Source organism: Chionomys nivalis, chromosome 13, assembly GCF_950005125.1.
Source record: "Chionomys nivalis chromosome 13, mChiNiv1.1, whole genome shotgun sequence".
Lineage (NCBI taxonomy): Eukaryota > Metazoa > Chordata > Mammalia > Rodentia > Cricetidae > Chionomys > Chionomys nivalis.
In genome coordinates this window covers 65,512,956-65,657,134 of record NC_080098.1, presented here as the reverse complement: position 1 = coordinate 65,657,134, position 144,179 = coordinate 65,512,956, and the positions used below count along the sequence as shown (strand labels likewise).

The following is a 144,179-nucleotide window of genomic DNA, read 5'->3' as shown; positions in this document are numbered from 1 at the left end:
CTCTCCGCAGCACCGTGACCACATTGTGCTCTGTGGGTTTGGCCTTTTTAGTGACTCTTACCACGAAGACGTACGAGGATGCTACGGTCCCCCAGGGTGGGAAGTTCTTAGCCTTTGGCAAGCTGGCCGGCCACCTGGGAGTTCCTTCAGGTCCGCAGAACCTGGCTCTGGATTCCCAGGCTGTCTTTTTAAAGGAAAGTGGCATCGCGAAAACAGATCCATCTTCCAGTTGTGTGGAGCAGTGTGAACCAAGGTCAGCAGCTCAGTGATTTTTCTCATTGGAAAGCCACAACTACATCATTCCTCTGGGACAGCAAAAATTTGGACAAATTCTGTTCACACTCCCTCTGGCACAGTAGCAGGGCCTCAGGCCCTGTGCAGTGGGCGTTCCTAGGCATTCCTGCGGAGGCCACAGTTACTGGGGTGCAGCCTTCTTCCATCAAGGGGCCCCTCCCCCCCAATAAGGAGCCCATGCCCTAGTGCCTGAAGTGTGTCGTGTTAAATGGCAAAAAGGACCCTGCCAGTGTCACAGGACTGAAAACTTTGTAATCGGGAACTTGCCAGTGTGACCGGTTTGATGTCAGACTACCACAGCACGTCACACACACAAATTCCCAGGAAAGGATGGAGCCTGGTCTGTTTGGCCTTCTTGGCCTTCTATACTAGAATGACGTAAGTTGGAGGAACTTGAGGGCAACAGCAGCGTGTGGTGCAGAGTTTGAGAAGCTGAGAAGGCCTAAATCAAGGTGTTAGCAGAGTTTACATCAGGAAATGCCACTCTGACTCCAGGAAATGCTTGTTGCTGTGTCTCCACTGGTGGGGAGAGGGGCAGCTCCCTAAGGTCTCTTTCATAGGAACACAAAACCCATTAGTGAGTGAGGTGCCACCGGTATGACCTTATGACCTCTCAAAGGCTTCCTAACCCCCAGGGTTAAGATCTCAGCACACAAGTGCCAGAGCAGTGGCTCGGGAGGTGAAGTCCTGGATCCCGGAGCATGAGGACCCGAGTTTGTATCCCCAGCACCACTGTGAAAAGCCAGGCGTGGCAGCATGAGTCTATAATCTTGGCACTAGGGAGTCAGAGGTAGCCAGACCCCTGGAACTCACTGCCAGCTAGTCTGGTCAAATGGATGAGTTCCAGTTTTGGGGAGAAATTCTGCATCACAAACCAAGGTAGAGAGTAATTGAGGAGGACATTTGACACTGGTTTCTGGCCTCCACAGTAGGACACACTCCACCCCAACACACACACACACACACACACACACACACACACACACCATGTGATGAACCCAGATACTCACCACACATATAAGCATACAAATTTAAGAAAACCACATTCAGCCAATAGCAGGGTTTCAGAGAACCTGGAAATGTGGCCATCTACCCTAATTTGAAGACTCTTTACAACAAGAGAAGCTGAGACCGGCCCTAAAGCAGGGAAAGGTTACCTTTGGTGGGGGCTAAGGACACTTCCGCACATGCCAACCAGACCTGCACAGCTTGCTCAGAATCTCTGAGTGGGAGCGAAATCTCCTGCCCTCATCAGACCTTAGGCGTAACCTACAGGGTCTCAACCATTGCCCTCTCCCTCGAAGGAGGCCCAGCCTGCAATGGCGATGTGGGAAGCACCCTTGATTCTTGTGCTCATGAGGTTGTCTCCAAAGAGTAATGTAGAAGGAAACAAAATAAAGCGCTAGACAGAGTACTCGGCAAGGTAAGGTCATGCCCCTGAAATGTGCCCACCCACATTGAACTGCTTACCATGCCATTCACTGTTCCAGAAGTTTCCATGCTATTCTGAGTATAAACATCCCATGACTGATGGGGTGGCTTGCCATTGTGTAAAGACACAGCCCTTTTTTGTAGTCTGAGTGTTGACCCCTATGTCCTAGAGACGTTCATCAGACCACCAAAGACGATGTCAGAGTCACTCAGGTCTGCTCTGCTCATGCCCAACCCCATGAAGAGGTCACATTTCTCCTCTCCCCCGCCCCAAGCCCCAATCTTGTTCTTCCATTCGCTGCCTGCCACACGTCTGTCACCTTCACTGCCCTCCAGCAGGCTCCACTTCACAGTGTGTCTGCTTTCCCAACTTTCTGTTGCCCCAAGAGCATGGGCAGGACACAGTACCATGGAGAACAAAGCGAGCAGAGCACTGGTCCCTCCCGCCTGGTGTGTTCCCTGGGGTCACCTGGCAGGCCTCACACCAACAGGCCTGTTTTACTTAGGTTTTCCTTTGCTGCAACAAGAACACCAGGACCAAAAAGCAAGTTGGGGAGGAAAGGATTTATTTGGCTTACACTTCAGTGTTGCTGTTCATCACTGAAGGAAGCCAGGACAGGAACTCAAACAGGGCAGGATCCTGGAGGCAGCAGCTGATGCAGAAACCACAGAGGGTACTGTTTACTGCCTTGCTTCTCCTGGCTTGCTCAGTCTTTTTTCTAGAACCCAGGACCACCACCCACCAAGGTCTGGGCCCTCCCCTATTGATCAATAATTGAGAAAATGCCTTACAGCTGGATCTCATGGAGACATTTCCTCAACTGAGGCTCCCTCCTCTCTGATGACTCTAGTTTATGTCAAGTTGACACACAAAACCAGCCAGTACAACTCACTCCTTGTCAGCTTGACACACAAACACTTCACTATTAAGCTACAACCCTTCCTTTCTTATGCAACCCTAAGATCTCGCATTTAAAAACACAAATAAATTTAGAGTCTTTACAAATTCAAACACATTAAAATTTCAGTCACTGTAAAATAGCCAATCTCTTTTAAAATCCAACGTCTTTTACAATTCAAAGTCTCTCAACTGTGGGCTCCAGTAAAATACTTTACTTCAAAAGGGAAGAATCAGGGCACGGTCACAATCAAATCAAAGCAAAACCAAATTTCGACAATCCAATGGCTGGGATTCACTCACCATCTTCTGAACTCCTCCAAAGGGTTGGGTCACTTCTCCGGCTCTGCCCTCTGCAGCACACACGGCTGTCTTCTAGGCTCTGGCTGGCTCCACTCTATCACAGCAGCTGTTCCTGGTGGTCATCCCATGTCCTGGCATCTTCAAAAGGCTGGGGTCTTCTGCTGCAACCGGGCTGTGCTTTCACCAATAGCCTCTCCTAGGCTCTCTTCCTGGTGCCAAGCCACATCTTTGCATGACCCCTCAGTCCTGGGCTTTCATCTGTGACTGAGGCTGTACTTACCAATGGCCTCTCCAGGCCTCTCAAAGTACCAATCCTCAGCTGCTCTCCATGACTCCGTCATGCCTTCAAAACCAGTACCACCTAGGTAACTCTTACACGTTACCAAGTCCAGCTGCCAGCATGAGGGACAACCTTGGCCGCCTCTGGAACACAGCTTTTTTGTGCTCTCGGGAAACACTTCCCAGATTTCACCTCGGCGATGCTGGTCTCTCAGTCACCACTAATTTCTTAGTTCTAGCAACCAGCATCAAGTTGCCCAGCAAAGCAAAATTTCACTTCAGCAGTTCCAGTGTCTTGTTCATCACAGCTGAGTCTTCAGCCCCAGCTAACCAGAACCACAGGATCTTAATTCAAAATAACAAAAGGCTTTAAAGTTCTTTAAAGTTCCCTCTGAAACTTCACAAGCCAGGCCTCCGTCCTCTGCACTGCCCTCAACATTCTTATCTTCCAAACCCCTAAAGAACATCCCACTGGAACTCTTAATACTCGATGGTTCTCCCAGCCCCAAGTTCCAAAGTCCTTCCACAGTCCTCCCCTAAACATGGTCAGGTCTGTCACAGCAACACCCCCACTGTGCTGGTATCAATTTGTCTTAGTCAGGGTTTCTTATCGCTGCAACAAAACACTAGGACCAAAAGTAAGCTGGGGAGGAAAGGGTGTATTTGGCTTACACTTCAGCATCACTGTCCATCATTGAAGGAAGCCAGGACAGGAACTCAAACAGGGCAGGATCCTGGAGACAGAAGCTGATGCAGAGATCGCAGAGGGTGCTTACTGCCTTGCTCCTCCTGGCTTACTCAGCCTGCTTTCTTCTGGAACCCAGGACCACTACCCATGGTGGGCTGGGCCCTGCCCTATTAATCACTAATTGAGAAAATGCCTTACTTATAGCTGGATCTCATGGAGGCATTTCCTCAGCTGATGCTCTTTCCTCTCTGATGACCCTAGCTTGAGTCAAGTTGATACCCCAAACCAGCCAGTGCAAGGCTTAACACTGACCCTACTTTCCCATGGGCAGAGACAGAGTCTTCATGTAGGGAGTGACAAGAACTTTAGAAGCACATTGCTATAAAGTGTCTAAATAGAGAGAGACCCTCACAGAGAACACTTTACACAGGAGCCCATTAACTACAGCGTGCTGCTTGTGGGTTTGAAAATACCTTTCCAGCAAGCCCCTTCCTCTTAATACCAGCCCCCGCTCGTTTTAGAGTAAGGCCCAAATCTGGCCACAGAGCAAGCCTGAGTCGGAATCCTTGTCACAGCTTCCAGAAGCTTCTCAGAATTTCAGAGAATGTAGAGGAAAGTGCCCCCAAGTTCCTAGATGAAATAATGGAGCTTGAGCTGGCAGCTCCCCAGAAAATGAATCCCTGGCTGACTCTGGCAGGACACACAGGGCTCATGGTTGGGGAACTCAAGTAAAGAGCCCCCATGTAGATGAAGGTTCTCACCCCCACTGAACTGTGACACACACCCCAGGAATCCCTAAAAGCACCCATATCTGAGAAAATTCAGTGGATATAGTGCCTGTCCTATATGCACAAGGACCTAAGTTAAAAAGTCCCGAAAGTCAGGGCATGGCTGCACATATCTGTAATCTCAACACGGGGTGGGAAGGGATTGCAGAAACAGGCCAATCCCTAGAACTCGTTGGCAATGCAGCTGAATTGGTGAGCCTCAGGTGCAGCGAGAGAACTTACCTCGATAAACAGAGAAAGCAGGAAAGCAATACAAGAAAGACATCCAACACCTGCCTTGGGCCTCCACACACATGTGAACTCATGTGCATGTGGGCACACACCCAGCCACGCTAACAAGTATACACCACATACTACACATAACAGTGAACACACACAAAGACTCCATACCTTCCTCATCTCAAAAGCTCCATCGGAAAGTTCCGGAATGACTGCCACTGCCACATCCGGCACTGCCAGATGACCACACAATGCACCTGTGCTGAAGATGCCTGAAACGTGATCGCTGTCAAAGCTGACGCGGGTATGAATTGCTTGGGCATCTTGTTAAAATGTGGATTCTGGTACAGGAAGTCTGGACAGGTAATGTTCTGAATTGTCAGAGACATCCTGTGATGGTGACCTGCAGGAAACAGCCTGTGTTCACAGATATGTCTTCCAAGATCTGTGCCACCTCTGCCCCCGAACCTAAAGGGGGGGGGAGAGAGAGAGAGAGATAGAGAGAGAGAGAGAGAGAGAGAGAGAGAGAGAGAGAGAGAGAGAGAGAATACTTTCCTTGGATAGTACTGGAAAACTGCACAAGAGGACAAAGTCCAGCGGCTCTGTCCATGTGGTGGCTATGGCTGCCCATCTTTTATACCGACAGGGTGGCCCCACCATGGCACCAACAGGGATAAAAGTGTTGAAACCAGCGAAGGTGTAAGGCCAAGTCCATGGTGCCCAGGGGATTCTCCTCCACTGTGAGGCACCTGCCATCCACACCCATGTCAGTGATCTGTGTCCCTTGTCACAGTCTAGAGGCCACCAGGTCATTAAAAGGGAGATGTCCCCAAGGCTCCGCTGCCCCGAGACTCTGTAGGCACTGAGTGGTTGCTGGGGAGTGAGAGGCATTTTCTTCAGTAGTACAGTGTGTGTTTAATGACTGTGATTGTTGTTTAAACTCTACAGAGGTGCACTCTGAATTTTCAGAGAGACCTAATGCATGCCTCTCAGATTTTAACACGCACCCTTACCACTCGAGACTCGAGGATCAAGCAAATCAAAGACATACTCAGCCTCTGGAGGTCTGGGACAGGTCCAAGTACTGCATTTCCAACAAGCTTTTGGATGAAATGCCTGCTACTGGCCACAGGCCACGCTCTAAGTGGCTAGAAGGTAGGACAAAATTGCCTGAATTCTTGAAGGGGCCTGGAAAGTCGAGAGCTTGGACTGGGAGCACAGCTCAGGGAGCGGAGTGCCTGTTGTGGAGATTGGTTACTGTCTCACTGCTGCAACCAGACATGTGACAAAAGCCACAGTTCCAGAGCCCAGTCCCTTGTGACAGAAGCCATAGTGGCAGGAGCATGAGATGTCACAATGTGTCCACAGTCAGGGAGCACAGAGTCATGGAAACTGGTACCCATGCTTTCTCCTTCTTACTCAGTCCAGGGTCCCAGTCCCTTGAACAGTACTGCCCACATTTAGGTGAGTCTTCCCGCATCCACAAACCTAACCTGAGTAATAGGCAATTCTAAATCCTATGAAACTGATAAAAAATTAACCATCACACCGTGCAAACACGAGGACCTGAGCTTAACTTCCAGAACCATGGAGAAAAGAAAGCCAGGCATGATCCTCTGCTTTAGTGCCAGCACCAGGAAGTCAGCCTAGGAGCATCAGCAAGCTCCAGGCCACTAAGAGATTTTGTCTCTCAAAAAAAAAAAAAAAAAAAAAAAAAATGAAGCCAGGACAGTGGTGCATAGTTTTAATCCCAGGACTAGGAGGCAGACGTAGGCAGTATCTCTGTGAGTTGGGGGCCAGCCTGGTCTACAAAATGAAACCTTATTTCAAAATAAACAAATAAATAAGCAAATGGCTGTCCTGAGAAACAACCTTCTCTGGCCTCTCCATGCACCTGCACCTATGTGTACCCACCCACACTTGTGTGTTCACACATAGACACGTACATGCGCACACACACAGAGAGAGAGAGAGAGACAGAGAAAGAGACAGAGAGAGAGAGGCGGGGAGCTTATTCACAACCCAAAGAAAAGCTAAAAAGATTGAGGACCCAGTGAAGTGGCTCCAAGGGTACAGGAGTTTATTGTTATGCCTAATGACCTGAAGACCTGAACTGATCCCTGGAACCCACAAGGTTAGAAGAGGGAACTGACCCTTGCAAGTTGTCCTCTGCCTCCCCACGCCCACGCCAGGGCACACAAACATGACAGCATATACACAGAGACGCACATAATGAATTTTTGAAAATTAAATAACTCTCATTTTCCTAGGAACCAGCAATAAAAATGGGAAGGGACAAAAATTTATGACTGAGATTATGTTTTCAAAGCCATGTATTCACTTCTTATCGTTCCATAACAAATAATAAACGTCTATTGCACATAGCAAACCCTACTGCTTCAACAACACCCATGTGCTATCTCACAGTTCTGTGGGTCAGAAGTCCAAGTGGCTCAATTAGCTTCTCTGCCTAAAGTGCCACAAGGCCAAAGTCAAGAGCTTATATTTGGTGGCTCAGGGAGAAAAGTCACATCCAGCCCCTTCACACTGATGACCAGATTCAGACCCTTAAATCCTTTTCTCACTGGCTGTGGGCCAGAGAGTGTTTTCAGTTCCTTAAGGTCATTCAGGGTCAGGTCCTTGCCCCATCTCCACCTCAAAGCTAGCCACAGGTGTCCCCTTTCAAATCTCTGTTATGTCCCTCTCTGTTACCAGGCAGAAGAGACTCAGCTTTTGAAAGACTAATGGCAGGAACTGGAGAGATGATGGCTCAGTGTGCAAAGTACTTGCTGTGCAAGCATGAAGATCCAAGTTCAAATCCCCAGGACCCACGTAAAGCTGAGTACAGTGGTGCATATCTATAATCCCCGCGTTCCTATAGCAAGAAGGGAGTCAGTGACAAGAATGCTCAAAAGGTCATGGGCTAGCTAGCCTGGTGCTCACAACAGTGAACAGCAAAGATATTCTGTCCAACATGGTAGAAGATAAAGATGAGGACCAACATTCAAGGCTATCCTCTGATCTTACACATGTAGCGTGGTGCCTGCATGGGCATGTTCAGGCACATTAACACACACACACACACACACACACACATACACCCAGTGATTTTGTCCTCTGAGCTCATGCCTGTAGCATGGTGCCTGCATAGGCACATTCACTCCAGCACACACACATGCACATCCAGTGATTTGTTCCATCTTCTGCAAACATTCAGAGCCAGACACCTAACAACCTCGTGGTACCTCATCCCAAATTGAAGGTCTCAAAAAAAAAAAAAAAAAAAAAAAAAAAAACAAAGTCTACTGCTTCACAAGGTAACAAAATGCCCTATCTATCCAGATATGGACCCAATACGAATGGCCCACCATGCAAGACCAAATAGCTCCCCACTCAGCTATGATATAAACTGCTCCCGTCCTCTCTGCTACACACACCCCTGCCCCCGGGACAATAAATTCTCCCCCCTCATCTGCTGTGTCCTGGTCACGTGTTGTTGCCCACGTCACCGGCCTTCTTTCCCTGAGCTGCCTCACGTGGCACGGCTAATTATCTGAGTTCCCTCAGATGATCGCCCAGTTTTAGGCTCACCGGTGTCTTCCTTTGTTTTTTGGTTTTTTTTTTTTTTCTATTGCCATGATGAACACTACAGTCCAAAGCAATTTGGAGAGAAGAGGGTTTACTTCAGCTTACACTTCCAGGTCACTTTGAATGAGGTCAGGGCGGAACTCAAGGCAGGAACTGGAGCAGAAACCATGGGGGAACACCGCTGATCGGTTCACCTCTAGTTCCTGCTCAGCCACCTTTACTCACACAGCCCAGCAGCACCTGCCTGGGGATGGCAACCCAAGACACTTCACATTCACTATGTGGCTGTGGCTGGCCTTGAACTCCTGAACCTCTGTCTCTGCCTCTGCCTTGCTGTGCTGGCATCACAGGCCTATGCCACCATACCTACAGATTTCATTTCTGTTTATTCCTGAGTAATATTCCTCTACGTAGACATGCCAGGAAGTAATTATCTGTCTACCTCCTGGTGGGTGTGGAGGGCATTTCCAATCTGGGACTATTGGGAAAGAAGCAACTTTTGAGGATTCATCCACGGGTCTTCATATAAACATATGTTCTGTTTATTTTTGGCAAAGACCAAGGAGTGGAAAAACTGGGTCATCTAATAGATATGCACGCTCAGCTCTAAGAAGCTGCCATGAATAGTTTTCTAGTGCCTGTAGCCTTTGTAGTCCCACCAGGAGGCCTTGCTGCTGCTGGCGTGTATCCCCACCCCAGTGAAGTGCAGGGACAAGCTCACTGTAACTCTGTCTGCTGGCCCCGGGCGACTGGCAGCATCAGGCATCTCCTGTGTCTCTGATGGCCATATATAGATCTTTGATGAACTGCCTGTTCAGATAATTTGTCCACTTGCAAATGGTCATGGTTTTTAATTTTGCGTTTTGTGCCCGTTGCATACAGTTGCTGCAGGTGACTTGGTCAGACAACAGCACCGCTAACACTTGTACCATCCTTCCAATCTCTCTTTTGTGTTCTTAGTTGGTTCTTTTTTCAAACATCATCTCCCTAGGGAGCCCAGGAAGGTCTGTTACTCCAGATCTGCAGCCACAGTATCCCAAGTACTGCCTGAAATCTCAGGCTTGCACAAGACCACACACGCAACTTTTTAAAAAAAATATTTACTTCTATTTTTTATGAGTATGAATGTTTTGCCTAATATATGATGGAGGAGGGTCATATGTCTATCTGTTGCTTTCATTGGTTCTCTCCTAGGAGTTTTCCAACTGTGATCATTATTTTGAGTGAATTTGAATTTAGTTGATACTTCCCCCATTCCCCCACTTTAGTTATTCAGTGGTGGGGAGGAGCTGATCTGGAGACCCTAGCTGGTTTGGACCCTCTGTCTGTGATGTCCAGTGGACTCACATCCCCACCCTCCCATTCTCACAGCGTCATGTGATTACCATAATTTTGAAAGAAGCCTGCCATCGAGTGGTGCCAGCATCTTAAAGTTGCTTTGACTGATACCAACCTTTGGTTTTCACCAGTAACTTAGAATGAACTTCTCAGTGTCTACACAAAAGCTTGCTGAAATATTCTTCAAGTTTTCATGGGATCTCCCATTTACTTTGAGAAGAACAGCCTATGTCTTTGTACTGTTTTGCCTTCCCACAAAGTGAGAGTCAGAACACATTCCCCCAAAGTATACAGGCCTTTCAAAAAGCCTTCCATAGACAGCATTGTCCTGTAGATTTCTCATTCGTTCCCTTAAATACATGTTGAAGCATTTCACTTGGGATTATTGTAATTGGAACTTTTCTCATTTTCTAATTATTTTCTGCTCGTTTGTAAATATGCAGTTAATTTTTATATCCTGAAAAACAAGCTAGTGGAGATTTGATGTTTTCTACGTAAATAAATAATAACTATGTTTATTTAGAGAGCCTGGCTTCTTTTTCCGTGGGTGTTCGCCTTTTAGCCTTTTACAGCCTTTTTGTTGTAGCTAAATTCTCAGTGTAATGATGATGGGGGTATGGGGGAATGGGGGTCCTGGGGGCCTACTCCTGTTCCTGATCACAGACAGCTCCATATTTCAACAGGAAGTGTCCTGTTAGAGCTAGTTTGTCCATAGCCACCACTGTCAGATGGAAGGGGCTCTTGCTTACTTTGCTGTAAAATCAGTACCACCATCACAGTGAGGCTAACTCTCCTCTGCCTCTCCTCTCTCTCTCTCTCTCTCTCTCTCTCTCTCTCTCTCTCTCTCTCTCTCTCTCTCTCTCTCTCTCTCTCTCTCTCACCAACCTGACAGGTAATTAGGAAAAATGCCAGTCAGCCAGAGTGGACTGTGTGTCAGCTGTGAGCCTGGCTGCTGCGGCAACACCACTGCGTGGGCTTCTCGTGAGAAGCCCACTGAGACAAACCAAGCGCTATGACAGAACTCTGAAAAGACTTCCAACTTTTGATGTCTCACAAAGGGACTCTGCTTCCAGCTACTAACAGGGTAGGGAGGAAGCTCAGCAGGTGGCAGAGTGCTCACTTTAGAAGCATAATCACCTGAATTCAATTCCCAGAACCAACGTTTTGCAAAAGGCAGGCATGGCGGCTCATGCTTATAACCCCAGGGCTGGGGAGGTGGGGATAGGTGAATCTCTGGGGCTCTGATGGTCAGCGAGCATGGCCTACTCTCAAGCTTGAGATCAGTGGCAGACCTGCCTCAAAGATAAGGAAGGTGGGTGGTGCCCAAGGAACAGTATCTTACATTAACCTCTGTTCTCCATTTACAGATGCACAGAAGTGTGGGCACACGTGCATGCATATACATACACACCACATACACACTTGTACACACACAAATGCACACACAGAAAGAGAAATCACACAACTAGAAAGCAAACATTTGAAAATAATTACCAAGCTAAATCTAACTTTAAAAATAAGAAAAATGAGTAAAATTGTAACTGATCAAGAAAAATGGCAACAGAACACAAAGAGAAACCTCAGGAGTCAGGGACCAGTTCTAAATTCAGATGTCACAGATATTACGGATGATAAGCTCATTTTTTATTGTGCTAATCAATCTGGCAACTTAATAAAAGCAGCCAGTTCCCAGCAGGGTGTAATTTCCAAAGACGACACAGGACTGAAAGGAACGTCTGAAGATCTCCCTGTTCCGTGCAGGAGTGGAGTCTGTTGCCAGAAGCCTTCAGCCAAGGGGACTCCAGCCCCAGAGTTCTTCACAAGAACTCCACCAAATCTTAAAAGAAGCTGTGAAGCCGTCAGGACACAAACTGTTCTAGGAAGCGAGACACGGAACTCGGCCCACTGTTTTATGGGATCAGCTTAACCTCACACCGAAACAGAACAGCACATGGCCAGACAAGCAGACCTTGCCAGAGCCTCCGCTAATGGGTTAACACTCTCCCAAGAGCCTGGAGCATTCCGTCCAGCAGCTACCATACTGGACAGACTCACCCACGCCAGCGGGAATGGACGGCTGAGATTGCCAGCTCCTTCGGGACAAACTTCACTCCATGCTGTGTTTCAAGAGCCTGCTGCATTTGTTGGCGAATTCATTTTTTTTTTTCAGAAAGAAAGAAAAAATAAATAAACTAAACTAAACCAGGGTAAAAGAAACCTAGAAAATCAAATTGCTTGTTTGGCAGAAACCCAGAGGCAGTAAATAGGATCTGGGAGAAACCGTGTTGGAGGAGGAATCTGTGGAAGGGATGAGAAAGAAATGGGGCCCAGTCACTTGCCCTGGTGTAGTGGGAGGACCCTGCACTGGTGAACACGGGGACTCTGAGGAAGGCCTTGCCCTGTGTGTTTCAAAAGAAGCTCTCCTCAGAGACCTTCCTGTTCAAAGTCTCTGTGATATTGAATATCTTTAATGACTAAGAATCAGGGATCCAGGTGAGAATGCAGTTCAGTGGTAGACTTGCCAGGAGGCAGGAGGTGCTAGGTTCAGATCATAGCACCAAGAGTCAGGGGAGCGGGAGGAGGGAAGGAAGGAAGGATAAATTACCCAAGGATAAACCAGTGTGTTACCCAAGGATAGATTAATATATTACCCAAGGATAGATCAGTGTATTACCCAAGGATAGGTCAGTGTATTACCCAAGGATAGGTCAGTGTATTACCCAAGGATAGGTCAGTGTATTACCCAGAGGATAGAAATCAGTTCCAGGGCCCTGACCACAGGGACATTCCCAGGACACCTGGTGCCCAGGGCCCCTGAAAATCTCCAGTAGAAGCCCTTCAATCTCGGCACACGACACCTGTTAGAACAGCACAGACAGGCCTTGGTGGCTCAGGCACAGGGTGAGAGGCGCACAGAGAGAGAGGCTGGCAGTTTGACAGTCTCTGCTGTTTAGAGGAAGAAGGCAATGGCTGCTGATGTCTGGAATGTGAACCGACCTAGAGAGCATGTTGTGCTGGCAGGCAGCCTGTGCCAGGGTGGTCTGTGCACCTGACACCTGCAAGCAGACCCAGACACTGTTATGTAGAGAAGTTGAGAGGCACGCTCAGAACACAGATGCAGCTGGACATTCCTGCTGCGTCAAAATGGCGGTAGAATTTTGGTAAAATCCGTGTCTACTGTGTTACGCAAAAGCATTGGTCCAAGACAGATGGTGAGAAAGAAGGAAAAGGAGAAAGGGAAGAAAGAGAAGGAGGAGGAAAAGAGCCAGAGGGGAAGACTAGAAAAAAATAGTTCTTCCGTGTCAATGTAGCACAGTCCCAGCGCAGCAGGTCCATAGTGAACCTCAGGTTTAGCATCTTCAAATGTGTTTTTGTTTTGTGTTGTTTTTGACTTTTCTCTTTTCTTTCTTTTCTTTTCTTTTAGACAGTCTCATTACTTTGCCCAGACTTCTGCACTTAAGCAAGCCCCCTGCCACAGTCTCTACTCCTGCCACCCATAGCTGGGGTTTTAGCTGTGCACTTTTCCTGACAGTGACCAGCACTAGACTGTGCAGTGTAACTGGGAATAGAGCTTGTAGCTCAGTCCAGGATGCAAGAAGCCCTGGGTAGGATCCTCAGCACCAAATATACCAGGTGTGGTGGTGCACATCTGTAATCCCAGCACTCAGGAGGCAGGCAGAAAGAGCAGAGGTGGTGCACATCTGTAATCCCAGCACTCAGGAGGCAGGCAGAAGGAGCAGAGGTGGTGCACATCTGTAATCCCAGCACTCAGGAGGCGGGTGGAAGGAGCAGAGGCACGAGGGACATATCTCTGCTCAGATCTCACCAGCCTTCCTGAAACATTTTTCTTTTCTGAGTCAGCCTAAAGCTAGGCCTTTATGTGGTTATTCATAGGTGCAAACCAGAAATGATCTCTTTAGAGCTACTGGGAGCCCCAGCATCCAGTGGTCACGTACTCACAGTGATGGATTAATTCCTGTTTCCTTTAGAGGTAACAGGCTGTAAGCTACCTTGAACCATTATTGCCATTGCTCTGAACCACACCGATGCCACTGTCCCTCCCTTGGCAAAGAAAATTAAAACCCGGTGACCTTCCACATTGGGTATGATTTCACAGTAAGCCCCTCCCGTGGCCATTCATGCATGTCTCTGAAGCTGTGTGGTCTGAGAGATGAGTGTGGTTGTTACTGGACTTGTTCAGGTCAGCGCCTGGGCCCTGCCAGTCCTAACAACACAGACCATTAGTCCTTAATGTGCCAACTCAAGAGACTGGTAACAGTGCAAAGTGGGGGCAGGAGATATAGTCACTGAGGCGACACTGGGAAGAGAAACGAAGGTATTTCCATGACAACTCCCCTGCCCCCTGGTTCATCTTCAGGGTCCTGGCAGGAGGGTTTAAATAAAAGGCAGGAGCTGTGCATAGCTTCACAGTCCTGATCTAAGTATGGTCCTGTCCACCCTCATTGCCCAGTCTGTCCTGCACGGTGCTTAGAACTGGGGGCTGTCTTTCCAGGAGCCAAGTTCCTCTGGCTGGCACCAAGCCTGTCTTCTCCTTCCTCCAGTAGGAGATGCCTGGGGAGATTCCAGTTCCTTAGCGACATCATGTTAGGAGTTTGATAGCTCAGAGAGGAATTCAAATCTGTCTGGTTTAGAAAATCTCCCGTTCCTGTCGGTGGCTATTCAGCTGGGTGGATTTGGGAATGGGCGAGCTTAGCTCAGACATGAAAAGGTCCCACTGACTAGGTCTCAAGAGGGTGTGAACTTCAAGCTGAGGAGCCATCCACCAGTCCAGGACAGTCAGCGGGGGTGTTGGCGGTGGCTGCTTCTGTCTGGACAGCTCTAGAAACTCTTAACCCATCCCATTCCATTCTGTCCACAGTGCCCTGTGCTCATCAGCCTGGGCCACTTGTGCCTGTGACAGAGCAGGGCAAGCTGTCCAGGGAGTGAACTGTGAAGGGGCCAGCCATGTGGGCATAAATTCACGGGCACCCAGAGGTACAGTAAGTCCCCCTGCCACCTCCCTCTCCCCAGCAAGCTAGCCACATCGTGCATGTGCATTCGCAGGCAGCCAGAAGTGCAGCCACTCTGCTTTCCCACTGAGTCTGCCATTTGCCTCTGCTTGGTACTCAGCCACAGTATAGGGGTGGTTGCTAAGGCAAGCCAGCCCACAGAGGACCTTGCCTGTGGGTGACAAGGGTACCTTGTGTGTGTCCCAGAAGTTCTGGACTCTTTCCAAGGCTGACAGTCATCTGAGATTAACTTAGGGCTATTCCAGAGCTACCCTGAAGTCAACATTACCTCTATAAAGTGACTCAGATCAGTCAAGCATGTGCAGGTGTAAGACAAGCCACCAAGTGGGGACAAGCAGCCACGAGGCAGCTCTTTGGGGCACCTCATACTCCCCACTGCCCTCTGGGCTCTGTCCCTCCCTCCAAAGCAGGGAACCTTCATGACTCGGAGCAGTGCTCTGACACCAGGCAGGGAGTGTGGTCCCCGCAGGACAGCAGCTGGGAAAGACAGGGACAGGAAGAGCCAGCAAGGTGATTGGACTCACACACTTCTCAAGGGATCATGAGCAAGAACCCTTAGGGCAGACGAATGGCAAATGAGGAAGGAGAAAGAGGGCAAATTAGAGGACTAGAAGCCCAGACCATGGCATGAGAGGTTTCTGACGTGGTGTTCACGAGGGACACAGGGATGGACTACTGTGGGAAAAGGGCTCTTAGAAGGGTTTCAACACCATGGAGAGATAAACAACATGCAGGGACTCTGAGAAGTGTTCAGGCCCAGTGCCAAAGACAGACAGTGTGGTGGGGGGTCTCTGAAGCAAAGTCATGACCTAGCAGGGCTGAAGTCCATTATGTTGGCTCTCCGAGGTTGGGGATGGTTCCACCACAAGGTTCTACAGCCAGGCTCTCTGATTCCCAGGCAGGAGGCAAGGAAAGGGGTGGGAGCAGGATGTGTGCCCATCAATACCACCTTTGACACGAATGCTCTTGCCAGGTGAGAAACCCTGGCATGGGCCGTCGGTTTGCTAGAGAGTGCCAGACTGTGTCTGTAGGGGGTCTGCTGGTATCCGTGACAGGGGGAAGCTGCTGTGGCCCACACAGCAGTCAGGTCTGGATTCTACCATTACATGGCACCACCAACAGAGGAGCCCAGGAAGACAGGGCCATGCTGGGAAATGCCACCCTACTGGCCTCTGTTTCACTCCCACCCCTGTCCACTCATACTATCTCCCTCCCAGGTCACGTCCACTCTGCTGGTCTTTCTCCTCCTGGTTGCACTGGTAACCCAGCCCCACCATACTACCTACCCAGCCTCTGCATCCCACGAAAGCCATGGTCAGGCTCTCCCTTCCCTGGTGGAAGAGGCCTACACATATCCTAACTGAGCCAGCCTGGTGCCATTGGTTCCCACTGCTGCAGAGAGCATCCAGGGTAACTAAGACAAGCTGGGTCTCATTAAATAAGCCAGGTAGCTTGGAGAAGCCACAGAGGCCTTCTCCTGCTCCCCTGGAACTGGAGTTACATATGATTGTAAACTGCCACGTGGGTATTGGGAATGGGATCCTGGGCTTCTGGAGAGCAGTCGGTGCTTTAACCCATAGTGAGCCATCTCAGCAACACCATCAATGAATAAGTCAACTTTGAAGAATGTAAAACATAGACAGATGGGCAACATCAAACCAAGAAGTTCTTGGATCACAAAGGAAAGGATGGGGGTACAAAGTCAGCCCACGGAGTGAGAGGGAATACCTGCCAGCTACTCATCCAGTGAGGGACTGGGGATGAGGACGTCCAGAGCATTCATACCTGGGAGTGCTGCCAGCCGTGAGCTAGTGCTGAGTAGGGACAGCAGCCCCTGGAACCTCATGCCTGTCTATCACCGCCCCAAGGGCATGCCTCAATCTCCAGCGCAGTGCTCTCTTGTGGGACACCTTGCCCTGCATCAGCGTGTCAGACATGAGTCTGAATCCTTGGTGATTCAGGCATGATCCCAGCCTCTGCACATGACCACTGCCAGGCTAGGGGGACAGGGACGCGTGTGACTTGGCATCACTGAGCTGCTATTTAGAATACGGTCCTGAGACCTTGAAGACTTGCTTTCCCTCGGCCATGCCATCCCAGTCAGAGCACAATCAAACAGGAGCAGTCTAGGGATCCTTGGATCCAAGGATGATCTTGGAGGAAGCAGGCGGGTGTGTGGTGGGTCTGAGCTAGGGACACAGCTTCCAGTACTGATATGAGTGCTTGTCCCTCAAATCCCATCTCCCTATCTACATAAAAAGCCCTGGTTCTTTGGAGGCACTGCCTGCTGGTCCTGTACTGCGGCTCTATGGTCATGAGGAACGAACGCCATTACCATAGTCTCATCTGCCTGCCAGTTAATTCTATGTGGCCTCCATCAGAGCCCTGGGTGGGGCCCTGGTGGGGAACTCAGGTCTTCAGCCCTACCCCAGGGCTTTTGTAGAGCAACCTGCACTCCTATCCTACCCCCATTGATAGACAAGGCCTGATAGGGGCAATCTATCACACAAGCAAGAGATTTTTCAGTTCTGTTTATAGATAGAATATTAAATCCAAACCACATGAGTCCAGCATAGGTGGGTGCCTAATAAACAGTTTGGGAATGAAAGACTTAATACTTAATTATTTATGTTATAGACGACTTCAAAAATATTGGGCTGGAGAGATGGCTCAGTAGACAAAGTACTTGCTCTTCAAACATAACAACCAAAATTCATTCAGATCCCCAGAACCCATGTAAATGACAAGTTGGTATGGCAATTGCTTTTAAGTCTAATGTTTAGAAAGTGCAGACAAGGGAATTCTTGAAGCAAGTTGGCCAGCTAGACTAGCCAAATGAGCAAATTCCAGATTCAGTCTAGAGACCCCCACTACAATGAATGAGGTAGAGAGTGAGCAAGGAAGACTCTCAACATGACTGCTAGGCCCTAATGTGTACATACACATGCAAACATGCACACATACACACACACACACACCACATATACACATACACATGGAAAGATATTATAGTTTAGGGTTTGGGGATTCAACTCACGGGTAACAAGATTCCACAGTAGTGTTAGGTCCTGGGTTTGAATCCTAGCATCACAGAAAGAAAATACTTCAGCATGGAACAATATTATAGGTTTAAGTTCAAAACTCTTTTCTTTTTTTTTTAATTGATTTTTATTGAGCTCTACATTTTTCTCTGCTCCCCTCCCTGCCTCTCCCCTTCCCCCTTCACAAAACTCTTTTCTTACTTACCTAAGCATACAGATTTGGTAAGTTACACATTTGAGCAAACTAAGAATTGTGGGCATATGGGGTTTATTTTTGGTTTGGTTGACTTTGTTTGGTTGGGTGGTTTGGGGTCAGAAGAAAACAGGTTGGCTACAAGAAAAAGTATAAAGACCAACAAATACGTTGATACTGTTCACACGGTGTTTCTGCCTCTCACAAGAGAAATTAGACATCTTTGCATAAATAATAATTATGAAAGTGCACATTAAAACAAGAGAGCATTGTCAAGGGTCAGCTGGTGGACTCGAGCGTGGCATCTGCTCCTGCTCTGGGGACAGAGGTGCTTCCAGGAGGCATGCAAGCCAGCACGAGATCTAGAGTGCAATAGAAAATCAAAACTGCTTACCCAAGACAGTGCCAGCCCATGGCCAAGGAGTGACAGCGAAGTCTGAGAAAAACCAGAATGGCCATCGGGCCAGCAAGTTCTGGGAAGCCCCTGGGCAGGTGAGTAGCTCCATGACATGCTAAGGTGTGGCCTCTGCAGAGTATACACTGCTATGTTTATTCACAGGCATTGTGTGTGTGTGTGTGTGTGCAGATGTGCATTTTTCTACTCTTGCAAGCATAGAGAGGGCTCTGCACTACCTACCCTGGTGATGGGGGTATTGGCAGATGGAGACCCATCTGGCCAGAACACCAGGCAGCTCGCATATGCAGATGTATCTAATTCTCATGACATCCACCCCGTCGACCAGGAAACTGAGGCAGTTTTGGCCAAGTGACCCATTTGACTCCAAAGCCTTTTAACAATGCCTACAGCTCATGGTCAGAACTACTCATCCGATTCCACTGGCAGATTTAAAATACTGAGGGCCAGGAGGGCAAGTGTGGCTTAAGCCAGTGATCCCAGCATGTGGAAGGTGGAGTCTGAAGCCAACCTGGACTGCACACGGAGCTCTAGCCAAGGCTGAGCTACTCGTGAGCCTGTCATGGAACATGAGATTACAAAGAGCAGCACAAAGGCTGGGGAGGTCTCTTAGTCAATAAAGAGCTTGCCTTGCAAGCATGCGGACCTGAGTCTGAACCCACATACAGAGCCACTGTAGTGTGCCATGCAATGTAATCCCAGCACTGGGGAAGGAAGGAAATTCTTGGGGCTCACCGGCCAGTCAATTTAACCTACTCGGTGAGCCCCAAGGCTGGCAAGTTTCCTTGTCTCCAAAAACAAGGTGGGTGGCTCTCAAGGCAAGACAATGGGATTGACCTCCCGCCCCTACAATGTGTGTGCATGTGCACGCACGCACGTGCATACACACACACACACACACACACACGGCAGGAAGGGAAGCACACGGCTAAACATTTTAAGTGAAGGGATTCTAGGCATTCATTTGCTTTCTTTTTTGTATTTCTTCTTAAAGCAGTTTTATACTGAAGTTTCTAGTGCAATGATCAAAACCAGTCACGTCTCTTCCTTCTTGAGAACACAGCAAATCTTGGGCTTTCTCCTTTCTGTCCAGGTGAGGCGATGCCTATGGGCTCCATTAAGAGGCACGGTCCGCGTTACGGTGTAGTTACGCAATCAGCACGCTTCTCGGGAACTGCTGTGCACCTAAGCTCCTGATGCAATCCCTGGATCCCAGAGCCATCAAACACGACTTCAGAAAATAAAAGGGGTACACCCAGCCCACACCCTGATGCTGTAATTCATCATTAATTAGGGGAAAGAAAGAGAGAGCTGTCTGGTTTTATGATCTCAGCTTTTCCACCTGGAGAGTGAGCCCTAAGGATTCCATGTAGCTCTCTGCCAGGGCTGATTCGATCACAGGGGACTACAGACAGCTTCTTGGCTCTCATCTCCTAAGCCAGCCGCAGTGTCAGAGGTTAGACCAGAGTACCTGCTGGTTCAGTTCATTCTTTCAGTTTCAGATGTCTTGTTTAGTGGAGGGGGGTGCACATGCATGCGGGTTTGGTGATGCATTTGGAGTCTAGGGAAGGGTGTCAGGTGTCATTCTCTGTTGCTCTCCATCTTTTCCCTTGAAGACAGGGACTCTCATTGAATTGGAAACCTGAAGCCTTGGCAAGGCTGGCAGGCCAGTGAGCTCACAGATTCTTCCTATCTCCACCCTACCCCCTGCAATGCCACCCTGCCCCACAGCTATGCCAGACTCTGTCCGTGGGTCCTGGGAATTTGAACTCAGCTCCTCATTCTCGAGAGCACGTGCTTTTACCCACAGAGTCTTCTCCACACCCCCTGCTTGTGTGTTTAATTAGACACGCTACTTCCAGAAACGAATAAATGCACATTCCTTTGAGCGTGCGTATGTGTACCTGCATCTGTGTGCATAAGTGTGTGCTCGTGTATGTGATGGAAAGTGTGTGCATAAGTGTGGGGGTCAGAGGGCAGCCGTGAGTGTGGCTCCTCAGGTGCCACTCACCTTGTTTTTGGAGATGGGGTTATCCGATAACCCGGAACAGGCCAAATACGCTAAGCTGGCCTGCCAGCAGGCTCTAGGAGCCCCTCCCCTGCCTTCTCTGCCTTCCCTGCCTTCTTTGCCTTCTCAGGCCTGGTATCACAAGCATGCACTAGCAGGCCTGGCTTTCTCTGTGGGTTCTGGGGGGATTTAAAACTCAGGTCCTCGTGCTTTTCCATGGCAAGCATTTTACTGAGTAAGCTAGCTCCCCAGCCTGAATTTCTTTACTTTTAAATTTAACTTAACTAATTAATGTTTTTGAGGTAAGGTCTCACTGTGCTCTTGCTCTCGAATGTCAGAGCCAAAGATGCTCCTTCCGGTTCAGTCCCCTGAGTAGCTAAGGCAGGACATGCCGGAATCGTAGTTGTATGCAATTTTCTGCCTAGGGAACTTAGCTTGGTGGAGGCCTGGCCTCCCATCCTCCATGAGATTAACTTGATTGGGCTGAGAGACACTTAGCGGACTAGTAAAGTTTACCCCTGTGTTGTCTCTGAGGGTGTTCCCAAGATGAACGGATCTAATCAAGGGTTCAACAGTGGGCTTCAAAATTGGACCAAACAATCAGGAAGTTGTTGGGCAGTGGAGAGTGGGGCCTACTTGGAGAAACAGGTCGCTGGGGGCTGCTCTTTGAGGATCTTTCTTGTCCTAGTTCTCAGCTGTTGCTGGTCCATTCTGTGTCGGGGCCACCATGATGTGAGTAGCTCTGCTCTACGACACCCAGTCCTCCATGCTGGTGACACCTCTGATACCATGAGCCCAAACACATTTTCCTGTCCAGTAGCTTGTCACAGTGACGATAAAACTGACTTCTATACCCCTTAGGCTCTAACACAATCTGTGTCTTTCAGAAAGATGCTGACTGGGTGAGTGTCTCTGGGGATGTCCCCACCTCAGCAGCTGGCTCAAGGAGTTGAACTGTATGAGGTCACCAGCAGTCACAGACCTGCATGGAGGAGTCGCCTTTATTTAGGAACTGCCTACACAAGCTCTGAGAAATGGGGTGCCCTAGGAAACTCCCCAGGGCCGAAAGGTGGGAGGAGGATAATGAGTCTTAAGCAAGAAAAAGGAGGACAAACCACCCACTCTTCCCAGAAAGCGCAAAGCAGGAGTGTGGAGCGAGCGAAGGGCAGGGAGGCCCAATGGTCAAGAGTGGATGTGGGGCTTGGGTCTCCACTGACGCCCTGACACCTAAGAACCTGGAGGAACCAGGACAGATGAAAACCTGAACAAACCCAGCAGGAGTCCATGATGGCCTCTAGACGGCAGCTGGACCCTGGAAGACCGATTTCACTCCTCTGGAGGCTCAAGAGCATGGCATGCTAGGGCTCCAGCCTCGGACAAGCTGGGTTACATCTTCACGGGGCAGGACAGGGAGGGGCCGGGACTGGGTTTCATGTCCTCAGCCAATGCCACACACAACAGGGAAGCCCACACATACAGACCCACCTGATCCAAGCGACTGGACACTGAACCACTGGGAGCATGGAGAACTGTGGGTAAGGGTCTGCCATTACTTCAGATGAAGACCAGAACTGCCAATTGCTGACTCTGCCTTGATCTTGGCCAGCGACTCAAATGACAGTTCTCTGTAGGGACACCCATCCCCAGGACAGAGTAGACATGAGGCAGATGCACCCTGAGAATTAGCTAATGATAGAAGGACTTACAGCAGTGGTTCTCAACGTGTGGTTGTGACCCCTAAAGACTACTGGAAAACACAGATATTTAAATCATGATTCTTAACAGTAGCAAAATTACAGTTATGAAGTAGCACTGAAAATTATTTTATGGTGGAGGGGGTCACCACAACATGAGGAATTGTATTAAAGGGCCGCGGTCTTAGAAATCGTTGGTTTGCCTTGCTGCAAACCAATGTGTTTTTACAGGCTACCAGGCAGCCACCACACTGTGTCCAGACATGTCCCACTTAAACCTCACGAGCTCAGAATAATCCTCTCTCTCACAGTTTTGACCAATGCCATGTGGGAGATACAAACTTCTGGGCCTTTGAGTCAGAGCTTCAACATTCTTCCTCATGTTTCTAGGACCTCCAGACCACATGGAGGAGAGAGGAGTATAGAGGGAAAAGGAAGTGTGAAGGAAGGAAGTCATTTTGGATGTCACAGAGAGGTCAGGGGTAAATGTGGCCAGAGATAACTTTGCTCACAAGAACCATAGAAGAATAACTATCCATTTCATTCCTGCCTGAGCTGAGGGTTGCCCGCCCTGTAGACTCTATAGCGTACCATAGAGTGTACCACAGTGATGGCACGCTTGTGCCGTGAAACACGATGCTTCTGTTGATATAACAAAATACTTGGTCCAGACACGGACAAATTATTTTTCCATGGCTGGAAAATGTTGGTTTATTTTTAAAGAGGTTTGTTTAATGTACAGTTTTAGGGATGGAGAGCCCAGGCAGTATGGTGGCAGCTATGGGGGGGTCCCCCGACTGCATACATGTCTGTTAGACTAGGTGGCTTCACAGAAGGACCGTATGCAGGAGGACCGTATGGCACAGGAAGACAGAACACAAAGAGGAACCAGGTATCGTCCTTTATAACCACAAGCTCTTGAGAGGACAGACTTGGGATCCCTAGTCCTTCTCCTGCATGATGCTCTCAGTGACACACCAGGCCTCGCCTCTTAAAGAGTGATATGGCTTTTAACGCCAACATCTGGGGAAAACCTCTCAACATATGAACTCTTAGGAGGCATTCAGACCATCAAACCAGCATATCCAAGCCATAGCCTGTGGTCCACACGCATCCCAGAGGAGCTATGAATGCAGCCTATGTATGTGCTGTGGATGAGAATGTCATGTCACAATGTTAAAAAAAACTCAAAACAGTGTGTGTTACCTTTTCCCCCCCAAACCTCTCTCTACTGCCACACTATTTCTTAAGAGTCACATTCCTGAGGCAGGTCACCATCTCCTGTCCCAGGCACAGGTGGGGGAGCTGTCTGGCCCCTAAATCATGGGCTTTTTCAGGGTCAAAGGCAATTACAGCATCATTGGTCTGTCCACTCTGCTTTTCGGGTATTGTATCCTTATTCCTTATTTTTTTTTCTTCTAAGGAGAGCATATGTGTAGTCTAGATTTGTTGAGTGTCCTTTGATAAACTGTTCTAAAATATTTAAGGGCCTTGCATTCCATGATTTGCTTTAAGCCTGGGGTCACAAACACAAGCAGGAGGTGGCCACTGAAGTCCTTAGGGACTGAAAGAACCCAGAGCACCCTTAGCTTTCCAGGAACCTGGGGGCTCTTGTTGGTGGTTCCTTGGCTCTGTGTTGGAAAAGATGTGGGGTTGGAAGCCGTCTACCAATTCGGTCCCCACTCAGCCTTGGAAAAGCCCTCCTGGTGGAGAGCACCCACCTCCCACATCAGTGCTGTTCAGAAACAGCTTCAGTTCAAGTGATCCAGCAACTAATACGAAACCGTCAGAGAACCAGACAGTTTCCTGTGAAGAAAAAGGCAAGCGCCACCACACGTTCCGGCCTGACAGTCACTGAGGGCATCTGCTAGATGCAGTCCCCACTGCCAACGGGGTCCTCAATGGCTCTGCTCAGTGAAGCTGGTGGCCTCTGAGACGCTGGCCCTTTGGAGACCCATCCAGTCCCTGGCCTCTGCTTCTCTTCTGTCCCCAGAGATGTAACTCTGGCCAGACCAGGAGTGTGTGCCTGTGCACGTCACACACATGGCCTTTCCTTTCCTTTAATAGAACATGGGTGGGGTGGGCATAAAACAGGGAAAGAAGCCAAAGTCACAGCGGAGCAGAATCTCGTGTCCTGTAGGAGAGCCGTCTGTCTTGGGGAGGCACGGGCAGGAGCTGCCAGGGCTTGCTGCACATAGACTGAGTACATTCTCTGGGGACAGGGACATGACTCAGTTCAGGAACCTATAGCCACTCAACTCACTTCCAGTTTAAGGAGGCCTGGGCCACCCTCTTTCCTTTGAGAGCACGAGCCACCTGGGAACTTGGAATGGGTAGGCAACCTGGATGGTCAATTTAGTCTTCAAAGGGAGCCAGATCTCCATGCAGGGAGGTGCCGTCCTTGAGTCTCATATTGAAGAGGCCCCTCTCCAAGAGGAGATCAGGACTCAGGGTCCCCTGAGTGTCACAACCCCTTGTCATGCTGAGGCTGTTACACAGAAAACACTGCAGATGCGTCAGGCCAAGGGCGGTGGCCCTCTGTTCCTGATATCACACTCACAGCGGCAAAGCCTGCGTCAGGGGTCTCATGGTGTTGCTGGGGAACTGGTTCCACCATGTCTGGGGTATAAACATCCTCAGATGCTGCCTCCTTGCAGGCCTGGCCTGTGAGAGCCTCCCGAAGACCTTAAGTCATATGCAGATGGCCTGTAACACTTCAAAGGGTATCAATGCTGAGCTACTAAGTACTCTACTGTATCTCAGGAAGACACGACAGGACAAAAATCTACAGCGTTACTACAGCTAGAACTGTTTCCAAGCCCAGAGTGACTGGAACCAGCATCTGAAGGGTGGATTCTACCTTGCAGAGAAAGCTGAGACCTTCATGCATTCCCTCCAAACCCAGCGCACTAAGCTACGGTCCATTCAATGTACTGAACTCACTCACTTGGGGTCCCACCCGCTGGGCTGACATCACCTCTCAATTCAGTGTCCCCATCATGTCCAAATCCATGTCGACCTCTCCTCATCAAAGGCCCCTAAGGCTGGGCTAGCTGAGTGGAGGCTCCAGATCTCACGTCACACCTGAGTCCAGTGGACTGGCTCCTTGCCCATCCTCCCTTGGGCCAGATGCTTAGCCTGGCTCACTCACAGTGGCAAACAGTTGCTCCCTGGTATTTGGCAGAGCCGGTCTCCACAACTGAGTGTCTCTAGAACAGATGGTAATTTGTTGACACTCAAAGACGTAAGGGGACTCAATTACAGTCCCACTAAAAAAAGCTTTCTCTAAAATAAGAAAGTACACAGATTCCTCAATGTGTGGAAATCGCTGACAGCTTTGTCCGTCCCCCCCCCCACAGGAGTAAAAAAGAAGCTGACAGCTTATTTTTGCAGGCTCTGCTCATTCAAGTCTATTTTAAGATAATTTTCCTAAGTCAGTACACCAGAATAGCACTCGGTTTGAAAAATCACCATCTGTTGAGAGCACAGGGTAGGGTCTCAAAGGGTCTGGGCTAACATGTCTGACCTTCACAGGGCATCTGTCCCCTGGACAAGAACAAGAAGGCGTTTGGGAGCTCCCAAATTAGCGTTGAAAGAGTGTGCTAGAACACAGCATCAAAAAATTGTCATTAACTCTTGATATAAGGTATTTATAAACACACACACACACACACACACACACACACGCCCTTGACCTTTTAAAAAGCTGTTCAAACAACCCCTTGTATTTAAATAGTTTTCTTGTAAAAAGGCCATCCAACCTTATCTGGGTTGTTCAGATAAAAATTAGCCTATGGAAAAGAAAGCCTCCTCAGAACGCTATAAAAAGGCCCTTGCTCCACTCTTTTTTTCCGGTGACCGGGGCCCCTCCCTCCCTCTGGCCTCTGCGGTGACTCATGTTCTTCTCTGGAAGGCAGCAGGGCCCGAAACACAGCAGGAGGGCAGCGATTTGACTTATGAGTAACATTAGAAGAATCACTCTGTCCCCCCTGCAAGGTGGGGACTCTCTTGGGCTGGTCGCAGGCAGCATGGGGGTAGGAGGGTAGAGTAGCCGTGCGAGCACTTGGTGCCTGGCAAGTCTGCCTACCTGGCCGCAGGTCTAGGTCATTTTTAGCCTTCTCTAAACTTAGCTCCATCCACCCTCTTGAATAACCCGCATGTGAAATGCCATGTTTTTTCCTGTGGGTTAGAATGCTAATACACACAAGAGTGTATATTAAATTGCTAACGATGGGCATTTATTGCCTTACAGTCCCTGTGAGTGGCTCCTCAGGCAGCAAGGACAAGGAAACCTTTCCAGCAGGAGCCTCTGGAAACCCTTGGCACCTCGCAGTGACCTAGGGCCTTCTCAGCAGAAGCCTTCCTGTGTGTCCTGAGGTTCCAAGACCCCCTGAGCAAGGAATCACCCAGCTGGAGACTCTAGCTGCTGTGTTTGCCCTGTTTTCCAAAGCCATCTTGAAAGGAAATCATGTACATTCTACAATACACAGTTCACACGTACACGCATGTGCGCACACACACATTCCACATGTACCACACGCACATATGCAAAGGCACACATACATGAGCATGCACACACCCATCACACCCAACACACAACAACACAAAACAGACACCATACATGTGGGTAAGCATACCACACACAGACACAGACAGACAGACAGACACACACACACACACACACACACACACACACCCTTCCTTCTTGGGGCAACCAGGACAAGAATCATTCTCCAGTGAAAGTCTGAGAGCTTTGTGGTCCTCAGTGAAGCCGGCCTTTGCCAAGAGCACAGTCCATAGGCACGTGACTTCTCATGGGCACGTGACTTCTCATGGGCACATGTTCCTGGAAGCAACCTGGCATTTGCCACTGGCCTTTCAGAGTAGCCTGTTCATGGGTAGCCTCAGCTACCAGGGGCGTACATGGACAACCTCAGCTAAGGGGATTTGATCCTTACCCTACAGTCAAACATCTCAGCTGCGATAAGCGGGAATGCGGGTCTCTAGAGGGAGGTTCGAAAGTCAATGTATGACGTTATTGGCTTTCTGTGGGGCCGGCATGGCAAAGTCAGGTCCAGGCAGGTGGGAGCCCTCAGTGTTCACTTGCTGTGAAGCTGAGGTAAGTGTGCAGAGCTCTGGAGGAAGCAGGAAGCAGCTAGGGCCTTTTGACCGTTATGTTGCTCGGCCACTTCCCCACCTGTAAACCCCAAAGTTGAGAAACCAATCAGATCGCGACCAAGTCTGTTCTTAGAAGCAAAGCACTGAGGCCAGGGGCTTTGGGAAGGGGAGGTGGGCACTTCCTACTTCAGACAGCTTTCGGGTATGCAAACGGTTCAGAAGAAAGGGGGCCTTAAAGTGTCTTCCTCAGAAGTTTATTTAAGAAACAGGCCATGATATCAAACAAGAAGTTTGCTTGTGGGGTCAAATCAGCTTGGCCCAGAAAGTCCCAGAACGTCTTTCCAAGCCCTAAAAACCAGGCTTCTATTTTCCCCCAAAGAGCTCATAATGAGACTAAATAACACTGATATCAGAGAAAACACATAAAGTGGCCTAGAGCCGGGTAAATCAGAACTTTGCAAAACTCAAAAGTTCTTGAAACCCTGGGAGACAGTAAGTGTTGGGGAGTCATTCTATGGGCAGCAACAGGGATGATACCAGACAATGGTCAAGTGTTTTTCTGGGGTTCACAAGCTGCTCTCGGGGGCTCTGGACACACTGTGAGTGCAGACGTAAACAGAGAAACTCACACATTCCTGCTCAGAGATCTAGGAACCTAGATGGGCCCTGCCAGACTCCACTGTGCTGCTGATAGAACCACAGCTAAGGATGGTGGATGTCTCCCACACTGTCCTCCTGACCGAGGGCAGAGGCCTAACTAGAGCTGCCCATGACAGCATGTCACCCCCGGGCAAGGTCCATGTCATTTGCAGGTTTCTCCAGAGGGGTCACAATAGCACTCTCCCTGATGGGGAGGCTGGGAACGGGAAAGAGCCTTTCTTTCCAGGAGAACAGGGAAAACTGGGCTATAGATGCTAGGTCTAGGTATGCCCACTCCCCAGCCAGTCTATTTAAACCATGTGTGTGCACATCCCCGCCCACCAATGTTCTGGTTCAGGTGTTGACACCTCCACAGGTGTTGACACTGCCCATGAGGCTGACCCGCTTGTCCAACAGTGGCTGGAGCTCCTGGCTAGTCTAGCTTCTTGCTGGACCAAAGGCCTTTACACTCCCAGAGCCTCTCCTTTCCACTCCCCTCTGGCAGGGGCCATGAAAGCTTCTGGGTTCTGCTGTCAGTCAAGGCTACCCCTAGTACTCAACAGACAAAAGGGAGGCGAGTGGTGGGGCTGGGGACACCGCTCAGCCGATGAGGCGTGTGCAGGCCAGAGGACCTGGCATCCAGTCACCATTGACTCGGAGTTGTCGTCTATGGAACCAGAGAGTGAAGCCATACACTGGACACCAGGGACAACAGGAAACACAGGATGTCCCTCCAGCCCTGAGAGCCTGGCCCTACTGTCCCCATGATGCTGCCTCCTGTCCTTTCCTGCTGAGGGTTGCCGGTCAAGTGACATTCTTTGATCCAGGCCACTTTCTTTGAACTTGTGCCACTCACAACAAAGACTCCTGACACATCAGCGTGTCAGACCAGACTCCCCTGATAAGATTAAAAACCTGCCTCAGTGTGGCATTTACTTTTTTATTTTTATTTTTTTGGTTCCATGGACTCAGTAGCAACCACCACAGTAAGTTTCCACTGTCTGTGGAAACATGACAGGCCTTGCCTCGTGGCTCCGGAAATATTCGCCAAAGCCACTTACATTAGTCTTTAGCTCATCAGCCAGAGAGGCAGACCTGGGTTCTCTACAGCAAGCTGGAACCCAGAAAGGTGAAATCAAAACACTGCAGAAGAGAGAGAGTTCCCACAGGAAACCTCTCACACAGAGCTCCCACGTTTAAACAAGAAAGCCCTGAGTCGGTCTCTCTGTTTCAGTCAGAGGTTTTAAAAACATTCGTGAATCGTGCAGGAAGGGTAAAAAAGTCCAAAAATGCTTAGCTATTTCTGAAGTGCTTTATTTTGGAATTTCTGCTCTTTTCGAGCGGCGAGTGTCTGTGGGCGAGAATTATGTCACGAGTTAATCATCTCAGGAGATTGCAAACTCGGGGAAGGAGAAACTTGGGCGAATGGCCTTGCGGCTGTGGGCTGCATTGCATAACGGGCTCCTGCACACGCGTCCAGGACCAATGTGCAGGGCCGCACAATGCAGCCAGTGTCACATCCCCTGTTGACCTTTCCAAGACGGAATCACAACTACGCCCCGCCCCCCCAACACGCACGCTGCCAATCCTGAAGTTGGCTGTGAAAGGAAAGCAGAAATGTCAGTTCCCCCACAGTTCCCAAAGGAAGACTTTGAAGTCCCTGGCTGCTGGCAGCCTGGTGGCTTGCCTGCCTGTCTTACTCCAACCTGCTGTAAAAAGCTGTCCTTTAGCACCAAAGTAGAATGTTTTTCTGAAGTACTTCCTGGCATCTGTGATGGGAACAATAGGCACAGCCTCACAATGGAGTATTTTATACGTAAGGAAAGCAAAAGGTCAGAGATGGGGGGGGAGCCGGGGCTGTGCGCGTCACAGCTCTCCGTCCGTGTTTGATGCTGTTGAGCAACCACGCTGGCCGAGAAGCTGTTACTTAATCCTGCCAGTATTCTCCAGAAAGAACACTTGCGAAATACCGAAGACAAATATGCCGTAATTATTACATGCACAGGGAGCTTGTCAAGCATAAACTGTTAGTGTAGCATCAACACAGTCTCCCGTTCCACTGGAGCCGACCAGTAATTAGCACCAACAATGCACCGTGTGTGTGTGTGTGTGTGTGTGTGTGCGTGCGTGCGTGCGTGTGTGTGTGTGTGTGTGTGTGAGCGAGCAGCAGGGGCGGCGCTTGAGGCCTTGGTCTCCTTGATACTTCTGCTTGAAAATTCTTGAGAGCCAAGCACTAAGTGTGAATTCTAGAAGAAAATAAGATGACAGCTAATTCTCTGACACATCAGAAAGAAGGGGCCATCAAATGTCACCAAGTCTCTCCTTCCTTCTACCCTCCTTCCTACTCTTCCCTTTCTACATTTTGCCTCTCTCCTTCCTCCTTCCCTCCCTCTTCCTTCCTTCTTCGCACCCCTCCCTCTTTCCCCCTCCCCTTCCTTCTTCCCCTTTTTCTCTCCTCCCTTCCCTCCCCTCTTCTCCTGTGCCTCTCCCACCCCTTTTCTTCTGTAAAAAGGACCCTTGGATTTCATCACATCGACGCCTCTGCACTGGAAACCCTGCCCAAAGTCTGATTGGGTCACATCAAGGAGACTGGTCCTGTCATGATCTGAATCACCAAGTGTGGAGTATGAACTCAGTAGCCCCAAAGAATTGTTCCCAGAAAGGCAAAACATAACCAAGGTGGAGATTTCATAACCAGCTTTGGGTTTTCACTGAGCAATGTTCTACTTTATCTCAGCTTGCTCTGTTCCTGGTGTGTGCTCAGCCCCTGGGGCCAAATAAAGACACACACTTCACAGCCATCCAAACTTACCATAAGGCAGAGCTCCCGGATGGGCACTGAGCTCTTCTCCCTGTGTCCATCTTCAATCACTGCAAGAAAATACACAGAAAATCCCATTCTCTGACCACAACTAAACTTTGCGTGTGAGAGATAAGACATGCTCACATTTCATCTGAAATAATAATAATAGATCAATAAATGCCATATTTTTCCATCAGAAAGTTTCTCTGCACACTAAGTTGAATAAGAGCTGATACAGGGCTGGAGGCCTGGCTCAGTGGTTAAGAGCATATCTTGTTATTCCAGTGGACCAGATTTCAGTTCCCAGCACCCACATCAGGTAACTCACAACCACCAGTATAACTCCAGTTTCAGGGGATCTGATGCGTCTAGCCTTGCAGTGAACCTCACTCACGTGCTCACACCCTACCCCCACATACACATAATTAATAACAATAAAAATAAATATTTTTAAGGAGTGTATGGTATGCTGGGCTGCAGTGTAATCGGCTGCCTGAGGCCAGAACTGAGGTCGATAAGAAACTGGGAATTCAGAAAAGCTGCTGGAAAATGAGATGCTATGGACAATTCAGACATAGTCTCTGGTGTGGGATATCCTTTTATTGGTTAATGAATAAAGTTGCTTTGGTCTATGGCAGCAAAGAATATAGCTAGGTTGGAAGAGATATAGAGAGAGAGTAGGTGGAGTCAAGGAGACACCATGTAGCTGCTGAAGGAGACAGATGCCCAGAACCTTACCCGGGAAGCCACAGCCTTGTGGCAATACACAGATTAATATAGATAAGTTAATTTAAGGTACGAATTAGCCAGAAATATGCTTGAGCTATTGGCCAAACAGTGTTGTAATTACTATAGTTTCTGTGTGATTATTCAGGTCTAGGTGGCCAGGAAACAAATGAGTAGCCTCTGCCAACAGTCTCAGAAGTCAACGCCTGCCTCTTGGATCTGAGGACCATAGGCTCATAAAGGAGACAGAAGCTACAGCTCTTGGCTCCCACTGACCTGAAGGTTCTACAGAGGAAGAAATGGAGGCAAAGGCAGAATGATCTTGGTCAGCCCAAGAGTTGAAAGAGTGCCTCAGTATGCCATAGAGTCCCCTCACCATCCCCCACCCCAAGAGTTGGGTACTTGCTGGTTAAAGAATTTAAGGACACCTCAAGATCTGGGATACAGTTCAGTCAGTTAAGTCCCGGTTGGGCAAGCACAAGGACTTGATTCAATCCCCTGCACCCAGGCATGGTGGTGCACACTGTAACCCCAATGCTGAAGATGCAGATGCAGGAGGATCCTGGGGCTCACTGATAGGCCAACCTAGCCTACTTGATGAGTTGCAGCCTGGTGAGAAGCTCTGCCTCAAAAAATTAGATGGACAGCCTCTGATAAATGACACCAAGATCGACCTCTGTTTCCCAAACACTCCACACATACATGTGCATGTACATCTGCATGCCAATCTCTTCTCGTTGACTCTCAAGAGAAAAACACAGAACTAGGGAAGTTAGTAAGCAAACAGCAAGGGAACTGCCAGCCTTGCCAGTCTGCTGGGGGAGGCCCATGTCCACAGTCGCTATATTGTATTATTTCAAATGTTCTTTACTCAAAAAATATGTATATATGGAAAGAAAAATCTATGTAAGAATTATTAACACTCAGAAGAAACTACACCAGAGAAAGTCCGGGAGTTGAAGTTACTACTACATATACTACAAGTCTTTCAAATGAGCTACTCTATGTGCAAGGAGGCTGGAGAGGCAGCTCGTGGTTAAGATGGCTTGCTGCTCTTACAGAGGACCTGCGTTTTACCCTCAGTACCCACGTTGGCTGGCTCACAACTGCCTATAACTCCAGCTCCAGGGAATCTGGTGCCCTCTTTTCTGTGGGCACTGTGCGTGCACACACACACACACACAGTTTGTTTTTTAAATGTTTTTAAGTATGTGCAAAAATCTGGGAAAATGCGTGAGAATGACGTCTGATCAAACGAGGGAGATTGACACAGAGTAACTGGGGAAGAGGAATAACCAAAGAAGGTTCCTAAAACCAAAACTACAACCTGGTGGTGAGAAGCTCACGGCAAGGTCTCCAAAGCATCATTGTGGTGACGGCGACCGGAAGGGGAGTAAGCCTGAAGACTTCAGGAGAAGCAATCACATCTAAAGACAGACACCTTAGGAATCCCGTGGGGGCTTCCTGAATATGAGTGATGGGAGTCCTATGGGGTGGGTTAGAAACACATTTAGAAGATAATGGCCAAGTGGTCCAAAAGTTCAACAGCAGATTTAAACCCCAAAAGCTTGAAAAGCAGGCTTCAGGCAGAAACCCACATGGAGAAGCATCACAGTACACGTGTCATAAGGTGGGCGGCCTTCAGAGCAGCAGGGTTAGGCACAAGGGGTTTCAGACATGGTGACTGTCCCATTCCTAAGGAACCCCACTGGTCTACAGGCAGTGGGGCTGGCACACTCATAGGTCAGATGGGGAAAAGTGAGGCAGGCCTGCATTCCATTCCCAGCTACTTGAAGGGTGGCTAAGGAAGGAAGATGGTGCCTGGACTACAGAGGGAGTTCAAGGCCATGATGGGAGTGTCATTAAGATTTTATCACCAAGCAAAAAGAGGGCTCCAGAAACAGCTCAATGGTAGTGTACTGCCTGTATTATGAGGCTCTGGGTTTCATTTTCTGTGTGTGTGTGTGTGTGTGTGTGTGTGTGAGAGAGAGAGAGAGAGAGAGAGAGAGAGAGAGAGAGAGAGAGAGAGAGAAACACACAGAGAGAGAAACACACAGAGAGAGAAACAGAGAGAGAAAAAAACAGAGAAACAAAGAGAGACAGAGAGTCCAAATCATGTCTCGAGCACAGTGATAGTGCCAGGAAGCACAGCACACAGACAGAGGAAAGCCCATGTGGACACAAATGAGTGCAGTGTCCCCAGGCACACTCTGGGACACCACCAGCAAAGCAGCCCGAACCCTGTTAAGACAAGACCAGCGAACCAGTGCAGGTTCAGCTCCCCAAGAGCCCAGAATACTGAAATTCACTGGTGACAGGTGTGAACCAGAGCACAGAGAAGAGGAAAGCTGCTGGTCTGGGCACCGTGCCCAGGGGACATTCTCTGCAGAGGGCTGGGAACCTCTTGAGGGCCAATTCCTAGCAGGAACCTACCTCGGCAAGACAGAGGGAAGGCAGCTTGCACACAGCACACTGGATCTAATGAGCCTGACCCTAGATATACAGGCTCATCTCTAATAAGCGGAGCTGGCTGTAAAAGACAACTCAGAGGTTGGGCAACCTACATTCATACCGACACAAGGAATTAGTAATGGTATATCTCTCAGTAATTTTGTTTTTCATTTGCTTTCATTTTTATTTTAAATTCTCACCTGCATTTTTAATTGCTTTTAGTTTTATCTTGTTTGATTAGGTTTTATGACTGTCACCTCCATTATCTGTCTTACCTTTAACCTATATTCTTGTCTTCTCCTTCCTTGTTTCCTCCTTTTCCCCACTCCCTATTCTTTTTACTTCCTTTAAAAAAAATCCATTGCCAGGCTGTGGTGGCACACGCTTTTAATCCTAGCACTTTGGAGGCAGAGGCAAGTGAATCTTGGTGTTTGAGGCCAGTCTGGTCTACAAAGTGAGTTCCAGGACAGCCAGGGCTACACAAGGAAGTCCTGTCTCAAAAGAACAAATCAAAACAAAAAAAAATTTCATCTACTTATCCATTCATTTAATGTGTGTGTGCCTGAGTGTGTGTGTGTGTGTGTACTTGCACACATCATATTCAACTGCTGGGTGGGTTCTGGGACTAAACTCAGGTCCTCTGCAAGAGCATTAATCACTCTTGACCCCTGAGTTAGCTCTCCAGCCCTTCTTTTTACTCAATTATTCTTATCTTTTGCCTTAATAACCTTTTGACTCCATTTATCTTATGAGAACCCGAGTTCCTTTGTTTCCTAACATGATGGCATTGCCAGTCAAGTTTCTGTTTGCTTTATTACCAGGATTATTATCCAATCAGCGTTCCCGCTACAGCTATCTATGGGGTCATAATCCCAAGCGGAGACAACCTGCTAAGAAGACCCATACAAAAGAGAACAAATAAAAAGGGAGAGAAAAGAAAATGCAAAACCTGGCATGCATTCATTCCAACAGATGCATGGATCATACATGACACAGATACCAACACAGTGAAAGCAAGCTAGCAGCATAACATTCCAAAATCCAGCCACAGTTCCTCGTTAACCGAAACCACAGATCAGGAAGCAACCGAGACACCAGAAAAAGAATTCAAACTCCCAACAGGAGCTATGCTTAACTGTACAGATGATGTAGTTAGTACCTCCCTTTCTCTTGAGGAAGATGGACTGTGGTGGTCCTTGCACAGACAATGCTCCCAGCAAGACTCCTGGGCTCCCAGCATTCAGTTAGTTGCTGGCAGGGCTTCACACAAGTTTTATACAAATCATTGCTGGAGCTACACACATCCCATGTGACCTCCCCAGCAGAAAGATCCTTGGATGTTGCCTTTCTCCCACAGCCTTTGTCCTGAGCCCCCTCCAGTGCTGCTGGGCACACGCACCTCAGGATGGACCATTGCCTTGAGTGTGGCAGTGAGCATGCGCTGCAGCTCCAGGTGTCCAGAGCTGAAGGTACCCTTGTGGGCATCCAACATGGGTAGTTTTGCCTTTCTTCATTTCAAAGCACCTTTGTTATTCTTTTTAAGGATCAAGTTTATCCTGTGTTAGTAAATTTATAATTTTCCTTTTCTCAAATTTTTCAAATTTCATCTCATTGTAGTTGGTAAGCAAACTTTGAATGGACTCCAGCCTTTCTTGAGGATTCTTGCTTTCTAGCCAATGTATGTTCTGTCCTGGAGAATGCATGAAGGACACATGCCCCGTTCTGCTGTTACTGGGTGGGCGCTCAGCAGGCATCTATAGAGCCGGGCTGGTTTTTGAGAGTGAGGTATTGACGCCTGGGCTCTTATTGTTAGCCTTACTAATACAACAGTTAAGAGTTGCCTAGTGCCCTCTCCATCAGCCGGTGGTCTTTCCATATGTTTTGGAGTTTTGCTTTTAGATGTATCCATGCTGATGTCATTCCACCCATTCTGCCTTTGGAAAGGGACCCTAACTGCTGACAGTCACTCACGTTAGCGTGGGACTCATTCCTGCCATTTGCTGTTGTGCATCTAAATGTCACAGCTGTGACTACCATTTCCTCCTCTTCCTCTCAGTCTCTTGTCTTTCTTCCTCTTCTTGTCTTCTCTTCTTTCTTCTCCTTTTCCTTTGTTCTCTCTCCCCTCTGCTCTTCTCATTATTCCTTTTTTCTCCCCTTCTTTCTTGTCCCCATTTCTGGTCTGTGTTTTTCTACTACAACACTTGATTCCTTTGTCATGTCTTTTGCTATAATACTTGATTTGTTAATGAGCTTTCTGGAAATTACAATTACTATTTCAGTTTATGAAACCTATTTTGGATCGATGCCAACTTAATTTCAACCATCTATACAGGTTCTGCTTGTAGGCAGCTTGGTTGTCCTCCCTTCCCTCTGTGCTCCACTGTTACACAATTAAGTCCCTGTGTATCACGAAGCCATCAGAACAGCTGCTTAACGACTGCTTTATGACATCATCTTTCAATTCTGAGTAGAGCAAAGGGAGTTACACGGGAAGAATAGGCTCACACCGCCTTTTATGCATTTGCACCTTAGCTGGTGCTCGTGTTTTTCACGTGAGTGAGCTAGTCTCGTCTTTTCACTCCACCCTGAAGACCTCATTTGATTCTTTCTCAATAGCACAGCCCACTTCTGAGACATGCTGTGATCGCTTCTCTTGGAATCCCTTACATTTTCCTTGAGTTTCAATTCTTTAAAAATAACGTAAGTGCTGAAGAGATGGCTCAGAAGTTAAAAGCACTGGTTGTTCTTCCAGAGGACCCAGGTTCAATTCCCAGCTTCTATACGGCAGCTCACAGCTTTCGGTATCTCCAGTTCCAGGGGATCCAATGTGATTTTTTTGGCCTCTGTGGGCACCAGGCATGCATGTAGTGCACAGACATACATGAAGACAAAACACTCATAAATAATTTTTTTTAAAAAAAAAAAACATGTGCCTTTGTTGTACAAAGCAGTGGGTTTCATATTATTTTGCTCAAACATACCATGTACTCTGGCATTATTTATCCATTACCTCACCCTGTCCTTTCTCCCTGCTTCCACTACTACTCTTCCTTTTCCCAAGCAATTCTCCTTCCACTTGCACTGTGCAAGTGTGTGTGTGTGTGTGTGTGTGTGTGTGTGTGTGTGTGTAAAATTTGAAGTATATGAAGGAAAACAGTATTGGTCTTTCCAAACCTGGCTTGTTTAGATCAGTACAGTAATCTCCTCTCCAACCCATTGCCTTGCAAATGACATGCTTTCATTTTGCTTGTGTGTGAGCAGTCTTGGATGGAGATCACACTTCCTGAGGTTGCCGCCATAGCATGGCTGCTGAGATCTGCTCTGATTTTTTGAGGAGTACCTGTTCATTTCAACTGGCCTTTATTGGTTAGCTTATTTGGTTCTTTTTATGCTCTTCATGTTAACCAGCAGGTGCACAGCAAATGGTCTCTGTTCTGCTGTCTGTCACACACCTACCAATGCTTCCTGGTCCAGATGATTTTAATTCCACGCAATCCCAGTTGTCTACTCTAGCTGTGACTTTCTGAGCTGTCTTGGTCCCCTTCCCTGTCCCTGAGATAAAAGCAGCCATATGAAGAAAAGGTTTACTCTGGTTCACAGTTCAAGGGCTCAGTCAGTTACAACCTGAAAGTCAAGGTGATGACAAATTCTTTTCCAATCAGGAATGAAATATGCATAGCCCACTTTCTCTACTCGTCCTCAATACTATGTTTGGAGTCCTAGCCAGAACCTGTTTGGGGCACAAGGGAAACACCCTGTAACTGGGTCAGGACCACAGTTATACAACTCTGAATCTACTTAAAACAAACATTCAATTGTACTTGCAGGAGGTGACTTTTGTCAAATATGAGATTTTCAAAAGAGAACCCCAACTGAGATGGGTTTTCCTCCACCTTGAACTCCATGGCATGGTAGGTGGGAGTAGACTGTGGATACATGTGAAGGGTTCAAGCCCAGGAGGCTCAGGGTTGGGTACCCTGTGCTAGGTCTGTTGAGCAATGCCACACACACTTGGTACCCATCTTCCATCTGTAGTAGACCACAGAGATGGAGAAGTGGGGCTGCAGTAGAGCCAACACTTCTTTTTCTTAGCACCTCGACCCTTATGCCTGGAGAATTTCAAGCACTAGTTAAAGTTCTAAACTTATTCAATTTTTCAGGAAATCCAAGAGACACGCCTGTCTGTATACAGGATGCTCACGTGGGCATACAGAAACCACAGTCACGGGGAGTGACGTGAGCACAGAGGGCTGTGTCGCTACATCACAACTGCTCTTGGGGGACTGGTGTCAATGATGGGTCAGGATAAACACCCCACACCCATCAATTCTCAACAGCAGATTAACAATCCCAGGCCACACACTACACACTACAAAAAAGACCAGATTTAAAAAAAAAAAGCAAGTAATTCCATCTATGGGACATTTCAAACAGAGCCAGCCACCACGGGCTACTAAGAATAAACACCCTGGGGCTGGAGATGAGGGTTAGTAGGTGCGGTGCTTGCCTTGTGTTCCCAACCCCTGGATTTGAGCCCCAGTGCCACATAAACCAAATGTGTCCATTCCAGCACTGGGGAGATCAAGGCAGGAGGATCAGAAGTTCAAGGCTATCCTCCAACACATAGCCCGTTCAAGGACAGCACGGGCAATGTGTGATCCTGTCCCTCAAACAAGAATATAACACCATATCACATCTGTCCATTATCAGAATTACCTCCTGTCACATTAAATGTCATTGTCACTGCCTATCTCTTACAATATGTCATATGAATCTCGTAGTTACATTTTGATGCATTCAAACGATGGTCCTCTCAATGAGCAAGTTCTAGGCTTTGTGAAACGCATTTTTATCAGCTTAAAAAAGAACTGTTACTCAATGAGGGAGAGGCTGCTCAGAATTGGACTTATCTTACTTGCCCAAACACTTTACTTTCTGCGGACTGCACAAAAGATTGATTCAACCCGTTCCGAGGCTGAAAGCGAAAGTGAATCATTATTTTTGAGAAGGTCAAGAGGGTGCAGCTGCCAACTTTTAAATGTCTCTAGAACCTTCTGGGTGAATATCACCACCAATGCCCTCGGTCCTCAGCTGTCACCTGCTGCCACGGGGCTGCTGCTTTTCCTGGGAGGTGAAGACGCTTGCTCTAAGATGGGTCCTGCTGCTGCTGTGGTGGGCAGAGCCTAAGGTGATCTAGACATTTCAGGGGCTGACATGCTTGAAGCTGTCTTGGCAGCAAGATTCAGTAGTGGAGACTCAGGCAGGAGACCTGGCTGCTCTCAGCCCAGCCAGACTCCTACTACAGTGGCCTACTAGACAAAGGAAAAAAATGTGAAAGCCAGTGGCTGATGAGAAAATTCAGTGCTTTCTCCAAGGTAATCCATATGCCCAGGCCCCAAACTGGTACTGTAGAGGTGCCATACATGTACGTGTGTGTATAGGAGCATGCATGACTATGCAGGTCTGTGTTCAGGTATGTCTATGCACATGGAGGCCAGTGGACACACCTGACCACTGTTGCAGAGGCACTGTCTGCCCTTCTTGTTTCGTGAGACAGGGTTGCTCGCTGACCTGGAACCCATCAAAAATGCCAGCCTGGCTGGCCAGTGAGGCCCAAGGATCACCCCATCCCTGACTCCCCAACACTGGGGTTGAAAGCATGCCACCACATCCAGCTTTTTTCATGTGGGTTCTAGCACCTGAACTCCAATCCTCTTTACCCGCTGGGCTACTGAGGCCATGATGGTGCCAGTTCTTGCACCAATACTCCCTGCATCAGGGACAATCCAGTGGAGCACAGTGGCCAATCAGACCCCTCCTGGGCCATACTATTTTCCTCACTTCTATGGCCTGATTGCCTTCTACCTGAGGCCAGTATCTATCACAAAGGCAGAGCTTCATACCTTATCCATATTGCCCTTATCCATGTTGAGGCAACAGGCTGGGGCACTCCACAAGAGTTGGCCCCTATCTCCCCCCTAATATAGCTGGCCTGTCTGGGACAGTCCACTTCCTGTTTGCAGGGCGGCATGGATGGGTATCTCAAGCTGCTTCTCCTGCTGCCTTCAAGTCTCGTCTCTAGTGACTGTAAGGCTGTCATGTAGTAACTTCCTCCCACCCTGACAGCCTCTAAAGTCCCCCTGGGAAACAGAAGCACAGTGGAGTGTGGTGACAGCTGCCAGGGTCCCCAAACTGGCTATGGCTGTGAAGCCCACCTCCTTGCCACACTCCTCAAGAAGGAACCTTGTCTGAATCAGCCACCCTGAGCACTTGTGATCAAGGCTGACATGCCTCATTTCTCCACCCTGGATGCTGTGCCCAGTTCCAGTGGTGGCTCGGGGCATGGTGAGAGGCCAGGCCAGGTCACTTGGCTTCACAGTGGAGGCGAAACACTCACCAGCACCCTCCACACCTCCCAAGGTACTCGGCTGTCATTAAGCACCAGGGTCCTGCACAGATCCCCAGCACACATTCCACTCCTGACCTTGTCCATTAAACTAGAACCGGAAAACATTTCAGAGGCCTTGGGGGGGGGGGGGACTAGGGAGAGCATACGTGCAGCACCTGGGCCAGGGGAATGCCAAGGAGCGTCAACTCTGCTGCCTGCCTGTATCACCATCCGATAAGCACACCTCCGTTATCTCGCCAAGTCATGAGATGACTGAACAATCAGGGCGAAGGACACGTGTCCCTGTGTAGACAGCACACGCAGAGCAGCCATAGTATGGTTCTGTTATCCGGCTGGCTGCAAGTACAAAGAGCCGAGTCATCAGTTCTGGCTTCAATCCCTGACTCAATGCGCTGGTCTCCTCTGGGCACCATAGGAGGCCCAGAGTAAGAGTCCTTAGAGAGAAAGCAGTGTCTGAAAAGCTCTGGGCAGCTTCCTAATTCAGTCATTACCATGACATGTCAACAAACCTACATGAAGCACCTTATTTGAGGTGCTGCAAGCTGAACCCAGGGCTGCGTGCCTGCTAAAGGGTGCACTCGACCACTCAGCCACACTGTCTGCCCAATGCTGTTTTTATGTTAGGATTTTACAAACAACAGCCATGCTGGTTCCTGTGAGCAGTTGTCCTCAGGGATGTGTCACTGACAGTAAGGGTCCTCTTATCACCCACCTCTTCTAAATGTGGACGAGCAAGGGACAGGGTGGTCTCTCCACGGCGTCTGTGTGCACTGTTTCTGGAGTACCCCACGTTCCCTGTCAGGTCCACAGCGTTTTCCTGTTGTCCTGAAAATTTAGAAAATTATCAACCACAGCTGTCTGAGTGAGGTTTGAGTGATGTTCTCAAGCAGGGGAGGTGAGTTCGGAACTTTCTAGAAGGGAGGGGCTGTGGCAACATAGGGATGGGAATCTGTAAGAACTTCAGGGCTCGCAACACTGATATTTTGAGCAAAGGGTTGAAACAACCCTCCTTCTTGCCCCCCAATCACAATCTATTAACTAATGTAAAACAGCTCTTAAGTTTTCAGATTATCACCTACTAACTTTCTGATACTTTCTTTTGTGACACATCTGCCACAGTTATTTTTAATACACTATGAGAAAATCTGAATTGATTTTTTTTGATACAGCCCAATAAACACAGACACACTTGTCAGTTAATATTTAACTAGGCCAGCAGACAAATAGTGCACTTATTATTTAAAACTGGGATCTTTGAACTCCAAATGAGAGCCAATGGAGAGTATGTCACCAAAGTGGACATGCAAGTCAACTGAGGGATAGCGCCACAGCCAGCCACCCAAAGGGACCGTTTTCTCAAAGCACTGTGCCCAAGAACTGACACCTCACCTCTGGAAAGCATCGCTTCCTGTTGCTGCTGGGAAAATGACTCCACCTTTAAAGATGCATTTGATGGAAAAAAGAGGGTGAGTCGACTGGTGGAGAAAATGGACCTAGAGATGACCCTTTAACGTCAAAGACAGATGCAACCACAGAAAATCAGAGCTTCTAGCTTTGTTTTTTTTTTCAAGATATTGTTTCTTTGTGTAGCCCTGGCTGTCCTGGAACGAACTCAGTAGACTAGGCTAGCCTTGAACTACTAACAGAGATCTGCCTGACTCTGCCTCCCAAGTGCTGGGATTAAATGATTCTAGCTTTTATAAAAAAGAGTTTCTAGCTTTTTTTATTTTTCTTTATTTTGTTTTAAAGTGTGCTAGAGATGGCTTGGGGGTGAAGAGCACTTGCTGCTCTTGCAGAGGACCTGGGTTCAGTCCCTGACACCCACACTGAGGGGCTCACAGCTGCAGGCAAATCCAGCTAAGCAGAGTGCTTGCTGCTCGTCCAGAAAACCTGAGTTTGGTTCCCAGCACTAACAACATTAGGTGGCTCATAAATGGCTTAATTCCAGCTCCAGGGGATCCTGCACCCTCTTCTGGCCACCGTGGGCACCTGCATATACATGCACACACATATTTTTAGACAGAGTCTCACTGTGTAGCCTGTCACAAAATCCCCTATGTAGACCAGACTGCCCTCAAACCCTAGGGAGATTTGCCTGTCTCTGCCTCCCAAATAATGGGGTTAAAGGCATGTACTATCATGCCAGGCCCATAAGATATATATATATATATATGTATGTATGTATGTATATATGTATATATGTATATATATGATTTATTATTTCTGATTCTATGTGCATGCATGAGTGTGTACATGGGTGAGGGTTATGTACAAGTGTCAGTGCCTGTAGAGACACTGAATCTCCTCGAAGCTCTACACTAGGTGGCTCGTCTTCTACAGGTTTAGTTCTTCAGAACCTGCAGGTCTCACACCGAGATGAAGTGAAATGCTTTTGTTGCTTCTGTTTCTTGGACAACCACGACTGGTGCCCTCATTCCTTCTGTGCTACAGGCTGGAATATCAGCAGGAGAAAGTGCAGGTAAGGCGAAACCCCAGAGCCAGTATCCTACTCCTGCTCACTCCCCATCTAACGCCACAACAGGTCTTCGCTTCCAGCCTCACACCTCGTTAGGAAATCAATGTGACTAACCAGCAAGTGCAGTCTAGCTACAGATCCACACCCTTTCCCATCAGCAGCACCACTTCCAGCCCAGGCAGAATACAAGTGACAGTTTTTAGCATGCTCAGCAGCTTCCTCGGTAAACAAGTAGGGACACCAGACACGATCCCCCGAGGGCCAGGTGTACACACCAGACACGATCCCCAGAGAGCCGAGCTCCTCAGCTGGCTAGCTGAGCTACCTAATGGGTAGGTGTGCAGATCTGTAGCCTCAGGATAAAGATGTGAGCGCAAGGGAAGAGGCGGGATGCATACATGCTGCAGGACACAAGGTCCACTGCAGTCTCCAGCAAGCACCAAGTTCTGTCTGAGCACAGCAAGGCTCAGTCTTGCAAACCCCTACAGAGGATACTGTGGCTAAGCCAAGCAGAGCCACCTGATGGCCGACCCCTCACTCACCTCCTGTTCTGGGACCGTGTCACATGGTTCCATGACAAAATCAGCACAGAAACGTTACTCTGGAATCCAGCACGCAGCAATTGGTTTTGAAACGCTGCGCAAGGGGCAAGAGGCAGATTCTCAAATCATCTTCATTGGCTTTATTGACACTGGGGAGTTTCACTCAGAATGTCCACCCAGGTCCTCAGGTGGCAAAGGACATGTACATAACTAGTCAGCAACTGTATTTGGTATAACTTCACATTTTTGGTATACAGAAATAGTTTTATTTTCTTGATGCAGCACAGTAGACGTACAATCAATTATTCCCTAGAGAACGCAATATAAATTATTCACATTAAAAAATTAATGACAGAAAGCTGATATGCGGGAAATATTAAAAACATAGACCTAATTCGAATGTGTTTTGAGCACAGATACGGCTAGCTTTATAAATCTGAATAAATACGACATGGCGCACAGTGGCTCGAGCACAGATGGGCCTGCTCCAGGCGTAGTGAGAACCAACCCACTCTCGACTTTGGTCGCTGAGGAGCTGATCGAAAGAGTCTCCAGCACTACAGGGCTTCTCAGGCTTTTCCCCCTATTCTCCTTTATAGCGAGGGGGTCTTTTCTCCTTAAAAGCAAGAAGACCTTCCAGTCTGTCTTTCGTTGAGATGGTCTAGGAAAGACGAAACATGAAACACTAAAATCTACAAACACACAGTGCATCAAAGCATTAACTACGAAAGCCACCAGCAGGTGCTGGGAAGGTCACTTGTCCTTTGAACAAATTTCCTAAGTGTGTGGCAAACTATTTTTAATCCAAACATTTTTTTTCCATTTCAAATATGCTTAAAAAGTGAAGTGTTTTGTTTTTAGAGGTAAACCAATGAAAAGCTCAGCACAGAGACCCCTGGGCTCCCTCTACCACCAGCTCCAACAGCCCGTGTCAAAGCACATGGCCACTATCTCCTGAACAGTCAGTGCGCTTGCGTGTTCTGGGAGTCTGACAGAGGCACGACGTCACCTGCTCATCACCACAGTGTACAGAGAGTGACTTAGCTGCCCCAAACATTCTTTGTTCTCCACATATTTGACTGCAGCTTGTCAGACAGCTCTTCCAGGATGTCACTGGACTGTCAGGAATGACTCAGGACCCAGTCCTTTTGGACTGGACCCTTTCACGGAGCGCCATGAATTCAAGGCTCCTTTACACTATTTTCTTGCTTGACAGGTAGAACAGGCTTGAGTGAAGGACATTCATTCATTCATTCATTCTTGAGAAAGGGTCTCACTACATAGTGGAGGCTACCTTCAAAGTCCCAAGGTGTGGCACACCAGCCTTGAACTTTGTTGGATTTGAATCACGTGCACTAAGCCTGACTATGAAGGACAGACATCTTCACTGTTTCTAAATTAGTAACTATGAATAAAGTTTAGCGGCAGGTTCTGGGGCAGAGATGCTTTCACCTTATCTGGGCAAACATCCAAGGACACAGCTGCTGGGCAACATGGTAGAAGATACTCAGGCTTACCTCAAACTGCCATCCATGCTGGGGTCACAGAACGCCTGGGCAACCATGGTCAGTGCCCACTGTCCTGAGGTTTGGTCATTTAACACACACTGCAGTCTTCAGTTTCCAAATGACAGGTACTTCCAGCATAGTCTCATACGGCTGTGTGCCATCTGCCCATCTACTGCAGCAAGGGAACTATTCGGACCTCCTTCTGTTCTTTTATTTATTCATCTATTCAGATCTCTTGTCCTATCTGTCTGTCTGTCTGTCTATCTATCTAAGGTGTGAGCATTCTGCCTACATGTGCACCTGCAGGCCAGAAGAGGGCATCCATTCCATTACAGATGGTTGTGAGCCACCATGTGGTTGCTGGGAATTGAACTCAGGACCTCTGGAGCAGCAGTCTGTTAACCACTGAGCCATCTCTCCAGTCCCTCTTGTCCATTCTTAAAGAGGCTTTCACTACCTTATTGTGCAGCCTTCAGAGTTCCTGCTGTGTCTTAGATGTGAGACCTTCATCGGATCCGTGTTTTGGAAAGACTTCCCTTCCAGCACAGCCCTTGTTGACCTGGAATTCATGTCTGTCTCTGCCTATGAAGTGCTGACATAAAGGTATGTTCCACCACACACTGCAGGACTCCTCCTGCCCTCCAACACGGACAGCTAATGATGTAGATCATGGTTTCTGCTACCAGTGCTTACCAGTTTTCTCCTCTAGAGCCTGTGTTTATTTTATTAAATGTTTTGACTACTGAGATACTAGCCATTATTTCCCTTGTAGCTGGTGTGCAGGGTCAGTGTGATCTTGCTGTGACTTCTGAGCAGGGGTTCCATTGTTGCTGACGTGTAGAATTAGTGTGATCTTGCTGACTTCTGAGCAGGGGTTCCATTGTTGCTGGCGTGCAGGGTCAGTGCGATCTTGCTGACTTCTGAGCAGGGTTTCCATTGTTGCTGGTGTGCAGGGTTAGTGTGATCCTGACTTCTGAGCAGGGTTTCCATTGTTGCTGGTGGGCAGGGTTAGTGTGATCCTGACTTCTGAGCAGGGTTTCCACTGCGGATCTTTGGAATTTCCTCAGCTACGTCAGCAGTTTTGTTTCTACCTTTCCAACTCTGTCTTCTTGCATTAGCCTGGCTCCTAAGCCGGAGCTGAAAGGAAGTGAGTGGACGCCACCACCTTGACCCTGACAGAGAGGGACCACGTCAGCACAGGGTCTGCTCTGCTCACACTTTATTGAGAGCTTTGGTGGTGAATAAGGACTAGAACCTGACAAAGACTTTTGCTTTGGGGGAGGGGTTCGTTCATACGATCACATAGTTTTCTTTTTCAGTGAAGACCGTAGGCTCAAAATCCCAGAAATAGCCAACAAACTACAAAGACCTTCAGCGCGTGGCAGGGCATCCCTGCAAAATCTCAGATGTATCCACCCCCAAAGATAGGAATGCACACAGAAACAGAACCCTTGGAATTATCATGGCCTGATTGTATGGCCATGTGACATACCTGAGCATAGCAGGCTTCTTCTATGGCTAACCCCGTTACTAAGTCGACCTAAGGACAAAAATGTATTTTAGCAGAATAAGGAAGATTCAATATAATCTCAAACAATCTAAAATAACAGAATCCTTCAATATAGCACAACTGTCCTCTAGTATGTACAACTTGAGACCTCCAACTCAGCTCCTGAAGTCACAGCCTGACTCCACCATCTGAAGTTGTACAACTCGAGAAAGCTGTTGACCTCTCTCTGCTTCAGAGGCATGTCTGACAAGGACCTGGCTGCACTACTCCCTACTGAAGAGGGACAGTGAGGGTTAAACAACGACTTGCACACTCACGTACGCATGCACACACGCACGCACATGAGCTCCAAAGTTTATAGAATCTGCACTGTCCACTGTTCCTCCAGCCCAGGACCCCTCCTTGTGGTCATGTTCCCAGTGTGACTCACAAACACCTCAGACCAGCCTGGGCTCAGTGCTTCTCCCTGCACACACTGAGAGGTTCCAGGTAGAGAGGGATACTCGGCAGAGCTGGGTGGCTCTCCTTGAATGACTGATGGAAGAATGATCTGGCTAAGGAGCCTGTTTCCCCAGGGACTGGTTGAGGACCCCACTAAAGCAATGTCAAAAAGAACAAGGCTGCCATGAGCTACCAGGACATCAGAACTTTGTATCCATGGCCCTGAAAGGAATCCCAGCAGCTTCAGTCAATATGACATCAGCTCTATTCCAGAGTGTAGGAAATAACCCGATGTCTAAGCTGATTCCGAGGAGCAGCCTCCTTCCTGTGCAGCACCAGAAACACTCACCTCCATCCCTTGATTAATCGCTAGCTTGGCCACTCTCATTGCAACAGGCCCCTGAAATTCAAAGTCAAGAAACAAGTTTTAATTAAAACTTATGCAAATTATACAGAATACCTAAGTATAATTCCCATATTCTCAATGCAGGATCCACAGATCAGCTAACTAACAACAACCGAAATGGGAGACAGAAACTGATTTTCTGAGCTTCTTGGACTTCAGAGTGGCTGTCACTGGTCACACTGAGCCTTGATGGCAGCAGGAGGCGTGTGCTTTAAATGTCCAGCACTCTTCGGTTACTGTCCTTCCACGGGAAGCAGAGGGGAGTGTGGGGAGTCTGCCTGGCTCGGCACCACACTACAGTGGTAGAGCCTGAAGCTCAGGCTGGAGATGAGCTGGACTGTCAAGTGGGGCCCTGTGTTGTCACTGATGTATTCGCTATCTCTTCCTGCCACATGGAGAGTCCACAGGGATCGACCCGGGTGTCCTCTCAGCATAGACAGCTAACCTCAGTGATGGTGGGCTGACACAGCTATGTCCCCCTCAGGTATGTCGGGTTAAGGAGGGAAGAACTAAATGCCCTCTCTGAGAAGACAGTGACACTCACATGCTGTGGAAGCTTAGCTGCCATCACTACCCTAGAGACAGTCACACTCTGCAAACAGAACTGAGGTCTTTGATCTTGGTTTACATCTATCTACAGGAGGTGAGTGTCAATTTGATGCTAGATTTTGTATTGAATGGTCTTTTTAGATTAACACACAATGTAGTAGGGCCAAGGAGAGGGCTCAGTGGGTAACATGCTTACTGGGAGTTCAGATCTTCAACGCACATGACGGGCAGGTTGGTGTGGCAGCCATCCTGTAATCCCAGAATTAGGGGAGGCAGAAACAGGAAGAGAGCACCCTGACTGGACCAACAAGCTGGATTCCATAGCTCAGGGCCAGAGAAAGAGACCCCTCCTCAATATGTAGATGGAAAACGATGGAGGAAGACCCCAACTGCAAGCCTGACCTCCACGGGAGTGCGCGCATGCGGTCTCCTGACCTCCATGGGAGTGTGCGCATGTGGTCTCCTGACCTCCACGGGAGTGTGCGCATGCGGTCTCCTGACTCAGCGGGAGTGTGCACATGCGGTCTCCTGACTCAGCGGGAGTGTGCACATGCGGTCTCCTGACTCAGCGGGAGTGTGCACATGCGGTCTCCTGACTCAGCGGGAGTGTGCACATGCGGTCTCCTGACTCAGTGGGAGTGTGCACATGCGGTCTCCTGACTCAGCGGGAGTATGCACATGTGGTCTCCTGACTCTGCGGGAGTGTGTACATGCAGTCTCCTGATGCAGCGGGAGGCATGGCCATCCTACATGCTTTAATGGGAGGTAGCAGCCCGCCCATCACGGTCTCTACAGAGATGACTCAAGTTAGAGTATAAGTTGGTAAACGAGCTAAAACAACTTGCTAGGAAGTTACGCTGTGTGTGTGTGGTGCGCATGCATGCCATGTGTCTGTCTCCCGTGCAACCCTTGGACTACCTTCAAATCTTATTTTAATTGCTTTACTTGAGACAGGACAGCTCGTGAGATGGGCACTACACTATTCCCAAATGTTATGGAGTGATCTCAAATGGACACAGGTGCTCTCACTGGTACCTGAGGTAGAAACTCTCTCGCCAGGTCCAGTGCCTTCCTGTAGGCAGCATCCCCTTCCTGGTTCTGTTCTAACACGTGGCTGATCAAGCCTACAGCTTTGGCTTCTTGACCATCAAGAACTCGTGCAGAGAAGATGAGTTCCTTGGCCAAGGACATCCCGATGGCACGCGGTAATCTCTGTGTCCCTCCTGAAAGATGGAAGAGAGACAGAGACAATGGCATGTGATGATCTGAAAGAATTCCTTCCAGAGATACCTCTGTGCTTCAAGAAAGACTCCAGTGTAATGAGTTACCCAACTGCTAACGCCGAAGCACGTAAGAATGCGTGTCACGGAATGGTCTGGGCACCAGGACACAGCTGGTCTGGCAAGGATAGGCCCTCCTCCCAGTCACTGGCCTAAGCAGACAGCAGCAGACAAGCAGGGCTACCAGGAATCCACCCACCAGAAACAGTTCCATTGATCTTCCACTCCAGCCTGGGAGGAATTTTCCAAACTCTGACAAGAGCAGTTCACAAACTTGAGAGTCCTCAGTGGTGTGTCAACTATAAGCTAATTCTAACTCAGCAGAAATGAAAGCAGCTATGAGGAAGCTGGCTGTGTCTGTCTACACCAATTCACTGCAGCATCTTCTGGGGAAAGGATGGGAAGAGAAGCCAGATGCCCTGGGGTCAATTGCAGGTGCTTGTGAGCTGCCCGAATGAGTGCTGGGAACTGAACCTAGGTCGTCTTCTAGAACAGTAAGGGCCCTTAACACCGAGTCATCTCTCCGGTTCCAACCAACAACTTTTTAATCCTTGAAAAGCATCCCTAACTTGCAGATTTTAACCTACTGGACACTTGACAACACTAAGAATTTCCTACTGAGTCTGAAGCCAAGCCCGCTGGGATGGTGGGAACCCATGGGCTCTGGTGAGGTTCTGATCCGAGGTCATGCAGTACTTTTGCTCTGTGGTGCTGACAATGTGGGGCAGCCATGACTTCACATGCATGTTCCGAAGATTCTCTTAAATATTTTGCATAGGTTGAGGCTCCGCCTCCAGGGTGCGCACTGACTAATGAGTGACCATTCAGCACGTCCACGTGATCTCAGCAGATCTTCAACCTTCCCACTGCACACTTTACTAAATGCAGTTCTGCAGCAAGACATACATTTTACCATCTTGATTTAACTGCTTCTTGAAGCGAAAAGTCAAAAACAAAAATTTGAGGGGCTAATTTTCTCAAGGGTGCACAAAGATGACAAACAGCTTCTATAAGGTCAGAAACCAGATTCTCGCCAAGGTTTTTCCTTTGCTATCATCCATACCTTGTATCTTCCAATCTCTACATTAGATCAGGGGTCCAAAATTGCTGCTGAAGCCTTGCCATCATGTCTGCAAACATGTAGTGGGCAGAAAGAAGGGGGGAAAGGCAAGAAGAACTCTACTTATTGGAGACCTTAATTAAGCACTGGTCAACGGCATCTATGTGACTATTCACTGGCGAGAGCTGGGTCATACAAAGCTATGGGGGCTCAGAAATGAGACTCTCCTTGCTGTGTGTCTCGCAGCACGAGGTATTAAACTGGACCTCTGTTTCTAGGAGAGTGGAAGTTAGCAGACAATCGGCAGTCACAAACTAAATGGGCAAAACAGACTTAATCCTGTCAATAATATTTCATATTTACATGTTATTTGAATAGGACGAAAGTACACTAGAAATGTCAAACCTGGTTTGCAATTTCTGTTATTTAATCTAATGGAAGGCATCCAAAAAAATAAAAAACTTAGAAAATAGCCTTCTGAGGGTATGCTACATAGAACAGGCAGAGGTTCAGCAGGGGCTCAGGCAGAGCAAACTTCTGCCAGAGGAGAAATACAAGGCTGAGTGTAGGAGGCAGCAGACAGATACAGCTTCCCTTAAGAAAGCTCTGACATTCATAATCGATTATAGCATAACATGTAAACAACTGAACATAATTTGGAGCCATCCCGTACAAAACGTCAACTGTAGAAAGCATCAAGCTTGGTCTGGCTTGTTTGTCCTTCGTTTCTCCACCCTCTTGACTTCATAGAAGAAGAACCCACACTAACAAAGGGGGACCCTTAGCACACAGACTTCAAGCTGAAAGCTACACAGGCCATAGCAAGGAATTTTACCTACAGGATTAGCAGTGACCGTTGGCCCCAGGAGCTCCTTATAAATCCCTTCTCAAATCCCTTCTCTTAAATAGAGAGCTCCACACTGCAGTAAATGCCATTACATGAAACAGATGCTGAGAGCTGTGTCAGAGGCTTTGAGCCAAGCCTTCTCAGTAGACCAGGGCCCACTGCTCACACAAATCACTTTCTCCCCTTTACAGTATGTTGACTGGTGTGAACACACATGTCACAATAACGCAGAAACCATAGGAATAGCTAGCCTTCAATGTGATCATTGTTTAGAGTGTTGTAATACTTTCAACTCCCCCATGCTCTTGGCATGTTGTAAAGCAATGGGGGCAGGGAGGCCACGATCAGAACATATGAGGAGAAAAATCAGCTGGCTAAACCACAGCAGAACATCCTGAACCACACAGGGAGAGCTCTGCCAGGCTCTCACTAATGCCTCATTTAGCAAAAACTAGAATGCTAAAGGACTGAACAGGAAGACACAGGTTAGACATTCAATTATTTTCACAAGGTCAATTAAGCAACCAGCAGCAAATTAGAACACTTGATACAGGCTTTACAGTTTGGAGTTAGTTATTAAAAGCCTTTCTACCAGGGCCCTATACACTGTGAGTGGAAGACAAGCTAAAGCTTACCTCAGCACAAACAAAATGATGCTTTTTAAATGTCTCGATATGCTTGCTTTCTCTAACAAAAAGAATTTGTTCAGACATCACTGTATGTCTTAACTTCTCTTTCTGTGGTTCTGGGGCTCTAATCCAGATCCTTGTTAACTGTGGTAAGAGCCCTGCCTCAGAGCTACACCCCTAGCCCTAATCAGCCCCATGTCTCTTTAACATTTTAAAAGTACGCCACTGCAGACCAGTAACAGTCTTCCTTTTAAAAGCTATGGGAAGAGAGCCAAAGAGCACTCTGGCCAGTTCCAGCCACTACCAGCAGCACAGCCACCCTCTGTACCATGTGCAGTCTGCAGGCTGAACTTCAAGGGGGTCTTGGAGCACCCAGAGACCAAATGACTACCTCACAATGGCTGCTTCCCACACAGCCGAGTGGACTCTGCAGGTCTCAAGTAATCAGAGAGCTTGCCAGCAGGCTCCCACCATTAACATACCACCAGCCATCAACACACCACCTGCCATCAACACAATACCCGCCATCAACACACCATCCTCCATCAACACACAACCCACCATCAACACAACACCCGCCATCAACACACCATCCTCCATCAACACACAACCCACCATCAACACACCATCCTCTGTCAACACACAACCCACCATCAACACAACACCCACCATCAACACACCATCCTCCATCAACACACAACCCACCATCAAAACATCACCCACCATCAACACACCATCCTCCATCAATGCACCATCTTCCATCAACAAACTACCCACCAGCAACACACTGTCAGCAACACACTATCCGCCATCAACACACCATCCAAAGTCGTGATTCTCTGGAGAGCAGCAACCCAGAGAAGAGGCTGCGGGAAAGAGGGAGTAACTGAACCCTGCAGCACTACATGGTACCTGCTAGATCACTCAAGCAGCCCATGCCACCATATACTCTGTGACCATGTCTACTCTCCCGTGTGACACTCCTCCATTTCACTCCCTAGTCATAGAAACAACATGTTACAGATGATCACAAACACCAAAGGCTGGGTCTCTTTCTGTGATGACTACCTATTCTACCTAAAAGAACAGGTGTTTTGTGTGTGTGTGTGTGTGTGTGTAACATGACACAGTTGTCCTGCTAGAGGAATACACACTTAAAGGAGCCCCCGAGAGAGATACTCAGTGCTGGAAATGCAGCTTTTAACTGACAGTGAGGACCATAGTTGACCCCCAGCATGAGCTGTCATATAGTCAGGCCACTCCATGAGCTGTGTGTGTGTGTGTGTGTACACGAACCTATGTAAATGGACATACAGAGGCCAGATAATCCCCTGGAGCTGGAGTTACAGGTGACTGTGACTCCTCTGAAAGAACAGTAAGCTATCACTCTTAACCTCTGAGCCATGTCTCCACTGCCATCCCCCAATACACACACACACACACACACACACACACTTCTTACATCTCAAATGTTGAAAAGCAATTATGCAACAGTATTTCCAAACTCAGCTTGGTGGTGACAGTGTCTTCACTAAGTTCTTTACCAAGAAAAGGTTTCCTCATCCCTATGACCTGATGAGGGGGCTGTGGCAGTCAGCGAGCCAGCATTGCAAAGGACTCCATTAATCAAAACAATGGCTTTCATCTCACAGGTTCTGCAGGTCCAGAGCCCAGGAGGCCTTTGCTGTAGGCTTCCCCTGCCTCTGCCTAACATTCTGTCCTGCAGCAGTGAGCCAAGTGAGAGGGCTGACTCCTGGCGTGGCGTGACTCAATGGAGTGATTAAACAGAGACAAGACATGGAGGGGAGGCCACAGTCTTAACCTCTCTGAGGGGTGTCCACTCGGAGTGAACCGCAGTGGCAGATCGTCCGCGGGAACAGTGCAGACCATGCAACACACCCTGTGCATCACTTCCTCCCCTTTCTCTAGAAAGCCTTCCAAGCACCTCCCAGAAGTTTACAATCATCTTCATCCTTTGCAGGCTGAGGAGAGGGAAACAGAGCATGCTCAGGAGTCATTTTTAAAAACAACGAAGAAGAAGGAGCGGGGAGAGAGTAGCATAGAAGACGCTGCTGTCGGACAGCTCTTAGAGAGGACGCACATGGTAGGTGCCCATGACAACGAGTCAAGGATGAGGTGCACACACATGAAGAGCGGGGGCTTTCACTCAGTGAGGGGCCTGAGGGTTTAAGAAGACACAGTGGAGCACCCCTGGTAGCAGACACGTACTTTGCCTCAAACCCAACTACTACACACTTCCTTCTCACATATGTGGGGCGTTGCCATCGACCAGCAAAATATTATTGAAAAAGAAGAACATGGGAAAACATTTAATGTTTCCAAAATACAACCAAACAATGACTCAGAGATGAAGACATGAAAAGTTTTATTTTTCCTAACAAAACTAGGTCACACGGTGAAAACCGCAAGATTCTAGTACAGCAGGATTGTCATGAACACACAACCAGCATCCACTGAGAGCTGCATACACACCACAGCATAATACAATATCTGCAAGACTCCCAGGAGACCACACTGTTAATATGTTATGAATGAAACTGGCAACCTGGGCTCACAGAGCTGCAGTGACCAAACCATGCACGTGCACACACACATACACACACACAGGCTCATGAGTGGATGGTGGCAGACAGCTCACCTGCCTTCCCTCACCAGCAGAGGCCAGAGCCTCACAACTGCCCGCCCTATTCTCTTTTGATGGACAAAGGTTCTGTGATTCTAATGAAAAGAGGACATGAAGCTGGCTGTGTCATCTGGAGCCAGCAGTTGACAGCGGCAGAAAGCTTTGAGAGAACAGCAGTGCTCAGCTCAGCCAGCAAGGGCTGCTGCAGGGAAGAAGAGGAGTCGCCTGTGCCTCGGGGGGGGGGGAGGGGGGCATGGTTTCCACCCACTCTGCAATGGATACATCTCCCACTGTCTGTGGGTTTAGGGCCTGGCCATTGTTACAGCATCTCTATGAACTCTGAGGTTGTGTGCGTGGGACCTGTCCCAAGTGGAATTGCCCACTGCTTTGTGTTTTTTAAAGACAGAAAAACAAACAGCAAAATGAGCAAATTTAAGCAAGTAAGATGTTCGAGAGTCCACTGAGAAAAGCAGTGAGAATTACTGGTCACTGGGGAACCCACTGGCACTCTGCAACTGCTTTACATTAAGAAAGGATGAATACTCTCTGGGGGCATTGCCCAGAACGATGAGGCAACTCTAAGTTATTGGAAAAAATTATTTTTGTAAACCATAACCAACTACTGGTCAGTTTTTCAAAACTCTGAGTCATAGCTCAAGACAAAACAGAAAAGCAAGACAAATAACATAAAAACAAGATATACCACAAATTGCCTCAGTCTTCATCCAAACCAGCAAGAAGAACCATGCACAGCACAACCCAGTGTCAGTTTACTGTGCCTACCCTTCAGGCAGCACTGCTAAAAGGAAGCCACCACTGCTTGCTCATGGCACTATACCCCGCCCCCAATCCACGGATTCCCTTTCTGAGGTTCAGTTCCCCAAGATGTGTGCAGTTTAGTGGAAAACTCAGAAGTAGTTCATGGATTTAGACTGCTGCAGCTTGGGGACAACTGCTCCGTGCTGCCCTGCTTAGGACGTGACCTCCTCTTCTTCGGTGTGCTTGAGATGGGAACACTACTGCCCCACGGCAGCTGGGGACAGTCTACACCACTGACAGGGTTCCCCTGCACCTGTTTATACCATCAGTGCCTCCACAGGTATGTACCCAGAGGGAAGGCAGTGGACAGGACTGACCTGCTGTTTCATGCATATGCTGGGGATCTAAGAACGCAGCCCCGCCAAGGGGCAACAGGTGTATTAGCAGTACCATTACTGTATACTGGTCAAAGCTGTCATAATAAAATGTCGGGGAACCCCACAGCACTGCCTACTCACAGCCTTCCTTCTTAGAGACCGCTCATAGACAGTTGAGCCCCAATTTTGGGGGCAGATTTTGCACTGTGATATTTCAAACTATTTTAAAGTACAGTTGCAAGTTAACCTGTCTAATGCTGACACACTTCATGCTACCCGTATCTCACAACCAGCTCCTCAACTACACTGCCAAGTGTATGAGTGACAAGCCTACATACAGACAGAGCAGTACCATCCCTGTCACAGTACCAGCCTGTCTTCAGAGTGCTATACCCCCTGGGGGTGGGGGTGCACTGCCCAGGAGGACACTAAGAGGACTACTGGAACACAGTTGACACTGTCACTGCTTCCATGTGGGAACATGACTATCTGCTACCATTGTGACACATACAGCTGAGGGGGCAGCGATGGATTTACGGTGTGTGTGTGTGTGTGTGTGTGTGTGTGTGTGTGTGTGATTAGCCCACACTGTCAGTATTTTAAACAAAACCCTCACACTGACGGTAAACTTACAATGTATGTAAACTGCCGATACCTGCAGGGAATTTAGGTCATAGCTAATTCCTCTCCATTCTCTTCAAAGTCTGTGAGGAAAAAAATCTAGTTGAAAAGGTGTGGGGGTGTGTGAATCAGTGTGGGCAGACCACCCTCAAGAGGAAAAAGTAAAGCCAACAGAGACAGCACAGGACACATGTTTAAGCCAGGACACAGCAAGCTGGGGTTCCAAAACCCAGCCCCTCCCTCGCCTTGTTGGGTGGTTCCCACTGTGGAGATGAGTACTTTGCTTTTTACCTAAGAAGAGGAAAAGCTGGAAGAAAGCAGAAAATATTACAGTTGCCTGGTCAAAGGATAAAAGAAAAATGACATGATAATCTCAAAAGATGCAGAGGGCTTTCCACAAAGTTCACTTTCCCTTCACGATAAAAGCCTTGAAGAAAACAGGAAAAGAAGGACCATTCCCCTACCATAACCAACCTAGAGCCAGTGCTAAAATGAAAGGGGAACCAAGGATGGGACAAAGGTGACTACTTAGTAGGCCAGAGCAATAAGCAAGAGAAAGAAACAGGAGGGACCTGAAGGGGAAAGGAACAGTCACAGTATCCCCATTTGGGATGACACAATCTTACATAAGACCATAGGAGCACCAGGGAACTCTTTCATCTTGTGAGCATGTTCAGTGAAATGGCAAGAAGCAAAGCCAGCCTAAAGAAATCATTAGTCTTTCTGCATATCTGTGACAAACAAGGTGAGAAAGCCATCCTGTGGATAACAGCTCTTAAGTGAATGAATGAAGCACACAAATAAAATACAGAGAAATAGACTTAACCAGTAAGATGGAAGATTTCTGTAAGAAAAACTTTAAGATATGAAAGAAGACAGTGTAGGTGGAAAGACTTCCCACGCACGCAGATCAGCGAGATCAATGGAGTCAAAGCGGCAACGCTACAGAAAACAACCTAGAGCCGATTCTTCACAGGAAACAACCCTAAACTCACACATAAGCACAAGAGATTCAGAAGAGCCAAAACAATCCTGAGTAGAAAAAGCAACAGCGGAGGTATCACCATCACTTATCTCAAATTATACGAGTCACAGTGACAAGCACAGCGTGATAATGGACATGCAGACCAACAAGACCCCACCGAGGACCCATGTTGAAGCCCACACATCTGTAGCCATCTGACTTTTGACAAAGGTGCCAAAAGTATAACTGGAGGAAGAAAAGCCTCTTCCACAAAATGCTGGGGAAGATGAACATCCAAATACAGAAAATCACACTAGATCCCTCTCACACCGAATCGAAATCCACTGATAATGGGGGTAAAGGCCTGAAATTGGAAAGTTGCTAGAAGACTCTCAGGACACAGAAAGGCAAGGGCTTCCTGAACAGGACTCGACAGCTGGGAAGTAAGAGCAAGAACTGACAGTGGGGCTACATCACACTGAAAAATCTCGGGACAGCACAGAAAAAGAACGACAGAATGGGAGACGGTGGGCGTGTACACAGAATGTAAAAAGAACGTCAACTGTAACCCAAGAACCTCAAGTAATCCGACCAATAAGGGCCAACTGAAATGAATATAGGCATGTCTTGAGAAAGTTGAGCTCAATTGGCCAACAAATATGCATGGAAATGTTCAATGCCCTTAGCTATGGGGTAATGACCTCTCAGAAGAGACTCTACCAAAACAAAATCAAAAGTCAAAGAGAGCACACTGCAGTGGGCACTAAACCAGTGCAGCCAGCAGAGAAGCAGTATGGGGCATCTGCAGGGAACTAAAACTGTCTCCGCCCTCTGGCCCAGCTGCACCATTCTATCACCCACGGGAGTCAAGGAATAGACAAGAGACACCTGCACATCTGTGCCACTGCAGTACCAGTCAGGACAGCCACGCTACGGAGTCAGCCGAGGTGCCAGTCAGCAGATGGCCTGCAATACACATGAACTGAAGTACCCCAGCCATAAGAATGGAACTGTGGCATCTGCCACAAAGTGGGTAGAGCTGGAAATGTTACATTAAGTAAAATGAAGAAAAATGTTGCATACTTGTCCCCTCCCCCCATGACTAAGGTGGGAAACATGTAGAGGGGGAACTACTTAAGAAGAGGAAGCGGACTAGTAGGAAGGGGGAGGGCGGACAAGAGGGAAATGAATGTAAGAGCAAAGCACACAACACACATCCCTAACACACCAGAATCCTGAAACTCAAACTCCCGAAAGCAAAACTAGCAGGCTAAAAATGTAAAGAGGGCAATGCCTGAAATAGACACTAAAACGTCAGTCTGGCTAGAAAAGAGATGTGTGCAGTACACAAACTCACAACACCCTGCTCACATGTCAGATCGCTACCTAAGGTCGGAGGAAGGGGCAAGCAGGATCGTCACAGTCCTCAGAACACCCACCCTTAGTGACAAGCAAGGCTATTCCAGTCTTGGGGAACCTACTGAACGGCACACTGTGACATAGTGTGTGAAGCTTTTCCTTGTGACAATATTTTAATAACAAAGAAAGGAAAACAAGCCCATGCATACCAAGAGGAAGTGGTGGATGGACACAGCACTGGAGAAGAAAACGAAGATGACGTTCATGCAATGTAAGTAGCTGTGGGAGACACTCACAGACCAGATGCTGCCACACTGCTCAGGTGTAGGCAGGCGTTCAACTTAAGAAAATTCCACAGTGCCTCCTAAATTGTGCCTATCGTTTCACAGGAAGATGTCCTACTCCAGCAGCAGAGCCCGTCGCTGTGGGCGCGGAGCTCAGGCCTGGCTGTGCTGAGTCCGCATGCCCAGGACTGCTGAGGGTCAGTGTCTCTCCACGCTCTTATCTGCTGCCCTTCCACTTCTTAGGGAAATCTGTTCAAATCTCTTGACTCTTTCTTCAACTGGTTTCTTTAATTTTCAAGGAAATCTCAAACCTCTTGGCTCTTTTCTTCAACTGGTTTCTTTAGTTTCCCTTCTATTGAGCTCCAAAGGTTCTTTACATACTGCAGGCACGAAACTCCTCCGTCAGTCATGCCCTAATAGTGCACACACTCCCCCACCCCACCTTATCAGAGTCTTCTGACAACAGACAGTTTTCATTTCGATGGATCTGGCTGTTGTCCTGCAAGTCATGGCAAGAAGGGTTTCAGGACCCCTGGGGTTAGATGCGCACACAGTCTCAAGACCCTCATGTAAACATACAGCATATGCAAATGTATGCTAATCCTCCTGCACAAGCACAAGCCCTTTCTAGATAATTACATAACATAAACACTATGCTGGAGGGATGTACTGCTTGTGGAAAATGACAAGAAGGCAGTCTGCACGCGCTCACAACAAAGTCTCCAAATGTTTTTGGCTCAAGGTTGGATGTACATGTGGATGACGAAGGCTGGGATGCAGAAAGTCACATTTCTGCATTCTTTTCAAATGAATAATGCTTTGGTGCCTGAGAATTCAGAAATCTTACTTTCTAACTCAAGAGCTACGACCTACAGGTTGAGAACGGCTGCTCTCGATCAAATGCTGAAGGTCAGAGAACTGTCCTGGGTTTGCTCTCTTGGGGGCACATCTATAGATGGAAGCATCCAGACTGTGGCCGTCCCAGCACACAACAGATTCTAAGAACTGAACTTGGGTACTCACACTGATGGCAAACATACTATAGACTGATCCCAGTCACCACCCATTGGCTATTTGGTACTGCCTAACTGTAGGATGGACCACTACTGCAAACAGAAACAACCTGGTAATGCATGTAGTCTCCCTAAAAAAAGTTCACCTGTCCCGCGACTAATGGACAACAACCAGCAGCCGAGAAGCCATTGTTTTCTATTTTCTGAAAAATAGCCATGGAGTCTGCCAGCTTATTAAAAAAGATAAGTTTCCAGGTTTTTAATACGTAGCTGTCCTAGCTAGTGTGACATCACCTTGATACAAGCTAGAGTCATCTGAAAGGAGGGAACCTCAATTAAGAAAATTCCTACAAAAAACATTTTCTTAATCAATGACTAATGGGGGAGGGCCCAGCCCACTGTGGGTGGTGCTGTCCACGAGCTGATGGTCATGAGTTCTCTAAGAAAGCAGGCTGAGCAAAGCCATGGGAGCAAGTCAGTAAGCAGCACCCCTCCATGGCCTCTGCATCAACTCCTGACTCCAGGTTCCTGCCCTGCTTGAGTTCCTGTCCTGACTTCCTTTGATGATAAACAGTGATGTGGAAGTGTAAACCAAATAAACCCTTTCCTCCCCAAGTTCCTTTGGTCACGATGTTCATCACAGCATAGTCACCCTGACTAAGGCAACAGAGGCTCATGGTGTCTTCTATTCCATCTGTCCTTCCTATTGTAATCTAAATCAGTACCACGTTGCCCAGGCTACTCTCAAACTCCTGGGCTCAAGTCATGCTCCAACCTTAGCTTCTGAAATTAACCAAGCTCCTAACACTGCCACCATGTCCTGCTGGTGATAGTCCCCATCTGATGACAGCAGATAGACAGTCAGCCCCAAGATAAGCCTAACAGGCTGCACATGATGATGACATGTGTGACCCCAGTACCCAGAGACTGTTCACTCTAGCACAGAGAGAGACGGGCTCCCTGTGATAGAGAACGTGCATACCTCTGGCTTCTGCGAAGGCAGAAAGGCTAGCTAGAAAGAAGTCACTCCAGAATCCCTGAGCAACTTCCTCATATAAGGCAAGCCTGTGAGGTCACTAAGATGCATGGAGTTCCTCTCCTTTGCCTGGACGCCAGGTGCAGCAGCAGTGCTCCCCGCCCCATAGGTGACCCCTAACATCTGGAGTGTCCTGGCATAGTCAAGTGGTAAGCTCTTCTAAGTTTTGCTAACTTGCAGCCCATCCTGCTCAGCAAGAGACTGCCTCATGTTCCCATCTGTTCTTCAAGCAGAAGCTGCCTGTGCAAGCACACCCTCTGCTTTGCATTTTCCATGAGGACTCGGGAAGGAATCACCTGTGGGGTCTGCACTATTTACAGAGGAGCTGGGCTTCTGAGGAGAGCCACTGGAGAGTGGTAAATACAAGTCAATCATGGATGATCAAGTATTCATTACAGAAGCCAGAGGTGTGGCTTCTCAAAGAGCCTGTAAAAGAAAAAGGGAAAGGGGGCCAAATGTGGAGTACATGCCAGCACAGAAGGCCTCTGCTTTGTCCTGACTCCTGAGCCTGCTCTCTGGCTCCCTGACCATCCTATGGCCACTGTGCAATCCACTCAGGACAGAGGGACTTTCCATTTACTCCTGAGCATGCTCACTGTCTCCCTGATAACCTTATGGCTTCTGTACATTCCACTCAGGACCGAACAAATTCTTACACAGAACAAGCAATGGATGGTTCCCACTGGCCCCTAAGTGCTGTGACTATATGTAGTTCACCCTTCATGATCACAGGCTCTGCACTCAGACTCCAGCCACCAGAGGTGGAAAATATTACTGAACACAAATGGACATTTGTCTGTCCCTACTCTGAATGATGCAGCCTACCAGGCAGCTACCTGCACAACGTAAGTACTCCAGCAACTAGAGGTGATCTAAAGTACAGGGTGGGCGCACACAGGCCACATGCAAATATGCTCTTTACTGTGGACTGTGAGGTGCTCAGGCTGTAGTCTCCACAGGGGAGGGCTGTCCTGCGAGCACCCTCCAGCAAATGCTGTGGAGCAGACAACTACTGTGTGGTGAATGGGTAGGCCGTGTTTCTGCTCCAGTTTCTTCTTCAGCATCCTCTGTGGTAAAATGGCTCTTTAAGTCTAGTTGAGCTACCAAAGATTTAAGGGAACCTACGCACCTACCTATCAATCTCTCTTATCTTCCTTTGAGTCATTTTTAACAATGCTCATCTATGTGTAAGGAACAAGGACACAGAAATAACAACCTTAAAAAAGAGGCTATGGGGAAGGACGAATACCCAGTTATGTGTATCAGGCGCTTACATACATGTCCAACAGCCACATGGACCCATGACCCATACCAAGTCTAGGGCCCGGCAGCAGGCACAGTGAGATGAAGGCTCACCCATCACCACCGTGCTAACCCTTCTGTCTAAGGATGACATGGTCATGAAGTTGTCCTGCACAGATTTAACCCACAGAACTGAGGATACAATGGGGACAACTGGGTAGCCAATGTCCACCTGGAGACAAAAAGAAGTCCCTCTGAAGACCACACCACTGAGTACTGGGTGTGGGTACAGCACGTGTGTTGACTAAATCAAAACAACAGTGTCACAGACTGTGCTGGGGACGGGACCTTTTCAGACTGAGGTATCACAACCATCTCAGTTTGCATTCTCACCCCTGGACTGTAGTCGCTCATATACAGTACAGAGGTGGATGTAATGGAATAGGCAAAACTGCCTATTTCATTATAGTTATTACTATTGTTTTCTTGGTTTGTTTTTTAATTTTTTTCCTTTAAATCTAATGTACGGAATTTGTCTATAGCTCACTGGCAGAACAGTGTCTAGCATGTACAAAGCCCTAGATTGTTGCGGGAGGTCCTTCCGCTCCTCCAGCCAACAGCCGCTGAGATACCAGCCCATTGGGGCGTGGTCTCTCTCTCCCTTTAAAAAAGCAGCCACTTCCCTCCTCGCGCTCTTACTTCCTGCTCCACTTCCGGCGACTAGACTCCCTTCCTGATTGCGCAGAGGGCAGTTGTCTGGGACGGTGATCTGTAAGTTTTTTCCCCTTTAAATAAATAACCATTATATTAATCATAATTCCAAACTAGCATGGGATTGTTTGTGACTTACGCCTTCGCCTTCATCTGGCGCCCAACATTTGGTTTTAGGACTCCTACTTCCCCTGCTCAGCTGCCTGTTCGGCCGCAGCCTGTGCCTTGTGGCCTGTGCCTTGTGCGTGGAGCCGGCAGTTTAACATAAATCATCACGCAGTGGCTTTTCTTGCTGCAGTCCTTTGTATTTTCCCTTTAGATGCCTCAGATTGACTTCAAGTCCCCACGCAGCCTATCGTTTGCCTCCCCACGTGGATTTAAACTCCACAGGCCCGCGTAGTCTCTGCCCACGTGGTTTGCTCTTTTCTGAGTCATTTTCAAATCTTCCACTAGATTCCATCCTGGCCCCATAGACAGACAGACGGGCAGAAACAGACAATCAGACAGTTTAAATATATGATTTTCAAAAGGTATAAATGGGATACATTACTTTTTAGAAAATAATTTATCATGCAATTTTTTAAAAAAATTATTTTATCATTCTGAATATGTGTGATGTGTGACTAGTATTTATGTAGTCACGTGGGTATGAAAAGTACACGTATAGGCTGGCACCAGGTGTCTTCTTCTATCACTATGCATCCTGTGTTGATATGGAGTCTCTTACTGAGGCTGGACACCAGAGAAGCTGGCCTGATCTCATGCCTCTGCCCGGGCTGAGATTACAGGTGTGTGCTGTCACACACCTGAAGAGCAAGCACTCTAATGACAGAGCCATCATCCTGGCCCCTTGTGGGAATTGTCCAGTTAGGGTCATTCTAACAAACATGGACCCTTCCACCTCAGAAGAGCCACTGCTTAAGGGAAACTGGCAAAACTAACTCGGCAATTCAGTCTCATGTTTAATAGGACACACCAAGGGGCTGGAGAGTGTGTGCGGCTCCTGTAGAGGACCCGGGTATGGCTCTTGTCACACATCAGGCAGCTCACAACTACAAGGAACTCCAGCTCCAGCAGATCTGATACCCTCTTCTGGCTCCGTGGGCACCTGTACACGTGTGTGTATGAGCACACGCATACAAAATTTACCATGAATATTTGAAAAGAGATGCAAAATTGGAATTCTACACAATGTACACAAAGTGGGCAAATAACTGGAGTGGATTAGACGTTCTGGTTTCAGGTAACCATCTCATCCTAAGTCCACAGGATCTACTACAGAAACCAAGCCTGTGCAGAACTCCTCGGTCTGTTCAGTGTGCAGACACAGTCCTCAGAGCACCTACAAAAACAGGAAGCAGGTTATGGTGTGCGACCGAAACCTCGTCAGAGGGCTGGAGACGGCTCCGTGTTTAAGAGTGTGTGCTGCTCTTGCAGAGGACCAGGTCGGGTTCCCATCACACACATCATGCAGCTCATACACTTTGACTCCAGTTCCAGGGCATCCAACACAGTCTACTGCTGTGGAATAATCCTTTTGTACACTGTGAAGATTTGTCACTTGGATTGGTTTAATAAAAAGCTGAACAGCCAATAATCAGGCAGGATTTGGGGGATAGAGAGGATGTTGGGGAGAAGAGCAGAGATGTGCAGTTGCCAGCCAGATGGAGAGGAGAGGAAGCAGCATGGTTAGTACACAGTAAAGGTAATAAAGACACTAGACAAAAAGTACATTGCTAAAAATCAGTTAAGTTGTAAGAGCTACTTAGTAATAAGCCTAAGCTACCAGTTGAGCTTATATAATTAATAAATAGTCTCCATGTGGTTATTTGGGAGCTGACAGGCAGGACAGAAAAATCGTCCAACAGTCTAACTTCCAAGGGCACTTGAACACATGTAATATACATAAAAAGTCACACAACATAAAAATTATTTTTAATCTAAAACAAATAAACCCCTCAAGGAAAGATACAAGCTTAGGCTATTATTCCAGGAAACCAAGGTCACACTGGGTGTTAGTCAAGTCTGTCAGGCCCCTAATACAGACAAGTGCCTCTCTGCTCCTACTGCATGTTGGGGATCTCACTTCTGTGGCTACATGGTCCTCAGAATTCCAGCGCCGCCCGCCCCACTTAGGAAGCTTACAGGCAGGAGCCTCACAAGCTGAGGCAAAAATTTCTCCCTGACATGTGTCTCCTGTGAAGGAACTGTTCAAACCTTTTCAATCAGCTCATTAAGATTGCCTAGGCATATCACCTCTGTGGGTATTCCATGTCCATTGGCCTCAGAATAGAGTTCAGAATTGCCCTCCTCTGCTGCAAACACCAGTTTTGGTTTTGTTTGTTTTTCAAGACAAGGTTTCTCTGTGTAACCCTGGCTGTCCTGGACTCACTCTGTAGACGACACTGGCCTCAAAAGATCCACTTGCCTTGATACTGCCTCCCAGGTGTGCACCACCATAGCCCGGCTATTTTCTTTCTTTCTTTCTTTCTTTCTTTCTTTCTTTCTTTCTTTCTTTCTTTCTTTCTTTCTTTTTTTTTAATGGAAAGACATCTCACACACGTTTTTTTTAAAAAATGTGCATTAGTGTTTGGCCTGCTTTTATGTCTGTGTGAGGGAGTTGGACTGGAACTTGGGTTATAGTTCTGAATTGCCATATGGGTGCTGGGAATTGAAACCAGGTCCTATGAAAGATTAGCCAGTGATCTTAACCATTGAGCCATCACTCCAGCCCCTACCAATCACATCTTAATGATAGAGAATAAGCAAAACTCGAGTAGACAAACTAGAAATGTGTTAGAAAAAATTAACATAAGAAGCTAAGAAAGAGGAAAAATAATTGCATTTCTAACTAATTAAAATGGTAATAGAACCTGTGTCCTTTCAGGTATAAAGATTCATCCATTAATAAATCAGCAGAAAGAATGCTGTAAATGTGCTGTCTTGAGCACAAAGGTCTACTACTACAGATCCTGCAAAGGCAAGCTGCAAATGTCCAATGACCCCCACATACACACCAGTTAACATAGTACCAGCAGTTGCCCCTGACTGCAGCCGCCCTGCCAGCAGCCTGCATCAACCCTCACGGCAGACTGCATACTGGCATTTTATCCTTGGACCAATACACACAGTGGGGCTAAAGGCAACTTCCAAACAGAAGATCTGTGTTCAAAACATTTTCAAATGCAGCTTTGATCACAACTTTAAAACTTCAGCACCTGCAATGCAACTGTGCAGGGACCAGTGACATCAAGGTGCTTCGCCAGTTCACCCTCAGCAGCTTGGCATGTGGGGTCTGAGCTTCGCCCTAAAAAACTCAGCTGGTAACTCAGCCGCAGGCACTCACAGAACAGGCTGATTAAGGTAACGACAAGCACAGTAATGGACGCACACGTCTAAAACAGAAGGAAGATAGAAACCAGTCCGAGGACATGCATGCATCTGTCCTGATGCAGTCTCTCTGATTAAGGAAGTGCGCCCTGTGCACACACACTCTTAAAGCAAGGATATTCAGATCTCCCCTGTGAGCTTAATGGAGCCATAAAAGGACATTTTTATTTCAATCAAATGCTAACTTGGCACATAGTGAAGTTATATCATTTAGTAATGACCTTTCTTATTTAAAACCAAGTATAATATACATTAGCTATGGAAATGTCATTTTCTTTCTCACACTGGAAAACCAGCCACTTGCTCGGGAAATGGTGTACACCGATGTGGCTATTAGGGGACCAGCTCTAAGTGCTGGCATTTATCTTCCATTTTACAGGAATTGAATTTAATCAAATTTAAATAATATTGTATAAACATCTTACTTCAGTTTTGTCTTATCTTATAAACAACAAAGATTGATCATTTGTAGTACTTACAAGTGTTTGAAATTGCTTTCGGTTGCTCTATTAAATCAGTCAGTGAGGCTTAGACTGTAAACCAAATGTACATCTGCCCAGACTGCAGCAATCACACAGTTTGTTAAGTGCATAAATGATGCTTCGTGAGGTTTGTCTAAAACAGCACATTGACACAAACCATGACAACTTTAGGAAAACAAGCAGGTAACATGGTTGCCCCCACACAGTAAAGCACAGAAGTGTGCTCTCAATCCCAGACAGACACAAGTGAGCCACCCTACCCGCCCCCACCTAGAACTGGCTGTAGGGTACTCCTGACTTGTAACACGTGAACTCATTTGTGGGGCTGAAGGTAACGTTTCCCCATCAGGTTCACACTGTGTCGCAGGGCCATTCAATGCTGTGGGAAGCCCAGAAAGCTGCTGGTATTGTGCTGTGTGATCGGCTCCCCGGGCTATGCCAGGGGAGCTTCCCAGAGCTGCTGCTCTAAGAAGGAAAAGCCAGGATCAGGACAGCAGCAGCCTCTGCCACAGGGGACAGGGTTGAGGCAGATAGCACTATGGAGGGAGACAAGGAGTCCCCACCACAGAGAAGAGGGGGAGCTCCCACCTCACAGTGCTGCCCCAGGAGCTACAGCAGGGCCACACCCCACTCTGCACCCCCTTCGGCCAGAGCAGCAGCTGAGGAGGAGCTTGGGCAACTTGTGTGTAGTTGGCATTTGCGGAGGGGGGGGGTGCCAACCAGCTCCCAAATAATGACAGGGAGACTTATTAATTATGAATGCTCGGCCTTAGCTTAGGCTTGTCCCACTAGCTCTTTTTTTTTTTTTTTTTTTTTTTTTGGTTTTTCGAGACAGGGTTTCTCTGTGGTTTTGGAGCCTGTCCTGGAACTAGCTCTTGTAGACCAGGCTGGTCTTGAACTCACAGAGATCCGCCTGCCTCTGCCTCCCGAGTGCTGGGATTAAAGGCGTGCGCCACCACCGCCCGGCTCCCACTAGCTCTTCTAATTAATTTAACCTGCTTCTAGTCATCTATATTTTGCTCCGAGGCCTTTTACCTTCCTTTCATTCTGCATGTCCTATTTTCCTGCTTCATGTCTGGCTGGTTGGCCCCTGGCATCTCCCTGTTGTCTCTTTCTCCTCTGCCTAAATTCATCCTCCTACTTACTCTCCCTGCCTGAAGTTCCGCCTGTAACTCTTCACTCACTCCGGGCTGTTCAGCTGTTTGTTAGACCAATCAGGTCCCTTAGGAAGGTGAGGTAAAACAGCAACACATCTTCACATAATTAAACACATGCAGCACATCTTTGCACAGTTAAACAAATATTCCACAACATTTGTGGCAAATGTTGGGATCACTGAACCATTCATTCATTCTTTTTGGTTAACATGTTCAGTGTTAAGTGTTGTGAATGCCACATTATTTATTGGATTTGATGATTTCTGAACATTTCAGAATTCCACATGTTTTCAGAATTATGGTATGTGTGTGTGTGTGCGTGCGTGTGTCTTTCTTTGTTTTTGGCAGGAAGGCAATGAAGACCCTGTACAGTGTGCTGGGTACGTTCCACACCCTTGAGGCTCTCTTCACAAAGAAGCTGTCATAGCCTGGGGTCTTCTCTGTGAGAAAACCCTTAACCATAATTGAAATTTCATTTTAAAAGTGCGGGCATTCTGCTTTCTGCTTCTCGGTTTGGTACCTGTGCCCTACAAACAGTGGGCACAAACTCCACAGCACAAGCCAGTACCTGTACCCTGCAAGGTGGCTTGGCTCCCCCGACAGTCTTCAGCCCTGGAGCTGTGAGGAGGTGGCTGCCTTCCCATCCTCACACGGGCAATCTCTCTCTCCCAATGTAGTCACCTTTTCTGTTTTAACAGACCCGCCGTTGGGTTATTAATTTTCCTGCCATTTCCATAGTGTGTTCCACTTAGCGCCCTCCCAAAGGCAGGGGTAACTGAGAACCTTTCTCACTGTTTCTCCCTTTCTTGACCTGACTGCTTCCCTAACAAAGGTTTTGCAAAGCTGTCCTCCCCTGTAAGCACCGTTTAACTGTTACCCCAAAACAGTTCACTCTTTCCATTTCATTCACTTCGAAGTATTTTTTACATTTCTCTAGTAAAGGCTTCTCTGGCTCAGAGATGACTAATAAATGTTTTCATTTCCAGGAATCTAGGGCTGTGTCATATTGTTTTCTGTCACTGATTCTGTTGGAGTCAGAGTAGATATTCTGCATGATTTCAATTCTAAATCGTGGGTAACTCCTGGCTCATCACTGGGTTTTGATGACTATCTCACGTGTGTGAGTGGGGGTGTCGTGACGGCAGCTCAAGTTTCCTAGGTCTGCAAGGGTTATCTTGCTTTAGCAACTACAGAGTCACCAACTTAAGAGGAGTGTGTCCTCCCTCTCTCTAGTCTTTTAAACAGTCTCACTGTGTTTACCAGGCTGGCTTTAAACTCACAGCAACCCTCCCCCGCCCCATTCTCTTTTTTCACTTTGTATATTCTCAAGTTTTGTTATAGCCGCCTGAGCACAGGCTTGTTTGTGTCTTCCTGACAAATTTGCTCTGTTGTTAAGAAATGTCGCCCTTCGTCCCTGGGAGCACCCTTGCTCTCCGCTGTTATGGAATGTCATCAGTCCTTCGTCCCAGGAGCACCCTTGTTCTCTGCCGTTATGGAATGTTGTCCTTCATCCCTGGGAGCACCCCTGCTCTCTATTGTTAAGAAATGTCTTTCATCCCAGGAGCACCTTGTTCTCTGCCGTTATGGAAAGTTGTCAGTCCTTCGTCCCTGGGAGCACCCACATTCTCTGGGAGCACCCTTGTTCTCTGGGAGCACCCTTGTTCTCTGGTGCTATGGAAAGTTGTCCTTTGTTGCCACTCCAGCTTCCCTGTGTCAGCAGCCGGCACACACACTTCCACTCTCTTCTGTAGCCTGTCCTGCCTTGCCGGGAGAGCACCCCTTAGAAACAGCTCACAAAGGCGCTGTTTCACCACCAGTCTGATGATCTCTTCCTCTGAACTGCATTCTGTAGGAAACTCACATTAGTGAAACGCAGTCTTGCTTATGCATCCAGTTTTTAGTTGTCATCTGTTCATCCCGCTTTCCATTCCACTCTGCCTTCGCTGCCTGCTTATCAACAACTATATGGTATTGCTTTGCTGTTGGTTGTTTTGTTTTACTTTTGTTTGTTTTTCTAGTCTATCTGCAATGTCTTTCTCAGTGGGTTTTGTGGAAAAACATAGCTGACAGAAAATGATATGTTTATATTTTAAATCTTCCAGTGACACTACCCGAATACGTTATGTACACTGTAAGTTTTTAGAAAGGAAAACATCAGTTTCCACCCATTTTGGAAAACTCTGCCCCGCATTCCCTTTCATGACTTTCACTGTCAGCTATGACTCCGGTTCTGTCAGGCCTGGATCGGATGATCCGCAGCTCAGAGGCTCTGTCCACTGGTTCTTTCTGGTCTTCTCCCTGACATTTGCTTCAGAGAGTCTCTTTCTGTGCTTTCAAATTCACCAAGCTTTTCTTCAGCAGTATCTCATTTGCTTTTAATTTTGTCCTCCAAGTTTTCTGCTTTAAAGACTGCTCCATGTGGCTCTGTCTTCTAACTCCCCCTCCTCCCACCATGCTTACCTTCTGCTCCTAAACCCTTGAGTTTTTGAGACCAGCCCATGATGATTCTCTACCTTTATCAAAGGTCATATTTCCCCAGTTTACTGGTTGTATGACCATTGGCTTTCTTTCTGTTGTGATAAAAATTCTGACCAAAGCAACGTGGAGAGGAAAGGATTCATGTGGCCTACTCTTCCAGGTCACAGTCCATCATTGAGGGGAATTAAGGGCAGGAGTTTGGAGAAAAACCGCAGAGGAACAAATGTGCTTGCTGGCTTTCCAAAGGCCATCTAGCTCCAAGGACCTCCTGTCCAGGAAATGGCACTGTCCATGAAATGCTGCTGCCACAGTGGGCTGGGCCCTGCTCCATCAACTAACAATCGAGACAATCCCTCAAAGACATGCTCATAGGCTAATCAAGGCTAGCCCAATTTGGGCAGTTCCTCAACTAGAATCCCCTTCCTAGGGGACTCTAGGCTGTGCCAAGTTTGATAGGCAAAGCTAACTGGGGCAGACGATATTATGATTTTGCTATGTGCTGGGTTATGCTATATTCCCTTAATGCAATTTGTACAGTATACCACAGGCAGTTAAATTCTTTGTTGAGCATGTGGAACCTCCATATTTTAAGGTTTGATGGAACAAAGAGAGCCCTTGCCTTGACCCATTGGCTCTCCACTTCACCCAGTATGTTTAACACACAGGCTTCTTCAGCCACTTCAGACCTGGTTCACTCTGGAGAAGTCAGGTACTTTGCTTGGACTTGTACACGTTAACATACAGCAACACGTCCTAGATTCAGCAGCAAAGTCAAGGTCACCCTGGTTTAAATTTCTGGAGCTTCTCTGTGTGCACGTAGTATACAGAAAGGTCCCGGGATTTCCCAAATAATACCCTCCAGTCTGCCGCACACTTCCGGTCACACATCTAATGCACTCTGGCCGGCTGCACAAAGCTGCAAGGATTTTAGGGCTTTCTATTGGATCACAGGCCTGTAATATTTGTATCTAGTATCTGAAAATAGCTGTTTTATAAATTCGCCCAATTTCCTAGGCATTTAAGTTATAAAGGCAAACTTGGTCTATTAATTCAAAGTGGTTAGGAATAGGACAAAACTGAGGCTCTGAAATACACTAGAATATGGGGGTGTTTTTCTCTGTTGAAGAATGAAAAATGACTATTATCAGTCAGTAGTAGCTCAGGGAACTCAGCAAAAGGCTCAGCTGAGGCAGTAAACAGAGAAGAGCACGCACGTCTACCACCCACTCCATTCACACTGCTCAATCGGCACTGGGTTCTCTGAACATAAGCATCAAAACATCAGTGCATAGCATCTTCTCTGAACACAATCTCCAGGGGTGCATCGAGACATTGGGGCTTAGCATCTTCAATGTTTGTCTTAAAGAGCCACCTGCCCATCTGAAATGTACATTAGTTATACCTGAGATAATTTTAGCCAAATATTCTTTCTAATATCATACTTTAATGTAGGTTAGGTTATGAAGAAGTACCTGAGAGTGGCAAAAGAATTTAAAGAGGTGCAAAGCCCTGACTTGGCTGCTGTTATCCCCCATTCCCTTTATACTCACTCACTGGAAAGCAGTATTTCCATGGATGAGAATATGACCCCAACATGTTCCCCAGGGTGGATCAGCACACAGAAACAACCTAACTGCTCCAGTCAGTGAAACTACAGCACAGCTGCCCAAGCCAGCACTGTTCACAGCATGGGGCACCTTCCACTTCCTCCAACCTTCAAAGCTCTCCACTGAAGACCAGAATAGCAGCTCAGACTATGACAGCATCATTAATGAGAGCGCTAACTTGCTCCAGACTATGCCCTCAGTGACTAGCCAGCTGTTTTCACAAATGAGTCTCAGCCAGGATGAAGGAGCAAAGAAACTATGTTCATAGTCACATGACAAAAGTTTGGAGGAAGGTACACAAGATTCACTAACATTTAAAAAATAAAACTCATGAATATCATGGCAACAAGCTAGCTTTCCTGGGTGCAGGAAACATCCTTCAGTGCTTCTGATTGAGGTTCCATTGTGCTGTTCCTAGCTGGCTCCTCTACCAACCCTCAGGGTAGGAAGAGACAACGGCTCTGAGTCAACTCCAAGTAACCAATAACATTTATCTGATGCATGGAATGTAGAGTGAACGGTCCGAGCCCATTTCCTACCAATCCTCAAGCTCAAAATTTCACCAATCTCCACTCTGGACAATTCCTCTCTGCTGCTTCTGCCTAAGCAGAGGCAGCCACCCTTGTGTGTCTCCCCATAGATCTCTTGAGTAAGGTTTGTTGTGTAGTATGACTGACTCTGTGGCATTCTTTGGCTTCTGACTGCCAGGATACCGTTCCCTTGAGAGCTGCAACAGTTCCACAGGAGCAGCCTTTGCCCTCGGAGCTGTAACACTTATATGGAATACAGTTTTCAAGGATCCTGGCTCGAGCCTCCACCCGACAAACAGGACCACAGTCTCCCAGAGGCAGAGCACTATTTCCAGACACAGAGCATTAGGTTCAATACAGGACAGAGAACTGTCTGACTTGTTACTGCTCACATTAAGAAACATGACTGGAGGAGGAGGTCCCACTTTACTGATTTCCTGAGGTGCCATGAATGCAGTCAAAGAGACAAGTGCTCCTTCCATCACATCCCATCGCACAGAAGAAAGTTTCAGAAGAGTCAGAATTTTTCATTCTGGTAGTTACCACTGGTCCCCTAAATAGTACACTCATCTGGAAGTTTCTGAGTTTAACACTTTACACGTCTATTTAGTCCTCTACTTTTTAATTATCACAACTAATCTCCCACACCACTCCTATGTTCAGCACCTTTACTAGCTGTGACTGTAAACAAATAGAACACAGCTCAGCTCCCAGTTCACCAAGGTCACCCCACTGATAGCCTGAGCACATAGAACACAGCTCAGCTCCCAGTTCACCAAGGTCACCCCACTGATAGCCTGAGCTTCAGAGGCTGCCTGGGGTCAGTTTCCCGTCTGCTTTGAGAGTGGCTAGACCTTGCTCTGCATGCCTTGAAGGAAACAGCAACCACAGCCTCATCGCTGGCCAGGGTAACAGCCAGCCTCTACACTAAGATATCCGAGTACTACATCAGGTTCAGGCAGGGGAGGAGCTACAATTACATCTTATGTTTACAAATCCAACCATCAGGATCTCCTGGCCACCCTAGGAAATTAAAACAGTTCTAGCCTACACTTTTCTTGCATATTGCTTTAAAGCAGAGCCTTCTTCACAAGTAGAAGTTGCCTGCGGTCTCTAACTCACCTTCCTGGGAGCCTGAGTTCAACCCAGTCTGGCTTGAGGAGTCTTTGGTACTCCTGGCTCAACATAAATGGATACTGTGGTGGGCTGAATGAGAATGTCCCCCATAGGCTCCGATGTTTAAATGCTTGGTCCCCGCAGTTAGTGCAACTGTTTAGGAAGAATAAAGAGGTATGGCTATGTTGTAGGAAGTGTGTCACTGGGGGTAGACTTGGAGATTTCAAATATCACACCATTCCCAGTTAGAGGTCACTGACCCAGTGCTGAAGATGACATCAATGGTACTCGTTTGGTGGTTTGAACAGAGACAGCCTGCTTTTCCTTCTCTCAGTGACTTCACAAACGCAATGTCTCCTTTCCATCGACTGCAAATGCCTCGGCTTCTTCCACAGCTAAAGAGGTGTCTTTGCCATCTCTGAGAAGTACACTGTCTTTCACATTATGCTATTTCTTCCCTCTCTTTACTTATCACTAACTTTTTAAGTCAAAAAACCTGTATTTTAATTCTAAAATATCTCGTACACACACAAACACACACACACACACACAGTCTTTGCACTTCATTTTTAAAAGTTTTCCAGTATTCCTACTTACATTTTGTAACTAAAAGAACCTCTAGCAAGTATTCCCTGTAGAGTAATCATCTGTTTCCGTCTCACTATTTAAACAAGGCTCCCATCAGTCATTCTGGCACCTGTGATGTCACAGGATGTGTCCTCACCTGAGAGCAGAGCTGCTCCCCAGCTGTGTGACAGAGAAACTGAGTACCCCGCGTCCTCCGTGCATGTAAGTCCCCCTTCACCATGTGCTCTGCAGTCCAGTGTCCGGAAGCACAAAGCTGATCAGGACACAACAGAACCCCATCTGCTGGCTTTAGGTCCGGACAGTACCACAACAACCTGCACTAGCACCATTAGCAACCTGAAGCCTAGGGAGGTGCCTGCCACACACCAAACATTTGTAGCACATATGCAAAGAACACATGTAACCACGACACTGTCAGATTCTGGATCTGTTGGGAAAATGGAGTCAACCTTAAAGGACTTAGTATATGGGCAAGATCTGGCTTTCCTTTTAGAGAATTAAATAATCACCACAATTACAACATGCCGCTCAATCAATAAATGGCATTAAACCCAGTGCCTGCAATTCTAAACCTTCACTAACACAGAGCAAGTCCCATTTTCCCTTTGCTGACATGTTCCCTTTGCCATGGTGTTTACCCTAAATGAACAGCCAGCCAGGTAGATTTATCTGAAATCTGTGGTGTTAATTTTTTGCAGTTCGACTCCCTTGGGTCCCATCTGCTGCACCCCAAGAAGATATGTGGGAATGATAACTCAACTGGGGAGGTCCGAGCATCCCACTGCAATGCCCCTCGCTGCTAATGGCTTCAGGGGTCTGCTGTGCTGAGTGCCCCCAGCAGGCAGGGCAGAGAGGGGCTTCCCTTGCCCTCTAAAGCTGCTACAAGTTCTTGTCAAAAGACTGCTTCCTACCCCTCTGTCCCACCCAGGACTGCCCTGGTACTCACACATCTACCTTCAATACAGGGCTGCGCTGGGCTTCAAATGTCAGCTCTGGGTCATTAGGAGGCTGCCAGGGGGAAGGAAGACTCAAAGTCCATGACGGTGCCACCTCTCACAAGGGTCAGCTGTGACTGTACTCTTCACACTCTGGGTCCTGTTTCCCTCTGCAAGCTCTTCACATGGGCGCACTGGTTTGTTTTGTACGTGAAGCAGGAAGCTCACCCCCAAACACTGAGTTATATTAGCCAAAGCACTACCCCATGGGCGGCTCCTTCCTGTGAGCCACTTCTATAAAGGACAACTCAACCCTAAAACCCAATGCATCTGGAAACTCAGAATGTGCAAATATGACACCCGTTGGGAGAAACAAGATGGTGTAAAGATCCCTGAAGGTTTCCAGTTTTAACGGCAGTATACTAGCTGCAGCTATTTCAAGCCCTTTGCTTTAAATAAACCCATGCATGTTGTATTATGGTACTCGTAAATATATCCAGGGCGTGAAGCCTTATACATCATCTAAGGACAGATCTAAACCACTGCACACTATGATGTAGCCTCATGAGGCACTATGATTTAGATACTTAGCATTGTCTACATATCTGAGAAGACATCTTCTCATGAACTCCTTCACAAAAGATGGGTAGGCTAAATGCCAACGGGATCTATTTGAGGTAGGAAGGCATGACTGCAAACGAGCAGCACACAGCGAGCCCTCAGTGTAAATGGGCACGTCCACTTTAGCTCACACTCTCACTCCAACAGCATGGTTCTCCCAGCAATGGTTCTTCTCGGGAGAAAACCCATGCCTTCAGAGGGAACTATATATTTTATTCTGAATGAACTTCAAAAGTAATGTTTTAAGTGTAGTCATATTCTTCTTACCTGGACAGAGTCACCTTAAATAAAACAGCAAGAGGGAAAAGGAGACTGGGCTTGTTTTAACAAAATTTCATCACATAAAAATTCAGTACACGACACACTTAAAGAGTCTGACTACCTATTTATAAAACACAGCCAGCATCCAGTGAGCAGCTGCAGCTTCCCATGCCAGGCTACCGGAAAACAACACTTGCCAGACTTCACAAACCACACCTCTAAAACCAAGCTACCACGTGTGGTGGTGAGCGCCTGGCTGGACACGCCTGTCTATGGAAGACCTATCACTGTGACAGCACCATCAGGTCTGACAGGAGACCATGTGTAGTAAAACTAAGACTTTGCACTAGATTCTGAAAGGTTATGTTTCTTGGCTTCTTGTGTTTTAAGGCAAAGTCTGTGTATAAGAGCAAGCCGGCTACCAGCATGGAAGGAGAAGGGTCTCATGATATTTCTCCCCTAGCTGAGGAGCTGTTGGCAACTGATAGCTGGGAGAAGGGGCCATTTTCTTCATGTGCCATGAAAAGCTGCCCACCATCCAGCAGATGATGCTTCCATGCCCACGCACATACAAACAGCACTAAGTGCACTCAGCAGATTTTTATCCTGAAAAAAAAAAAAGAGTACATGATGTTGGGTGGGAAAAAATGGTGGGGATCAGGAGAGGAATAGGATAGGAGGGGATGGGATAGTTTGATCAGTTTGTATGTATGCATGCCTGAAAATCTCATAAGTAAATTTAAAATACCCAAAGTCTCAGGCTGGCCTAGAATTCACTATGTAAAAGAGGTTAAGTACCAGGATTATAGGTGTGTGTACATCACACCTTCTGTTCTGGAAGCACACATTTCTTAAACCAATTACATTATTGCAAAGGTGTCAGTTGACACTAGGTTAGCATAAGGGAAAGAGGATTTATGGAAGGTCCACAGAATCAAAGAGGGGCTTCTGAAGTGACAGAGGAGCCGACCAGACCTCAGCTACCACAGTACTCCCCACTGGAAGGCCCAAGGGCCAGGATAGAGGATGCAAGGTTGCCTGGTCATGTGTGAAGACTCAGATGGGCTCTGGTCCCATCCCCACAGAAACAGGTCTGTTACGCAGGGAAACTGAGTTTTCAGGAAACATGACAAATGCAGGACTCCAAAAGACAGAGAGAGCTTCAGGAGCATTTGGTCAGCAACAATGAGACACTACGCAGCATAGCACACATACCACATTCAAAAGATTTAAAACAGATGTCCCACGGGAGGCTGGGATGGGTGGATGGATACTTGGAATCTTTGCTCCAGTAAGATTGTGGTAAATTTGAGTAAGAGTTCTACACGACAGACTAGCATAGCCTGCCCACGGCTGATCAAACACCACTGTGACACACCCACACAAATACACCTGTGCAAACCACCACCGTGACACACCCACACAAACATACATGTGCACACACCACCATGACACACCCACGTACACACCACTGTGACACACCCACAAAACACACCTGTGCACACACCACTGTGACACACCCAGACAAATGCACCTGTGCAAACACCGTGACACACCCAGACAAATACACATGTGCAAACACCACTGTGACACACCCACGCAAACACATCTGTGCAAACACCACCATGACATACCCACACGAACACACCTGTACAAACACCACCGTGACACACCCACACAAACACACCTGTACACAGCCCACATGAACTCACAAACTGGCATTTCTCACTTGACCACTTGACATGGACAAAAGCAGATATGTCTCAATACTTCTAAAAATGCCTACCTACATCTTGCAAAGATTAAATATTTACAGAAAAGCCCAACTGGAAGTTGGGTAAGAAATAAAATAGATGGCTTACTATCAGACTGCCTCATTAAAAATATTAATGTATATATTAGAATTCATGTAGCTAGGAAGACTGAAATGTTCACAGTCCCCTAAAGAAACCTTATAAGAACAGACTTTGATGGGCAGGAGTGGTACAAGCCTTTACCCAGCACTCGGGAGGCAGAGGCAGGCAGATCTCTGTGAGTTTAAGGCCAGCCTGGTCTACAACATGAGTTCCAGGACAGTCAGAGCTGTTACCACAAAGGGGCGGGGGGTAAGAAGCAAACCCAAACTTTTCTCCAAAATAAACACAAATCCTGTCCAGAAGCTCAGCAGCACAGCGCCTGGAGCTCACGTCTACAGAGCTGTGTGGGGCTGAGCTAGAAAGGCTGAGCTGGAAGGGAAGGGAAGTTACATCTGAGTGCAGTGGCATTCATCCTCACTCGATCATGAGCCACTTTACAACACAGTAAATAGGAAAGCGTGTGCCTCCAAATGGTGACTGTGGGGAGCGAGCTTGCTGCAGGGACAATTAATGCATGCAGCTGGTGTCAACCATCAGTAAGTCTCAATCACTGCCTGACAGCTCCAGTAACAGCTCACTCAGAGTAATTATAGCAAATGGTGTTCAGGCTTAATGTTCTGCCTTTTTTTTTCCTGGAATGTAATCAACAAGATATTAAGATTGCTTCTGCTTAGCTTTTCTTTAATATTCACGCTGACAAAAATAAACAGTCATCAGACACTTAGTGAAAAGTATAGGAGAGCATTTAATAGGACTGTTCCTATGACTTTAGTAAACATGTATGTCTGCTGCATAATAGCTTTCTATTAGCCCTTCCATAAAGAAATGCACACTTCCCAATATGCATCTAATTTTCTACAATTCCTAGACTTTCTTACAAACATTACATCAGCATTTGCATGTATCAGGTGTCAAATACTTTTGTGTGCTAAATAAGGAGACAGAAAAGCAGCTGCTGAGGTATCTATATTATAATAAAGCCTGGCACTGCCACACAGTCCTTGTATATGGGAAAACAGCTAAAACAGACACCAGGATAAACAGCATACAGCCCAGGTTAGCAAGTTCATGGTCCCAGTGCCTACATTTTTGCAATATATATATATATATATATATATATTCATTCTTACAGCCTCATGCTCCTTTAAAACTCCATACTATAGTGGTGACGCACACCTTTAATCCCAGTACTCAGGAGGCAGAAGCAGGCAGATCTCTGTGAGTTTGAGGCCAACCTGGTCTACAGAGCGAGTTCCAGGACAGCCAAGGCTGTTACACAGTAAAACCCTGTCTCAGAGAAGAAAAGAAACAAAAAACCCACCTGTTTTCTATAGCAACAGAAAGTTTAACCCCATTCCACTTGCACCTGCTCAAGTGAAGCTACGCTGCTCCCACACTCCACCGGCCACCATCTGAACATTCTGCTCTAAACCCCTAGGAGGCCATGGGGAAGGCATATCAAAGCTGGGAGGACTCCAAGCCAGCCATGTTCCTTCCTGGGCCTCCTGATGGGAGCACACATGGGAACAGAATTCTGTTCCCATATGTGGTCTCAAGACTCTGAATTGAGACCACCGGGCTCCTTCCAGCACACCCACTGTAACAATCTTTGTTCACACTCCTGTCCTCCATGCTCACCTCCAGCACACCCGCTGTAACAATCTTTGTTCACACTCCTGTCCTCCATGCTCACCTCCAGCACACCCGCTGTAACAATCTTTGTTCACACTCCTGTCCTCCATGCTCACTTCTAATCATCCGAATCTCTTCTGCGCATATGCTGCTAAAATACAGGCTCAATCAAAGCAGTCCTGTCCTCCTTGCTGAAGTCTGTGTCTAGTCCACGTATAAAAGTTCCTACACACTTGGTACTCAATAAAACACCCAGAAGGCATACACTGCCTCCCAGGCCCCCCGGCCAGAAGGACCAAGGGCAAGTCTGCATCCTAGCAGGTGTGCCCAACCTTCTAACATCCACAAAATCTACAAAGTTGATGCTCCCAAAACGTTAAATCAAACTACAAGGGGGAAAATAATGACATAAAAATCCCACAGTGGCTTAAGTAAATTACAGCTGTCCTGGGGAACACACCTAAAAGGGGGCACACATTACTGCCATGTACTGACCCATCGTTCACGGAGAGCACAGCATCAGTCACCCCGCTACTCTGCACTAGCAAACAAGGGAAACCAATTCCAGTTGATTGATGTCAAAATTTTACTTAAAAGATTTGGGCAGCCTCAACAAACACCAGAAATGCTGAAGAGTCTTGACATAAGCCGAAAGACTCCATGAGAAGGACTGCACCCTAATGTGTCTCACGCCTGCAGGAAGAACTTTGCAACAGACACTCTATTCCAGACAGGGACAAAGTCACAAAAACTCCATGGGCAGCTACTCAAACTCACAAAGCAGGCCCAGAGACTCAAAGAGAAGACTGAGTGCCAGCAAGGCATTGCCCTTCATTCCTGTACCACAGGGGTCTCCTGGGGCTTCAGGACAAAGGGATAGTGTGCACTAGCTCTTACAAAGATCTAAATATGAGGCTATTAATTAGCACAGTAAGAGACAACAGCTGAAGACAGTCTGGAAAAGCTATAATTCGTGAATGAACAGCAAGTTAGATTTCTGAGGTTTTAACTGGAGATAGAAACGATACCTTAAAGACACACACAAAGAGGGCTGTAACAGAAATGTGTTTTATGAAACCAAAATTAATGCACTTATGTGCACATTCATGAGGCAAATCAGCAAAAAATAATTAGCACTCCAAATGACAGGCACTGGGAGGGGGACAGTCCTGATTCAGAGCAATCACTGACTTATAAAAATTCAGCGGCCAGCTTCTTAAAACAGTTTTTGCCACTTTCGACTAATACTTTTTGCCCCCTTGAAATTTAGGAAGGCACAAATACATAAACAGCTCCTGAATAATCATCTTTTAAAAATTATGTCTGTATCTGTGTGTATGTGTGCATGTGTGTGTGTATATGCATTTGTGTGTGTGCACCACATATGTGCAGGTGCCCTCAAAACCAGAAGGTGGAATGGGAACCCCTACTGGAGTTACAGATGATTGTCAGCTGCCCTATGTAGATGCTAGAAACCAAACTGGGTCCTCTTGGAAGAGCAGCAAGTGCTCTTAAGTGCTTAGCCATCTTGGCAGTCCAAATATTCATGTTTTCTTTGCTCCCACCTCAGAGGTGTTAAAGGTTCAGCTGAGCTTGACCTGCTCCTTTCTCCCTTGGCTATCAACCGAAGCAGGAAGGAAAGCCTATGGATCTATGTTCCTCACAGCAGGGGGAAAGGTGCTTCAGGTTCCCAGAACCCAATCACGGGGTCCTGCAGAGCAGGAGGCCATGCCTGCTCACAAGCAAGCAGGCTACTAGAAAAACAGTGGACAGAGAGCATAAATGCACAGGGCACACATCTCCATGACTGCACAGGGGCACACATCTCTGTGACTGCACGGGACACACATCTCTGTGACTGCACGGGGCACACATCTCTGTGACTGCACGGGGCACACATCTCTGTGACTGCACGGGGCACACATCTCTGTGACTGCACGGGGCACACATCTCTAACACAAATCCCAACAACACAGAAGGAATTTCTAGGAATTCCTCTTAAAGAAAATACAAAGTTCAGAGAAGTAGTTTGGTTCCTTTCAAGCAGTACTATATGCTCACACTGAACAAGCACTACAGTACCGCTGATCTACAGAGAAGCCAATCGCCCCACACCTCCCAGTTTCTGCATGACTGCTTTGAGAACACTCCTCAGACCCCTCAGGGCAGCAGAGATGTGAAGCTTTCTCTAGGGGAGCAGGGTGTCTGAGCTCTTCCTCCAGTGTCAAAGGACAAGTTCTAAGTACGTGTACTTTGAAGGACCCAAGACTTTCTTCCGATACTCACTTTATTTTCCACTGGATTCCTCATAGCTGCTGCAATGCCATGAAGAATTAGCAAAACTTTTATTATGGAGATTATAAAAACTGAGACTGACGTAAAACCTAGCATTCATCTTATTCTGAACAATCCTAATATAAACTCACAATAATAAATCTTGATGTAACCTTAAAATTGATTAGCCTTAAGACTGAAACAAGTTTAGAAACCCCAGGAGAAGGGCTGGGAAGACAGATGACTCTGTGAGTAAAGTGCTCGCCATATAAGCAGGAGGACCTGACTTGAGATCCCAGCACCCCTTAAAAGCTAGCCATGCCAGCGGACATCTGTAACCAACACCAGGGGATGCTGAGACAAAGCCAGTCCCTGGAAGTAACTGGCCAGTTAGCCTGGCCAAACTGTGAGCTCCAGGTTCAGTGACAGACTGTCACAAAAACAAGGTGGAGAGCAATTGGAAGATTCCTGATACCTACCTATTGCTTACACACAGGTACACACACACACACACACACACACAGGCAGGGTGAGACTCAAGAAAGAAAAACATCTACTAAGAAACAAATGCAGAACAGCAGACAGGAAAGATCCACATCGGCTACCTGCTCTGCTCTGCTGAACTCCGCCCACCAAGGCTGGTCTGGAAAAGCTCCCACTGACAGGATAAGGTGAGTCATGTGGGCTATTGTACAAGAACCACACCTCCTGATGCCCTCTCAGCAGTAACAGTTTACTAGATAAGTAAGGTCAAAGAGGACAGAGGACACCAATAAAACATGCTAAAGTACCGCTACTTGTACCTGGCAGCACTCAGTGACCAGAACACTCAGTGTTTGCCCGCACATTCACTCCCACAATCCTCTAGGGCCATGTGAAACATATCTGGATACATACATCCATGATGGGGCAGACTCCAGGGTCAAATCACACTCCCAAAGCCTCAGGACAAGCAGATGATGGCGGGCAGTCTGTTTTCATCCCTAACTGCCACCAACAGGCCAGGTCAATGGCTCTGCAGCAGCTCCGTTTCGCTATCTTTTCAAACAATGAACTGGTACACAACTGACCTCAAAGCAGCATTTACTATCCATCCCACAGACAGACCCGCGGGCATGACACACTCTGTGTGCACTTGTTCAGGCTGCTAACCCCAACAGCAAATGGCCCTGTACTTCTCAACAGTCGGCCACAGGCAAATGTAACCCAAAGAGCACTCGGCTTCTTCCTGTGCTCAGTTGCTGGGGGAGTAACTCCTATCCCAAGGAGAAGTTTGTTCCAAAGGCTCCACACAATGCCAGTCACTCTACCAGGCAATACCGCCAGCGAGGCCACGTCCCGTTATATCACACTCCCTGCTCAACAGGAACACCACATCTGTCTCAAGACTTCCTCTGCCTCCAGGATGTTAGTGACCATGTAAATAATAAGAATAACTAATGTAATAAATTAATTCCAAGGCCCTGGGATTCTGTCTGTAAAAGGGCAGTAGCCTGCTGATGCCACAGGGGGTTTGCAGACAGCACACTCAACAGCAAGTCCCCCAGTAAGGTGATGCCCATACACCTGCAGCTGAGGTTCACTAGGCTGGGAAAGGCACACAATTTATCCTGTGACAGCAATGAAACAGTCAAACAGACTACAATCAAAGCTGATATCGAAAATGACTTTCCTTTTTGTATCCCACAAATTAATGCTAGCTCAAATGTTATTTATATTTTTTAATTAAAGACTAAGAATTGGTAGATATAAATACATCTTTTAGCATTTCTTTCTTTGTGACAGGGTTCTACTGTGTAGCCAAGGCTGGTCTCAAACTTGCTACAATCCTCCAGTCTCAACCTCCTGTGTGCAAGACATAAGTAAAACCTAATATAAAACTGCAAAGAATGAGTGAATTCAGTGTTGTTACACATACTTGAGAGACCGGACTATAATTCTTCCGACGTTTCTAAAACGGCGTCAAGACAACATGAAAAACAAAATGCTCATTTCATCTATAAAAACAGATCCCACTGTAAGCACAGAAAGTTCAGTCACAGTTTAGCTCTAGAGTAACACGGTCACCAAGTAGGGTTCACCCAGGAAATCAGAGCTGTTTATCACAGAAAACCTACCTACGTAATTCAAGTATCAAATTTCTTAACGTTAATGTCATGTCATTTCCTTATCATAGTTTAGAGGAGCATCTCAGGTGGAAAACCACAGGAAGGTTTTATGGTGTAACACATCTCTATGTTTGAGTTACACGTAAGACTAGATACACTTGTGTGTTAACAGAGCATCTTAAAACTCTGAAATCCAAGCATCAAACTATTAGCAATCATTACTTATTACAACTAACATTTCTCTATTATCTATACCAAAAATCAAGTGACATCAGTCAACACAAGCAAATACTTTGAAAAAATGCTTTACTAGAAAGGAGAATGAAGAAAAACATATTTTTAATAAAAAAAAAAAACTTCACTTACTAAAAGATAAAGGAGAATTTGAAATTCCCCAAAATGATTTCCCTCTAGTGCTTTGTATTTCTTATGTGTTGATTCATCTCTACATATTCTGCTTTATTTTATTTTTTAAATATTTATTTGTTTGTTTGTTTGTTTATTATGTGCACAGTGTTCTGCCTGAATGTATGCCTGCAGGCCAGAAGAGGGCACCAGATCTCATTATAGATGGTTGTGAGCCACCATGTGGTTGCTGGGAATTGAATTCAGGACCTCTGGAAGAGCAGGCAGTGCTCTTAAACCTCTGAGCCATCTCTCCAGGCCCATATTTTGCTTTACAAATGCCCCCAAACCAGAGTTTCTCATAACCACTTCCTTTTTAGCTGAGGTTAGTGTCCTGGCATGGAAGACTCCAAATGAACTCAAGGTCTCCCAGCTGGAGAGAAGGCAGTGCAGACAGAAGTGGGTGAGGACAGGACAACACAGACAGATGGACACAGGACCTATGCAGGCTGTCCACAGCTGTGCTGCCACAGGCTGACATGTCTAGTGACCCACAGGGCCCAGAAATACACTCAAGGTCACTTTCTTGTAAAAACGAAAGACAGGAACAACAGAGAAAATGAGGCGGTGAACATGAAAGGCCGCTCTAGCCCACAGCTGGACCTTAGAGCGCAGACAGTTTCCTTACGAAGCCATTTACACACAGTGCAAGCACTGAGGGTTCCTATTCATTTCTTCCACCATTCTGACAGTGTTCACTTCTGAGGGACAACTGTATATGCCAACAGGTCCGCTTCAAAGCAAAAGCAGCCCTGACTACAGCTGGCACCCCAGAGGGCACCACCACAGCTTAACTTCACCTCTGAGGGCAGTAAGTCCTGAGGGCACTTTGGCAAGACTGAGCGTACATTAAACGGCCAGCCTGCTGACGTGTTCTGCCCTTTGATAGGAGAATGCAGCCTGGTGACTGACATGTAACAAGTGCTGGTTTAATCCCCAGCACTGCCTAGTTGCCTCAAAAGGAATGAGCTCCACCTTTCAAAAAAAAAAGAAGACACACAGTTTTTATAAGCTAGAGGGACTTATAAAAACTGACACTGATTCTAAAATTTACGTGGAAACACAAAGAACCAAGATTCAACAGGACAACTGGCAGAAGAAAAGGTAGAAAAACGAATTTAGGTGATTTCAAGATTCATCATGTGGCACTTGCACCAAGCTAGGCAAAACCATTCGTAAGACAGAATGCCAGTCTGACCTAATTCATGGAGACGTAGATAGCTTAGGATGTAAAGTCTGAGAAGAGAGAACCCTTTCAACGTATGATGTGGGGACAAGCACATGTGCTCCTTATGTAAACCAGATCAATCAACACCCTAAGCAAAACACAGGAAACGAGCCATGACCTCAGTTGGTTAGAGACCTCCTAGACAGGAGCTAGAACACAGAAAAGCAGACACATGGCCTTGGTCAGTATAACATCTTCCAGTCTGTAAACCATGATGCTAAGAACGTGGAAGTCACTGCTAAGTGGAGAAACCATCTGCAAGACACATATGCATAAAAGACCTGTACCTAGGTCTACATGGCAGTCAAGGAGAGAGCCCACTCTCTCTGACCTCCACTTGAGCGCTGTGGCCCATGTGCAAATAAATAAAACATCATTTACAAAAAGAACTTGTACCCATGACATTCAGTGACAAGAAAATTCAAAACTCAAAACCTGCTAACTCAAAAGCAGGTCTGGAGAGACGCTCAGTTGTTAGAACACTAGTTGCTCTTCCAAAGTTCTAGTTCCCACCACCCATACCCAGCAATTTACAACTGCTGACAATCTCAGCTACAGGGGTCCAACACTCTGTCTTCCACCACACATGCACACCCACACACACAAAAACAAATCTGAAAAACAAAAGAACTCAAAAGCAAAGTAAACTGATTCTTTTAAGAAAGAGAGAAGGAAGGAAGGCAGGCAGGCAGGAAAGCAAGCAGGAAAAGAAACAGAAAGAAAATAGGGAGCGAGGGAGGGAGCGAGGGGGGAGGGAGGGAGAGAGGGAAGGCGCACTCAAAGCTGAGTTCAACCCCTAGCACCACCCAAAGACAGAGAATGGGAGCACTACTTTATAGGGTCAGTAAGTAAGCCAGTGGCTGCATGACAGCACTGAGAGGCCACGGGCATGTTCAATGTTCATTACCTCCGTGGTGGTGAGGTTTCATGGCTGTGTATGCAACAATACTCACCAAACTGTGTGTTAAAATATGTGCTTTGGTGCACCTTAATTATAACTTGGTAACATTGGTAAAGGCTTTTATAAAGAAGAAAAACTGCAGCAAGCACCAATTAGGCAGCAACAGCACACCAAGGAGCAAGGATTTCCTTCTCATCACCCTGTGGGCTGGATGTTAGCCACAGGTAGACGGGGAGTCAGCAGACAGTTAATCATGTGACTGCGGAGCTGTGGTGTATGTGCTGAATTTATGAATGAAAGCAATGCACTCCCACTCCCCCTATTCCAAATCAGAGCACTCACCATCAATTCTCAGATGAAATGCTCATTGACACACGAAAACATCACGGAGCTAAGTTTGCTCGGCTCACACCGTTTCCACATTAGAGACCCTAGCAAATCACAAGACCTATTACCTAAGGTTGGGAGATGAGCTCACTTGCCTAACACAGAAGGCACTGAGGCAAGGTGGCTGCAGGTAGAACTAATGCCATTTGGGCAAGAAACTGCTCTTGCCTGGACTGCCTGAGGACGGACGGACGGACGGACGGACGGACGGACGGACACACACACACACACACACACACACACTGCTGAAATTGCCTAAAGAAGGTGAGACAATTCTTCAGCGTTCCTGCTTCACAGAGGAAACTGTCAGACATCCTGCTGGACACAGAAGAAAATGACTGACAAACTGCCAATATAGGTGGAACTGTCTTTCAAATTTCCTGCTTCATGGAAAAGTCTGCCAGGTACTATGGTCCTGTAGGCTGAAGATGGAGGCCTCAACATTACAGAAGAACTCTGGGTGACTTTCAGCAGAAAGATGTCTCTGTCATTTCTAGAACTTTGGAAGTTGCTTACAATGCAATTCCTGTTTATTTAGGTAATATATCCTTCTGGAATCTTTGATGGAGCTGAAGACAGAGCTATAGTTATAATTTTCCTTAGTTATGATAAAAGATAAGTTAGAAACTCACAAATATTGTAACTGTAATTCTTGTTTGATATCTACTTTGTTTTATGTAATTTTACTATGTTAAATTTAAAAACTTCCTTTTTATTTAGACAGAAAAGGGGAGATAATGTGGGACCCCCCCCCATATGCTGTGAATATGATTTATAAGCATTGGTTAATAAAGAAGCTCCTTTGGCCTATGGCAGGGCAGAATATAGCCAGGCTAGAAGAGATATAGAAAGAGAGTAGGCAGAGTCAAGGAGACACCGTGTAGCTGCAGAAAGAGAAAGACACCGGAACCTTACCTTACCGGTAGGCCAATCCTCATGGTGATACACAGATGAATAGAAAAGGATTCATTTAAGATGTAAGAGCTAGCTAGGAATACACCTAAGCTATTGGCCAAACAGTGTTGTGATTAATATAGTATTTGTGTGATTATTCAGGTCTGGGCAGCCGGGAAATGACTACAGTCTCCCTTTATACCTTATTTTTCTAACGGTCTCTAATAAAAGTATTTTACCTGAATACTGCTTTCTACCATACTTCACAATATCAAGACCATTTAACCTGATACACAGACGCTGTATTGTTTGAGTATGCAAATAAGGCTGCTGGACAAGAGAAATGAAACAGGCTGCTCACAGAATGTTTGCTGTTATTGGGTGTGTGATTCATAATTGCAGACACACATGTGAGTGTGTGGGGGTCACAGGATAACTTGGTGGATTGCTTCTCTTTGTCCACCTTTATATGGGTTCCTGGGATTGAACTCAGGGAGACAGGTTTTTGCAGCAAGTGCTTTTATCCTCGGAGCCATCTTGCTGGCCCAATTAACCTGCTTTTAAAAGCAGCAAGTTACTAGGTGTTGAATACAAAAAAGAAAAAATAGTGTCTACAAGAGTAGACACTAACAGCACTCGCACTCTGCCTTACTGGAGTGCAGTTCACACACTCAAGAATTTCTATCAGCTCCTGGGCCAAGTTCCTGGGTCTACAACACTGGGAATAAAGTATGTAACTTCCGGGGATTTCAAAACTCCATATACACAGCTATGTTCTATTGCATAGATTTTCAAGTTTAAATCAAAATTCTTTATTTTTGCACACAGCTGTCAATTTAATCAAAACTAAACTACGCCCATGAAGGCTCCCCCACAACTGTCAGCCATCACAGAACTTTAGTAACACACTTAAGACTAAGATACAAATTCTGGCCATTTTTCTCATCTGTTAATTACCTCACTTCATCTTCGTTCTTTTGGGGAAAGGGGTGAGGGTATCGAGACCTAGCCTGGAACTTCTAGCAATTTCCCTCCTTAGTATCCTGAGTGCTGAAATAATGGATCTGACCATGGGTCTGGCCCAGCCCCGCTCTCTGGGTGTGGCGCCCTGGATGAGAGCTCCTCTTTTGGCCTTCAGTGCCTCCATTGGCGCCTGACTAGTTTCTGACAAGGAACCAGCCACTCTAATCGCTGCTTCCTTATAAGCACGTCCCAGATGCCTCCTACTTACAAAAATTTATTTATACTTCAAGCAGCATGGCTGCTGTGTCTGCACGCGCTTCTGTGGTGGACCTCACTGGGGCCTGTCCCTGGGGCTCTTTAACTGTACACCTGCGTTACTGAGGTCTGCTCTCCTTCAGCTGCTCAGTTCTCAGTTATGACGGCTTATGTTTCTCATTTCTTCTCACAGAACTTTTGGAAGCATAAACATTAACCCTTTCAGTCCCACTGTGAGTCACTGTCGTAATTCCATCTTATTTTCCTGTGCTAATCTGACTGAGTAGCTGTCTGCAGACCTGTCTACCTATTTATAACACAGACTCTATCCTGCAGCTATGTTCTGCATCTCAGTCTACACAATAGGCTTGCTAGAGTTTTCTCAGTCCCAACATTTCTGTTTGGGGGTATAAGCGGAAGGCACTCTAAGTAAGCCCTGCTCTTTGGTGAGCAAATACCAGACATTGAGATTTGGGGGCATTTCGGATATCAGACTTTCAGATGAGTCTGTGTAAATACTCCACAATCAGGAAATTGGGATCTCACACAATCCCAAGCCACCACTCTGGGTAAGAGATACTCAACTGATTCTTCACATTTTTCCTTCATTTTCTGAAACTCTTCTACATTACAGTGAGTTTTAACTGTGTCCACAATGCACTAAAAGACCCAAACTTCAGTTCTCATATGATGGCTACCTCAGCACCTAAGGCTGAGAGGAGCACACGGCCAACTTTCTTCCTCTGACAAGGCCTGAAACACACATGCTCTCTTCCTCTAGGAGGCCAGGGTAGTTCTCACTTATAGCCACTGGGAACAATCCCATGAGTTACTCCAACAATCCAGGCATGTGCTCTGGGGGAACCCAGGGTACAAAACCTCTTGATCCTCTACAGCCTCCTGCTACAGCCTGAGTATTAGTGCCCCCGTAAATATGCTGTGGGACTCTGACAAGCTGTTACCAAGCTCACCATCCTGGGGAAGGAGGGTGTCTATTTCTAGGCTCAGGATCAGTGGGAAAACCAACAAACCCTGTAATATTTTTATTCCCAGGCCAAACCGTCATCCTATCCTTGGTATTTGTGCAACCAACCACACTTGAGTAAGACATCATTTACATATTTAATAACCATTTTTAACCAAACAATAATATCCAGAACAGTATTTTTTGATGATATTCTACATCTCAGGGGAAGGCAATTTCTTTTTCATAACTCCTGGCTTGTTCTCCACACACCTCTCCTGATTATATTCCCATCCAACCTGCCAGACATTTTCCTAGACTTGTCTTTAAAATACTCCCAGAATCTGACCACAGTCCTAGTTCAGCAAAACCACCCCAGTCCAAGGCCATGCCACACCTAACTAGACCACTGGCTCTGGATTACAGCTTCTAACCCTGGCCTACAGATCTCCACTTTCAGTACACACAACTGCTGACTCACCTGCTGTGGGACCCCTTTTCATTGGCTGACAACTGAAGTCCTTATGCCATGACAAATCCCTCGGTGACCTCACCCTTTGGTGGTTCCTGCTGTGGCTTCAAGCACTCTCCCACCTTAACCTTTCTTCCTGGGTGCTGTCCTTGTCTAAAACATTCCCTCTTCAGACCTGTGAGGCCTTAAGTCTAAGTCCTGTGGGACCCTCTCAGTGAGGAGGCTGCTGGCCAAGGGTCCCTGGGCTAGAAAAGAAGGTTCATGGTGACTCTGTGGCTTGCCCTTCACGGCTAGAGCCACTTTTTTCAAGGCAGGACCTAGGAGCTGTGAGGCAAACAGATATCTCTAGCACGAGGGGAGCAGGGCAGGAGTGAATTAAGAGAAAGAGGCCGGGGGCCATATTGGCTTGTCAGCTACTACCAACCAACTCTTCAGGAGGCTTCATGGGAGTGACCAGCTATTTTCACAAAACTCAGGACTGCCGGTTTTAAATTTCTTTGTTTATGTTTGGTTGCAAATTTTATCACAATAAGGTAGTTAGACGTATGGGCACATGTGTTTTCTCTCCTACCTGATCTCAGAAGAGGCATTCCAAAGCAACAAGAGGCATCCCACAGAAGGGGTGTTTCTTCCACAGCAGCCCTGAGCACAGCAGGAAGTCAGCAAACAGTCTCCTCCCACCTCCCACGCCCCCACCCAGTTCCAGCCCCCAGTATAGATTGAACTGGGGAAGCAACCCTGAAGGGCACTACAGAAAGTAAGCCGACTAAGCTGACGGCTCTCTACTAGAGTCTTCAGAAAGCCAGCGGACAACTATCTCCTAGAGTCTTCAGAAAGGTGCATGCACACCAGCACTAGGCCTGCAACACTGCCTGCTCTTAGCCACATGGGAAAGGCCTGTGGGAGTGTTGTAGTCTGAATGTGTAGCTGGCCCCCATAATCTCAGGGAGTACCATTAGGAGGTGTGGCTTTACTGGAGTGGTATGGCCTTGTTGGAGGAAGTGTCACTGTGGGGTAGGCTTTGAGGTTTCTTCTGCTCAGGATACCGCCCAGTGAGGCAGTCAACTTCCCTTCCCATTGCCTATAAGATGTAGGACTCTCAGCTACCTCTCCAGCACCACATCTGCCTGCATGCTGCCATGCTCCCCACCATGATGATAATGGACTGAACCTCTGAAACTGTAAGCAAGCCCCTCAATGAAATAGTCATGGTGTCTCTTCACAGCAATAAAAACCCTAACTAAGGTGAGAGTTAGAGGGTTGAAAACCCACCCTCTGCAGCACAGGAAAGGCCTGCAAGGCTGCCTGAGGTTCTGGTGGAAGCTTCACCCCAGCCCCTGGCATCCATATACCCAAAGAGTCTGGAATGTTCTGGTGGAAGCTCCACCCTATGCCCCATCTCCCATCTCTCTCCAAACCCTGCTGCTTTTCAAAAAGCCTGCCAAATGATGATCCCTCCCTCAGAGATGCTCAAGACCACTCTTACAGAGTATTTAAACTGTCCCCAGAGAACAGACATGTGGTTTTTAAGTATCTCTTTTCCATCTCCTCTCTGGGGGCTGGAAAAAAAATCAACCAGGAACGTTTTACCCATTAAACCTGGGCTTTTTCTAATTCGGTTTGATTTGGTCCGATTTGAATTGCTGCATCAGTGGAGAGGCTTATCAAGGTGCAGACACTTTTCACCCACACGTCACAGCACGGGAAAGGTCTGCTATTACTAAGCCTCTTGGGTCTTACTTTTGTGCTACACAGCTCTCCTTCCTGAATGACCTTATCCATTGGCTTTGGCACAAACAGATCTCTTGCTATTTATGAAAATCAAGCTCAGCCTCCCAGAATGAAGATGACTCACAGCTGAGGATGCTCTAAGATAAGCTCAGATTCTGATGTAAATTCTAGGGGAATTTCAACAAAGGTTATAAACAGAGCTTCCAAAATCGGGACACTCACAGGATTTAAATGTCAGTCATTACCTCACAGACACGCCTTAACATGGAGTTCCTGGAAAATGTGCCAAGCACACAGCTACCCAGAGGCCCCAGCGCTCATCCTGGACAGCAGAAAGAACAGAACTGGGAGCGGCTCTTTTTCTGGATCTGTGGAGTCTGAGTACTACAGTACAGCCTCACACCCATCAGTGTGCTAAGAGAATGCCAAGTTAGTTGCTGCTTTAACCAGACGACAACTCTCTCAAAGGTAGACTAGTCCACCACTGTCACGGGAGAAAGCACGTGGCGTGGCATCACCTTTCAGAACCTGTAGCAAGGCTTTTCAACCTAAACCCAAGCATGCAAAAATGCTAACTGAAACCAGAGTGTGAGATGAGCCAACTGTGGCAGCTTGCCTTTCAGCCCCAGCACTGGGGAGGCTGAGATCAGGAGTCTGAAGCTAGCACAAGCTACATAGTAAGTTCTGGGCCAGCAAGATACTAGAGACCTGTTGTAGGCACTGACAAAAAAATTTATTAATAACACATAAACCCTTAAAATTGTCAGGGGGATAGACTGTTGTCATGGGGAGAAGGGTTAGGGGACAAGGGGAAAGGGAGGGCAGCAAGGTGATGTAAATGTAAGCTGTACTTGATCATACAACATGTATGCAGACATCAGATCACCCGTATTATAGAGCACAAATATGTGCAGCTTTTAAGGGAAAGTGTCAATCTCACAAAGAAAGGCCTGGTGAGTGTGCTGGTGACTTTTACATCAACCTAAGATAGAGTTGTGGGGGTGGTACACTCAGAGGTAGGGGGAATCCCTGAATTCAAGGCCAGCCTGGTTGACAGAGCAAGTTCCAGGATGTCCAGGGCTACACATAGAAACCCTGCCTGTCTTGGGGGAAAATAACAACAACAACGAAAATAAGATAAGACAGAGTTATCTGGGAAGAGAGCCTAAATGAGAAAAAGTTCCCCCGCCAGATTGGCCTGTGGGTAAGCCAACAGTGCATTTTCTTGACTGACTGGGGGGGGGGGGGAGTCCAGCCCACTGTTTGTGGTGTCGCCTTTATGGTAATCCTGGGTACTATATATAGGAAAGCAGGCTGAGTAAACCACAGAGAGCAAGCAGTAAGCACTCCTCTTCCATGGTTCCTACTTCAGAACCTGCCTCTAGGTTCCCGCCCTGACTTCCCTATGACAGACTTAAAACTCTTTCCTCTCTAAGTTGCTTTTGGATACAGTCTTTAGCACTGCAACAGAAACCCTAAGACACGCGGACACCTTAGAAAGAGTCCATCGTCACTGTGCAAAGCTGAACACGTTCAACTTACTCAGGAGTAAACATCACATAAACCCCAACTGAGAGATCCTCTAAGATTCTTGTCAGGCACTGCCAAGGTCACCAAGATCCCGCCTATACCACTACATAATAGAGAATTTTGTATCTAGTCCTGATCCTGGACCAGAAAGAGCATTGGTGAGGAAGCTGGCAACACAAGAATAAAGCCACAGTCCAGCAGGTGACAGTGAAACCAGCATGGCTGGTCACCAATGCTCCCCTACAGCATGGATAGCACTCCCAGATGCTCTCTGAAAGGCTGGAAGGAGGAAGAGAGGGCCAGATGTCCAGAGGGCACAGATGAGCAGCTCTGCACCTTTCAGACTTCCTGAAGAGCCAGTGTGGGTACTGACTGACAGTGTGCTCTACCTCGGGATTGCATCGGACTCAACTTACTTCAGCATGCATGCACATTCCTTTACACCTTCCATTAAACTATATACTTGTAACAGTGACTTAACACTAAACAATAATCAGAATAAAAACTACACTTGAGAATTCTAATCTAAATTACATGATAGGAGTGGTTCATTAGGAATATTGTAGTCTCTCCAAAACATCATTTTCTAGTTGAACCTCTTACTGATTTATAAGATGTCAGAAATACTCCTACTGCTATTCAGGCTCAAGTTCAAACTCACAGAAATCCAAACGCCAGCGTGATAGGCCATGTATGCCAATGTGCTTTCACTGAAGGGCAAGCGTGAAGAAGTGGTGGCAAGAGCAGAAGCTAATTCTCCTGACCCCACCCAAATACAAAAATCCAAATGGGAAGCAGAGCTTCACTTGGACAAATTTCCAAGTGTTGGTCAACAGAGAACCGTGGGCCTGCAGGACCTGAGGGGAGCACATTGCCCCACCTACAAGACGCTCTCTCTACAAGACACACTTCACATGTTTTGCTCAAAGACATTTACTTCCTCCAAACATTAAAAAAGAAAATGAGACATTCACTTTTCCCACAGTGATACCTCCAGCCTCCCACACATGGACCTTCCCTTCAGTCTCTTTCAGCTCTTGTCTGGAAAAGACACTGTAGCCAGATCTTTCTGGGAGACTCTGCCCCACTGGGTACACTTTCTGTGGAGGTCAGGGAAACCTTTAGTCACTAAGAAGAAAAAAGTAAATGTAGATACTTTAACAGCTAACAGAATGGTCACATAAAGCAGGTACCTTAGTACCTCTCAAGTGTAGCACAATTCACCAATTTAGAAGCAGAACTTTTAAAAATGTATTTTATCTATCAGTGTATGTGTGCATGCACCCATGATGGGTGAGGAAGGGCAGAAGTTGGTTCTCTCCATCTATCTGGTATCCGGGGATCCAATTCATGAGTCAGTCTTGCAGAGTAAGGGCTTTTACAGGCTGAACCATCTCTCAGGCCACAGGATGTTTTTAAACCAGTTCCCCACCCCACCCCACCCCACCCCCCAGTGACTTCTCCATGAGAAAAAAAATGGGAGAGGAGAAACAAGAGCCGGTTGGACAGCAGAAGAGAATTCCTTCACACGCTTTCAAACTCGCCCCTTTAAGTAAGACAAACTTCATTTGAAATGGCCTCTTCTGCGACTTAAAACAGAAAGTGCTTATTTTAAGAACCAAAATAGTAATGCACATGTGCCACACACGGTCTCCGTGAGAGAAGAAACGAAAGTCCATTCAATGTGAAACCGCACCCAGCTAGCGGGCTGGGAAGTGAGTCATGAACTGAAAGCTTCGCAGGTGAGGAGCTGCTGAAATACAACCCTCAGACTCAGTTACAAAATAACATAGCAGACCTCCAGCAGACAAGGAGACTAGGGAACGCAGGGAAGACCAGCGCACTTCAACGCTTATTATGAATGTATGCAGTAAAATTAGAAAACTAGCCGGTTTTAAAGGTGGTGCACACCTTTAATCCCAGCACTCAGGAAGCAGAGGCAGGTGGATCTCTTGAATTTGAGGCCAGCCTGGTCTACAGTGAGTTCCATGGCGGCCAGAACTACACAGAGAAACCCTGTCTCAAAAAACCAACTCCCACCTTGAAGAAAAAAAAAAAAAGGTCAGAAAACTAATTCTCTTCTTGAGAAAACAGTCCAAATTCAATGAAATCTACAAAAGCAGATTCTGATCAATGGGTCCACTGTGACAGGCACCCCAAAGAACTTAGTGTATTAGAGAAAGTCTAATGTCTCAGTCTCCAGCTAAGCCCAGGCAGTGTGTGAGAAGGTGACAGGTGTCATTCTCTATCTCCCTGGTTCTGACTGACAGTCTGGCCACAGTCAGCAAACAGTTATTCTCACACGACCACTGCATCTCATATTGTGCTCACAAAGCGTCTCAAGTTCAAGACATAGTCAATACCCAAACCAGCCTCCCTCACTGCCAGTGCCATTTTCCAGCTACTAACCCGTCAGACACGTTCCTTACACGTTACTGCGTAGGCATATTTAAGGAGATCCACAAGAGCCCAGAATAAAAGATAAGTATTTATTTATTTGGGGAAAAAACTCAAAACAACGGTGGAGAACCCCGATCCTCTGAGGGTGATGGTAGCTGTGAACCAAACTCCGACCACCAACCAAGGGAGCGAGAGCACACTTCCTGTCAGTGTTTATAGTACCTCAGACCATGCCCTAGAGGCTACTGGCTGAATGTATTCCCACATTACTGGGGGCCACTGCCAGTCTCCTAAGATACTGTGATAAATTACCACAAACTGAATGCTAAACAACAGAAAGGTGTTCTCTCACAGTTCAGAAATAGAATATAAAATACACATCAAGTTCAACGGCCTTGGTGGCTCACACCTGTAACCAGCACTTGGGAGGCTGAGGCAGGCAAGCTGTTGCTAGTTTAAGGCCAGCTTGCTGTGGAACAATGCTCCTGAACACTGTAAAGATTTGTCACTCTTATTGGTTTAATAAAAACACTGGTTGGCCATCGCCAGACAGGAAGTATAGGCAGGGTGACCAGACTAGGAGAATTCTGGGAAGAGGAAAGGCAGAGAGATAGTCACCAATCAGAGGAAAAGGAATCAAGATGAGAATGCCTTACTGAGAAAAGGTACCAAGCCACGTGGCTAAACATAGACAAGAATTATAGGTGTATTTAAGGTGTAAGAGCTAGTCAGTAATAAGTCTGAGCAATAGGACAGTTTATAATTACTACATGTTTCTTTGGGATTGAGCAGCTGTGGGACCAAGTGGGACAGAAACTTCTGTTTATACCAGGCTGTCAGGGTTACCAAATGAGAGCTCGCTGAAAGACAAGACTTAAGTCAAGACACACAACAAGACCTGTGACAAGAAAAGGCAAGAGAAAGGAGAGGGAGGAAGGAGGGAGAAGGGCATGAGAGCAAGGGAAAGGGTAGACAGTGCTGCTCAGTGTTGGGGACAATCAATTCTCTGCTCTGGCCCTCAGCTTCTGGAGCTGTCACACTTGGCTCACAGATGTTAACTCTTCGTGGGACTTCTGCTGTCTTCTTGAAAGAACTTCATGTCACTGGACTTAGAGTTCACTTAGAGACCTGTGATTTCATCTCAAGACCTTTTTACTCCCATGTGATGATCCCTTTTCCAAATGAGGCCATGTTTACAGGTTCTAGGTGGACACACTTGTTGGGGGCACACAGTAGTCATACACAAGCCTTCTAGGATTAGTTATATCCTGATTTCCAGCCAATCCTTACTCAAGAAGCTTAAGGCTGGGATACAGCTCAGTGGCAGCACTCTCACAAGCATGCTCCAGGCACCATGAAGAGACAAGTCAGAAACACCAGATCACACTTTCTTAACTCGGTTTTATTCCATGTATTATCTGACAGCTCCTCACAGACAGACTCATTCTCTTATGACTCCTTCTCTTGCTGTCTTCCTTATTCACTGTAAGAAAGGTAAGCATGTAAAACAGGCACATGTAAGCAGGCAGGCACGCTGGCCACAGGAATACTGCTGTCAGGGATGAACAGGCTCCAGTGCACTGATCTGGGCAGACCTCAACCTCCCTATCCCCACATGGAGGACTCACACACATGGAGACTCTGCAAGTAGGCTTAAGCAGGCAGAGGACCTACTGATATAGTGAATGAGAGTAACATTACTCGTATCCTAATAAATTGTCCTTATACTGAAAATTACCACAGGAGGGTTCTATAGCGTAAGGCACCATCCTTAAACAACACCTTCCGTGAGGAAGGACATCATAAAATGGGAATGCCTACCAATTCTCTGAATCACAACATCCAGATACAGGGAGAGAACGGATACAGTGTTTCAAGCCGAGAACAGACATACATCTCCACCCTGTGCAACTTCCTCCAACACAGGCTGTTGTCCTGCTGTGCACACGCAGAACTAGGATAGTTTAAATGCAAAATATTCCAAAGCACCCAAGGAAGCTCGGCCCCCAGTGAGGCACTACAAGAGGGGGTAGGAAGAGCGGCCACCTAGAAAGATAGGTCAGGTCAAGGGTACTCCACGGCCCCCTTTCTCTCTCTCTCTCTCTCTCTCTCTCTCTCTCTCTCTCTCTCTCTCTCTCTCTCTCACACACACACACACACACACACACACACACACATAGCCCATGAGGTGAGTTTTGGCCACCATGCCGGGCCACAGTGCTTAGCTCCCACACAGGCTGAAACAGCTGAACAACATTCAGAAGAACGGAACCCACTGAAACTTTGAGTCCAAACCAACCCTTCCTCCCTACAAACTGTTTACCTCTGGCATTTTGTCACAGCGGCACAAAGCTGAGCAGAAGAAGCAGCGTTTCCTCCCATACGCAGGGTTTAGCTGTGTACAAGACACTCTGGGCTGAGGGTACACATGTTCAAATGCACAGAGAAGTTTCAAGCCAGCTGTGATTCTGTAAGGAGACCATCCAAGCAGCGATACCCCAATAGACCAAACGCCACAGAGAGCAAGCGAGTGCAGGCCAACTCCCAGACCACAGGCCACACAGGCCACACAGATGCTGAGCGGAGACTCTGCTGGATGCACAGCCGCACAGCATCTGCCTTTTACCCCACTGCCCCCCGTATCTGGGAACAAACCAAGGATACCAAGAGACGGGCACAAACAACTCATACCTCCACCAGGAATAATTGCCAACTTTGTTTCAACCAGGCCCATTTTTGCAGAGGAAGCTAAAAGAAAAGAAAGAGAATTAAGTGACAGGCATGTTATTGCTTTGCAATATGACAACTTAAAAAAGCAAAATAAAGATTTTTCTGAAAACTGTTCACTGATTAAATTGATACCACAAATTTTGTTGTTGTTTGTTTTTTGGCTTTTAGAGACAGGGTTCCCCTGTGTAGCTTTGGAGCCTGCCCTAAAACTCACTCTACAGACCAGTCTGGCCTCAAATTCAGAGATCAGTCTGTCTCTGCCTCTTGAGTGTTGGGATTGAAGGCGTGAGCCACCACCACCAATTTATAAGAAATTACTTCAAAGGTTTTTTTTGTTATGAAAACATTAATCATTCAAAATTACCCTCCATCCCCAACCCTACCCCTAGATGAACACATGACATTTTTTGTTCAAATTTGCTTGGCAGTGAGCTAGGTCCCAGTGGTCAAAGCTCAGAGTGGAAATTCCATCTTTGGATCTGATGTTGCCAGCTCATGAAGGCCTTAATCCTGGTAATGATTTGGGATCAAGGGAGAGACCTCCTGAGAAGCATAGATTCCTTGACTTGCACGGACAGTCCCCACACCAAACAACCCTATCTGTAGTTAGATATAAACAGTCAAAGCCAAGCACCAGTTACTTTCTGACAGCCTGACTGCCTTGGGCTATCTCCCACAGTCTGCTGCCTTGCTGAACAGGCTGCGTGTGCGTGCCCTGGCTTCTCAACTGAAAACCCACCTGACACCAGTACCAGGAAAGAATCAGGTAAAGATCACCACATGAACATGGGGGACCCAGAATAACATGGAGAAAGCAAAAGCACTCACACCCCAACCTGATGCCCCAAGATGTGTGTGGCCACATGAAGGCAGGAAAAGGCAAACTAAATGCCATGGCTGCACCTCCTACCAGGTAGCCACACAGTAGTGGCAGCATGAAGCAGGGCGGAACTGTGCTGACCCTCTGCTGCCCAGGACAAAACTCAGGACCAGGTGCACACCCGTGAGAAGAGCAATACAGAAGCATGGGCCGTGGTACCACTGCCTGGGCTCAGATCAGAACCCCCTCACTCCCTCTGCTCCTGCTTCCTCCACAGAATCCCACAGGGGTTCCAGGCAGGAGAGGGAGTGAACCACATCAAGGGCCCTGGTCAGCACCCTGCAAGTAGCTAGCACCAACTCGTTTCACAATTCCCTCAGCATATGCTTAGAATCACGCGAAAGGGGGACTTTAAGGGGATGAAGCTGTCACTACTGGAATAAAGACAATAAGTGCTGGACCGCTGACTCCACAGTCAGAGCCACACAGCTACCGTCACAAGCTCTATTTTAAATGGGAGGAAGTTAGTCTGCTAAAGAGAAGCCCTGGGGTCCCAACTCAGATGTCTGACTCAAATTCAGGTGTCTCTTTTCACTAAAACTGAACAAAGAATGGCAAAAGAGCTTCCTAAGGAGGCTCTTTCCAATGGTAGGCTTGAAAACAGACAGCCTTCCCAAGTAAGAGCTGCCAACAGCAGGCTCCGCAGGCAGTTTTTAAAAAAATGTCCTACTGAAAAGGAGGCAGAGCAAAATTATTTGGGCCTGAGGGATATGCACCATGTGTGTGTGCACTAGGGATCAAACCCAGGGCTGATCCTCCCAGAACCCAGGCTTCATTAGCATATTCATTGTGCAAAATAACAGACTTCATTCTAAGACTCACAGTGTCCATAATGTATTTGGGCATTTGCTCCTCCCTCACTGTTCTTAGTCCCACCCCCACACTGCCACTCCTCATCCCCAAATCTCCTTTTCGTGTCTTTTTGTTTTGTCTAGATTCTACATATAAAACTGAATGTCTTTCTGAGTCAGGTTTACTTCAACAAACATGCAAATCTCCAAATTCATTGATTTTCATGCAAGTAACACTGTGTTATACCTCTTTATCCCAAGCTCCTTTTAAAACTTAGGTTGACAGGATATATTCTCACCTGCTACTCGAATGTCACATGCTAAAGCCAGCTCCAGACCACCTCCTAGGGCAAGTCCGTCTATGGCTGCGATGGTGGGCACAGGGAGGTTAGCTGAAACAGACAGAGTTTATCCTTCACTCAAAGCCACAGCAGTCCACACGGTTCATTCAGAACATATTCTAAAGCAGGGTGTCATATGCAGACTTATGTCTCTAGCGTCTTCATTACAACACAGGTTTCATTCCCAATATTCTCTAGAACCTTTGTGTGACAATTGCAGACAGTCCTCGTATGAATGGGGAACACATTTGAACCATCGCATTTCCTGAATTACCTTCAAGATTATTTTATTGAATCCTATAATGTCATAATCTGAGAACCTCAAGTCTTATACAAGGTGTTTAGTTCTACAAATTCAAGGTGAAATAATTTGTGCAGCATTTGGAACTCCTGACCCTTTACGGACTTGGTGCTCAGGATGGAATCTTGAGACATGGCATCTGCTCAAAGAAACACATAGTGCAACTGACCACAGAGGGTATAAGCCAGGTACCACCACCAAGGAAGGGTGGCACAAAGGTTCCATCCACAGTCCTCTCTGGCTCTGGGATCCTGGCCAGACGTAGACATGGAAAGAGGCAGCATTCACAGAACCTACAAGAAAGTATTTCTGGAAGCTTCTACAGTAGTGGGCTTCCATATGGCATTTTCAAAGGTACTTGTATTATCCCTCCCCTACTCCTCCTACCCCCACCCATTTAACTCTTCCAATTCCATTATTCCCTCTTCCCCCTTACTACCACTTATTTTCTATCTATCCCCCTTCCCTTGAAATCCGTACCCAAAGCCCTGGGTATTCTAATGCAAACCTACTATCAACAATCTTACTCAGGACTGAATTTGTGAGTTCCAATAACAACTTGCTAAGTAAGACATGCCTACTGGTGCAATAGTGGCACAAATGTTATTGCAGCAAAAGACCACTCTCTGATTGGATAAAGCCCGTTCCGCACTGCTAACTGGACCCAAAACTTATAGCTGGCTAGTATAGGCCATAGGGTAGAAGCTTATAGGCCATAGGGTAGAACTTATAGGCCATAGGATAGAAGCTAATACTGTTTTTTTTTTGCTAAATTGACGTAATAATAAATTGCCCCTCACATTCTTATCTTTATACCCAAAAGTCAGTACATCTCTCAGCCTTCTTCAGAGGCGCTACTTTTTGCAGTAGATGACGATTAATAGAGAGACCCACAATTGGTCAATGTGTAGAGAATAAGACTCAAAAGAGAACATCTATATCCTACCCCAAAGCTAAGGAATTATTGTGGAAGAAGTGTTAGGGAGACTGTACAAGCCAGAGGTCATGGATGTCTGCAGCAAAACATTTGCTGGACATGACAGGGCCACTGCACACATGAACTCCACAAGATGTAGCCAAAATCCCAGCACAGAGAGGGGAAAATCTTGTGAAGTCCCACCTCCACCAACTGATGGCTGCTGGGGAGGGAGGGTCAGATTTCTCCAGGGAAATAGCCACTGAGAGGCCTGCTCCAGTAGGTGGTCCTGCACATGAAGTAGAGCGGGAGAGGGGCTGGGGGAGGAGTTGGGAGAAAGGGAATGGGGTGGATTCGATCACTATGCGGTGGCTGGAGAGGGGACTCTTCAGTTAAGAGCACACACTGCTCTTCCTGAGCACCCTCGTTAGGCGGCTCACAACCCCTATGTCAGCTACAAGAATAGCAGGTGAGCTGGGGAACTGCTCAGTTTAACTTGCCCTGGTCTTCACTTTTTTCTTTTTCTCAGGTGAAATTCTTTAGGTACACTTGTACTATTCACCTGTTCCTGGCTGAAGACAGTGACGTTGATGAGTGTCCTGTCCTCCAAGCACAAGTCTCCCTCACTCGGTTCTCACACAGCACACAGGACGCATGGCCTCTGTAACAATCCTTCCTCCCAAGCCCTTTCAGACCGACAGCAAAGCAAGTGTGGCCGACTCCTACACACAGGAATGTTGGACTCGGTGACCTTCAGGAGCTGTGTAGACTTTAGAAGAGGCCAAGAAATGAGCCTGTGCAAGGGGTGGGGGAGAGGTGACAATGAGGTCTTTACAAGGTTATCTGTTTGGTGTGAAGGAGTCAGCCTTATGTCTCTTTCCCGGCCTGCAGAAAAAATTCTCTTTCATACAATTTCAAGGAAGGAGTCACTGCATTAAACTCACAATGAAATTGGTCCTATCATATTTTATAAACCTTACACTAGTGAATACTTTTCTTTCTTTCTCATTTTTTTGGCAGAGAAGTTTGTATGTGCATATAACTTTTTAAATTTTATTTTTATTATGTTTGTGTGTAGGTATGGGCACATGAATACAGTTACCTGCAGAAGCCAGAGGTGTCTGAGCCCCCTGTAGCTGGAGTTATGGGCAATGTGGTGCTGGCCCTGATCTCAGCCTAAGGGAACCTGTCTGTACAGGCAAACCATCTTACATAATACCAGACAGATGTGACGTAATGTTGCTTAGTGAGTACAGCCTCCAACCACACCATGTAAGAAACGGTGTGACAGGCTGGACAGATCAGCCAGACACAGGACAGTCTGACCAGGAAGGCGCCTGGCTTGGAGGCAAAGTGAAGAGGCTGGCCTCAGACACAGGACCTGAAGTCAGGTGGTACAAGTACTAATGCTTTCCTATTGTGATCATGAATTGTAGAATCAATAACAAAAATACTTTTAAATCTGACATTTAAAATTAAATTAAATTTTCTAAAGGGAATACAACAAATATAACATTGTAACTTTTAAGAAATGCAGAGCACAGAACGGCAACAAACTGGAATCCAAACGACACAGAGAAGACTAACTACCCATGTCACTCCTGAAACTTTCAAACAGTAACATAAATTCACATGGTAAAAGGCTGGCTACCAAATGTTTCCTACTAAAAAACTATTTAATTAGAACAGTTTAACCCATCAATATTTTACAGTACTATAAATTCTCAAGCTATACAGCCTTGGCAAGGCAGACTATATCAGTGCAGAGGCCTAAGGGAATACCCAGAGGGCAGCTGTGCATGCCTACAAAGGACTCGAGGCAGGAAATGAAATGCCAGGGTCACAGCTCCAACGAGAAACCATGACTCAGTGTGTTACACAACAGTGGGATCAGATACTATTTTGAGTTTCATTCCAGGAAGTGAGCCAGGTATGACAAGGAAGATAATAATCCTTTGAAATGCTCCTAAAAATATAATTAAAGCAATAATTAAAGAGTTGGTCTATTTTGAGAAGGAAAAGCGTGGTAGGCCTCCAGTGCACCTCAGAGCCCGCAGCACAGCACACCAGGCCTGGTGAGGCTGGAGAGAGCACAGAACTGGAGGCGGTGGCTCTCTCTGCTCCTCAGGCAGAGGTTAATTGTAAGCCTCGAGAAAAACAAAGGATCTGATTATAAGGGGAATGGTAGTGATGTTTATCTGACTTTAAACTTGGTTCCGCTTAAGGACTAGTGTTCTGGTGTCAGCAAGGCTCAGTGCTTGTACCAGCGCTGACAATTAAAGTTCCATTCCTGGTACCCATGTGGTGGCAACAAAGAACTAATACCTTGACTTTCACACTTCTATACAAAGCAGAAAAGCTGCTACTTTAACAGAAAGGCCCATATACGGTATGATGAAAAGGCTGAATACCAAAATCAAGAATAGAAATAAAATCTCTATTAACAAAACCACAATACATTCCTAATTATTCCTAGATCCAGTTAAAACTTTACTTTTAACTTAATGTACTCTTTCCTGGCCCTCTAAATTCTGAAGAAACCACAAGAACAGAACAAAGCAGTCCCTGAGAAAAGCTGACAGGCTGGGCTCTGTGGGAGGCTGGAGGCTGGAGGCTGGACTGGGCTGGAGGCTGGACTGGGCTGGAGGCTGGACTGGCTGGAGGCTGGACTGAGCTGGAGGCTGGAATGGGCTGGAGGCTGGACTGGGCTGGAGGCTGGACTGGCTGGAGGCTGGACTGGGCTAGAGGCTGGAATGAGCTGGAGGCTGGACTGGCTGGAGGCTGGAATGGCTGGAATGGCTAGAATGGCTGGAGGCTGGACTGGGCTGGAGGCTGGAATAGCTGGAGGCTGGACTGGGCTGGAGGCTGGACTGGGCTGGAGGCTGGAATAGCTGGAGGCTGGACTGGGCTGGAGGCTGGACTGGGCTGGAGGCTGGCCAGGACTGCCACACAGGGAGCTGCTGGATACCAGCAGGCACAGCAGAGAGAAGCGCCACCACCTCGGGTAGGAGAAGCCAGATCCAAGAGTGGAAGTCTCAGCCACCTTCGCACTAGAGACACAGGAAACTCCTGTGACACCTAGGTTACAATCCAATCAAGGGAGACAGCTCTGGACGCTGTGGCGGAGAAGGGAACTGTGGCAGTAGTCGGCACGGAGGAGCCAATCTACCAACAGTCACCTCCTGGGGCTCCTTCTCCCACCACACATCCCAGTTTCCAGGCTGTGTCTATACATAAAAATAAGAGAGTAAACTGATGTTTTAGCCAGGGAAGATGGAAGAAAAAAACCTCACAACAAGTGACAAAATGAGCCAAAGGACAAAGAGAAAGAGACTGATGCCGCTGCAGGATGAAATGGAAAGACTGGGCAGGCATGGGGAGTCCTGGCCACACGTGGGACCACAGCATGGGACAAACCAGAAAAGTACTTAAGACAGATGTAATTACTTTCAAAAAGTAAAGTCACAGGGCTGAAGAGATGGCTCAGCAGTTAAGAGCACGTACTGCTCTGGCACAGAACCCCAGGTCAGTTCCCAGAATTCACACTGGGTAGCACACAACTGCCTGGAACTCAGCAGCTCCGGGGAACCAGGCACCGTCTTCTGGTTTCAGAGTACCTACACCGACATGTGCACACACACGCACACACACACACACACACACACACAATTTTGAAATAAAAGTATGTCTTTAAAGACATAGTCACCAAATCAGAACGTAGAGAAACAGGGCATAGAGAAACCTGAATCAGAGGAGAGGAAGGAGTCGGATGAAGGTGGAGACAAGGCACAGGAGGAGACAGGTAGGGGAAGCATAACACACGCATGGTACTGCAGCCAAGCACTGAGGAAACCCCTAGATCCTTAGCACAGCAGCATGGGCAAAGCAAAGACCGTTCATGTGCAGACAGGTGCTTTGTGTAAGACCCAAAGAAAGGTCTGAAGATGTATGTGCACAATAAATCAGCACATCCGCAATGACCATGCCCATGCAGGAAAGGAGGGCAGCTGCTGAGAAACTACCAAAGCCTACAGTCAACCTACAATCAACACAGCCTTGGGGATGCTTATGGGATTAAAAGCATAGAAAAACCGACAAGAATTGCAATGAATTCCCTTTCTGGTCTTGACAAATTCTGAAGTGGTATTCTGGAACAGCAGCAGAAGTTAACAGTTAAACCCATGGCTCAGACTTCAACAGCAGAGTGGTCAAACAGTGGTGGAACATACCTTTAATGCCAGCACTAGGAAGACAGAGGTAGGTGGATCTCTGTGAGTTGGAGGCCAGCCTGGTCTATAGAGTGAGTTCCAGTACAGCTAAGACTACACAGAGAAACCCTGTCGGTAGAAAGATGATAGACAGACAGAAAAATAGAAAGAATAAATGAAAATAAACGTAAAAAACACAGTGCTCACAGCCCAGAGTCGCAGTGCGCAGAGCACCCAGCATGCTCATCAGGCCAGAGGAGCGAGCAACTCATGCAGAAGCTATGCAACTCCTAAAATCTTGCTCTTCCTTCCCACGATTCTTCCTTGGCCCTCAGACACAGGCAGAAGACATGGTGAACATCCAGACTAACAGTCTACCAACTCAAAACTATTCTTTAACTGCACAGTGCAGTGCAAATAAAAGCAAAGTTATCATGTGACGAAGAACATGGCACATGGGGAGCACTCAGTCTCAATCTGCATGCCATGGACACATGGGGAACACTCAGCCTCAGTCTGCATGCCATGGTCACATGGGGAGCACTCAGTCTCAGTCTGCATGCCATGGATACATGGGGAGCACTGCGTCTCAGTCTGCATGCCATGGACACAAAGGGAGCACTCGGCCTCAGTCTGCATGGCAGCGCCACTATGGAACTATCCAGCTGGGGTTTTTGATATAGTGGGACAAAACCCAGACACCTACAGGGCTGAGTGGTACTGAGTGCTGAGGAGAGTCAAAGCTCCTCAGCAGGTAGCAGTACAGGAGGCAGAGCTCCATAGGCCGTACCTGTGTTCTTAGTTTAACACTGGATGCAGTTAGAATGAACATAATGGTTAAGTGTGTAAATGTCAAATGGCACTTTAGACTCAGTCATATCACCCATGCCTCAGGATGTCCCGACAGAGACTATAAGGAAATCCCGAGTCAGTGCTACATTCCACAGAGGTATCTGTGCAAGGAAACTATCCAGGTAATCTCTCTGATGCTTTATCCACAAAATGCAGAGCCACACGATGGGTTTTCACTTACATGTACTTACTTATTCAGTGTGTTTGCGAATGCACGCACATGTGAGGACGGTGCATGTGTGGAGGTCAGAGGACAACTTGCTAGAGCCAATTCTGTCTTCCACTATGTGGGTTTGAGATAATGAACTCCAGACCTTCACCCATAGAGCCATCTTGTTAGAGAGGGCTTCAATACCTGGGTATGCTGAGGTATACAACAGCCCTCCCCCCCACCACTGAGCAATTTACAAATCTTTGGCCACTAATGAGGCTGAACCCAGTTAGTAAAACCTTAGAGCAGTGGTTCTCAACCTGTGGGTCGCAACCCTTTCACAGGATAGCCTAAGACAATCAGACAACACAGTATTTACATTATGATTCATAACAGCAGCAAAATTACAGTAATGAAGTAGCAACAAAAATTTATGGTCAGGGTCACTACAACATGAGGAACTGTACTAAAGAGTCACAGCACTAAGAAGGCTGAGTACCACTGTCCTGGGATGTAAGGGACATTTTTTTATTTAAATTATTCTTTTCACACAATATATTTTGATTATGATGTCCCTTCCCTCGACTCCTAGATCCTCCCCACCTCCCTATCCAATTTCGTGCTCACATTCTTTCCCACTCCCTCCCTCTCATCCCTCCAAAAACAGTAAGAAAAAAATTCCAAAACAAAACATTCACACAAAAAAAATAATAGACAGCTAGATAGACGGACAGACAGGCAGGTGAGCGGGCAGGCACAGACTGACCATGGAGTTCATTTTGTGTTGGCCAACTATTTCTGGGCATGGAGCCTGCCCTGCAGTGTGACTGATAAACCCAGAGATGCTCTACCATAGATTTTTCCTTTCCCAGCAGGTATAAACTGCAAACAGTTCCTTAGTTAGGGTGGGGCTTTGCACCCACTTCCCAGAGTGTCCTCTCACAGGCTTCCAGGCTGTCCATCAAGCTTGTGGGTGTGTTCGGGTATGCTCAGATATTCTGACAGCTGTTTAAAGCACGTCACCCAGCACGTTTTAATAAACTGATGCTCTTATGTTTAATGTTGAGAGAACTGATTCATCTTTTCTTCCCGTTTTAAAGAAACTTGCTCACTCCTTCCTCTCTGAGCATATTAACAATCTGTCATTCCCCACCAAATCCCATCTGCAGCCCGACCTGGGGGGTCTGGCCACCTGTGTGCCCAAAGCAAGCAGTACAGCACCCTGACTTGTGTATACTAAATAGTCTGCAGCGTCACTTCGGCAAGGCTCCTTGTCCTTTCTGTTTGGGGACTTGGGGCCGTGGCTCTGCTCAAGTCCCTCACAGATATCAAAGCCAGAAGTAAAGTGAGTCCATTTGACCCCACACCTCCTCTACCTCATGGGACAGCTTGTCACTGCACGTACTTTGTGTGCTCCTAGTCCACGGTTATTTCTAGAGTCAATGCCATCTTTCTGGGCACTGAGGATGAAAGCCTTTGCCTACTGCTGACACAGGGGAAACAACTGACTGCTTCTCACATAGGTCCCATGCCCGCCATCCTGCCACACTACTCTACTTTTTACTACTTGATCTTTTCGTGTTTTGCTTTGTTCTTTTACGGTTTTTATTTTGGTTGTTCCCCTTTCTCCAGAGGCAGGACTTTGGAACAATGGTGACAAAGACCACCACAGTCTCTTCCAGCTTGTTTCTGAGTTCAGGGGACAGTCTCGAACATTTTACCATGAAAAGACAGCTTTTGACTTAGGCTGAAGAACACTATTCCCATTTACTAATCTTTTCCATGAATACAGGCTGACATTTCTCAAATGCTTTTCTCACATTTTAATTGCCTAATGTCATGAATTAAATTTAGCTTTTTCCAATGGAAACCACCCTTATATTCCTAGGAACACCCAACTCTGTTTTTTCCCTCAGTCTGCAGGTCTTACCCATCCCCCCACAGACATCAGCTTGCTTCCGCCATTTCTGCTGGGTTTGGGCATAAAAACTGCACTGCTGTGCGCTCATTAGCCAACTCCCAAGGTGCTGTTCTGTGGAAAGGCTGGTACAGGTGTGCAAAGATCCTCCCAACAGCTCCATGACATCAGAGATAGAAGTCTGCAGCATTTAAGCTGAGCCTGCTGTGGGTGTGGCATGGCAGGAGATGAAGGGTTGGGAGAAGGGGTCACAGGACTTTTAACAGCTGGTTCAATTTCTTCTTTCACATTTACCGGAGTCAAGTTTTGTCATGGTATTTTCTCATTACCTTCACATTCTCTGCAGTTTCTGTCCAGAGCCTGGTCCGTGTATAGTATGTTAGCAATCACCATGCTCTCAGGAGAAGCCTGACCCAGCCTGTCATTCCTTGTCTTGTGCATCACTAATTTCTGGTCCTTTCATTGCTGCTATCCTAAACCTCTCTCAGCTTTTTAACGTTCCCTAATGCCTGGTTCTTTGTCATCAGTGGGTTTTCTCTCGCTGACATGAACTTAAGGCTCAGACTGTCCCTCAAGTGTTTTACATCAAGTCTCACGAATTTGGACACACAGTAATGCAACCAACCAGTCTTCGAGTTACCGCTCAGAGCTTCTCCTCTGACTCATAACTCAGTCCAAATTCCTTTTCAATTTGTAAGTACACGTCTCTATGTATGAATTTTCTGAAAATTCAACTGACTTCAGATTCTGACCCAGCACACTTTTACAAAGACTCTGTAAGAATGATGCATGATTTCTGGTTTAGGGTTGAATCTATTAAATCACACATGACAGTCTTGTTGTTCAGATCCCTATTTTTTTATATATAAGTTTTTTTTACCAGTATTTTTGTCCTTTTGGGTTTATAGCAAAGTGATAGAGATACAAGCAATGCTAATTTTACTAATACTGTCAGATTTGTCAGTGTATAATTTTATTTATATTGAGACAGTAGTTTTAATAGCAATAACTAACAATATTTTTTAGCTATTAGTCTTTTCTTTTGTTTCATTTTTCTGAGAAAGAGGTTAGTGGGCTGACCTCAAATTCGCTCTGTAACCTCAGATAGCCTCACCTGTAATCCTCCTGTCCTCCTCATCCAGACTCCTAATGTTCAGTCTATAGGCCTGATCACCTTACCTAACTCTTGGTTAATAATACATGAATCAAAACTTTAAGAAGGAGAAAAAGGAGGAAATGTGTGTTCTTGCATGTGCACGTGTGTCCTCATTTGTGCAAGTGCCCTTGCATGTACATGTGTGTGGAGGCCAGAAGTCATGCCAAAGTATCTTCCTTAGTCCATCTACTCTCTAAGTCAGTCTCTAGTTAGGCTGGCTGGCTGGTCCTGCCTCCCAGTGCTGGGCTTCACAGGTATACACTCCTGCACCCAGCTTCTCATGTCTGTTCTGGGGGATCAAATTCAAGTCCTCGTATCTTGCATATCCTTTCAAATGGAATGCATACAGTGCTTAAGCAGCCACAGCTCATGACAATCCAACTGTGTATTTGACCACAGCACAGGAAGACAGTTGCGACATAAAGCCCAACCTAAGCATGTGAAGAAGGTATGACCGTGCTTACCGATGTCATTGATTACTGCTCGTATCTTGGACACAAAGGGACCAACTTCACTGGAATGCATTTTGGCTCTTTCCTTAAGGTCGGCACCTACAAGATATTGTATTTACAAATGAGATGGTGACATAGGCATAATTGTAAAGCAAAAAAATAGACATTTACTCAGGACTAAGGCCACGTGAAGGCCCACTGAATTTATATGCTGCACATCCTTCCCAGTGACGACCTCTAGAAAGAAAGAAGGCCTGTCTTTCGTACCGGTCAGGTGGTCCACAGCAGCATCCTGCAGATTTCTGCTCTTGGCCCCCTTCGTGCTCAGAGGAAGACCCTGTTAGACCACTGACTACGGCTGCTCTACAAGAACTCAAGCTAAAATGTCTTTCAAGTACTTGTTTATTGACTGAAAGTCACAAACACAATGACACTGTCACAAACGACTGCAGATTGGTGCTGGCACCTGCATCTTGAAGAGACGCTGGAATTTTACCTACCTCCGCTCTGGACTCATGGATATAATGGCCAAATCAGTGAAAAATGACAAAGTACAATGAAGTCACCATGGTGACTGTAAACTCAACCTGAAAAATGTTAGCTTAAAGTTAAGTGAAGATTTCATAATTATGACTTTGTCACACAATGCTAAGCTTGGAACAGATAAAACAAACCTCAGGAGTTCCTTAGCGGGTCATTCGCTCCAAGCTCAACACACAGGGTTTCATCAAAGCTGTCTCGTGGAAACAAACTAAGTACACTGCAATGACATGGCTGCTTACTCTCCTTACATCACTGTAGACTACAACTACGTACCATACCCAGGGGAGCTGCACACACACACACACCTTCCCACAGCAGGAGAACTGAAATCCGCTCAGCACAGGCCTCACCATCCACCAGTTCTCAGGGGCACCTGCCACTGAAATGGCCGGCAGTCGAGAGCGCGAGCAATCCTATGCAGTGCAGCACAAGGAAAGCAAGGAACCAGGAAGGACTAAACAGCACTAACAGACGGTGGACAGACCTAGGACCTACTCTGATAAAGGACTTAAATTAGGAGCGTAAGTGCAGACACACATCCACAGTACTAGGACTGTACACGCATCTTCACACTTAGATTTTTACAAGAGCTCTAAGGATCCAAACTTAAGTCCTTACATTTGTGAAGCACACACACCAAATTAAATGTGAAAAGCAGTGATCTTCGATGTTTCCATTAGAACCGTTGTGTGGCACCATGAATCATGCTCAGGTAAGATAGAGAACTTATCTAGATGCAATTTTGAAATGAAGCCAATTAATAGCTCTACAGGAGCCTCTAAACGTCCTAGTGAAGAGATGAGACAAACCTCTCAATTTCAAAACATAAGCCAGGCTACAGAGATGGCTCAGCAGTTAAGGGCACTTACCTTACTGCTCTTTCGAAGACCCAGACTTGGGTCCCAGTAATTACATGCTGTCTCACAACCACCTATAACTCCAGTTCTAGGGAATTCAATGCCATATTCTGGCCTCTGTGGGCAGCAGGTATGCTTGCAGTACACATATATACATGCAGGTAAAACACTCATAAGTTAATATTGAAGGTTTTTAGAAGAACAAAAATGATTAAGGTTAGTGGGAAAGCTACACTAGATGCCAGGCAGAGATCTGGCCTCCTGCATCAGTTACCCCAAGCTGCAAGTGTGAAGGAGAAGTTACTCGATACTCCAAACAGCAAAATGCCTTCCTGCACATAGCAGAGAAAGTTCTAGTGGTCTGGATCAAAGATCAAAGCAGCCACAGCATTCCCTTTGGCCAGGTCACAAACCACAAGTAGCCCGTACTCTCTTCACTTTTGGGAAGGCCGAGGAAGCTGCAGAACAAAGACTTGAGATGAACAAAGCTCCAGCAACTGAAAAATCACAAACCAGAAAAAAGAGCCAGGGAACACCTCACATGTGAACTGGGTCACCCACCCCACCTTCAGCAAAAGTACCAATCACTTTAACCAGCTTTAGGCCTTGCTAACATCTTCCTTCCTGACTACCTTGTAATTCTTCGTGGAAAAATTAATTATGAAGCTCTATCAGTCATTCAAAAAGAGTTAAGGCCAACCCTGAGCACATGCTGCCCAGCCCTAAGCACTATTATAGTAGAAGTTGCCCTGACGGGGGCACACACCCATCCCAACGGTTCACTGTTACAAATGAACCCACTAACCCCACATGATGGGAACACACACCCATCCCAACGGTTCACTGTTACAAATGAACCCACTAACCCCACATGACTGGAGCACACACCTATCCTCACAGTCTGTTACAGATGAATCTGCCACCCTCACATGATGGAAGCACACACCCAGCCCAACAGTACAGCGTCACAGATGAATCTGCCAGCCCCACATAACTAACCAGTATGCATGCTTTATATCTCTAAACTGCATTCTTGTTTGTAGTTTTAACTAGTTTATCTTAAACTGGTAAAATTATACATATTTATCATGCATGACAAAATGTTCTAAAGTACATCAACACTATAGAATAGGTTATTAAATCTAATTCATTAACATGGACAGCTGTGGTTTAGGGATTAACATGCTTCCTCTCACAGGTTTTTAAAGATACACACTTACAAGGCTTCACCCCCAGGATGGCACAACAGGGATCTCCCAGAAGACTTTAAATTACTGGGGGAATACTCCTCCCTCCTGACTGAGGAGTGAATGTGACTGCTCTGCCCACATGCTCCTGCTGCCTGCCCATTCACCCATGCCAGGCAAGGATTGAAAACCTGCTTAGCTCTGGGCAGAACAACCCTTTCTCTTCAGAAATGACTACCTTCCAGGATCTGTCAGGGCAGACGCTGGCTAAGACAGCAGCCACCACTCTTCCTCAACAATACTGGTTCTTTGCCAGACCACTGCAGTGGACTGACTGACATACACAGCTGACTGCATGGTTGTTTTTCATTTCCTGGTACATAGAGAAGCTACATACAACTATACAATAGTTTATTAAACAAGCAAGGGCATCATGTCTCAATGTAGAGAGCAAAGGAAGCCCTAAGGGAGTAAAGTTCTGAGTGAATGGGTATTGTTAAAATGGGTGTGACCATGATGAACTCCAAGTCCTTGGACCCACTGGCACCCATAAGGCCAAGGCTCCCAAGGAATGGCAACAACTGACCAATGCAGCAAAGACTAGCGATTGCAGCTGTTTTCCTCCTGGGCGCTTACAGCCTGAGACTGCTCATCTTCAGAGACCTCCCATCTACACCAGCAAACCCTCCTCCAGTGACCCCACCTGACATTAGCTTTACCTGGTGTGTCTGTCCTTTCTTTTTTCTATTGCTGCCCCTAGCAGGATTCCAGGAGCCCAGGGCATCTCAATATGCCTACCTTAGGTGATGGCTGCTCAGAACCACCTGAACCTTCAGCAAGGTGGACTCCTCCCACTTGTGGACCTTGCCGAGCACCTGTGGCGTGAACTCACCAAAGTGGTAGCTGTGCATGGTCAGGTTTTCTTTTAGAGACAGGGTATTAAAGTGCAGCACTGGCTGACCTGGAACTCACTGTGTAAACCAGGCTGACCTCCAGCTTGTAGTGATACCCCTGACTCTGCTTCCTTTCTGAAAGACACAGTGAAGGGACTTTGCCTCATTCACGGAGTCCTGCCTGCAGGGTTCCCTTTACAGCATTTACCCACATGGAGAAGGGTTCCCAAATGGCCCATCTTTTCAAACTTTGCTACTGCCTTCTCAATAAAGTCCTGAAGCTTACTTGTGCTATCATGACAACAATGTCATAATGTCTTCATCAACAGTAAACTTCACCTCCAGTTCCATGTATGCCCAATCTTATTTTATATTGCTTTCAAGGGTGGCACCTTAAAAAAAAAAAACCACATGAACCAAGAATGGCTAAAGTAAAGGGTAAATAGCACACCAAGTCAACATTTACTGTTCTGTGACAAGGAAGATAATCTACTAGTCTGTGGGTAAAGGCACCTGCAGCAAGCCTGCAACCCAAGTTCAATTCTAGATCCCAAGCGGAAAAACTCTAAGTTGTTGACTCACATACCAAGAAAGCCCCCAAAATATACCAGGGAAATACGTCAGGAAGAAAGTGGCAAAGCTCCACCACAGCCGACTTTTAACAACCGCCTCTCCATACCTGATACAACAACCAAGTACGTGTACCAAGAAATGGAGGAAAGGAAGACAGCAGCAGAGACAATGGGCACGTGCTGCTGTGTGGTGTCCACTATTCCCATGAGTGCAAAGATGGGCAGAGCCCCTCTGCTCAGAGCTGCCCTCACTCACAGGCAGCTCACTCAGGCACCGGAGAGCAAAGGTGTCCTGAGCACTGCAGAATTAACCCATTCTGGAAGCATCTCCTGCCAAGACACGAAAATCCAGAAAGGCCCCCAGCAGCAGCAGCAGCACAGTGACGTCTATACCAGCCCAAGTTCCCCACAGAGCACAGTCACACCACAGCAGCTAGAACTGTGCTGACACAGCCGGGCTTCGTGCTTGGAAACCTTTACTCATAAGCCCATCACAGTTCTTTGCCAATAAACATCTACGAAAGTGTTGTTAAGCTCCCTGTAGCCTTAAATGAGAGTTCTTCCTGATTGAATTTCATTGCCAATACTATTAATACAGCTGACCATATCATATATAAACTACAAACCTAGTAACTATAAAAGACTAAATGTAAAATTGCATTTTAAAATGTATCTTGTTCAGGACAGTCTCCCATCTTCCCACTGTCCACTATTTCATATATCCTTGTATGGAAACCATTGCTTGCTAGAATGGGGCAGGGTTTACTTTCAATTTGACTCATGCTGAGAAAAATATTCCAGAGTAAGCAGGAAGGAGTTTCATTACAGCAGGATCATCCAACTGACTGCTGGGGGAAATAATCACAGAGCCTTCAGGAAACAGCTGACAGTTTGTGTCAATACTGAACAGCCTGTAAGTGATGCTCAAAGTGGAGGACTGGAAACCACAATAAGGACCAATGAAGTGTCCAATGTCATTCTTCTATAAGCCTCACTCAGGAACTCAAAGGCTTTTCCCTCTCCCTGAAGCAATAAAATGCAGATCGGGACTGACTTCCTTGCTACAAGAGGGGCAACTCAGAGAGAATGTGCTCAACCCTGTAACATACCAAGCACCCTGGGAAGTCTTTGGAAAGAATGCACAGGAGCCATGCATTCCTGTTGTTTGGCAACAGAACTGAAGCAGCCCCACCTAGGGGGAAGGGGAAGAAGGGAGGCTCTTCAGACTCAGGAAGCAAAGGTAAGTAAAAACTTACAAGAATCATCAGGTCCCTTTCCAAGGTTACATAAGCGTCACCCCCAGCCCAGGCTTCCCTTTTAAGTTTTTGGGACAATGTGTCATGAAGCATAAGCTGAGCCCCAAGGATGACCTTGAACTTCTAACCTCCTGTCTCCAAGTGCTAAGCTTTTGGAATGCACTACGGAACAGAAAGCAAAGCTTTGTGGTGGCAGACAAGCACCCCACCAAGCCCACTGAGCCCCAGCCCTCAAGTAGACAGTTCAGGGTAGAAACTCACTAACCATCTACTTCCCATTCCCTCCTCTTTTTCCCTCCCAAATATTTGCTTGCTTTGTTCTTTACTAGCTCCTGACCACAAATATAACTATGAACCCTCAACTCCAGGCCCCTCTGTTAGCTAATTCAGTTATCTGAAGGTTCTGGCCTATATCAGGGTGAAACTACTCTAACATAAAGCTCTGAAGCTTCTGGGGACCAGAAGACATTTCAGAAAAACTCAGTGTCACTAGCTTCTGGGGACCAGAAGGCATTTCAGAAAAACTCAAATGTCACTAGCTTCTGGGAACCAGGAAGGCATTTCAGACAAACTCAGGGTCACTAGCTTCTAGCAATATGATGGCCGCACTTCTGGGTGGCTTGTGAGTTTTTTCTGTTGCAGGATGTTGCTCACCACCTGCCAGATGTCAGCAGTGGTAACTTGGACTACTGAAATGATAAGTCCACTCTGTGAATGTGACCTTGAGCTGCAAAGTCTGTGGTGGCCACATCTTTAATCATAGCACTTGGGAGACACAGGCAGGCAGACCTCTGTGAGTTCAAGGCCAGCCTGATCTACAGAGTGAGTTCCAGGACAGCGATGGATGGATGGATGGATGGATGGATGGATGGATGGATGGAAAAAGGAAGGGAGGGAGGGAGGGAAAAAGGAAGGGAGGGAGGAAGGAAATGAAGATACAGCAGTAAGAATACAGACATTTCTAAGATGCTACCTTTGCAGTTCTAACTTCTAAGACCTTGTTAATATTTATATATTCAAAATAAAATGACATGAGGAACCCTACATCTAGACCATAACACAAGCGCACTGGAGGGGAAGTAACTTGCATGCCTTTCAAAACAGCATTTCTAGAACTGTATGCTTCAGTGTTGTAAACTCTTCGCACTATGCTCAACACATTACAAACAAGCTACTAATAAACTATAAAACAGAAAGCTGTGGCGCTCTGGGAAGGTGGCTGGCTGTCTTGTGGGAGATCTGACTTGGGAGCACACTTCTGTAACGGGGGTCAACCAGCTTAGTCAAATGAATGCGCTTCAGCTTCAGTGAGAAACCCTGCCTCAAACAGTAAGATGGACTTACTTTTATTATTTCTAATTACGTGTATGTGTGTTGTGCAGGTAAAGTCATGCAGGTAAGTGCATGCCACTGAAGCTACAAGCTGACATGGGTGCTGGGTACCAACTTTCTGCAACGGCAGCAAGTGTTCTTAACTTCTGAGCCAACTCTACAGCATCAATAAGCTTTTAAAGATGGAAAATGGGTGGTTAGGTGAGTAGGGAACACCACTAAGAATGTAAGATCTGAGGCAAACATTTTCCAAGTACTGAGTGCAGAGTCTGGGAAGAAAATGAGCTTTGCCTGGCAGAGAAAAAGAGCCGTGAGGCTGTGATGATAGAGAAGGAGAAAGGTAGGGCACAGAGCAGAAGAGGATGTGGCCAGAGCAAATGAAACCTAGCACTCTTGGTGTCAGTTGTTGCTAGGAAAGTGACCACAGATGAGATGCAATGGGGCCCCACCCAGTATCTCTAGATGGGCTGGCAGGCATGTGATTCTGGAGGCACCAGGGTAGGTAAGCTAGGTGTCCATGCCCCTCTGGGTTTCTCGAGTCTGGCTCTTTCTGTGGCCTCCTCCTTGTATGGCTCTGACTTCTCCCCAGCATCACTCTCGTTGGTGAAGCTCCCCGCCTCCATCTTTTGGGAACACTATCTTACACGGGCCCAGGTGATGAAGCAGGAAAGTCTCCCATCATATCTGCAACTTACATATGCCAGGTTTCCCTTGCATATAAGAGCAGCGGCCATGGCAAGGCCATCTAAGGGCAGAGGTCATGACATGGACAGGTCAGGGCCTCAGCCTGCATGCAGACGGTGCTCCTGCTCGGGAGCAGTATTCTGAGATCACTTGGCTGTGTGGGTAAAGTGCTGAGTGAACAGGTGCGGAAGAGAAGCCAGTGACGTCAGTACTGATGGGTGCTTCCTATGTGCTAAGAAAAAAGGGACGCACAAAATCTAGGATGGTATTTCAGTAGGTTGGCTGAAAATGGAAACAGTTACAAGTTAACGGCAGCCTATCAATTACTTCCTTGGAACCAACAGGAGTCCTGAGTTAATGGAATCCTGGCGTGTTCAAAGGAAGAGAGGAAAGGCACATTAACAGGGAAAGGTCATACAATAAAAGGCCTCAAACACAAGATCTGACCTTCTACCTTAAGACTAATGAAAGACTAAGTCCAAAGCACATAGAGAAATAAGCCAATAGAACAGAAAAGGAAAAAAATAAAGCCATGAAACTAGCTTTTAAAAGGACAGGTGAAATGATTATTTTGCCAATATTTTAAGGAAAAAAGACAAAGTTTGTCAAGATTGGGGGAAAAAAAGCTGGGCATATTCTGTAATCTCAGCACTTGGGAGGCTGAGGCAGAAGGATGGAAAGTTAAAGGTCAGACAGATCTACAGGTGAAGACACTGTCTCAAAAAAACAACCAACAAGCAGAAAGAGAATAGGGCAGAGCACAGTGGTGATGCCTACAGCCCTACAGCCAAGGAAGGAAGCACAGGGCAGCTGTGAGGCTGAGGCCAGGCTGCGCTACAGGGTCTTTCCCAAGCTAAAATACAGTGAGTAACTACAGACTCACAGACATTAAAAACACAGGGAAGACTGGGGGCAGCTTGATGGTAATAAATTTGAAAACTTTGACAAAACAATGTCCTTTAAAAAAAATCACAAACCAACAAAGTTCTCCCAAAAGAAACAGGTAGCTGGAACAGCGCGTTGTCTCCTAATGACATTAAATTCACAGTTAAAACCTCAGATACCTGAGGCCAGGTGGCTTCCTTGGTAAATTTACCAACCATCTAAGAAGTACTAAAGATTATATCCACCCATTTCCAGAAAGGCAGAAATCAGCGTTCTTATGATGTCAGCATGAGCTTGACATTCAGGGAGTAGGTGTCCTGATGAAGCTAACTGCAGACTTTCTCACCGCTTAGCAAATCAGACTCAAATGCAAAAAGAAAACACTATGACCAAGAGGATCCTTCCAGGGATCAATCACTAATGTAACATTAACGAGCAGAATAAACAAAAACACAACTGTCTTAAAGAGTTTGGCAAAACTCAGTTCATGCTCACAAGGTCAAGAAAAATCTTTTTGACATCGTCAGCTGCAAGCCACTTGTGCTGACCCAATGCCTTCCACAGAAGCCAAGTACAGGATCAGGGCAGGCCTTACCATGTTGACTCACCCTGCTCCAAAATTCAGTCTGAGAAGTAAAGGCAAGTGGCAAAAAATGCTGCAAAACACAGCTCACTCAAAGATACCATGATCATCTACAACGAACAAACAAGCTTTCTCAACTAAAGGCTCCTAAATCTAAAATCTGAGTTTCACATGGATATCAATGCAACCAGTTGTGTGGACAGCTATGGGCTAGGAATAAAAGATTAGAAGTGAAATTAAAAAGAAACACTACCTATAGTAGCATCAAACACAAAAATGCATGAAAACAATTCAAGCAAATAGTTGCTATGGTTTGGAGTTTTGACCCCTCCCAGGACTCTGGAGTCCCCATGTAGTGTGGTGTTTGGAGGTATGGACATCTGTGAGAAGAGCCTAGCAGGTGACTGAGGACACAGGAAAGCCACCTCCAAAGGACAAACATAGCTCTCATGGAACCAGTTAGTTTCCAAGACAGTAGATGGTATAAACAGCAAGCTTGGTGGTTTCTACGAGCTCTCTGATTTCCTATCACTCATATATGCTTGGGCCACTACAATATCATCCACCAGGAAGTAATTCAGCAAGGAAACCTTCACCAAGAGATCACACCTGATGCTGCTGCCAAACTTTGACTTTCAGCTTTCAAAACTAAATAAACTCCTTTTCCTTACAAATGATACACTCTCGGGTGTTTTATAACGACAACAGAAAATAAACCTAACACAATAACTGAGACAGTATATTGCTGGATAAACCCATGTTCATTAATGGGGTAGCAAGGAGAACGTGGATATGACTCGCATGCATAGCATCTGACGTTTATAGTAAAGCCTCTCAATAATTCAATGGGGAGGAAATGTCATTTCAACAAAAGGCTGCTAAAAAGAACTGGACATGCACATGCAATAAATAAGTCAAATAAAGATAAATAACAGCCTATGGAATGATAAAAGCTGTGTCTGCTCCTGATTCCAGGTTTCTGGTACAGAGCCCCAAACAGTCTTAACCAAGGAGCCTGGTGGGCATGATGACCTCGTGACTCTCCTGGGTCAGGGCACAGCTTTAGCATTGGACTAGTCACCAGAAAGCCACAGCGGTGATCAGAAGGTAAGAGCCCCACCCCCTCCACGGGATGGGCAGGAATGACAGAGTGAAAGCGAGCACTCTATCACCCATGGAATAAGATCCCCACTAACAGCAGGAAGCCAGGACTTGCTGGGAAGCACACCTGGTATTCTCAGAGAGTGACAGGCCCAAAGATGCTGTGGCTCTACACCTAGCCTCACTCCCACCTGCCCTGCCCTGCTCTGCCCTGAGCAGCTTGACTTTCCTTGGTAAGTGGCACTCTGGTTTCTGTGAGTCAGACTAAATTCTCACTCCAGATTCAGAAGGGGCATCTTGGCTTCTTCTCCTGATGCTGTGATAAAAGCCCTCAACAGAGCAAGCTAAGGAAGAAAGGTTTATCTGGCTTAGTCTGAGGGCACAATCTCTAACAGCAGGGCAGTACTAGGGGCAGCTTGAGTCAGCTGGAAGCAGAGACCAAGGAAGACCTCAGGAGCCCTCCTTATTAACCAAATCAAGACAATCCCTCACAGGCACAGGCTTGCCTGGACGGCTAGTGCCCTAGGTGGCTCTAAACCCTATCAACTGGACAGTCTATACTGGCCATCTCAAAGGGATCCACACTGATTCTCCAGTTCCTGGCCAAGCCAACAGACATCCCAAACTCTGCCACAAGCTCCCAAAGTTAGTACATGCCGGCATCTACCAAGACTGTCTTCCTTCAAATACCAATCACAGGACAAAGCTTAAGGACAATTCACACTCTGACCAACCAGCAGGTAAATGTGGGGTTTCCCTCAAAGCCTTGCCCAAACTCAGTAACTGAAAAAACTCAAAGGACTCAGAAATAGACCAACATAAGCCGGGGGGGGGGGGGGGGCTAGAACATCATGCATCACTGCTGGGCATTGACAAAACAGATGAGCCCCTGGGGAGGAGTCTCTTGAGGTAGGCCTCTTTCATAGGTGCCCTAAACTCAACCTCTGGCCCCTATCCACTTGGTAGGCAAGGGTACCAATTAAATCCTCTAAATCCATTTAGAGGCCCTGTCAAGGCCACCTCTTGACCAAACACAGGCATTTTCATCATTCCACAGTGTTCCTGGTCTCAAGGAGCTCGATGCCGAGAACCAAAGCGAAACCACCTACAATTTTACTGTACCCTAACACTTCAACCCCTACTTCACTATATGCACACAAACCTAACTCAGAATCATCCTAGGTCCAGAGGGAGAGCACTAGGAATCAGGAGGGAGGGGCTATAACTTTGGAGCAGCCACCAGAAAGGTCCAAATGAGTAAACCACGCTAGATGTAAGCCTTCAGCCAGAAACAAACTGTGAAGAAAAAGAAAAGGCAAGCCACGGGGTGGGGAAATACTAGCAAAGCACACTAGATAAAAACAGATAGTTGTTTCAAATATAAAAAAGGAACTTAACTCAGTAAGAAGGCATTCTATAATAATATGAAAGCCAATGATGGTGGCACATGCCTACAATTCAAACACTAGGGAAGCTGAGGTAGGAGAATCATGAGTTCAAGGCTAGCCTGAACTACACAGGGAGCCTGAACCTATAAAGATGAATGAGGAAGAGGAGGAGAGGAGGTAGGGAGGGGCAAGGCAGAAGGAGATGATGAATGAGAAAGAGGAGGAAGTGGTGACGGAGAAGGGTGGGGCAAACAGAAAATATCTGAATTGGCACTGTACCAAAAACCAAACCTGTGACAAACAGGCAGAAGACAAGAGGCTCAGACTCACTAGAAATATGCAGACTAAGACTATAATGCAACATAGAGGGCAGATTGCAGAACAGGACCCAGGGCAGGATACTCATGGTGTACTGAGTGTGCCCTCAGACACACTCTGTCTCTTATACACACAAACACACACACATGAGCCTTTCAGTTTGGGGATCCTGTTTTATTTGTGTCCTGGCATCTAACCATCTAACTCAGAACCTTGTACACAGTTGACAGTTACATAAGAACTGGTAACTCCACTCCTGAGTACTTACCCAACAGAATAAAAGCAGACACCGACAAAGACTTGTCTGTGAACGTCCCAGAAACCGCTGTAGTTTAAATGTGAATGGCCCTCCAAGATGTTCCATGTCATCCCAACCATGATGCACTGAGGTGCCTCAGGCCCAACCAAGGCTCCCCAAGCATGGAACTGAAACCTCCAACACTCTGAGCCAGAATGAGCCTTTCCTCTTTCACCATTCACCATCTCAGTTGTTTCATTAGTGATGCAATTGTGGTCCACAGAGAACTAAAAAGTGAAAATCTCAGGCAACCATTATGTGCTGAGCAGAAAACCAGCAGCTCAGGAAGCAATGCTCACTGGGAAAATCTCTATCACTGAAACACACACAGGCAAACACGCCAGACACAAATGACCTACAATCTCCCCTGCAATGTTCCAAACACCTTTGTCTGAGGAGACAAAGTAGCCTTTTAAGGGGGTCACTGTAAGGAAGATGGAGCTATGCAAATAAACACACTTAGTACACCATGATTATCCTCATGGCCTAAACATGTTAAAACATCAATGATACACTGAAAAGTGGTGTCATTACAAGTAATATATAGCCTCACTGAAATATTTAACAATGTCTTGTCTAAAAAAATTGCATGCAACAGAAAACAGCAAAAATAACCCTCTGCCCCTTGACTCCTCCAGACCTGACTATGTGACACACCATGCAACAGCCTAAGCCTGAAGCAACGTTTAAACAGATTTCTTCATTAGTCAGAGACTCCCACATGCTATTCCCGTCATGACATCTGAACACACAGCATTTAACAACGCATGCTGACAGTTTTAGTGAGGAGTCATAACACAATTTACTAGAATTCAAAAGCAGAAGCAAAACGACCTTGACTTTTGGGGGAAAATACCCACACCGGGTATCATTCAGTGAAACACTCAATTTAGACTCCTGCACAGAGGACTCGCTACCAAGAACTATCTTCTGTTGAGAAACTGCAAGGGGCAAAGGTGAAGCTGACTGAGTTCTCATTTTAAACATTACGGTAAAAACAGCTCTGGGTATTTACTACTTGGTGTTACAACAGAGGCACAAAGGCAAACAGCTGACCACAGAGACCAGCTTCTGGAAGCTTCTATGTGCTGTGTAGCCTGGCTAAAAGAATTTTCCATAATTTCATCTAAGGTGATATTACTAAAAACTGAACAGATCTTAAACATCTAGAAATAATTTAGAGCATGGATGCATGTGTAAGGGAGGAAGGAGATGAACTTTAAAATCAAATACACAATTCCTATAAAGCACAGGAGCCAGGGCCACGCTGGGCAGATCATACACATGCGCGCGCACACGCGCACACACACACATCTCCCTGTGATGTTCATGAGCATGCCCACCTACAAGGAAGCACACACTGAGCCATGGAGACGGCAAGCACACTGACTCCAGAGAACTTAGGGATGGTGTTTGTTTCCTTGAGGTCTCAGGTTAGAAGTCAAGGGCTGGGGTTCCACACCCTGAGCGAGCGCAGGAGCACAGAGTGTCACAGAACTCACCAAGCAGCACTCGCGGCCCGGCCCTTCACCTCACAGCTAATCTGGCTTTCCCTGAAGCCTTGTTTCAGTCCCTACTTTTTCTTTTCCTTCAATTCAACAGTTTTAGCAATAATTCAGGAACTCAGTTACCATCACAATTTCAGTTGTCAAAACAGAGAAATACACTAATACACTCTGTATTTTATTTAGGGTAACTTACTTCAAAGGTATGCTTACTACCATGAAATGAAACTGCATTTTCAGTAAGTTCCAAGATAAAGTATTTTCCCCATCCAAGGTCAGCCTCGTAAACAGTCCACACAGCTGGAGGAACACTGGGCACATCTGCATGCCCTCTCACCGCTAGCATCCCACATCTGACACAGCTTCACCCCAAGCACCTGCTTAATATCCTAATTGGCAGGCTGATACTCTTGGACATTTGTGTGAGTTAGTAAAGTAATACAACAGAAGAATTAAAGATGGCAGAATGTCTAGTGGAGGAATGGAATGCAGGGTGGGGCAGCAAGATTTTTTACACTTTTTCATATTTTTTAACTAGAATCTGCTTTTGAAATTTTGATTTGAAATGCAAGTAAAATACAGCTTCAATTCTACAGAAGAGATTTAATGGGAAGTCAAGAGCACCCAGCCCAAGCACTAACACGATGTAAGAACCCTTTGCACAATACATGTAGTAACTACTAGTCCCCACCACATTTCAGAAAAGGAAGGAGAAACAAACAAATGTCTACAGCTAGAAATACTGTCAGTAAACAGCAGCATGGTCTGAGACACAAGCCAACAGCTCCTAAAAACACACTGTCAATGAATGCAGTCCGAGGGGTGAGCTGGGGCAGATACATGCTGAGGCCCATTTCAAATTGTCCTGAAACTACAAAACAGGATTTCAAAGGCAGTTTGCTGTGCTCCAGAAACCTGAAGCCCTAACCAGGCGGTGGTGGCGCACGCCTTTAATCCCAGCACTTGGGAGGCAGAGGCAGGTGAATCTCTGTGAGTTCGAGACCAGCCTGGTCTACAAGAGCTAGTTCCAGGACAGGCTCCAAAGCCACAGAGAAACCCTGTCTCGAAAAAAACCAAAAAAAAAAAAAAAAAAGAAAAAACCAGAAATGAACAAGGCACCACAGAGCATGGGTAGATGGGGAGCATGGGTAGATGCAAAGCTTTCAAAGGGCATGCAGGTGGGCCAGAGCTCCCAGGTTCTGTTGCCTCTAGTACTCCAGAACAGATTACGAAGGCTTCAGTGGGATACAAGGTGCATGTTGGATAACTAACAAAATTAAGACTTTACAATTATATTGGCTAATATATTGTCTTAAATAGGTTCCTTTTGTGACCTTGAATTGCATTTCACACAAACAAACACAACAGAGCTTCTAGACTATCTCAAATACATTTATGAAAAGGGCACTCTTTGGAGAAAAGCTGTGGATCAGGACAATAAACAAACTGCCCCAACATTGTCTATAGTACAAATACAGAATATCTAACAGAATACAGAAGGAAGAAACACAAGTCAAAACTAAATAAAAACCACTTATGAATTAAAATATGAACGAATACCCTGACTGTGCAAAAAGTTTAACATACATAAAACAGATACCAGATTAACTTCGGATAAAGTAATCAGGCTGACTCAACGTGACAAAGAGCACATGGTTCTGTATTTGCATAGCCTGCAATGGAAAACAGCAGACTGTACCAAAACACCAAAGTCTCATCCAGACAGCATCACTCACAGAGATGCAGGACAAGAGGAAGCCAAGGATGGCTAGAGTAATCACCTTGGGACTATCAGGGGGCCTGTCAGGACCAGAAGACAGTACCAGTGGCTGGCACACTCACCCGAAGTGCTCTGCCTTTGGAACCATCTCCGGTCTAGAAGTCATGACAGTGAATCTTAAAAACCCTAGAGCGCTCCACATTCCCAACCAGCTGCCCCACAGCCCCCGCAGGCCTCACAGCCAATCCCTGAGAGCCCTGAAAGTCACAGACTAAGAATCCTGATGCTCTTGGTCTAAGTTCCTGGGAACCAGATGTGGCCTGCACACTAAAGGTCACCTGTATCTACCAATTCCATAGCCTCAATTTAAGTAAGCAAGAAGACAGAAATATTTGTGAGGAAAATGTCACCTGAATCCATTGCATACAATCCCTAAATGACTATTTTCCACTATTTTCACAGCTATTACACTGTTAGCAGGCATTGCGAGTGGTCTGTAAATGATTAAAGTTCATGGAAAGATGGGAGGGGTCTACATGTAGACACTACGCAGTTGTCTATGAGAACAGTCAGCATCCAAGAGACTGGAATTCTGGGAGAGGAGGAAATCATGAGGAAAGACCCTAGAACCAGCCATCCCAGCTGCCTTCCCAGGCAGACAGAAGTCTGAGAACACCATTCCCACACGAAGGGCAGTAACCACCTTCCTGAATTACACAGTGAAATGCTACCTTTTTAGGTATGCTCCATTTTAAGGAAGCAGTAAAACCTTACTAAAGCCAGACTATAACTCATCTGCACTGGATGTACCCAAATCCCATAAAATTCCACAGCAGTTTGGGGTGAAGCCAGGCTTGTAAAGACGAGCACCCTGAAGGGTATGAGCCACAGTCATTAGGTCTCCAAAAGAACGGTAAATCATCCCACATTTTCGGAGCTGGCCCAGGCAGGCACAGCAGTTAATTCTTACTAAATAAAAACTTGTGCAGTGAATGAAACACTATACGTGGTTCCCTTGAATGATTAGGGGAATTACCCAGTTCACATTTCACTGAAAACACTAGTTTTATCACCAGCTTATGGGTCTTGATTGCCTAGGTTGTTTACTAGGGGAAACACCATTCCGCACCACGGCTAAGAAGTTCTAACAAAGTAAACTGCAAGATAACAACCTTTAATTCTGGGGAAACATGGCCCTAACAGAAAGTACAACCGTGCCGCTAGTGTGCAAACACTGTGACCTATGGGCACACTCACGGAGACGAGAGACACTGTATATGCCTGAGAATCCTAGATGAGGCAGATGTTGCCATTCAAGTGTTTCTGAGCAATCAGATGCACAAAGCAGAACGCTGTGACCTGAGACCTGGTTTCTCCCACTAAAGTTTCACAAGGATTGCTCATTTACCACAAATAATTATCTTAATGGCTCCAAGCATTTTTTTTCCAACTTCTAAAACAATCCGCATGTTGCAAAAGTGTCTTTCCAATGTTAACAGACTAAGAATATTCTTTTCTCATGAAACTGTAAAAAGGAGACAAAGTGGAACCTTTGGTAATAGTTCAAACCACAGAGCATCTTAAGGGAGAATGGACCACTGCAGAGCAAGTATGTGACCAGCCCCAGTCTGACAGTAAGATTGCCTTCCAGGAGGATGGAAAGATGGCTCACTTGTTCAGTTCTCAGACTGCTCTTTCAAGGGAGTTTAGCTTCTGGCCTGTAGCTCCAGTCCCAAGGGATCCAGCTTTCTCTCCTAGCCTCCACAAGTGCCCACACATGGCATATGGATCCACACATGTACATAAAGAAAATGAATCCTAAAACAACAACAACAAAAGATTATTTTACCTACCAGCACAGAATATCCCAGGGACTTCACTCCTGATTATAATGGTCCGAACTTTCTTATCTGATTTTAATGCATCCACAGCTTTTGAAAACTAAACCAAAGTAGGAAGGAGAAAGAAGAAAAAGGGAAAAAAAAATCACTTTCAAAATCATGTCAACAATGTATCTTAGTATTAGAAGCAAACAGCTTAATCTCACACTCACCATCTTGAGAAGATTTTTACTGAGTGAATTTTTCCCATAAGCTCTGTTTATTCCAAGCACCACAATCCCTAGTTAAGGAGGGAAGAAAAGAACACACACTAAGGTTAGTGAGGCACTCAGAGAACAGCCTGCAGCGTAAAGCTGGCTAACTTGGCACGCGACCAATCTGTCATCTTAACCAAGGTTTCTTGCAAAGCTGGGCCTTTATTTCTACAGCTACAGCTTCCTTCTCAAAGCAAGTTTTTTTCTTAATATGGCAGCTAAAAACATGCCAAATCAATCGGTGCTGACTATTCTCAGTTTACTTTAAGGGGAGATTTTCAGCATCATGGGCCCTTCAACTCTTCTCTTTGAAAGCGGCACAAAAGGAATCTGCAATTTCACGGGAGGCCACACAGTAGAAAATGGCAATCACAGCTTCATTCATCACCGTCCAGTAAGTGGTATACACAAGTCACAGCCTTGCTGCATGCAAGCCTCTGACCTGCTTTCTGCAGCTGCTCCAGTCGTAGGCAGCTCACTGCTCCTTGCTGCTTAACAGTCTCAGTAGTTCTATGCCAGGCTTCCTCCTGACCTCTGCCCTGCCCCCTTAACCCAGCAACACTTCCATTCAGACCTACAAGCAATTCGGACTCAGCCCAAATAAAATAGAGTTTATTTTATCTCTCCTCTAAAACCCAAGCTCCCCCTGTTCACTCCCGGTTTTATCACACTTTCATCTGAACCCAGGCTCTCCAGCCCAGCTGCAGCTGTCAGACTAACTTTCCAAACCCAGTTCCATGCACAGAATTCACCACTTGTGCAAAATCCTTCATTTACTACAACACGTCTGAATTCAAAGGCCAGAACTGCAGACCTGAAGTTCTGTACAACCTGCACTCGATCTTCTCTAAGCACAAACTTTCACTGTGGGTCAGAAAAGCCTTCTCCAGCTCTCAGCATGAGCCTTATCCGTTCCTGACTTAAACCACAGCAAACTACATACATCCAAACACCCTCAGGGAGGAAAAAAGCTCGCTGGGGACTGAGGTCATGAAAGGGTTCAGAGGCTACCCTGCACTGACTAAGAGCTGCAGTCCAGGGCCTACAGCATTGGAATACTAGCTCACTAATCCCGCGGCAACCCAACAGGTAGCCACCATTCTGTCCCATTATCTAGGAGAGGTTAAGTATGTGCCATTAGCAAGTAGGTGGTTATCTAGCTCCACACCTAAATGACTGCACTACATACATTCAAACTTCAGTTTCCATGCGAAGATAAGTGATCAAGCCAGATGTACTGAGTACACATTATAGTACTCAGCTGTCCCACTAAATACACACCAACATGAATGGTGCTCGGTGACTCTGATCAGACTGACATGGCCTGGAGCAAAAGAAAGCCAAGGAGTGGCTCCTCCAAGACACTGCTGAGACCAGCCAGAAGCTGGATGTGCAGGAAGGAAAGTGGAAATCTTTGGGGAGAAGTCTTGACTGGACTGAGACACACCTTGAACTAGTAAAGCACACCTCTAGGGGAGACTACGACCCCTACCAGCTGCAACCTTATGAATGAATGAATAATCCCTTGATGGAGTCTTAGTGTGATGGTGTTTTAAGGAAGTAGCAAAAGGCAGGAGGTGGGCCTGGCTGGAGGAAATGGATCACTAAGTGTGGTGTCTTTGGGAACTGTATCTTGCCCTGGTCCCTTCTTATCTCTCCTCCCTCCCTCTACTCACCATCCTCCATGAAGTGAACAGCTTCCTCCACTGATGTGGGATTCGCCTCTGTATGCTGTGATTACCATTAATGAATAAAGAATCTGGCTTGGCCTATAGCAAGGTAGAGTTTAGTTAGGTGGGGAAAACTAAGCTGAATGCTGGGAGAAAAGAGGTGGAGTCAGAGAGAAGTCATGGAGATGCCACCAGAGACAGACATGTTGGAACCTTGCAGGTAGGCCACGATCCTCATGGTAAAATATAAAATAATGAAAATGGGTTAAATTAAGATGTAAAAGCTAGTCAATAAGAAGTTAGAGCTAATAGGCCAATCAGTGTTTTAAATAATATAGTTTCTGTGTGGTTATTTCAGAGTCTGGGCAGCCAGGAAATAAATAAGCGGCCTTCTACAACAAACTAGTGCTCCAACATGGTCAACTAAACTACACCATCAGTAAATAAACTACACCATCAGTAAACAAACTACACCATCAGTAAACAACTACAACATCAGTAAACTACACCATCAGCAAACTGAAGGCAGCCTGTTTTCTTCAGGTTTACCATATACTATGAAGCTCATGGTGACAGAATTAGCTAACTACACAGCTCTCCATAACTAAACTTGGATCTCACGTAGCTCAGGCTGGCCTTGAACTCATTATGTAATAGAGGGGGTAACAGATACATCACCACTCCTTGCTTATGCATTAATGGGAACTGAACCCAGGGCTTCCTGCATGCCAGGCGAACACTCCACCAGTTGAGCTATGCCCCAGTCCCCTACAATGATATTTTTTTAAAGACAGGGTTGAACTTCTTTTGTTGTAAAACAAAAGGGGGCTTGATGATCCATTTTGTCTCAAAATAAGAACAAAAATAATGTAGAAAACATAACCAGAAAGGCTGTGAGGCAAGACAGGTTTAAAGACATTTTGAAGAAAGTATCTGAAAATGTGACATCCTTCGATAATGCTTTTTCTCTTTCACCATGAAGATGTATATTTTTACTTAAAAAATTTCCAACTTAAACTTAATCATTATTACTAAAAAAATATATATTTATCAACCACTGAGAAATACTGACAGTACCTGTTTGACACCCACAATAAATCAACAGCCCAGAAAATGCTCCAAAGGGAGTCACAACCCAATGTCCACCACACAAGGTCCTGTGCTTCTGAACAACACCGTGAGATGTGCATGAGAAAGGCAACAACTTGAAATGTGTCGATTTACTTTAGGTGTGTGGGTGTTTTGCCTGCATGTATGCTTGTGCACATGTGCGCCTGGTGTCATGGTTGCTATATAAAGGGCATCAGGTCCCCTGAAACTGGAGCTATGGAAGGTTGTGAGCCACCATATGGGTGGTGGGAATAGAACCTGTTCCTTGCAAGAGCAGCAAGGGCTCTTGATCCCTGAGCCATTTATCTCTCCAGCCCTGTATCAACTTTTATAACAGGCAACTTAGAAAGAACTTAACAAACCATTAAGAGAAAAACAATTAAAATCAAAATCCAAACACACAAAAAACACTACTACCATAAAAAGCATCCTTTAAAAGACTGAATCAACACAGCCATAAAAATAACCTAGTAAGGGAATGGAGAGGAGGTGCTCTTAAGCTGTTTGGGGAAAGACATCACATTTTTAGCCAGAAAGGAGAGGCTGGAAGGATGACCAAGTGACACTCTTAGCAAGATCTGGGCAGATCCTACTGGCAGACACTCCCTACAACTCTGAATGCCAGAAAAATAGAATTAAACAAATTAAACATGTCCTCACACAGTAAGCCAGAGTTGTAAACAGTTCCTTCACATCTATAACACAACACTGATTCTGAACAGAACGGTGCTAAAACCACCTGAAAAGTAACAATGCATCAAAAAACAAGAAAATACTAAAAAATGAACAGGACTGAGGAGGAAGGAGCCAAGCCATCACACAGGCAACAGTAGTCAGGGTGGGCAGAGGGCCTGCCTCCTGTGTGTGGGGCATTAACACTGGGTTAAGAAGGAAAGAGTCAAGTTATCACACAGGACAACAGTAGTCAGGGTGGGCAGAGGGCCTGACTCCTGGGGATTTCCTTCGAACACACCATGTAAGTCAGTGGGGCAGAGGTAAACATGCAAGTCTGGCTAAGCACTCACGGGAAAAGCAAAGGATGCACACATACACCTAAATGCAGAAGACCAAAAGGGTGCATCTCAAGGACTGACGACTTTCTCCGCCCCCATTCTTTCAATTTGATGCTGCGGGTGCCCAGGTTTTGTCCTTCATAGGTAGCAGAAGCATCCTTCAGTTTGTACAGTATGAATTCTGTCAAATGTTTTGTCTGAGTGTGTTGGGATAATTGCAGTTTTTCCTGCTTAGCTTGCTGGTGCGCTGAATCACTTGAAATGCTTTTCAATAATGACCCACACCTGCATCCCCCAGAGTAAACCCCACGTGGTTGTGTAAATAGCTCTTTTTATGTACTGTTAGAGTTAATTCGTTTGTGTTTTATTTGAGGCCAAAAAAAGGCACACACACCTAAATACAAAGGACCATCAGGGTGAAGAAAGTAGTGAAGAAGACCACAGAAAGCACAATCATTCAATAGTAACCTTAGGCTTGAAAGACCTAAAGAGATCATCAGGGTTTGGAGAAATAGCTCAGCTGGGAGAACGCTTGCCCTGCATGAATTCAGCAAACAAAATTGTCAGAGTGAATAATAAGCAAGACTTGGCGGCAGGCTCTAAAGACACATGCTGTTGATTTTAAGGTAAATCATGCTGGCACTAATCTGAAAGCTGGAGCAGGTATATCAATTTCAGAGAGCTGATTTCGGAGCAAGGTACAGACTTCCAAAAGAAAGGGGCATGCTGTAATTCAAGGGTCCTGCTCCTCTAAGACAGCATCATCCTTCATGCGCTTGTAGCTATAGAAGAACCAACTTTAGGGAGAAGAGATAAACCACGCCCCGTGCCCCATACAATTGTAGACTGTAACTCTCCTCCACCAGCAGACAGGCCCAGCTGCAGCTCTGCTCACTGACTGCAAAAGCCACTCACAGTATGCAGAAGCTTTACCCAGTCACAGTGGAGTTTACGTTCTGAAGCTCAAGGAAACATCAGTAAGAGAGACCACACTGGGGTGAAAACACTTTAACCCATATAGTGCACTCCTGTAATCCCAGCACTCGGGAGGCTGAGGCAAGATCACAATTCTAGGCCAGTGTGGGCTATTCTGCAAAGCTATGTTAAAAGACAAGAAAGTTGGAGTTGGCGAGATGAGATGGCTCAGTGGCTGAGAGCACTAGCTGCTCTTCCAGAGGACCCAGGTTTGATTCTGCCACGCACATAGCCGCTCACAGCTGTCTGTAACTAAAGTTTCAGGGGATCCAACACCCTCACACAGACAAAACACTAATGCACATAATTTTTTTAATTAAATAAATTTTTAAAAACGAAAGAAAATGGAACTAGGACAGCAAAGTAATTGCAAAGGAAGGGAAAGGTGAAAACCAGCAGAATCAATGACAGAATTAACGACAGTGGGAAAAAAAAAAAAGCACAGAAAGTTCAACGCAACAAGATAGTGTGTGCATGCGCGTGCACCCTGGGCTGACTGGCATCAGGTGTCCTCTACTTTGAGGCAGTCTCTCAACTGAACCCAGAGCCAGGCACTCTGTCTAGTCCAGCTCTATGATTTCCACTCTCTGTCTTCACACTGGGATCACAATACCAACAGCATGAAGCCCACCTGGCCACCAAGCCTGCTCGGTGTCTGGATGGACTCTATAAATCCAAACTCCAGTCTTCACATGTGAATAGTAAGCACATTAAACACCTGAGTCAACCCCCTAGTCCCAAAAACAATATTTTTTAAAGATGAGTAATTTAATAAGCCTCTATCAAAGAAACTTGAACAATTCTCAAAAGGCTCTGTAAAAAACAGAAACAAAAGAACCGTGTTCTACCTCAGTCCACAAGGTTAGTTAGCATCAAACCAGATAAAGATTACAGAAACAGAAAACTAAAAACCAGTATATCTCCTAAACATAGATACAAATAAAATACAAGCATACCTAACCACATCCACATGGGATTTACTTAAGGGTAGAGGTGTGGGTCATTATTGAAAAACATTTAAAGTGATCCATCACCACAGCAAGCTAAGCAAGAAAAGCCAAGATTATTCCAGAAAAAGTACTTGACAAAATTCAACAAGATAAAAATTCACTTTATGAATGGAAGAAGCTTCCTCAACTGAACTGGACTCAGGCAGCGAAGTCTGAATGCTGTCCTCCGCAGCCCAGAGCAGCGGGAGGACGGAAACCCAGCAGTGGTAAAGTAGCAGGAGAAAGAAATGAAGCCATTCAAAAAGAAGCAAAGCCACGACATGCCATATATGGGAAACACAGAAAGTATTAGGACAAATAAAAGAAGCACACAGTACAACGTCTCTGGAAAGAATTCCAGAGGATTCCTACACATTAGCCATGAGTAGCTGGAAAATGAAAGTAGTGAAACAATTCCTTCATGACAAGAAGCAGAAATGGAGCCAGTCAGTGCAGATAAACCTATGGAGAAAAAAAAAATTGGGAGGGAGAGAGGTTCTGAGAGAGGGAGCAAATGGATGGTCCTGTTGAAGTCTAGAGGGTTTATTGATTCGATTTTTCAAAAATAATCTAAATTGAAGCTGAAGAGATGGTTTGGTGGCCAAGAGCACTTGCTCTTGTCGCGGCCCTGAGCTTGATTCCCGGCATCTGCATCAGGTAGTTTGAAGCTACTGTTTACTCCAGAGCCTGGGGATCCAACGGCCTCTGTTAGCTTCAGAGAGCACTGTGATCCCACGCACATATATGCACATATGCACACACATATATACATAAATCTTTTTAAAAGACAAAAGTAAAAATGTTCTAAATTTGGATTGTGTTGAGAGAGCACAGTTGTGAAGATGCCTTATTGAACATTATAGCCCATCAATCATACCTCAATAATTCAAACTTCTTTTAACTTTATTATTGAGATAATTCACATATTCATAAAATATATGGAAATATATGTACTGATATTCTGTTTGTAATCTAACAAATAAAAGTTGCCTAAAGATCAGAGTGCTGAGCTAACCTATAGAGACCAGGCAGTGGTGGCACACACCTTTAATCCCAGCACTCAGAAGACAGAGACAGACAGATCTCTGTGAGTTCAAGACCACCCTGTGCTAGATGAGATTGAATCTGTCTAAAAGAGAAATAGAGCTCACACAAAGGTGATGACCTGCCTTTAATCCCAGCACTAGGGAGGTGGAGACGGGATATGGCTGGGTGGAGAGAGAAAAGTAAGGTGGGAGGAAATAGGAGCTCAGATGCAGTCTGAGGATTCGTAGAGACGGATGCAATCTGAGGTTTCATAAAGAGAACAATCAGTCTGAGGTTTCGTAGAGACAGCACCCAGTCTGAGGATTTGTTGTTCTGAGTGTTGGTAGAAGAAAGAACTCTCTAGTGCTGGCCGCTCTGCTTCTCTGATCCTTCAGCTTTCACCCTTTAATATCTGACTCTGAGTTTTATTTATTAAGACCAACTAGAATTCGTGCTGCAAATATATCTTTTAGAACATGAAGGAAGATGTGCTAGCAGACTTCTGCCATGTACCAGCCTACCATGGATAAAGTTGGCATAAATAAAGGCTATGGAAGGGCTCAGAGAAATCTCTCACCAGATGCATCTAGAGTGAAGGATGAAGAAGGTGCATCAAGAATGACTTCTCTGTTCACTTGTTCATTTGTTATCTGCCAGAAACTGTCCCAACAGTTTTACAAAGACATCTTTAAAACGGGCCACAGTATAGCCCAAGCTTACTACTCTACAGAAAAGAGAGTTTCTAGGGGCAGGGAGAAGCCATTCCCAAAAGCATGTGCGGAAGCCCCAGCAGAAAGGGCTGCAGAATAGCAAGTCAGGGGCAGCTGCAGGGTGTGAGCTGACTAGGCCCAAGGGAGAAGGCCTGCAAGCAGAAGCTCCCCGGCACACCAACATGAAGAGTGAGCGGGAAGGAGGGTGACTGAAGATGGCGGGAACGGGATGGGGGACTGGACTAAAGGGGCCTCTGCAAGCCAAGACGAGACCTCTAGGCTACTCTGAAACTGTAGGATGAACAAATACGTAAGAAGAAATAACCACCAGGGAGACCTGGCTCTCTGAGAGGACCCCCATTGCAAACTACAAACACAGCTCTGACAACAGCTGCAAGCCCGCAGCGTTCTGCATGTGCAGACCTCTGCCGCTGGCCTAAACCTTACACAGCTGGGTGCTTCTCTGGTCCCAGAGGCTGAGAGCAACAAATTCTGGACTCATCACTCTGACAAACCCACTGGGAGATCTTGAGAATGTGCTGATGGAATCCATTCAGGCCACAGCACCTGCAGCAGCCCCTCCCCTCTCCTAGACACCATCAGGCACCCTATGAAGAACTCGGGGATTTCTCACCTGCAGAAGTGAGTTTATATCAAAGAGACTCACAGTCTGAGCCCCACCCTTTCCCCTACCTAGCCTGGGAATCATCTAGCCTGGGTAACACCTAGCCTGGGTACAAGATTCTGCTGTGAAATTACAACCATCCTCAAAGATCTGTGAAAGATCACCACTCTTGCCTCATCCACCCTGATTCCATTCTTCAGAACCCCCTCAACGCTGTGTCTCTGGTGCCAGGGCCTAAACTCTCCTGAGTCCCTGCCATGCTGTTTGCTGTCTGTCTGTTCGTAGCAAAAACTCTAGTAACTAAAACACCAACAATCTGCCTCAGTGTCCCTCACCAACCTTTCAGAAACTCCATCCGGCAGTACCCCAGCCCTCACGTTTTCCTCTGCACTCCCTTACAGTTGGCTCAGCGGTAAAAACAAAGCAAAGCCTGCACTGTCATTTCCGCCAGTCCTCAAGGAATGCTGGGTCAGTCTTAGGGCCGGGGAGTCCTAACTACTGATATTTACATTAAAGATAAACTGAAAGTATTGCTGTTTATCAAATCATCTTCCATGTGCTATATCTTCTCCTGCAATCCAATCGCATCCCAACTTAAAGGCTTCCCAGATGTTCTGTGTGGATTTGCATTGAACATGCACTCAATTTGGTACATATAGTTAGCCGTATTCCAGACCCCTTCATAAGTAACGCACCACTGGGGCATACAACTTAACTGAAACACCAGCACCCCTAAGCTTACCCCAAAGACTGACATTCAAGGCTTTAATGATTCTAGGCCTGTCTAAGCTGCCAGCTGGGGGCTTCCTGCTACTCCATACCAGACTTGCCTCTGGGGGTTTCCCAAATACATATCTCCATCATTTCGACCACTCCATTGTCTCACACGACTTGAATGAACAAGAAGCAAAATGACTCCCCATACTCCTGAGCACCTCGCGCAGGCTACCTACTCATCAGGCACTGAGACCGTATCATCTCATCATTCTGCTTGATGCATCCGATGGTTGGAGAGCAGGGGAACCGGCTTCAGAACCGTCAGTTTCCATTGCCTATAGAATGCCTTGGAGTGGTCTGGGTGGCTCAACCCTGTGATCCCAGGCTACACACTGAGAGATAAACCCTGCAGACACTGCAGGGTTCTCCACAAGCCTGGAAGCGAGCATCATCTGACCTTCAAAAGACAGGAGGGCTTCTTAAAAGACAGCCATCCTAACTAACTTATTTCCATTTCTACTTAACAGATTCCAGCACTCTGCAAATAGACATCGCGATGCAATGAGTGGTTCTCTCTTCTATCGTGGGCAATACCCTATCCCACCTTCTCCACCCCTGTAGCAAGGCTAACACTGCAACTAAAAGGAACTTCCCCAATATTCCTCTGCATCCTACCTTTGCATCTCTCCCCACACTCTGTCTCCCAGAACAGGGAGCCCAAGGACAAGATGAATATCTTTTATTTGCTCCACGGAGCTCAGGAAGGGAAATAAATAAAAGTGCCCAAAATTCCCTAAGTGGAATGCAACAGTCCCCCCAAAACTAACTCTCCGAGATAAAATGTGCAAAAGAAAAAGATAACTCTCTTTAATTTAGGATTCTCTCGGATAATAAAAGGCATCCCTGCTGCAGCTCCTACAACTCTCGCACTGAGGCCGAAGGTGGCAGGGAGCTATTACACAGCAAGAAGCAACCCTGGCCCAGTACTGAATCCCCGGCCTTGACCTTGGCTAGAGAGACCCCAGATGCGAGCAGCAGCACCGTGCGCGCTGAACGCGGAGGGCCACCGTACCCTCCGGCCGCAGAGGCAGCCGGGCCGACCTCCGCGGCCTCGCCCGCAGCTCACCTCGGTTCTCCTCCTCCAGGTGCCGCACGCGCAGCTCGTCCTCCGTCTTCACCTCAGAGCTGTAGCCCCTCCTCGGGGCGGGATCCCCGGCCCAGGCCACGGGGCCGAGCCGCGCACAGCACGCGGCCACCAGGCGGACGCGACCCGCTCTCAGGGCGCCCAGAGCGCCCGGAGCTACCGCCGCCATGTTGTCTGTTTACAGCGGGCGCCCGCGGGCAGGCCCCGCCCCCGCTCGGTGACGCGCACGCGCAGGACGGCCGTCTGGCGCCCTGGCCCCGCCCCTTGCCGTCTGGCCCCGCCCAGGTCCTCTTTGCCCTGGTGGTTATGGAGAGACAAGTCTGTGCTGCCAGTGAGACATTAGTCTCTTGCCACCACAGAGAAGAGGCATCTTTGAAGCTATGGAAAAGCTAAGGGGACACATTCCGAAGTACTAGAGGAATTTGTCTCCCTGCCCTCCTTGGGCCATAGTCTAGAGTCGTGACTTCCGTAGGGAAGGAAAGATGTACACCCTTGTACCCCTCCCTTTGGATGTCGAAGTATTAAAAATCCAGAAGGAAAAGGAATTTCTTCCCGGAATCCCAGGTGGGGACGGGGCAGTTTGGAGCCTTGAGGTCAGTCAGAGGAGGAACTTCTCTCCAGGCAGAGGAGTCACGGGTCTGTGTCAGACCGTGAATCAGTGATGGATGGGACCTCACCTTGACCAGGACTACCTAGCTAGACATACTCCTCTACTTACACCTAAACCTAATATGGACTGGGGGACAAGGACATCATAGGACCCCTTTGTTCCTCTTCCCAATGTGGACACATTGAACTAATCTCTAATTGGCCTGTTCAAGACAGGCTGAATCTAGTTGATCAGCGCTGCCAGGACCTCGGGCTCGACACTAATGACTCCCATCACAAGGTCATTGTGTTAAGAGAGCAGAATGGTAAACAAAATTGCTCCATTCCCTTAGGTTTGGTGGGACAGGGGGCAGCTCAGCCTGGGACCTCGGCTTGTCATTACATGTGCCTGATAAGCCTAGCCAGTGAAGGGGAAAGCAGCAAGTAGGGAACTAGGCCTACCTGCCCACCTGTGGGGACTTCCTGGAGGTCAGTGTCCCAACAAAAGCCCACCCCAAGGAAAAGCTCAGCCAAAGCTCAGGCCCAGGAACAGTCCCGAAACCTCGGGTCAGTTCTGTAAAGATATTTATTAGAGTGCCTCATTTGAGAATTCCCTGCTACCTGGCTTTTGTCAACTCTCCACCCAGGGAAAGCCTATTTAGGAAGAGTGTCTAGTCTTCAAATTGTACCACTGTTAAGGGTTGGTGCTGTGCACCTCAGAATCCTAACAAACCAGGCTCCACCACGTGTCCTCGGAAAGCCAATTAAAAAATGAAAAGCAGAAATGCGAGATTGATTCAAATATGTCCATACTGGGAAGAGAGACAAACAGATTCAATGATGCTTCAAGTCCTTCTCAGTTTAAGTAGAGAGACGAAGTCATGCAGAGCCAGGCAGTTCAGGTTAATGTGCGGTCCCTTCCATCACTGACCCAGCATTGTCTGTGAGAAATACCCGGCGTGGGGGTGGGAGGCGGGGGATTCCAATTCCCTGGGGAACCTTATTTCCCAGTATAAAGTTAGAGGGAGCGATAGAATGTCTCTTCAGAATACTCCCAGTCCTCCCAGACCAGGAGATTACATGCTGGCCATAGAAATTCTGATATGATACATTATGTTTGGCACCCTCAATGTTCCACCTGCTGGGCTTGTATCCAGAAGGAAAAGAGCCAGGAGAATTGCAAGTAGCAAGTAGCCGGTGCTACAGTAATGAGACAATGACCTTGGGACAGCCTCTACCGTGAGTTCTGTCAAGTGCCACTTGGGAAGTTGTTCTTAAAAGCAGCTTATATCCTTTTTCCAAGAGCAATGTTCCTTTTGCTAAGTGCTGAGATTGCTAGTGTTATGGTTTATGGTTTCTCCAATTTGTTTTTGAAGTCTCTAGGCAGGTGGGAGGGAAAGTGAGGGAGAGAGAGAGAGAGAGAGAGAGAGAGAGAGAGAGAGAGAGAGAGAGAGAGAGAGAGAGGAGAGAGATTAAGGATGACAGCCAGTGACATGGTGGCTCCAATTGGTGGGCTGAGCAAGCCCCTGTTTGAGTCCTGCTGTGGTCAGAGGGTTCATCTCTGTACACCTGGCAATCTGTATAGGGTGAGGAAAGTCATGGACTGTCCCATATGAAGGTAAGATAGACATCTGAATGGACCAGATTAAGAACTGGGGGTGGGGAGGACAGAACTGGAAATTGGCTGCATCAAGGGTGACTGGACCCTGTCTCAGGGATAAAAAGGTTAACCTATGAGGGTCAAGCAGTTTCTTTATTTTTAACCAATGACCTTCCTCCATCAGCAGAGTCAACATAAAATTTCAAGACTCCATTGCACTGGGAACGCCCCCCCCCCCCCGTTTGTTTATTTGGTCAGTTGACTTTTTACATGTGGTCACCCTACACTGCCCAGGTTGGCCCCCACCTGGAGATCCCAGGCCTCCCGTATGTCAGACTCATTCCCTGAACTGAGGAAAGCAATTGCGTCCTTAAGAACACTTGGAAGGGTGCAAATGACCAGTCAGGTGAAGTGGAACGCCAAGTAAGGCCCAGAAACTTCCTCCCGTGGATGGGTTAGGGTGCAACACCCGAGGTCCTCTGGCCTCCACACGCCTGGACATTCACATGCCCAAAGAAGTGACTTTGAATTTGGGTCTTTTCAAAGGCTGGTGGCAGCATATCCCACCCCACCCCCACACCTTCCCCCCACCATCACCACCACCACTCAGCCTGGGATCCTGACAACCTAAGCAAGACTAGGAAGGGTACCCTGTCACTAAGCTGGTGTATTTAGCACCAGAGAAGTATTAAGCAAGTTTTGAAGGAGGATATTCTCAGCTTCTGACATGTCTATTGAGATGGGGTTCACAGAAAGACAAGGAGTACCTGGACACTTCGATGACAGTATAGTCCTCTCCCCAACTTATTAAACAGATGAAGAGTGGGAACTGGCCACAACACTGTCTAGAAACCAGCCCTAATGCTCTTTATCCTCTTACTTTAATAAGTCTGCAAGCACACCCTCCTGCTTCTCCTAAATAGAAAGAATTCTTCTCTGTTGCTAGAGAACCAGAAATCTGTGGTTTGATCTCTGTCCTGCTGTAGCCCTGGAATCCATGGTTCCTTGTGTCTAGCTGGTATAAAGGAGGCAGGACAGGGTGTCTAACCAGCTCTAGCCACCATAAACCAGGTGGCTTAAACAACAGATTTTATTTCCTCATAGCCGTGGAGGTTGTAATCCAAGGTCAATGTACTGGGTCAGTTTCTTCTGAGGCCTTTCTTCTTGGATAGCAGATGGTCACCTTCTCACCATGTCCCTGTATGACTTCTCCACTGCATGCACCTGTCCCTGGTGTCCCTTCCTCTGCTTAGAAGGACAGCAGTCCTGGTGTAGCAGGCCTGGCAGAGGTGAGGATGCTCTAAAAAGACATTCATGTCTTTCGATGTGATTTTGAGATTATTGAAACAGTGGGCCCCAAAAAAATGGGAATTTCCCCCTAGGAGTCTCCTGCGGGAGAAGGAGAAGGTGCCAGCCAGGGAGGAAACTTGACTCCTCGAAAGAGATTTCACACAGTCCCTACAACTCATTAGGCCACTTTGCATGATGAGACTGGAGCCCAAATAATGTGGGCGGTACCACACCTTCACGGGACTACTTAGCTGTTCATAGCTTGGGCCTCTAGACTGTGTTAGAGGCTTCCCAGGATCTCCTTGCTCCTAGCTCCTCCTCCCAGTGTGCCCACTTTCCACTCTTCTTCTGTTTTGTTTTTTGGGTTTGTTTGTTTGTTTGTTTGTTTGTTTGTTGAGACAGAGTTTCCTTGTGTAGCCCTGGCTGTTCTAGAACTTTCTCTCTGTAGACCAGGCTAGCCTTGGACTCACAGAGAACCGCCTGTCTCTGCCTCCCAAGTGTTGGGATTAAAGGTATGCGCCATCACTGCCCAGCTCCCTGCTTTCTACTTTTATTTGACTTTTTAAATTAGCTTGTTGAGGACAGGTGGCTAGACCTAACTCGGGCCACTAGTTGTAACCCCCAAGTTTATTAACAAACAGTGTAATAGCCAGACTCCACCCATATGAGCCTCCCAGCCTTGATTACTTCATATTCACACAGGAAGGCAGAGGATTTCATTCCGTGCACTTAGGAGAGTCATGGCTCAGTATGAGAAATTATTTTATTTGTTCATTTATGTAAAGTCTATGACAGCCTAGGCTGACCTAGAACTCCAGCTCCATCGTTCTCAACCTGCCAAAATGTACACCAACAGAGATCACACAACAGAGAAATCATGACTCCTGGGTTCCCTCAGCCAGCTCTGCTGACCTATCCTTGTGCCCTGACTAACCCTGATCTATAGCAATGCCTCAGGTAATGACAGGACCAGCAGCCTGAACCATCTGGGGCTCACACGCACCCTGTCTCACATGCTCACAAGTCACCATAAGAAGCATTTTGTCAACAGTCACATCATTAATAAGCTTCAGAGCCCAGGGCAAATCCAGGCAAAGTTCCTCCATGATCCCCCATGTCCCTGCTACTGCCTCTCTTTTCCCTAGGATTTCTGTTTATGCATGTTCCATCTTCACCATGCCGAGCAAGTGTGCTCATCATGGAGACGCTGGTCCTGCAATGCTTCCCGTCCAGGCAGAGTAGATCCTGCTTACCAAGCGTGGCACACGTATGATCCCAGCACCCAGCAAACTCAGCAGGAAGACCACTGTAGTTCAGGTCAGCCTGGGCTACACAAGGCTAACCTGAGCTTCACGGTGAGTTTGAGTTCACCCTAGGCTGCTTGAGACGTCATCTCAAATAGCTAAGCTGCTGCTTTCAGAAGGTTCATAATAGAGTAACAGATGACAGCTCTGTCTTCTCTCTCTCTCTCTCTCTCTCTCTCTCTCTCTCTCTCTCTCTGTGTGTGTGTGTGTGTGTGTGTGTGTTCTTTGTGACATTCCAGAAGCCTGTCCCTCAAAACAGCAGATAGAATCTACTTCAAGGTTTTGAAATGCTGGTGTGTCAGGCCCATGGTGGTCTCTCTGAATAAAGCATCTGTTCACGAACACCACAGAAAAAAAAAAAAAAAAAAAAAAAAAAAAAAAAAAAAAAAAAAAAAAAAAAAAAACCTCACCGCTGGGCCTGGCTGAGTTGCAGCAAGATCAGGATGAAGCCAGGCAATTCCATGGTCCTCCTGCAGGGGAGAAGGCAGCTGCCTGAAGTCAGGCCTCCTGTCTGTTACAAGCTGACTTTTCCACTCTCCAAGAATGCCCTCAAACACATTAGTTCTTGTTATTTTTATTGCACTAATACTACCTGAATGCAAACCAGTGGTTAAAAGCACTCATGCAGCCAGGAGAGGTGGCACATGCCTTTAATCTCAGTGCTCTGGAGGCAGAGGTAGATCTCTGTGAGTCTGAGTCCAGATTGGTGAGTTTGGGGAGTTACAGGTTAGCCAGAGCTACTTGGTAAGACCCTATCTCAAACTAAACTAAAATAAAATAAAATAAAATAAAACAGTGCTCAAGCTGAATAGAGTTTTGTAGTGGGAAAAGCATCCATGATATTTAAGTTTTGGTTTGGTTTGGGTTTTGGTTTTTTGAGACAGGGTTTCTCTGTGTAACAGCTCTGGCGTGGTCCTGGAACTCTCTTTTTAGATCAGGCTGGCCTTGAACTCACAGAGATCCTCCTGCCTCTGCCTCCCAGGTGCTGGGATTAATGGAGTATGATGCCACACCTGGCATGAAATCATGTTTTTGTTTTTGTTTTTTTTTTTTTGATAGGAAAAGCTCAGTGTGACTTGCTGTGTACTCTTAAAACATTATTTGGTAATGTTGAGATACAAAAGAGCTCACCTCACAAGGTTGTAAGAGTGTGCAAAGGCTGGGAGTATCTTAGTTCAATTAGGTGTTCAGAGAGCACTGGAGAAGCAAGCCCTGGACTCCATCTCCAATACCACATAACTGTGTCTTCTGAGTACTGAGGCAGTGGAGGCAAGAAGATCGACCTGTGCCACTTGAAACTCTGTGTCAAAAAAAAAAAAAAAAAACATGAGATAATTATATAACCGTTTGCTATGACCATGCCATGATATGGTTAAGGGGAGGTTCCCATTGCAGACATGTGTATGAGAGAGAGAGTGTCCAGAGGCACCTGTAGGGATTCAGAGAAGATGAAGAAAGAAGCACACTGACTGTGGACAGTCGACTGGACCTGACCATGACAGAGGCAGGAACAGAGGGCTTGAAAGGGAGATAGGAAGAGGAGGAGTGCTGGAGAGCTGCAGGGGGCAGGGGGACAGAAGACAGGAACTGGAAGACCAAGAAACAGCAGGGTTATAAGGAGAATGAGTAGTGGGGGAGGGAAGCCCGTGAGCTGGAGGGAGTTTAGTGTAGGGGAGGAGGTGAGAAAGGCTAGGAGGCTAACAAGAACTTTGAAATGTGCAACAGGTAC

General features: G+C 46.7%; 1 protein-coding gene across 2 annotated transcripts; it reads right to left on the bottom strand.

Moving 5' to 3' along the window:
- Nucleotides 1-43,496: 43,496 nt before the first annotated feature.
- On the bottom strand, nt 43,497-137,871 carry Auh (AU RNA binding methylglutaconyl-CoA hydratase). Of its 2 annotated transcripts, XM_057788161.1 has the most exons (10): nt 137,651-137,871; nt 127,648-127,715; nt 127,448-127,535; nt 110,485-110,571; nt 100,477-100,569; nt 98,468-98,524; nt 48,821-49,008; nt 47,180-47,230; nt 46,372-46,419; nt 43,497-44,032 (listed from the first exon to the last, which is right to left on the bottom strand). In XM_057788161.1, exons 1-10 carry the CDS (start codon nt 137,835-137,837, stop codon nt 43,955-43,957), a joined length of 945 nt encoding a protein of 314 aa, XP_057644144.1. In that variant the 5' UTR covers nt 137,838-137,871; the 3' UTR covers nt 43,497-43,954. The 2 variants fall into 2 exon arrangements, with proteins under 2 accessions (XP_057644144.1, XP_057644145.1); XM_057788162.1 differs by lacking the exons at nt 127,448-127,535; nt 127,648-127,715.
- Nucleotides 137,872-144,179: the final 6,308 nt, after the last annotated feature.

Bases quoted from the DNA above. Each gene is read 5' to 3' on its own strand.
- Auh (XM_057788161.1), bottom strand. From the start codon at position 137,837: ATGGCGGCGGTAGCTCCGGGCGCTCTGGGCGCCCTGAGAGCGGGTCGC. The intron at 127,716-137,650 runs GTGAGCTGCGGG...CTCCTTAACTAG, and splicing joins CCTGGAGGAGGAGAACCGAG to GGATTGTGGTGCTTGGAATA. The intron at 49,009-98,467 runs GTATGAGTTGTT...TCCATCTTTCAG, and splicing joins GGCAATTATTCCTGGTGGAG to GAGGGACACAGAGATTACCG.